Source organism: Triturus cristatus, chromosome 8, assembly GCF_964204655.1.
Source record: "Triturus cristatus chromosome 8, aTriCri1.1, whole genome shotgun sequence".
Lineage (NCBI taxonomy): Eukaryota > Metazoa > Chordata > Amphibia > Caudata > Salamandridae > Triturus > Triturus cristatus.
Window position 1 is genome coordinate 29217500 of NC_140591.1, and position 144179 is coordinate 29361678.

The 144179-nt window shown below is 46.5% G+C and overlaps 1 protein-coding gene across 2 annotated transcripts; it reads left to right on the top strand.

Moving 5' to 3' along the window:
* Positions 1–10855: 10855 nt before the first annotated feature.
* On the top strand, positions 10856–94256 carry LOC146799880 (general transcription factor II-I repeat domain-containing protein 2-like). 2 transcript variants are annotated; one of them, XM_085620802.1, is made up of 6 exons: positions 10856–11139; positions 30834–31007; positions 57512–57622; positions 79948–80058; positions 83209–83319; positions 91781–94256. In XM_085620802.1, exons 2-6 carry the CDS (start codon positions 30842–30844, stop codon positions 93652–93654), a joined length of 2373 nt encoding a protein of 790 aa, XP_085476928.1. In that variant the 5' UTR covers positions 10856–11139; positions 30834–30841; the 3' UTR covers positions 93655–94256. The 2 variants fall into 2 exon arrangements, with proteins under 2 accessions (XP_085476928.1, XP_085476929.1); XM_085620803.1 differs by lacking the exon at positions 57512–57622 and having other exon boundaries at positions 10895–11139.
* The last annotated feature ends 49923 nt before the right edge of the window (positions 94257–144179 follow it).

The window sequence follows — 144179 nt, forward strand, 5'->3', positions numbered from 1 at the left end:
CGCACACTTTTACAACGCATGCACTTACAACGCATTTTTTATAACGCACAATCCATTACAACGCATGACATTACAACGCATGACACTACAACGCATTTTTAAAAAATACCTTTACAACGCATTCCATTACAACGCATACTACCATTACAACGCATAATATTAAATTGCATTTAAGGTAAGTATTAGTTAAATAGCATTTAAGGTAAGTATTAGATAGTATAGGGGTAAAAATTACTTTTCTAACTCCAGGGGGTGCAACAGTAGGGTAAGTGTTGGATAGTATAGGGGTAAAAATTACTATTCTAACTCCAGGGGGTGCAACAGTAGGGTAAGTGTTGGATAGTGTAGGGGTAAAAATTACTATTCTAACTCCAGGGGGTGCAACAGTAGGGTAAGTGTTGGATAGTATAGTGGTAAAAATTACTATTCTAACTCCAGGGGGTGCAACAGTAGGGTAAGTGTTGGATAGTATAGGGGTAAAAATTACTATTCTAACTCCAGGGGGTGCAACAGTAGGGTAAGTGTTGGATAGTATAGGGGTAAAAATTACTATTCTAACTCCAGGGGGTGCAACAGTAGGGTAAGTGTTGGATAGTATAGGGGTAAAAAATACTATTCTAACTCCAGGGGGTGCAACAGTAGGGTAAGTGTTGGATAGTATAGGGGTAAAAATTACTATTCTAACTCCAGGGGGTGCAACAGTAGGGTAAGTGTTGGATAGTATAGGGGTAAAAATTACTATTCTAACTCCAGGGGGTGCAACAGTAGGGTAAGTGTTGGATAGTATAGGGGTAAAAATTACTAATACTTACCTTAAATGCAATTTAAATAATACTTACCTTAAATGCAATTTAATATTATGGTTGTAATGGTATGCGTTGTAATGGTAGTATGCGTTGTAATGGAATGCGTTGTAAAGGTAGTTTTTAAAAATGCATTGTAGTGTCATGCGTTGTAATGTCATGCGTTGTAATGGATTGTGCGTTGTAAAAAATGCGTTGTAAGTGTAGTGCGTTGTAAAAGTTGCGTTGTAAAGGTTGTTCCCCGGACCTGAAGTTCCAGTGGGCACAGCATCAGGGAAATCTTTCCGATGTCGTCCAGATCTCGGAGGGGACTGCACGCCAGTTGCAGTGGTGGCTCACGAACCAGGATTGGATCAGCAGCAGATTCCTCTCCCTTCCCCAACCAGAGTTCACAGTGGTGACAGATGCGTCACACCTGGGATGTGGCTGCCACATGGGAGATGCAGAGATCAGAGGCCTCTGGTCTCCTGCGGAGTCCGGGCTCCACATCAACCTTCTAGAGCTTCGGGCGATCCATCTTGCACTGAAGGCATTCCTTCCTTCTGTCAAAGGAAGAGCTGTGCAGGTGTTCACGGACAACGCTACCGCAATGTGGTGCTGCAACAAACCGGGCGGGGTGGGGTCATGGACCCTACATCACGAGGCTCTTCGCCTTTGGACATGGCATATACCTGGTGGTTCAACACTTGGCAGGTTCCCTGAACGCCAGGGCGGACAAACTCAGCCGCAGGTGCATGATGGATCACGAATAGCGTCTTCACTCAGAGGTGGTGAAAGGTCTCTTTCAGCAGTGGGGAGAGCCTTGATTAGATCTATTTGCCACCGAAGAGAATGTGCAATGTGAGCAGTTCTGCACGTTGGAGTTTCTAAGGTGGCACTCGCTCGGCGACGCCTTTCGTCGAGAGTGGAATTGCGACTTCCTGTACACCTTTCCGCCTGTACCACTTCTACCCTGATTGCTGAAGAAGATCAACCGGGCCCAAGTATGACCGGGCCCAAGCATGACCGGGCCCAAGTCATTCTTGTGGCTCCGGACTGGGCACGAAGAGTCTGGTACCCCGAGCTCTTGAGCATGGCCATCGATCCTCCGATCAGACTGCCTCTTCTGGAGGATCTTCTGTCGCAGCAGCAGGCGATGGTCCTCCTTGCTTGGAGATTGAGCGGTGACAGTTGACAGCTTTCGACATTCCTCCCGCAGTCTGTAATGTTATCTTGGCAGCCAGGCGTCCCTCCACTAAAATGGTATACGCCTGTAGGTGGAATAAATTTGTGGTATGGTACACAGCAAAGCTGTGAATCCCCTTTCTGCGCCTCTTTCAGAGGTTCTGCTCTTTATTCTCTCTTTGGCCTAGCAGGGCTCTGCTCTGGGCACCCTTAAAGGCTGGCTTTCGGCCATTTCAGCCTTTCTTCACCTTCCTGATCAGCCTTCTCTTTTCAAGTCCCCGATTGTAAATAGATTTCTGAAGGGCATTACTTATCTCTTTCTTCCTTCTCCTTTCGTAATGCCTCAGTGGGACTTGAATCTTGTCCTCACTTATCTGATGTGTGCTCCCTACGAGCCACTACATAATTGTCCTCTTCGTCTTCTTACTTTAAAGACTGCTTTCCTGCTTGCCATCACCTCTGCTCGCAGGGTGAGGGAGCTTCAGGCTCTGTATTACAAGCCTCCCCTTCTTGCTGTTCATCCGGACAAAGTGGTCCTTCATACTAGGCCCTCTTTTCTGCCCAAAGTGGTTACCTCTTTCCACATAGGTCAGACCATCACTTTGCCCACCTTCTTCCCGTCCCCTTCCAAGGAGGAGGAGAGACTCCACCATCTGGACCCAAAACGTGTGCTGTCCTTCTACCTTGACCGCACTAAAGAATTCCAGGTGGACGATCAACTCTTCGTTGGTTATGTGGGCACCAAGAAACATCGGGCCGTGCACAAACGTACCATCTCTCGATTCTTTTTTAAAATTTTATTTGAAATGTATTGAGTGCACATCTAGGAGGTGTCCCGGCGCTAAGGTAGCAGATTCACACAGAGGCACATAAGAGGACTAAGTATGGTTAAAGAGCCAGGTTTTTAAAGGCTGATTCTGGTTCCGTCATTCTGAGATAGAGAGGCAAGAATACCAGAGCTTCGCAGTCCTGACCACAAATGCTCTGCGGCCTAACCTGTCCTTACAAAAACGGGGAGTAGTGAGCAATTTCATGTGGTTTGATCTCAGGACCCGGTTGTGTTGGTAGCTTTGCAATCTGAGTCTCAGGTATGCCGGGCCCTGACCCCTAGTGGCTTTGTAGGCCAGGGTAAGTGCCTTAAATTCAATTCTCCTACTGATGGGCAGCCAGTGAAGACTCCGCAGATGGGGAAAAGGCACCTTGCAGATTAATCTGGCCGCAGCGTTTTGAACTATTTGCAATCTGCGTATCAAATAGGCTGGAAGTTCTAAGTAGAGACTATTAGAGTAGTCCAGTCGAGATGTAACCAAAGCAAACTACAGTCCTCCTGCAGTCCATTGGGAGAAAGCGGAGGAATTTCCTCAAGGCTCGCAATTTCCAGAAGAACGAGGAGGAGACCTGACAAATCTGGGTCTTATAAGAAAGAGCATTATAGAAGTTGAACCCCAGGTTTCTCGCATAATCCACTGGAACCGGTGGGGATACAGCTCTGATGGCCACCACAGCTTAGAGGGTGGTGGGACCGGTTGGTTGAAAAAAAGCACCTCAGTTTTCTCTGAATTCAACTTTAGGCAGTTTTGAAACATCCAGGCCGAGTTGTTACTCAGGCACTCTCTAAAATTGACAAAAGCAACCTCCGATTGTTCTTTGAAGGAGAACATCAGCTGAGTGTCATCAGCGTAGGAGATCACTTTCCCCCCCGAGAGTCTCAGCCAAGGTCGCAAGTGAGGTGAGGTATACATTGAAGAGTAGAGGACTCAGAGCCGATCCCTGAGGAACCCTGCATTCAAGAGGCTTCTGGGAGGAGACAAATGGGTGCAAAAAAACGTTGTTGTGAGCGATTCTCCAGGAAAGATTGTAGCCAGGACAGAGTGGTACCCCGCACTCCTAGATGTTTAAGTCTTTCCAGGAGAATCGGATGGGCCACAGTATCAAACGCTGCGGACAGGTCAAGCAGCACTAGCATTGCTGTGTTGCCCTGGTCTATAGTTTTGCGGACACTCTCCGCAACTTCCAGGAGTGCGGTCTCCGTGCTGTATCATGCTCTAAAACCAGATTGGGGGTCATGGAATCGATTGTTTGATTCTAGGAATTCACAGAGTTGACTCTGAACAACCTGCTCAAGAATTTTAGCCGGTGCAGGCAGAAGAGAGATGGGTCTAAAGTTTTTATGTTCTGCAGGGTCGGTCAGGGATCGCGGGCCATGCGCTTGCCTGGCCTACAACCCCCATAAGGCAACCTAAGAAGGGGCGGAGTTGCGTCCTTAAAAGAACGCGACGCGCACAAAGAAACGTGCGTAATTCCGGAAGCGAGTCCATCGTTCTTTTCCATTGTTCCGTTGGAGGCGTCGCTGGCGAGATGTCTCTTGCTTTTCTACGAAGCATCCCGTGAAGGACGAGACGGGTAACGACCCAACGGTTCCACCCCTTACGAGCAGCTCGCTACTTCCCACGGCCCCAGGGCTGAAAGGCTTTCTCGCACCACTGCCGGAGCGGTGATCCTAGTTGACATCGTCAAGGGACTAAAGTGCGGGTAAGAGCTCCGAGACAAGAGCGGTGCTCTGTGGGGGCATTTTATTTGGACATTTACTTTGTTTGGCACACTGGGGGCTCTGAGGGAGGAGCGGACAGCGGCACTAGCGTTTTGCATGACATTCTTCTGTGGTTCACTCCACGCTGGCGTCCAGTACCTTGCGCATTAGTTGCTTTGCTTTACTTAAGCTCCAGCAGGAGCAAATTTATGACGCCCAGATCCTACTAAGCTCCACTGCTGTGATTGAACCGCCTAGTGGAGAAAATAACTTTGCCTTGATTTACAAGTCCTTACTCTTTATTTGTGGAACAGCAAAATCTTGATACATGAACCTCTAAGACCCAGAATCCTGGAACGGTAAAAAGACTTTTCACTGTATAGAACACCCCAATCATTGACTATTGAAACTCGCTCCAGTATTCAGAATAGCGTCAACACTATCTCTCGCTCATCTTTGGTGAGTGTTGGATCCATGAGAGTTCTAGGTTTCTCTAGGTATGTGTGGCGGGGTGTTAATGCCTGTGTTATGTTTTTTGTAGTGCATTCTGGTATGAAGGAATACCATCGCTAACAGGAGAGGCGAGGAAGGTTGATGGATAGTGTGCCAAGAACAAGGTAGCAGCCGACCTAGCGAGAATTCATGATTAGTGTTTCATGTTGTTGTTTTTCATAGTGGTGTTCTTTTCTCTTTCAGGTTCTAATCCCCGCTGTTCCCTTCTTACCCTTCCCTCACTTGATCGCTCTAATCCTCCGTGCAGTAATTGCTGGAGTTGGAGATATCAAGGGGTGGATACCCTATTGCATCGCTCGGATCCTGAGGAGTACCGGACCCAGGGTGGAAACGTAACCGGATCAGCATCCGGCTTCTTGAGGATTGGCAGTAGGAATGCTTGTTTCCATGCCGCTGGGTAGATACATGAACTCAAAGTAGAGTTCCAAATCTGGATCAGGGGGGCATTAAGACAAGGAGCCAGTAATTTAAAGAACTGAGGCCGGGGATACAGATTTACATTTATACAGTTCCTTGAGGGACACATCAAGAGGAAGTGGGCAGAATTCGGACCAAGTCTCAAGACAATCAGGAATTGGATTTTGCTCAAGCAAAGACATGTTGGACGGGAAAGGGGAGTAGATTAATTGGATCTTATCCTGAAAGAAGTCCGACAGGCCAGAACAAAGGGTAGGGGAGGAAATCCCAGTACTATCAAAAGCCGCTGGTTTGGTAAAACATTGATCAATTTTGAATAGTGCTTTAGCTGAATTGTCTGCCAATTTAGTTTTGTTAGAAAAGTAGTCTTGCATAGTATTACGCTTACGCTTGAGTCTATGGAACTTTTTTAGAGCTTTTCTGTAAGAGCTCTTGGCCACGTGGTCATATGAGTGTCTCCAAGAGCGCTCCAGTTTTTTACATGAACTTTTCTCTGCCCGTAGTTCCATAGAGAACCATGGGGCTGACGTTTTGTTCCTAGAGGATGTCACTGATCTAGTGATGGGTTGTCCTATGCATCAAGATCTGTTATTCTTTGGCAAAAAAGGAACCTCCAGTAGGACTGCGCGCCCACTCTACCAGGGCGACGGCAGCCACTACTGCTTTGGGATGTGGAGTTCCGCTGGTTGACATCTGCCAGGCAGCCACGTAGGCATCCCTGCACACGTTCAAAAAACATTACTGCCTGTACAGCCGTGTCCGGAGACACTGCTTATTTGACCGTTGTATTCTCGAGGACTTCCTGGTGTGAAATTAGTTTGAAAACCCACTTTTATCCATAATGTATATAGCAAAGTAGTACCTTGTTGCGCTCAATAAAGAAGCGTTTGAAACATTTCTTTTAAATATTGCTGAAATTATTGCGAATAGTTAACACCGACTGCAAATGCAGAGATTCCGCAAGGGATGCAATAGGCAGCCATCCAAAAAAGAAGTCAGTTTCATGGAACCCGAAAACGAATTAAACAACAAAGTGCATCTTTTCCCACTTAGCAAATAGCTTGCATTACAAGAAAACACAGATAATGTGCATATCAAGTGAAATAAATTGCTGAGCCTTTGTATTTGTAGAAAAAGAAATGGAGGTCACTGTAAAAGAACGCTGGCAATGAGCGGGGGAGCATTCTAAAAAGTTAGCAAAAAAAGTGCAGGCAATATCATAGTGTTTTTTTGTTATGGCGGGCCAACATGGACAGTGGGAGGAGGGCGGGAGGGGGCAGGAAATGACAGATGACGGGAGGGGCAGTGCTTTAAATGTGCAGTACCGGCACTTCTGAATTTTTCCTCTTTGAGTACCAGAACTTCTCCTTGCCCAGTACTCTGGAGGGGGAGGGAGGGTGGAGGGAGGGGGGCCAGTAGCCACGTCCAGGTCCATACGTAATGTGATACTCCAGTCCAGGTTTTTTTCTTTGAATTCTGGGACTTGTAGTCCTGATGTATAATAGAATTTTAAAAAACACATCTGTGCATCACGAATAGAAGTGGGAAACTTGGCAGGGCTGAAAAAGTAAAAAAAAAAAAAGTACCTTTTGGAGAGAAGCAAAAGTAAACAATACCACAATTTACAGTCGTTGGCCCATGCTCCATGGAAGGAGAAAGTGAAACAACACGCGCAGATCCATGAGAAGCCAGGAAATGAGAGTGACCATGAAGCCAACCAACCCCTTTTTAGGTCTCGCCTGAGACAGCGCTTTAGAGCTGCTCTGGCGAGACTTATAGTAAGCACTTTTGGAAGTGCAAACGAGTGCTTTCAGGCCGCCAACTACTGTGCATGTGTGCCGGGCGCGCGCACCATTTGGCAGCCTGAAAGCACTCGTTGTCTTTCACTTTCGCGGCCGCTCGGCCGCTTTGATGTTTTATCGTGATCGCGATGCTTATCTTTAGATGTTTGTCCTTGTGTTTTATCTTTATAGCTGTACTCTGCGAGTAGGCAGTGCCCTGGAGAGTGCAGTGCCCTGCGTGGCACCCTGCTGGCACACCTCTCCTAGTTCTCTATTCCGCCTGCATTTTACTTTCAATCGTATTTGCTTTTCCACGGACTACAGTAAGCGAGCAGTAGGTACACGTGCAGACCGAGGTGCAAGTACCTTTTGGTTAACTATTATGTTTTTTTTTTTCATTTTCATTTTAACCTTGTTTTTCGTATTACGCGTTTGCCTTAAACAATGGCGGACGTGCTTTTTATTTCTCCCCTTATACTCCCCCCCCCCCCCCCCCCACCCCGTCGTCCTCCCCACCGCTACCCGCCCCCTTTTCAGTGCTGGTTTACTTTATTTCGGAGCGCAGCGCCAGATTTAGGGTCACCACGCTTCGTTTATTTATTTAACTTTTTTTAGAGTGCTTGTTAACTCCTGTCCTGAAGCTGTTGGGCTGTCACTTGTACCTTCGCTCCCACCACTGGCCACGGAAGTAGAATAGCCCCCCTGCCGCCTGCAGTGGTAGTTGTCAGTCTGTGCCACTGCTCCGTCACAAAGCTACAAGTGAAAGAAAGTATTCATGGGGCACATCGTAGCCACTCCCGTGGCTCACCCGCCCCTTTTATTCTCATTTGGATCACTATCTTCAGTGTGCTATCCGTCCCGAAGTGCTGCAAGCAGCTGAGCGCTTATCTCGTACATTGGCTTAACACATAAATTGTTCTCGGTGCGAATGGTTGATCACACGTCCCATGTAGGATGTTGCCGAAAAAATGCTATAGTGCGCAGCTCTCTTTTAACCTGGCTTAAAGTGTTACAATCGACCCATACAAGGAAAACTAAGCCACATTCTTAAATTTTAAGTATCAGTAGAGGGCCTTGTATACATCTCCCTCTTTCTCTGACGTTTTTTGCAACAGAAACTGACACCAAGATCAATAAGTCATATCATTTATTTCAGCTTTAAGGAGTTGCCTTATAATGAAGTATTATCCAGAGTGTGGCTGCAAGTATTTTAACGTGTTGGAGCGAGGTCTTGTACAATTTTAGCTTTCCTCCGGTCTCCGGAGATTACTTAAATGACAATCCGACGCTATTCAGCCCCTGCTGTTAGAACGCTGAATTTTATATTGTTTATTAATTCAGTTTTAATAATGACGTATGGAACTTCTCTAAGTTGCTATGGTTTTCAATATTTTGTTTCAGAAAAACGAAATGGTTTTAATTAACTGAAACAAACTTACTAAGCAAACTGTTAGAATTGCGCTCGTCGTGCCTTACTCTTTTTCGGAGAGTTCCAGTGGCAGAATGTAATGCTTCCAGCACCGGGGATCTTTTATTACTAACAAGGCAGTGTGAAAAGAAAAACAATCACCGTTAAATACCTGCCAAGCTCTGACCTAACGATGATAATGTAGTAATTCATGATCATATATATTTTTTGGTAGTGTGGGTGCAGAAGGTTTTCTTTTAGCCTTACTGTGCTTGTTTTTTTTTTAAACTTAAAGCGCGAGGCGCGCGTGCGGCCAATGCTTGTTATTTTTGCCTCGAAAACTGCAGGACGCATAAGGAACTCTGCAGCAGGTGCTTTTCAATGAAGTTCTAAACACGGCGCCCGCTTTCCCCATCCCCCAAACTGAGCAGGGCCGATGGTGCACACTGTGCGTGTGGGAGCCGTTTGGTCCAGGTGTAGGGAATTGGAAGCCTCAAGTGCTGTGGGGGCTGGGGCCGCAACGGACGCTGTGATATAAAATGCCGGGTTTGCTCAACACTAGTTTTTTTTTTTTTAAATAGCTTGAGGCATTTTGAATGTTTATGCAGTGTGCTCGTTCCACTTTCACTATTTAGAAAGGTGAATTTCCCAATTTATTACAAAACACAATCTCACTTTCTCCCGCCAAATCTACTTCTTGGGTATTCTAAACGGGTGGCATGCAAAACGTACTTTGACTGGTGAGAATATCGCAGTTTGAACATGGCGCACCATGAAATAGCAACCCGAGGCCTTGCTGTCTTTGTTGAGAAGAGTGCGCCTTTCTCTTTGAATTGCTTCAGCTCTAATGGAAGTGACAAGTTCTTGACTCTGTCTACACTCTTGGCGCCATGTTGCTTTGGTCTGAAGGGATTGATGACGTGGCTTTGATGGACTCCAGCCTGCTTCTTCACACTTGGCAGTGTGATTGGCGTTAGCTCTGTATGTTGTGAATAGCAGCCACTGTCTTCAGCACTGCAAGCGAGACAGCAGCTTCCACTTCAAAGGAAGGTGACACAAAATGCACCTCCTTTTAAAAGGGGTATTTGAGGGGGAGTTAGAAGACACAGGGGACTCGCCTCTTTGAGACACCAGGCTTAGACTGACCCCCACTGTGCCATCTGCTTGCATCAAATAAACAGAAAAAACATGCTCCCAAAACTACACATTGACTTCAGGTTGGTTAGAATTTTCTTTTAGGACCGAATGCATACGTATTTTTGTTTTCTCAAACTAAAGAATAATAAGCTATATAATATTTCTAAATGCACCTAGTAGCTGCAGAATTACCCAAAATTAGATAATGTTTCTCAGACAGAAATGTCATGTCACCCAGTAAAATTCCAAACCCTTTTTCTCATCTGAGCATCAGCAGTCGTTTTTAGGTCGAGCCTAGAACAGCGCATGCGCTGTTGCTCGAATTTTTGTAAGGGGATTTTCAAAGTGCTGCAGCCGCTGGCCTAAAGCCTGCGTGCATGTGCGTGTGAACGCGCGCAGCCGCCATACGTCTCCGTCACGGGTACTTCATGAAGGCGCTTTTGCTATAATCGGGCACCGGCGCTTTACTTTTAATGTTAACAAGCATTTGCAATGCAATAGGTCTCGCATTTACGTGAGTTTAAGTTATTGGCATTGTAAATAAAAATGCCTTTTTTTTTTTTTTTTAAACGGAAACAAAAATAAAAGGCATTGTCATTTGCAATGTCAATAGCTCAAACTCACGTAAATGCGAGACCTATTGCATTGCAAATGCTTGTTATTGTTTATTTTTTAAACAAAGGGTCTTATAACCGACAGCTGTCTCAAGTGAGCCTTCAAAAAGGCTTCGCGGGAAGAAGCTTCAGCAGGCAAGAGGTTCGTACATCTGATGCAGTTCATTTTAGCAGAAACCGTCGCAGGTTTTTAAAGCAGGTTCCTTCCCTAAAGATGATGCGCTTCTCGTTCTTTCACTCGGAAGCAGTATCTTGAGTCTGGGCGCGCCTGAGAGTAGTGTCTTGTGTCTGCGCACGCGGTAGCACAAGAGCTCCATTCTTCACTCTGAGCATGCGCTTGAGAGAAGTTTCATGTGTCTGCGCACGCGTGAACGTATGCGCACGTTGCTTCACCCTGAGCATGCGTCGGAGAGCAGTATTTTGTTTCTGAGAATGCGTTATTAAATATCCAGTTCTTCGGAGCATGCGCAAAGAGATTTCCCCGTTTCAGAAATGCGTCACCTTCTTGCGCATGCGTGTCATCCTATGATGCGTCTTGGTGCCTGAACCGGCCTCTTTGGTGCAGGAGGGGCTGGGGCGAGGACCGACCTCACTGTGTTTGAGGGAGAAAGGGCAAATCAAGCTTGTCTTCGCTTCTGCGCTTCGTTTCTGTGGGGGAGCAGCCGTAGAAGCAGACGAGCACCGGACTGTGCTTCCCCCGTCCTTGTCTAGTCACAGGCCAGAGACTCGGCATTTCACCTGTGAAGAAATGTGGCGCCAGTAACCAGCAAAGGTAAGATTTTGTGCAATGTTTGTGTACTTGTGTAAAGACAGATGTGAAACAAAATATAGTATCATGATGAAGTCTCCGGAATTTAAATTCAAAAGCCTCCTCGGGACCGGCCGACCCTGGAAGCATTACTGCAGCCGACCCCCGGTGTGACCCTTCGGAACCAGTGAAGAGCCCCACCATCGACGGGGGCGGTGCAAGCCTTAAAACACGAACATGAGCCTAGATTTAGATTTGTTTGTATGAGCCAAAGCACAGAGTAAATATACTCGCACACATTCTCGCTGCAGGACCTGAGTTTCAAATCTCTGTGTCAGATGTTCTGAATTTCGTTATTTAAATCCGTTGTTTCGGATTCTGCTGCTTCTGGCGGCAGATCAACAGCCGCCTCAACCCAGAGAGTCCACCTGATGGAAAGAAAACTAAAGGATAGTAAATCTGATTTCTCCTGCTGAGATGGGGACCGAAACTGGCGCCTTCTTAAAGATTAATGCCCCGGAAAGTTCAAGGCTACCTTGCCACAGTCATTGCAGAATGAGCTTCAGTGCCTCCTCCAGAATCTCCAAATCGCAAAAAACAATTCTAGTAACTTCCATCTCTCCCTAAGAAGGCCGACTAACTCTTCAATCATAGAAAAGGAAATCTCACCCTTCCACATCCTGTACTCTGACTTGCCTAAAAAAAATGTTATGAAGCGGAAACAAGAAGGGAGTGATGGGAAACTTGACTGTGGTGAGGAACAAATATATGCACATACAGAGTATTGCTACTCATCGATGAGTTACCGAGGTGCTCGTTCAGCCTTCCAGATCTAGTTGTATGAGATAGAGGAGGGGTGTCTTCATCGGCATCTCTGGAGAAGAGTTGGATCCTTGACTTAAGCACTCAGGTGGACTAGCCTCACTCGTGAGGTCTGGAGCTGACGAAGATTGATGCAAAGGCCTAAAGTGTGACGATTCTCTGGTTATGGATGTTCCAAGTCATTGGTCAGGTACCATATGTCCTTTGCTGGCCACGACCTTTAGCAGTTCAGCATCAAATGGAGTGTCTGCTTTTGCTTAACAAGAACTCTGTCTCCTTTCTCAAAAACAGTGCCTCAAGCGTGACTACACATAAGCTCCCTTTCAACTTGTTTGTCAAGACGCAGGAACCAAACTTCATCCCTGAAAGCTCTTTTGGTTGCAGCAGAACCACGATGTCCTTCATATGCCAGTTAAGTAACTTGTTGCTTCAGGCTTTCAGATTTTGTCCGGCTTCGTTGAAGATGTGGGTGGCCTTGACTATTCACAATCTGGGTTTAGGCCAAAACACAGCACGGAGTCTACTCTTTTGTCTGTGGTAGACGACCTACATATGCTTCAAGATAAAGGTTACTCAGTAATCTTAGTTTTGCTTGACTTGTCAGCAGCGTTCGACACCGTGTCACATAACATTCTTGTTAACCGGTTGTCGAACATAGGAGTTAAGAACAAAGCCCTTGCCTGGCTGAGGAGTTTTCTTACTGGCCGTACCCAGACTGTCACCATGGGTACTTACCGTTCCAGGGAAGTAGAAATTACGAAAGGGGTGCCACAGGGCTCTTGTCTGAGCCCTACACTTTTTAACATCTATGTGGCACCCCTGGCAAGAGTGATGCGCAAATTTGGTTTTATTCCCGTGTCTTATGCTGACGACACGCAGCTCCTCTTCCCCTTCAAAACCCTCACGACGGAAACTAAGAACTCTTTCTCGGCAGGCATGAAGGCTGTAGGACAATGGATGTCCTCCAACTACCTACAATGCAATGTCAGCAAAACAGAGATTATGTTGTTTGGAGAAGCCAAGGTACTGTGGTCCCCCGATTGGTGGCCCCCCGATCTGGGTATGGTTCCTGAACCTAAGCAGGTCGTTAAAAATCTGGGGATACGTCTTGATCAGGATTTAGTGTTAAAGCAGCATACCAACTATATCACAGGTGTATGTTTCTACACTATTGGCCTGCTGCGTAAGGTTTTCCCTTTGTTGCCGGATTCCTCCAGAAGGACCTTGGTGCAGGCTCTCGTCCTAAGTCGGCTGGATTATTGTAATGGCCTGCTCCTCTCAGCAAATGAGGGAGTGTTGGCCAAACTACAGGTTATCCAAAACACAGCAGCTCGACTGGTCCTTAATGCCCCTCCAAGAACAGCTTCTAAACCTCTTTTAGAAAAGTTGCATTGGCTGTCAATCCGTCAACGGACTAAGTTTAAAATATGCTGCCTGATTCACAAAAGCATAAATGGGCAAGGTTCCCTATACCTGGAAAACAAATTTATTCCTTATATTCCTACCAGGACCCTTAGATCCAGCAATGGTCATTTGTTGGTAGTGCCTCATGCCAAGAAGGCTAGACATGGTGGCAAAGCATTATCAGTCGTGGGACCTACATTGTGGAACAGTCTCCCGCTAACTTTAAGACTATGTCCCGAACATTTGAAATTCAGGAAACAACTTAAAACTTTGTTGTTTAAAAATGACATTTAGGCCAGCCCTCCCTGTTTGCTACTGATCAGCTGAAAACCCGACCCAAAGCGCAGAGATACTCCATTGGAGTCGATTCCAGCGCTATTTAAACCCGCAAATAAATAAATATATAAACCCGCAAATAAATAACTATTCTTGCTCCTCTTAGTATGACACTATCACGGGTGACAAAAAGTTCTTCACAAATATTTTTTGACTTTCTGGTACTGAACATCATCTGTAAGAAGTAGAGTATGCTTCCTCTATGAGTGTGTTGGAATGATTTCCTTTAGCTGAAGCATGTCTTTGTCAGTATTAGTAGCTGCCACAATCTGTTCAATAGATAGAGCTGCAGGCGCACTTTACTATGAAATTAATGTAGGCCTCAGCTGCCTTGGATGTTGTGCTATGATACTGTAGCGGCACTTGTGAAAAGTAGTCTGCGGGGTTTTGATCGTTCTCCGGTTTGTGCACAATAGTCTAATCATACTCTGCAGGCGCAAAACCCACCTCTCAATGTGAGGGGGCATTTTGGCTTTCGGATTTGCAAAAATGGTGAGCAACTCTTGATGATCTGTAGCAAGGGTGAAATGCTTTCTGTACGGAAACACATGGAAGTGTTCACATGCCCACCCTACAGCCAAGCTTTCTTTCTCCGCTTGAGAATAAGCACATGCAGTCTGAGATAGACTCTGGCTAGTATAGGCAACAATGTGTCTCGGAGCATCAGATTGTCCATTACTTTGGGCAAGGATCACTCCCAACTCCACCAGGCTTGCATCCACCACAATCTCTGTATGCAATTTTGGAACAAAGTAAGCCATTTCAGTTACTTTTTCAATTGCATGTTTTATTTTCTTGAAACTTCGGTCACATTCAGATGAGTATTCAAACAGAACATCTTGTTTTGTTAGTTCTCTTAGGAGGGCACTCAGTGGCAAAGTCACGAATGTACCTTGAGCAATAAGTGGCCATGCCTAAGAAGGATCGCAGCATGGTCACATCTTCTGGAGGGCACGTAGATGACAATGCTTGTCACTTTTCTGGGTCTAGTGTCATCCCTTTTTTAGAGAAAATATGCCTACACAATTTGTCTGTTTTTGTGAAATTCAACTCCTCAGCATTTAGTGCGAGACCTGCATCAGCAAGCAGACGGCATTCTTGTGTGAGGGCTTATTCATGTTTCTTTTGTGTAGCCCCAAACACCAGTGTATCATCACTAGTTAAAAGCATGTGTGACTGGCTGAATTACATGACATCTTGAAAACTTTCTGCAATTGACGACACACCAAAACGGAGTCTTTTATATCAGAACAAACCAATATGCGTTAAAGTAGCCATGTACCTGCAGTTTTCTTCTTTTTTAAGTTGATGGTAACCTTTGTTCACGTCAAGGCAGGAAAAGACTTTGGCACCATTCAGCTGTGTGATCATGTTTGCAATGTGTGGACCTGGATGTCTTTCTCTTTTGATTACTTGGTGTCGCATATCAACACAAATGTGCGCTGAAACTCCACTGTTCTTTTTTGGCATCACCACAATGGGTGAACCCCATGGTGTCAAACCAGTAGAGCGCTTGATGATATCCTGCTTTAATAGTGTTTCTAGTTCTTTTTCAACTGCTTCCTGTAAGTGAAAAACAAATTTGATGGTCTCTCTGTGCAACGGGGCGAATATCTTCATTAATGTGAGCTGTACTCTCATTGTCTTAAGTTTTCCAAGTCCATAAAACAATGTCTGGAATTGACTCACCAGTTCATAATGTTCATTCAAGTTGTAGGTAATAGAAATCAGTTCCTTGTCAGCAGCAGTGTTGAAACTTAGTAGGCATGCCTCGACAAAGTACCTGGGAGTACATGAATGGGCACTTGCACTGCCAACCGTTGACTGATGAATTTGATAACTATCAACCTAGTTTCGTTTCCACTTGCCTTAGTGGATGTTGCTGTTTGTCCCTCTGTGAGTGGCTAGAGAGCCTCTGGAACTTTCTGGTTTCCATCTTCTCGTGATGCACTTAGTTTCTCTTGCTTTGCAAACCGTTATGTAATGGTTTTCCTTCCTGCAGCCTTTGCATATTTGTTCGATAGGACATTTATCTTCATTTGGAAAGGAAAATCCACAGCGGAAACATAATGTCTTTTTCTTCGGCGACATCAATTGTTGGCTTCTGCCTTGTGTTTCTGCTTACTTTTTATGCTCAATGCAGATTCATTTTGGCTTGTTCCAGCTTCCATATCAGTAGCTTGTTGATAGGCACATTCCTCCGCTCTTGCAGCCATGAGCAGTTTCCCTAAACTGAACATTTCTATCGGCATACATCGTCGGAATGAGTTGGAGAGGCAACCATTGGTAACCTAAGACGCATGGCTTCGACATCATTGAATTCATTGAACTTGCACTGCTTTATAAGCGTATCAAGTCTCTCAACAAACTCATTCATCTTCTCGACAGGTTGCTGTCTTGCCTAGTTGAAAGTGTACCATTCTTAGTCGACATTCGGCATTGGATTGAACTTGGCCTCCAGCGTATTCTTGATGTGATGGTATGATATTTCACCAGCTTTTGATATGTTATTTATCACCTCCATTAACCTGTCACATACAAGGTTTTTGTATTTGATTATCTTTTTGTCATCTGCTTCTACTATATCCTCTATGAAGTCCTCTAATGTTTCAATCCAGTCAGTCCATCTGCAGCTTATATTCTGCTTTTTAGGGGTATCGAATGGAGGTGGTGGTTCAGGAACACAACAAAATCATATTTTGTGCTGTTTTCTACTGACGTCGAGAGTATGTGCTTTTCAGGCAGTCTTTGACCTTCAGTGTCACTTGGTTGGTAGTACCTCTGCAAGCATCAGCCTGCTCCCTGGTGCTTGGGTTGTAACGCCCGAGCTGAGGCTGGCTTGTCCCATCTTCCTTTTTCACCGTGAGTAATGATTTCGCTTCTTGCATTAGTTCTTCACTGCTCTCGACTATATGCATTGTGCTGTCGCTGCCTTTAGCACTTCTTCGTACACTGCTGTCACTGTCTTCAGCGTTTCTGCTTTGTATCGATGCCGGCTGTTTATTATGCTGTGTTGCAGTATCTCTTCTTTCGGCCTTACCAGTAGATTTTTGGCAGGCTTACTGACTGTGCTCCTCTGTTGGGCCTTCACCTTCTTCGAGGAACTCTCAAAAGCTGGAGATGCTCCTTGACTCCTCATACCCCAACTGTAGCCCGATTCTTGAGGCGCACATGGCACGCACAAGCAGTTTGCAGGACCTCCTCAAACTCTCAGGGAGGACAGTTGTATTGTTGGGGGGCACGTATCCCTTATCTTGCCACCAGTTGTAATGTCCTCCCTGTGTAAGAAAGTTGCTCTGTATATACTATTCCCAAATAGGTACAGTGTGCACAGAGTCCACAGTCCCCAGAGGTTTGGCAGAGGCTAAAGTTAGATATAACCTTACTCTCTAAAGTGGTAGCTTGGTCGAGCAGTAAGGCAGTATCAGAGGACCATGTAAAGCATTTGTTGTACACACTGTCAGCAAATGGTCTCACACACTCAAGAACTGAACTCTAGGCCAATGGTTTTTGTATAAAAATATATAGTTGTTTTATTTTAGAACCAACAATAGGTATCAAAATATACTTTCTCAGAATTAGATGCTTTAGATAAATACTTTCAATATGCAATGACTTTTGAATGCAATAGATACAGTTGTTGCAATAGGCAACACAATTTCAAACACAATATAACATTGAGCTCAATGGGCTTTTGCAATTGATTACTTTTTAGATTACTTTTCTTGCCCCAGGACTGGATCCTAGATTCAGTCCTGGGACATCTCCTGTAAACAGTTGAGTAAAAACGTTTTGGTTACAGCTGTGATTTTTAAGGAATATTATTGTATTTTAAAAGTTGACAGACACGTTTTCACATAGAATCACCAATGTTATCCTATGGGAGGAAATTCACTTAGCAGGTAAGTGGGGTTATGGTTATTTTTTCTAACTCAGTGTTGGATCCTGTATCCAGCACTGGGGCATCTCCTGTAAAAACAGTTGAAAGAATGTGATTATGTCATACAGGCGATTTTTAGCAAATATTTGTAAGTTTCAAAAATCGACACTTAGAAACTTTTTCAGCAAAAAACAGGCAATGTTATCCTATGGAAGGAAATTCAAGTTACCGGTAAGTACAGTTAGGATTACTTTTCAGGGTCAGTGCTGGGCACCAAGATCCAGCACTGGGATCTCTCCTGATAACAGGTGAGTATTTTCGTTTTTGTATTTCGGCTGATTTTAGATGAATATTTTAAAGCTTCAAAACTCCACACTTAGAAGAATTTCCAAGTGAAACCAGTCAATGTTACACTATGGAAGAAAAGTGAGTTATCGGCTTTTGGGTAAGTACTTGACTGGCAGAGTTAAGGTTCTGGGCATAGATTCAGGGGTCTCCCAGGGTCAGGTAAGTATAGTTGTTACACCCTCAGCGGCACAGGGGCAGCCGGGTGCAGAGTAAGTTAGGCCCAATGTTATCCTATGGGAGGCAGGGGGCCTTTGGTTGGTGGCTGCTGGCTAGCGGGCCACGCGGCTGTGGGAGCTGGGCTCCTGGTCACTTGCCCAGGGCAAATGGGGAAGTAGATTAGAGAAGAAGTTGCACTGCCAGGGGCGGCTGAGTGCATGGTGCTTTTGAGCCGTTGGGCGCTCAATGGATTTCAGTGGAGAAGCTCAAGAACGAGCAAAGGCTGCAAGCTCGGGGACGAAGATTCTGCCGGTGCGACCACCACTTTGAGAGGTAAGTTGGGTAGTTGGAGGATAGGTAGGCACCCAGGAGTTGGGCACAGGGGGGTGCCGGGTGCAGGGGTGCCTTTTGGTGTCGGGAAATCTTACCCTCTGCTGGTCGTGGTTGGGAGGGGTCCCTGGTTTTCGACGACCTTCTAACCTTCAGTAGACTTCTCAAGACCTGGCTCTTTGAACAGTAGCAGCCCCCCCCCCCAACCTCTCCCCCAGCGCCTTGAGACCCTTACAGTATGTAGTGCGCTCTATAAGTGCTATGATTGGTTGATTAAGATGCCCTCTGTCGTGCATTGTACATTAAATCCCACACTGGCATCAGTGCGGGTCTAATGTGCTGAGAAGTTTGATACCAAACTTCAGTCTTTAGTGTTGCCATCATGGTGCTGTGGAGTTCGTGTTGACGATCTCCCAGAACCATATACTCTTAAATGGCAGCACTGCACTTACAGTGCCCAGGAATGAACATGGGTACTGTAGGGGCACATGGCTCACGCACCTGTACCCACACCACTGGCGTAGGGCGCCCAGCTAGAGGGGTGGCTGATGTATGCCAGTGCAGTGTGTGTTGTGGGCATGGCACACAGGGAGTTCTGCCCCCAGACACTCAGCCTGCAAAGGCAGTGTGTGTGTAAGGGTACAGGGCCTCTAAGGGTGGCACAATAAGTGCTGCAGCCCTTAGAGGCCTTCTCTGGTCACAGTGCCCTGGGTAAACAAGTAGGGCCTCAACTTTTTCAGGGACCAAACCATAGCAAAGGCCTCCCTCTCAATGGCACTCCAACGCTGCTCTCTGGGGAGTAGCCTCCTGCTTATAAAAGCAACAGGTTGGTCTTGGCCTTCATCATTGGTCTGGGATAGGACCGCTCCTATCCCTAGCTCAGAGGCATCAGTCTGCACTATGAACTGCTTGGCATAATCTGGAGCTTTTAGAATTGGTGCTGAGCACATTGCTTCTTTCAGGGTGTCAAAAGCCTTTTGGCAACTAACTGTCCAGTTCACTTTCTTGGGCATTTTCTTGGAGGTCAGTTCTGTGAGGGGCGTCACAATGGACCCATACCCCTTCACAAACCTCCTGTAGTACCCAGTCAAACCAAGGAATGCCCTGATTTGGGTCTAGGTTGATGGAGCTACCCAGTCCACAATGGCCTGAATCTTGGGTTGTAAGGGTTGTACCTGGCCTCCACCAACAAGGTGGCCCAAGTGCACCACAGTGCCCTGCCCTATCTGGCATTTGGATGCCTTGATAGTGAGGCCTGCACTTTGCAGATCCTCTAAAGCCTTCCCAAGGTAGATCAGGTGATCCTGCCTTGTGGAGCTAAAGACAGCAATATCATCAAGATAAGCTGCACTAAAGGACTCCATCCCAGCCAGGGCATGGTTCACCAAGCTCTGGAAGGTGGCAGGGGCAGTCTTTAACCCAAAAGGCATCACAGTGAACTGATAATGCCCATCAGGTGTGGAGAATGCTGTTTTTTCTTTTGCTCCTCGGGCCATGCCAATCTGCCGGTACCCTGCAGTTAAGTCAAAGGTACTGAGAAATTTGGCTGCTCCCAATTTATCTATCAATTCATCTGCTCTTGGAATAGGGTGAGCATCTGTCTTGGTGACAGAGTTGAGCCCTCTATAGTCCACACAGAACCTCATCTCTCTCTTTTCACCTTGTTGATGAGGTTTGGGGACCAGAACCACTGGGCTAGCCCAGGGGCTCTCAGAGGGTTCAATCAGCCCTAACTCCAGCATCTTGCTGACTTAAGCTTTGATGCTTTCATTGACTTGGTCTGACTGACGATAGTGCACCTGTCAAAAACAAAATCTGTCACCAGTCTCCACATCATGGGTACACCAGTTTGTCAGACCAGGGGTCTGGGAAAAGAGGCTAGCCTACTGTTGCAAGACTTGCTTGCAGTCAGTCTGCTGTTGGGCAGATAGGGTGACTGAAAAGACTACATCATCTACTGACCCATCTTGTGGGCTGTAGGAGAGGAAATCGGGAAGAGGTTCACTGTCTGCTTCCTGTTCCTCATCAGTCACCATCAGCATGGTGATGTCAGCCCTGTCATTGTAGAGTTTAAGGCGGTTCACATGGATGACCCTTTTGGGTGTCCTGCTAGTGCCCAGGTCAACTAAGTAGGTGACCTCACTCTTCTTTTCTAGGATAGGGTAAGGGCCACTCCATCTATCCTGGAGTGCCCTTGGTGCCACTAGCTCCAAAACCCACACCTGTTGCCCAGGTTGAAATTCAACCAGTGCAGCTTTTTGGTCACACCAGTGCTTCTGAAGCTCCTGGCTGGCCTCAAGATTCTTGGATGCCTTTTCCATGTACTCAGACATTCTGGACCTTAGGCCAAGCACCTAGTCCACTATGTCTTGTTTGGGCTCTTAAAGAGACCTCTCCCAGCCTTCCTTTACAAGACAAAGTGGCCCCCTCACAGGATGACCAAACAGAAGTTCCAATGGTGAGAAACGTACTCCCTTCTGTGGCACTTCCCTGTAAACGAAAAGCAGGCATGGCAACAGGACATCCCATCTCCTTTTTCAGGGAGTCCCATGATCATACCTTTCAATGTCTTGTTGAATCTCTGAACAAGACCATTGGTTTGTGGATGGTAGGGTGTAGTAAACTTGTACTGCACTCCACACTCCTTCCACATGTGTTTCAGGTAAGCAGACATGAAGTTGAAACCTCTGTCTGAAACCACCTCCTTAGGAAACCCTACCCCGGTAAAGACACCCAGGAGGACCGTGGCTACTGCAGGGGCTGTAGTAGTCCTAAGTGGTATTGCTTCAGGGTACCTAGTAGCATGATCCACTACTACTAGAATGAATTTGTTCCCTGAGGCTGTGAGAGGTTCAAGCGGACCCACAATGTCCACACCTACCCTTTCAAAAGACACCCCCACCACTGGCAGTGGAATTAGGGGGGTCTTTGGGTGGCCAACTGGCTTGACAGGTAACACAGGAGCTGACGAACTCCTTCACCTTTTGGTGCATCTGGGGCCAGTAAAAGTGACTAACTAGCCTTTCCCAAGTTTTGGTTTGCCCCGGATGTCCAGCTAGGGGGATGTCATGAGCCAAAGTTAGGAGGGACTCCCTGTACTTCTGTGGCACTACCGCCCTCCTGGTGGTACCAGGAGTGGGGTTTCTTGCGTCAGCATACAGTAATCCCTCTTCCCAATAAGCTCTATGGGTACCACTGACATCTCCCTTTGCTTGTGAAACAGCTTGCTGCCTCAGGCTTTCAAGAGTGGGACAGTCTTGCTGACCCTGGCACAGCTCTTCCCTAGTGGGTCCCCCTGGGTCCAAGAGCTCATCTAAGGGTCTAACTCCATGGGCTCAGTTCCCTCTGGGGTGTCCAAGTCCTCTCCCTGTGGAGAGGAGTCCCGAGTGGTTTGCTGTACAGAAGCTGGTCCCCCAGTCTTCTTTCCTTTTCTCTTGGTTGGTTGGGCCATACTTTCAGGCTCCAAACCTACTTTTTCACCCTTCCTCTTGCTCTGTGCTCTGGTTTGCACACACACCAATTCAGGGATACCCAGCATGGCTGCATGGGTTTCCAACTCAACTTCAGCCCAGGCTGAGGTTTCCAGATCATTTCCTAGCAGACATGCAGCTGGCAACTTTGGAGAGACCACTACTTGTTTCAGGCCAGTAACCGCCCCCGCCCCCGTAGCTATTGGATGATTAGTGGGAACACTGTCAGCATTGGTAACTGGGTAGGTTTTCCCAATCAAGTATTGCTCAGGGGAAACCAATGTGTCTTTCACCATAGTGACACTGGCACCTGTTTCCCTCAGAGCTTCTATCCTAGTTTCATTCACCCAGGGGTATTGCAAATACTTCTTTAAGTTGGGTGGCCACACAGCTACAGTGGCAAACTCAACTTCCCCTTCTGAAACTAGAACTGCTTCAGTGGGCATCCTGATTTGCTCTGGGCACACTGCTGATCCCATCTGTAGACTTGCCACTCCAGGTGTAGCTGTACTGGTTGCCTTAGGGGCCTTGTTGTGGGGGCAAGATTTATCTACAGTTGAGTGTCCCAACATCTTACCGTTGTTACACCAGGCCTTTGTGGGATCATAGTTCTTCCTCCTATATGGTTGAGGCACATAGGGAGTAGTTTGGGACCCACCCCCGTGAACAGGTTTTTGGGGCCCTTTGAAAGACTCAGACTTTTTATCTTGGGGGTTCGTGTTGACGATCTCCCAGCACCATATACTCTTAAACGGCAGCACTGCACTTGCAGTGCCCAGGAATGGACCTGGGTACTGTAGGTGCTCAGGGCTCATGCACCTGTACCCACACCACTGGCATAGGGCACCCAGCTAGAGGGATGGCTGATGTATGCCAGGGCAGTGTGTGTTGTGGGCATGGCACACAGGGATGTGTGCCATGCCGACTCTCTGTTTAGTTCTGCACCCAGACACTCAGCCTGCAAAGGCAGTGTGTGTGTGTAAGGGCACAGGGCCTCTAAGGGTGGCACAATAAGTGCTGCAGCCCTTAGGGGCCTTAGCTGGTCACAGTGCCCTGGGTACCTATGGTACCATTTACCTGGGGCTGACCTGTGGCCAGAGATGCCAATTGGGTTTAGGCTGTCATGCTGTTTTAGGGAAGGAACATAGGCCCTGGGTACCTGATTGGCAGGAGCCCAGGGCACTCTCAGTCAAAGTACATCAGCAATTCAGCAAAACGTGGGAGCATTTCATGCAATATAGATGGCACTTTATCACACACTAGTCTGGGAGCATGTAACAGAACACGCCTCACATGGACCTCTGGCTTGCACGTCTTTATTCTTCAGCATGCAACCGTTAACTAAATGCAGTGTCACAAACTTTATCAACCACACCCAACCACGCCTCTCCGATTATGGAATATGATGGTCTTCCCCTATCCTGATTGTGTTGGTTCCCAACCCCACTAGCCCCTAGAACTTCTTTGCATTTTTTTTAACGGATTGCATCTAGCAGTTCAATCCATAGTTGTTCTTGGTCTTTTCTCTTAATATTGTAGATTTCCGTTTGTCATTTTTTTTTTACCTGTTTAATGGCTTGAGAGTTATCCAGGCCATTTTGTATAGGTTTTTTAGTTGGCTTGACATTTATTTTTATTCTTTTAACTTTGGGGATTTTTGTCTGGTGCGGCCGTAGCTGATTTCTTTAGGTTAAAGGACTTTGAGATTGTGATGGTAGAAAGTTGAATCTATCCCTTAGAAGAGTAGTACACTTCTGGATATCCAGCGCCTGGGTGTTTATCACCGATTTTTGCTTCGTTCATAGTGTTTGTATAGAAATATATACATTGTAGATGGTTATACAAGGAACAGGACCATACAATGTTTTTCCTAGCTTTTCCTACTAATTGTTCGCCCGCTAGTTTTTTATCTCAGTTTAAATTTTCAATATTTTTGCTTAATTTTATATGCTGTGGATTGTGATCGCTTTCAGATCTGTGTATAATATGTCTTTTATCTTCTGAAAATCTGCTAAATGCATTACTGTATAATCAATTGTTGAATTACAGTTCCCTCGTACTGAAGGTAGCTCGAGCTGGTTGGTCGTTTGCAAATCTCCCATAAAGGCGACAAAGTCCCATTTCCAATAAGGTGGAACTAATTAACTTTTCTGATAGTTTCTTTTTGATTTGATTAAAAACTGCATCAGGAACTTTAAAAGTGTGATCAGCTGTAAGTTTGTCTAGGGCATCCTCTTCTTGAAGTAATAATGTGTTATTAAAGTCACCCGTCAATAGCACCTTGAATTTTTATTTGAGTCCATTACGGTTTGCACCTGTTTCAACAGAGAATTTAGTTATTTCCTCTCTGTAATAAAGGTGGTGGTGGTGGGGGGGGGAATATAGATGTTTATCACACATAACCGCACATAAGTGTTGTATATCACTCAAGCAGCCATTAAGCTTCCTGAACTTGCTGTGAGTTGGTAGCTATTTATACCCGCTTCTGCTTTTAATAGTATTGAGAGACCACCACTTGGCCTCCCCTTTGAACTTTTTATAGCTGTAACGTCTAGATTGATATAGGTTTGCATCATGATCTCCAAAGTTTTCCAGGTTTTCTGTAAACGAATATTTTGATAGTGTGGTTCCCCCCCCCCCCCTTCCCTTTTCTTTCCTTTTCCCTTGGGCGTAAGTGAGGCAGAAACACTTGAGAGGGAAATTACGGGATTCCTTTATTAGTTGTTATGGAGGTAGTTCACGTAAGGAGGTCGGGGACGTCTGCTTGGTACTGTCTCAGTCTTTGGGTATAAGCAAAAAAAAGGGGGGAAGAATAAATGTCTTCGCAGTCTTCGGGGGGTGGGAAGGAAAAGCTGTAGTGGTTGTCCGCTGCGGTCAGACGGTTCTTCTTTGCCAGGGGTCGCGATGGGTGGCCGTTACCCTCAGATCAAGAAAAGAGGAACAACAGGATCAGTAAGCAAGTCACGGGTTGATTTGCGCCACCACCGACACCCTCAAGCAGTATTTGTGTGCAAGATAGTGTTGTCTAAAGAGAAGGGAGTGCTAGAAACAATGGTGTGTGACCCAAAAAAAAAGGGGGACAGAGGAGGGAAGAAGAGAGAAAAGGGCTCTCTATAATCTTGCCCTCCACCAGCCTAGCGTGAGGAATGTAAACAGGGGTACTTGCCTCCAGCCACGGCCCTCCGGGGTCATGGCTGTCGGAGTCTGGCCGCCCTCTCCCTCCTCTCTGTGGGGCCGGCTGGACTCATGCGCGGTGCCACAGGGCGGTATGCTGGACTCCTCTTGAGTCTTCGTGGGCTCCTCTTCCTCCGTTGTGGGGTCGTTTTCTGCCTCGCTCCTGCAAGCCTCCCAAACGCCACAGTCCTCCGCGCTGCCTCCCTGCTTCCTCCTTTGAAGGTCCTCCTCCTGCTTCGGCGCGCCGCGTGGGGAAAAGACTAGACCGGCTATGCTATTCTCCAGCGGTCTAGTCGCGGGCGCCATCTTGGAAGTCCCGCTGCTCGCGAGTAGCGCGGGACTACAGATAGCCGTTAAGAAAAGAGGCAGAGTCACAACTACTTTCCTTTAGCTGGCGGTCCCATCCTGCAGTGTTCCTGGAGCAAACGTTCAAGGGGGCCCCGCTGACCGACTTTAGGCTCCCTTCCTCATCAGAAAAATAACAGTTATTGAATTTCTGCGTTCACATAGCTTGGGAAGCTAACCCATCTCATGTTTTGGTGGTTCTTAGCAAGGGTAACTGTCAGGTAATTGATTTCGCTCGAAGAGGCAACAAGTCCTTTAAAAGCTACCATGTGTGTCAAGGGCGTTTTGTTTTTACCCCCCTTGAAGATTTGGAACATACTTCAGAAAATGTAGATATTTAATTGTTGTGACCACGTTCATAATTATCCCCCCAATGTGCCATTATGGTGATTAAAATCTATAACTCTTCAGTTGCACAGCTTTTTTATTATATACTCCTTTTTGGATTTACTGTCCCATTTAAACAGAACGCTTAAAAAAAATCACCAGAGTTTAAATTCCAGCTGGCTACAGTGGTGCAAAATTCTTAGTATGTAGTTTCTGTTTAAGATATCAAATGGCCCTTCAGATACATACATGGGGTGATGAAAATTAAGAAGTGTGGTAATGCACCTGCCCCATGTGCTTTGTTTGTATAATTACTTTGATGCCCCGAAGCCTCTTGATTTGCCGGCGTGTTGAGAGATGTGTTTCATTAAGGTGTGGTTAGGATTACGCCAAGTGACTGACAAAAGGTTTTCAGCGTTGAACGTGTTTTCCTTTAGTAAATGATCAGCTCCATATCTTTTGATCCCTGGGGGCAATGTTAAGATTTTACCAAATCTGAAATGCCATTGGAGCTTTTCAAGAAAATAAGTCGATTCTGTTCTTCTCCGTCTGGGAGGTCGGATTTATTTTCATCACTGGGAGTTATTCTTTGTTTTTTACTTCTGTCCATCCCAAGGTTTCCTGCTGGTTAGCTGTTCATTTGTGGTTAATCCTCCTGCTCAGTATACTGTTGTATCTTATCATTATTAAGTAATGGGCTTACATCTCCCAAGTTATTGTTTCCCTCTGTGAGTAAAGGCGGCTCGTTCTCTTGAAAAATGTAATTCCTATTTTGTGACCAGTTTAGGTCTAACCTATGGTTGTTTAACTGAACAGAATACATTTGTCATTTGGTGCATTACCCATCTTTCTATGTTTAGAATGCAATCAAAGATAGCATACATTCTCTTTCCGGAGGTTTCTGCGGTTCGAGTTGCGTCTGCTACTTGGATTGGCCCCTTTCTGTGTAGGTTCCTAAGTCTTTTCAAGCGTTGCTTGCTTAATTATGGTTTAAAACTGTCCAGATGCTGTTCTGCATTTGAGTATTTATCCTGCACCTCATCTGCAGCTTCCTGAAGCTCATTTCCAAGAGCCAGAATTGAACTATTATCCATGTTTATGTTCTTGCTACTTGAACACACAGTCAGCCTCACAGGTTCCCCAGAACCTTCATGGTTCAGCACTATAAGCTATCCTGAAGATTGTTCGCTTTAGGTGTGGGAGTAGGGCTTGTGTTGCAGGTTCCCTCAGTTCTCTGCTTCATAGTTTTAAGCTACCATCCCCCCTCCAGTAAAGTCTTCAGTTTATGCAAAGAATCTATTATGTCCTCTGTGTGAATGGATTGTTGTAACTTATCCACTGGTAACACACAAAAGTTGATGTAGGAATGCTTGCAATTTGTCTAACCATTGGCAATCGCTCAGGGTAGCATCCCAACCTATCGTTCTTTTGCTCGCGACACCACTCCAGTTTGGACCCATCCATATGCAAATCAGTCTTGCTCCTGCTACTCATGGGAACAGTCCAGCCCGAACTTCCAGGCCAGGTCCTTACTGAACCGTAACACAAGCGACCCAGGAACGGCTTCGCCATCGTTATGGATTCATCAGCAGGGTACAGCTTTGTTCCTGCGAGCATGGAACCCACGTCTGGGCGTACGCATGGCCACGTAAGGCTGTACATGAAATGCACAAAAGGGGATGGGAGGAATGCTTGCGATTTGTCTAACCACTGGTAATCCTTCTTGGTAGCATCCCAACCCATCATTCTTCTGCTCACCACGCCATCTTAGTTTCGACCCAGCCATATGCAAATGTGTCGTGCCCCTGCTCCTCATGGGAACAGTTCAGCCCGAACTGCCAGGCTTCTGTTGCTACTTTGTCCTTGCCCGCTATTAGTGGGCCTAACACATGTGAACATATACCTGTAAAGCAAACTGTAATAGTTTGTTGCTTGTTTTTATATGCCACGTCCTTCCTAACTGTAGTGGCTTTGTCCCTCTCATTGAACCCTTTCCCTTGGGGGGGAAGACTGGGAGATACCATTTGTGCTCCTGTTTTCATCTTGAGAAGTGCTGGGTACTGATAGTACAACCAGTTACCTCTACCGACTTAAATGTATTCAAGTATTATTTAAGTGACCCTCCTTTTGTGGACGAGATTCACTTGAAACCCCCCTCCCCCTCCCATACACACACTGCTCCACCAGCTCATAAATAGTGCCAAAGTGAGGATCAGGATTCACTAGAGCCTTTTTCCTCCTCTCTGCACCCCTCCTGCCCCCGGAGCCTTCACCCAGCACTAGGGCTTGTGATCTTTGTGGGTGGGCATGAGCACGTCGCCATCAAATATGCAGTTGATTCCACAAGACTTCCAGGACGCTGCAGACGATTTTCTCTTTAAATTTAATTCAAAACACCAGCTACATTGTAAGTTCAAGTTTGTCAATTGTGCAAATATTTATACAGCCAACAAAATAATCATATCTATGTTGTGACCCTGTTAGATTATTTAAGGCAAGCAGCAGTAAGGCGCATCCTGCAGTGTAGTAAAATATAGGCTACTCATACATTCATTTCAGAAATCATGTGCCATTTACCTGGTAGTCCAACTGTCTTATCTGTTAGCAGATAACTACAAAATAGTAATGGCCAAAATCAATACACAGCTAAGGTGAGTCCTGATCTTTGGCCCAGTCCAGTGCTTGAATGGCTGAGTCATTGGTAGCCTTGTTTGATTTTCAAAAGCAGCACCATGACACTCCTTGTGCATCTGGTCTGTGAGAGGCAGGAGGTGATGGCGAACAGCCAGTGGAGAGTGAGGCACGGACTGTAAACTGCTTGTGAACAGCCTGGAAGCGAGAGGACACAACCTGTGAGGAATCTGTGTGAGTCTGTCACAGAAGTCACAGCCATGACCGTAACCACAGCTTTTTCATTCCAGACGCGGGTAACCCCCAGGACTAAACCACATGCACAGGTTCAGCAGCAACAAGATGAATAACTGCACATGGACACACCACTCACTCCCCAGCACCACACACCGCCTACTCTTTTATCTCACTCTTGCGGGTTCCTGCTTTCTCACTACGTGACCTTTTTCCATATTTGTCTTCTGTCTTTCTGATATCTGTGTTTTATCCTCTCTTGCCCTCAATAATGATCTTATGTGGAAAAATAACTACCGGTCCCCAGAAATAAGTGCTGGTGGCCCCCACCGGCAACCAACAGCTCAAATTAAGCGCTGCATATATTATACTTTAGAACCAGTCCGGGACCTGGGTTAAGGCCAGTTTAAAACAAGCATTTGCAATGCAATAAGTCTCGCACTTACGCAAGTTTCAGCTATTGACATTGCAAATAACAATGCCTTGTATTATTGTTTTCGTTTAGAAAACATAAATAAAAGGCATTGTTATTTACAATGCCAATAGCTTAAACTCACGTAAATGCGAGACCTATTGCATTGCAAATGCTGGTTTTTAATGCACTTTGACCTCTGGATTTAACCAATCGGACAGGAGATCTTTTTAAACAAAGCAAGGTTTTAGCTTTGGTTAACTGTCGGTTATGTGTGCCTGTTAGAATAAATGTTGCAACCTACATTTTCAATAAAGATTGATTACAAAAGACTCACACTAACCCGCTCTTGGGAGTCACGGGGTGTGTGCTATCACTTTGACTACAACTAAGATTGAGGAAATGATGCTACTGCACCAAGCAAAACATGGTTATAGTTTAGCTGTAATTACAATTCTTACTTCGTTCCATGACGTCAAAAATCCCAAAATACAAACTATCTCGTTCCAAAGGCTAAGTCTATCAGATTTTGCCACGCAGCCGTGGAACGAAAACACCCACCTGGGTTGGTATCACACACCCAATTAAAAGGAAGTGATATCTGCACATCATAAAAGCTGAAAAATAAAATAAAGAGCGGCCTGTACGGAGCACTATTCATTCGGAACATTACACTACAAGCCGCATTTCAACGTCCTAAATTGACGTCACCTAAGAAAGATTTGAAATGCTTGCTCAGAGGCACTTTCAAACTAAAATAAGCTGTATGAGGAAAATTGGCGCGCACGCCAACGCAGACGTGCACGCCGAAGCGGCGTCACATTTGAGATGAGGTTTTTTTTTTGCAGTTATATAGCGCAAACGCGTCCGAAGTTATTGTAGCGCTTTCAGTAGGCACCAGTAATATTATACAAGGACACACCAACAGATTTTTAAAGCCTGGGAAGATTACGTGATTTGGCCAGAATCACAGGATGTTGAGCCGACGCCGAGACTCAACAAGCTGTCTCCGCGTACACATCTCCTGTCCGCTCAGGCACAGCGAGCAGGAGACAGGGAGGGACGGTAGATGTGCACGTGTACACATGACCCGTACGGTACAGGAGATGTGCATGCGTACACATGACCCATACGCATGCACATCTCCTGTCCCCCTTCGGCCAAGAAACCGACGACAATAGATCTCGCCAAGGTGTGCAGCGCATGCGCTGCGTCGCTAGGCGAGACCTAAAAAAAGGAGCAAATGTGCTCCTCTTACCAGTAGATGTGTCTCCAGGGATAAAGTTTATCAAGGTGCCTTTATACACTCATAAACTGATAGACTTCTTGGCACGAAGGAGTGAATAAGAGGGTTAGTCACTAGCACGGGTATATTCAGGTCCTCTTTGCTCCACATTGCCTCTGTGGTGGGTCATAGGTTAATCCCAGCACTCCGTTCACAACAATGCGGACATGTTCCATCCACTCACGGAGTAGGGTGGATGTCATTCACTTTTCAAAAGTTGTGGCAGGACGATGTCCACTCTCTTCCACACTTGACTAGTGCTCTGGTAACCACACATTCTGTACAACCGAAGCAGTTTTGCGGCTCATTCTGCACTACAAGTGTATGCCCTCTGCAGAAAATCCACAGAGAACCTTTAGAAAGAGCAAACACTACAGGCAAAATTTCATGAAAAGGGTTAGCAATCCAAGTTTGCTCAGGAACTCATCTTCAGTCTGAACAATGTTTAATGAAATGAAAAGGTTCTTCGCTTTCACAGCAAGGATGGAAGATATACATTCTCCTACAAAGTAAATATTGAAAATGGCTGAGATCATATTTTCATCGCGATGTTTTTTTTTCCAGGTGTAACAATGTCCACATTGGATGTGTTCACTATCAACAGAGAGGAAGCCCAGTGTCTGAAGTCTCTGAACTCCGATGAAAGGGGGAACCCTCCTCTGAATAGTACACTCCGAAGGGAGAACCCTCATCTGAACAGTACAGTCCGAAAGGAGAACTCTGGCTTTCTTGGCACAGGTGAGAAGAGCTGCTGAAGGGTGAATTATTTTCAACTATTTTAACAAAATAACCTCAGTTATGGTGTAGAAACTTGTATAGCGCGCGTCTACCCGTAGGTGTCTTGCCGCTTGCAGGGACCTGAGCATACTGAGCCAGGGTATTGCTAATTGCTCAACAGCCAAGTCTTAAGTTCCTTTCTAACAGCAAGAAGGATGGGTATGGTCCTAAGATGCAATGGAAGGGAGTTCCAAAGCCTGGCTGTGCTGTTAATGAAACTCCTTCCTCCCCAGTTCGCTTTCCTGACTCTTACCTGAAATAAAGCGTGTAGCGAAAATTGCTGTCTCGAGTGCGTCTCATCTGGATGGGTAACTTTGAGTGTGTGTATATATATATATATATATATATATATATATATATATATATTTCCAGAGGTTCGCAGGGTTTCGCGCAAATATTTATTCAAAGCAGTTCCCCAGATGCATTTTGGCGTGATGCCTTCGTCGGTGTTTGATCTGCTGAAATATGGTACCTGGTGTCCCATTGGCTTATATTCAATGTCCCAAGTTCTAATTGGTTGGTTCTCAGCCAATGGAAGGGCTGCATCACTTTGATGGATATTTCCCGGCTATAGCATGTCTCCGTGCTGGCACTGTGATCAATTAAGTCTCTCATCAAGCCTGTATGGCAAATTTAATTCATAAACTCCAGATGGGTCGATTCAGATGCCAGCGCAATGCATGTCTCGCGCTGTTGGCCATCACATTTGAGCAGTCCCTGTTGGCCCCTCGATATGGGCGGTCAAGTTGTTAATGCACCAGGTACACCCCTCGCTATCCGCTGGATGTCATTCGACATCTGGCTGCAGGCGTCGATCGGATGGCTCGGTGTCCATAGGCTTGGATAGCCCACGACCTTCCTTGGTCAGCAGGGTAGTCATGGCAGCGGCGGCAGGTGCTGCAGTTGAGACTATCTATCTATCTATCTATCTATCTATCTATCTATCTATCTATCTATCTATCTATCTATCTATCTATCTATCTATCTATCTATCTATCTATCTATCTATCTATCTATCTATCTATCTATCTATCTATCTATCTATCTATCTATCTATCTATCTATCTATCTATCTATCTATCTATCTATCTATCTATCTATCTATCTATCTATCTATCTATCTATCTATCTATCTATCTATCTATCTATCTATCTATCTATCTATCTATCTATCTATCTATCTATCTATCTATCTATCTATCTATCTATCTATCTATCTATCTCTACAACGTTTCAGCTTCTGCCTTCCTCAGGTAGTACAAGAGGGTTTGCTTTGTGGCTGCACAGATGACACAGCTGAATTTTCAAAAAACATGATGAGTGAAGATTCCATTTGGAATAAATGCAGTCCCGAGAGCTCTTGAGATATGCAGTAATCAGATTGTGTTGTCAGTAATGTTCAGTCCATCTGGATGCAGTGATTTAAAACGGTACATCCAGTAGTTCTTCCTTTGAAACATGTTCCACTGGGAAAATCTTCAAATCAGATAGTGAATGATCCACAAGGTTAAAATGACTGGCTACAGGCTGGTCAATTTTCTTATTAATTATTGCTGATTTGTGGTTCGTGAATCGTGTACGGAGGTCATTCACTGTTTGGCCTACATATTGTTTTTTACAGTTTTGCCGTTGGCACTGAATCCCATAAATAATGCATGTTGAGCGACATGTAAGATGCTGCCTTATTGCATAGGTCCTTCTCGTAACAGAACTAGTTACAGATGATGTTTGTAAAACATATTCACACATGATGCACCTTTTAGAGTCACAGCAATGAACCCCTGCATTTGTTACAGCTTGCTTGAGTTCAGCTCTCACAATAAGAGATCGTAAACTTGGAGCTCTGCGGTAAGCAATGACTGGCGGTTTTGGAAAAGCCTTTTGCAATTTTCCACAAGTGGACTGTAAGGGAATTGTTTTTTGCATTATATTTCTGTAGTTGGGAGCTGATGGATGATAGTCCACTACAAATGGAGTTCTTTCACTTTTGTTTCTGCCGTTGATATTCCAAATAAGTGCTTCTCTGGGTAACTGCAAAGACTTGTCAATTTGTTGCTGTATGATATGCAGAGGATAGCTTCGCCTTTTAAATAATGTAGCAAGCTCCTTTAGATGGTCTTTACAGGTTTCTTATTGCTGCAGATGCGTCTTATTCTGAGTGCTTGGTTGTAGATGATCAGTTTAGTGTGGTGTGGGTGACATGAAGTCCAGTTTAGATACAAATGAGCATCTGTAGGCTTGTGGTACAGATGCCCAAGAAAGTTAACTGGACAGTTAGTTGTCAAAAGGCTTTTGACACCCTAAAAGAAGCAATGTGCTCAGCACCAATTCTAAAAGCTCCAGATTATGCCAAGCAGTTCATAGTGCAGACTGATGCCTCTGAGCTAGGGATAGGAGCAGTCCTATCCCAGACCAATGATGAAGGCCAAGACCAACCTGTTGCTTTTATAAGCAGGAGGCTACTCCCCAGAGAGCAGCGTTGGAGTGCCATTGAGAGGGAGGCCTTTGCTGTGGTTTGGTCCCTGAAGAAGCTGAGGCCATACTTGGTTGGCACCCACTTCCTAGTTCAAACTGACCACAGACCTCTCAGATGGCTAATGCAGGTAAAAGGGGAATATCCAAAACTACTAAGGTGGTCCATCTCCCTACAGGGAATGGACTTTGAAGTGGAACACAGACCAGGGACTGCCCATGCCAATGCAGATGGACTTTCCAGGTTCTTCCACTTAGACAATGAAGACTCCATAGGACAAGGTTAGTCTCATCACCTTTCGTTTGTGGGGGGGGGGGTGGTGGGGGGGTTGTGTGAGAAAGTGCCATCTTTCTTGCATGGTATGCCCCCACTTTTTGCTAAATTGCTGAATGTACTTTGATTAAGTGTACCCTGGACTCCTGCCAATCAGGTGCCCAGGGCCTATGTTCCTTCCTTAAAACACACAAACTCCAAATTGGCAAACCCTAGCCACATGTCAGCCCCTGGTAAATGGTACCCTAGGCCAGGGAAGGCCTCTAGGGGCTGCAGCACTCGTTGTGCCACCCTTAGAGGCCCTGTACCCTTACACACACACACTGCCTTTGCAGGCTGAGTGTCTGGATGCAGGACAAAACAAAGAGTCGCCACCCTTAGAGGCCCTGTACCCTTACACACACACACTGCCTTTGCAGGCTGAGTGTCTGGATGCAGGACAAAACAAAGAGTCGACATGGCACACATCTCTGTGCCATGCCCATCACCTACACTGCCAAGGCATATGTCAGTCACCCCTCTAGCTGGGTGCCTTACGCCTATGGTATGGGCACAGGAGCAGGAGCCCTGTGCCCCTACAGTACCCGGGTCCATTCCTGGGCACTGTAAGTGCAGTGCTGCCATTTAAGAGTACATGGTGCTGAGAGCTCGTCAAACACGAGCTCCACAGCACCATAATGGCAACACTGAAGACTGGGAAGTTTGGTATCAAACTTCTCAGCACATTAAACCCACACTGATGCCAGTGTGGGATTTAATGTACTAAGCACCCCAGAGGGCATCTTAGAGATGCCCCCTTACAGCTGACCTACAATCCACGTCTGCTCTGAGGCTGCCCAGGCTGCCACACAGCAGACACGTTGCTGGACCCCTGGGTGGGAGAGCCCCTGCTCTCCCGGGCCTGCAACAATGCACATCCTGGGTGAGGTGAGAAATCTCCTCCCCCAGTATGAGCAAAGGGAAGCTTCAAAGGCATGCCGCCATTTGGAGTTTCCCCAGGCCACTGCAACCCCCTACTCTGGCGGGAAGGTTGGCCGGAAACCCCATACAAGGACAGGGGATGTGCCAGCCTGCCCACCCCACATCTCCGGGCTCTCGCCATCTTGAAGATGGGAGGCCCTACCCTATCAGGATTAGGCTACTGCCCCCCTCCCACAGGAGAGAGGCAGGATACGGGGTGTACCCACCCCAGGACAAGGACCCATTGGTCCCTGGCCTTCACCTACCTATAACGCCCCTAAATCTAGTATTTAGGGGCACCCTGAACCTTCCTTCCCCAGATTCCAGATTCGAAAAACTACAAGAAGAGCAAGAAGAACAAAGACCTGCCCTGCACCTGCTAAAAAGGGAAGAAGACACCAACTGCTTTGGCCCCAGCCCTACCGGCCTGTCGACTCCCGGACCTGCACCAGCGCGGCATTTCTCGTGGCCAGCAACCTCACCAAACCCCAGAGGACCTGGCTACCTTTTGGCTCTAAGCCCCTGGGACTCCCATGAGTAGAGGCTCTACTCAGAAACCTATTTCTAACCCCTGGCAGCAGCCCGGAACCGCGAACCCAGCACACTCTGCACCAGCCAAGCCTGGCCAGTGCCGGAGTGGACAAAGACCCTGAGGACGACCCCACGGTGACTGTGACCCCGAGTCCGGCCCCCAAGGACCCCCTCGACATTCCGGAAGAAGCCTGCAGCCTCAGAACAGAGTGCCACCCCAACCGCGATCAACAAGAGGGTAAGATTTCCGACATCCAAAAGGCACATCTGCACCCGGCGCCCTGCGGCCCCCTGTGCCCAATCCCGGGGTACCCACCTAACCTACAACTATCCAACTTACCTCTCGAAGTGGTGGTGGCACCTGAAGCATCCTCGTCCCCGAGCTTGCAGCCTTTTTCCTAACCGGAACATTCCCATTGATTTCCATTGAGCGCCCGACGGCTCAAAAGCACCCTGCACCCAGCTGCCCGAGTGGCCCTGGCAGTGCAATCTCTACACTAGCCTACTTCCCCACTTGCCCTGAGTGAGTGACCAGGAGCCCAGCTCCCACAGCCGCGTGGCCTGCTAGTCAGCAGCCACCAAACCAGGCCCGGTATTCCTCATAGGCTAACATTGGGCCTAACTATCTCTGCACCCGGCCGTCCTGAAACCGCTGAGGGTGAACTGACTGTACCTACCTGACACTGGGAGGCCCCTGAGTCTATGCCCAGAACTTCAACTCTGCCAGTCGAGAACTTACCCTTAAACCGCGATCTTCATTTCTCTCATAGGGTAACATTGGCTGGCTTTTTCTTGGAAATTCTTCTAAGTGTGAACTTTTCAAAACTCAAAATATTCACCAAAAATCAGCTGAGTACCAAAAACGAATTTACTCACCTGCTCTTAGGTGAGCTCCCAGTGCTGGATCTTGGTGCCCAGCACTGACTCTGAAAAGTACCCACAACTACACTTACCTGTAACTCCTTTTTCTTCCATAGGAAACCATTGACTGCTTTTCTGTGAAATTTCTTCTAAGTGTTGATTTCTGCAATCTTGAAATATTCTTTTAAAATGGTGCAATTTCTGCAAACGTAATTACTTGCCTGTTTTTGATAAAGACCCCAGTGCTGAGTCTAGGTACCCAGACCTGGATTACAAAAGTAACGATAAAGTACTCTACCTGCAATTTGAATTTCTTGCCATAGAGATCCATTGAATGTTTTCTTTGAAATATTTTCTAAGTGTCAACTTTTGAAATAGCTAAATATTATTTAAAAATCAGTACAGTAATTAAGTCGACTTTCACCACTTGATTCTGAATATTGTCCCAGGGCTGGATCTAGGAACCAGACCTGGAATTCCAAAAGTAATCTGAAAAGTAATTTATTACAAATAACCTGAATTTACCATTGAGCTCAATGCATTGTTATGTTTAGGAAATAGGATTGTTTATTGCAACCAACTGTGACCATTTACAAAAATCCATTGCTTATTGCAAAAGTATTTATATTCAACTTCTCATTCTGAGAAAGTACATTTGTATTCCCTTTGTGGTTCTAAAAATAAAACAAGCATATATTGTATATATATAAACCATTGGCCTAGAGTTCAGTTATTGAGTGTGTGAGACCATTTGCTGACTGAGTGTGTACAACAAATGCTTTACACTGTCCTCTGGTACTGCCTTACTGCTCGACCAAGCTACCACTTTAGAGAGTAAGGTCATACCTAACTTTAACCTCTATCAGCCCCTGGGGGACTGTGGACTCTGTACACCCTGTACCTATTAGGGAACAGTATATACAGAGCCACTTTCTCACAGTAGCACATCCAGAAAAGGGAGATGAGGCTTCGTTTTAGTATTGCTGCTGGTAAATTTGATGGTAGGATGGATATTGTTGATATAAGCTGTAAATTGTTCCAAAGTTGTACTTCCTGCATTCCATATTATAAATATGTCATCAATGTATCGTAGCCATACCAGTGGTTTGATGCTAGAAGTAGCAAGTATACAGTTCTCTAGTTTGCCCATGAAGATATTTGCATAGGATGGAGCCATCCGAGTACCCATGGAAGTCCCTTGTATCTGCAGATAGTGTTTACCATTGAATGTAAAATTGTTGGATTTAAGGATAACTTGTGCAAAGTTGGTAAACACATTTGTTGATGGCTTTTTCACAGTTCTTTTATTAAGAGCTTCAGATAATGCCATAAGCCCATCCTCATGGTATATTGGTGTATAATGATGTAACCTCAAATGTAGCCAGAAGAGTATCATCATAAAATGTATAGGTTTGGTTTAATTTTTCAGTAATCTGAAGAAAGTGACTGGTATCTTTAATAAATGATGGAAGTTCCTGTACAATGGGCTGGAGGTGCAGGTCGACAAATAAAGATAGTTTCTCAGTGGCTGTGTCATTGCCAGAGATGATGGGACGGCCTGGATTGTTCATTTCGTGAATTTTGGGAAGCATATAAAATTTTCCAGGTCTTGGTTTGTGATGAACAATTATATCTGCTGTTGTTTCATCAATGAGGTTTAAGCTCCTGTATCTTACAACCATGTTCTTAATTTCTTTGTTCAAGTCTTCTGTGGGATCAGTTTCTAAAGGTTTGTAAGTGTTGGTATCCATTAGTTGTCTCATTCCTTCCTCAATATAATCACTTACTTTCATGGCAACCACTGCACCACCTTTGTCTGCCGGTTTTATAATGACATCCATTCTCTGTTGTAGGAGGTGGAGAGCTTTTCTTTCTTCTCGGGTAATGTTATCAAAAATCCTTTTAGGTGTTGATTCCTTGATGAGTTTGTTGATGGATAAAATGTATGTATCGAGGACAGGATTTCTACCACATTGAGGAGTCCATGATTTGGGATGGTGGAACTTCTTAAATGGATCTGGAAGGTAGCTTGGCAGATCAACATTAGAATTATTGTAAAAGTATTCTGCAAGTCTGCATCTTCTCTCGAAGGTTTTTAGGTCTCTCATCATGTTGGCAGTACTATGATCCTTCGGTACAGGACAGTAATAGAGGCCTTTGCTCAAGAGGTTCAATTCACCTAGTGATGGGAGCCCTCCAGTCAGGTCAATAACTGGGTCGGATGTCTGGAAGGGTTGTAGCTGACTGATGCTATGCATCCTTTTTTGTCTTATAAATCTTCTATTCTTTTTATGCTGTTTACTCACAGGGCTTTCGCTGACAAGAACATCTCTAAAAACAGAATGATTTATGAAATGGTGAGTTGGAAGAGGAGGTATATGAAATCTTAACATATCTCTTTTTAGTTTTGCAGATTTCATTTCAATAGCATTCCTGGTAGTCATCTTTTTTTACTACTGCATTCCTCTGTAGTATGTGTGCCACTTCAGAGTCACTTTTTGTGTTCTTTAAAAGTTCCAGTTCTTTTTGTAGCTTGGCTTTAAGCATCTGCATTTTTTGAATGGTTACTTTAATAGATACCAATAGTAGGGCTGTTGATGAGTTATGGAGTAAAATATTCCATGTCGCTGACAATTCACAACTATTTAGTTTAAAAGGTGGCTTAGACTTAACCTCCAACCCCATAGGATAGATGTTAAGTTTTTTTTATAGATTTGTAAATGTGCTATTGTAAATTGGCACTTACTGATTTTCTCCTGGACGAACAGCGCATATCTAGGATGTAGATTTGTTCTTGACATGGTGGTTATATATATATATATATATCTATATCTATAAATATCCTGCTTTTTTGGTTTTGCTAATAACTTTGGCACAGTTTGCTCAATCTTCACGAAATGTTCAAAACTAGTGTACCAGGCACTTCATCTGCTGTCTGGATAGTTTCAGTGTGATCCATCAATCGAGGGCCGAGAAAAGGGTCGACCCAAAACACATTTTCCCCATGCAATTTCCCATAGTGATTTTCAACACAACTACAGTCCGAACCGCTGAACGGAATTACACCAAATTCACCTGCTTTAGTTAGTTAGCAGTGCCCCCGTTATGCACTGCTTATGATGTCACATATTACTTCACTCATCATCTGTTATATGACCTCATTGATCAATGAGTGTGTTAGTTTGATTTATAGTTTACATAGTCGCGCGTAACTGCCATAGTACTTCTTTATCTAATTTTGTACTGCCTATGTCCAGCTAATGGGTTTAAGTGTTTTCAAAGCGCATGTGCTCCTAATACATTATAGCTGTGTACAGGTATTGAACATGTTATAAATGTTTGCAGGTGACAGTTGACAACTTGTGTTCAGCATGTTCCACACAAGTTTTTAGGCTCTGTAGAAAATGTTTGCAACAGGGCAAAGATCCCACATACAACAGACTACGGGCCTGATTACTAGGCTGTCAGAAAAGGAGCCTTTCCGACAGCATCGTAACTTGCTGGTCAGATTCCTTTCCGCCCACCTCATTACAATAGAAGCGGTCGGAAAGGAATCCAGCAGGTCATTCCGACGGGGTCGGAGAGCCCGTCCGACAGTTGGAAGGCTGTCAGTAATCCCAAGGGTGTCTCTTTCCGCCCTTGGGATTACGATGTCGGGTTTCAGCAGCCTTTCTGTGCCGGCCTTTCTGGCACAGAAAGGCTGTCAGAACTCGACTTTGGGGGGGCCCCAGCAGGGCTCCCATGGGTGCACGGCCTCCGCAGGCGAGAGAGAAGCCCCATTCTTAAAGAAGGTCACAAAAGTTCCCCCTTAGGCCTGTGACCTTACACGGCTGCAGGTTTTAAATTTTCAGAATTTCAGAAGAGCTTACAGAAGTAGGCCTGGTAACCTGCAGTGGTTATAAGCTTCTATCCTTCCACCTAGCTAACCTCTATTTTTACATGAGGTAATAAACAAGTTTATATTTGCTCCTGCCAATATGTGCCAAACAAGTGCACATTTCACTTGTAACAACATGTATTTTTTCCTGGGGTGGGGAATGGTGGGGGGGGGAGAGGTTGGGCTTGGGGTTAATGAAATGGGTGGCATATTCATTGCCCTGCCTCAGTTAGAATGCTGGCTTCATCAGAGCCCTTGGAGAAAGCTGAACTCTGGCATAGGCTGAGATTTTATTACATAAAATGGAGACTTTTGAAGTTTCTTGTCCCTTCACATGTAGAAGCCATGTTACACAAGCTGAATCAGGCCTCGAGAAATGTACTCGCCCACTTGCTACGGGGGGTCAGATTTAATCAAGGCAAACTATTTTTAATGCCAGCTGGCCCGGTTTGGTGAACTGACAAAGAGTAGGTGTTCTTTTCGGAAAGTGAATGAGCAGTAACAATGCCTTTAAATCTTGTTTTCATCTTGTCACATTTGCTCTGCCTTCAGAGACCGAGGTCAAGTGTCAGCTTATGTATTCCTATAATTTGCTGCTTGTTTTAGCCTGTATGTTGGTATTTACTTTTCTTTTCTGACCACAAAGTTAGAAGATTTGGTAAAGTGAACTGTCTGACAATCGTGCTGTGTGGAATGAAAGGCTGTATGGTGTCGTTTTTTTCTAACTCACAACATTTAAAAAGCTTGTAAATTAACTGTGCAAACATTTCAAAATGTATTTCAGTGGTTATGAAAGCATATTTTTGGGAACTCCGTGTGATGAAAACAAATGATAACACTTTACTTGGTGATGTGCAAATGATGAAATGTTATAAATTTATATAGCGCAGTAATTTGCCCAAGGGCGTCAAAGAGATGATAGCCAATCCCGAGAGTAACCCTGCCTTGCGACGAAGGTTGAAAAGGCAATATTACAAGGAGAAGAGCTAGGTTTTTAAGGCCTTTCTAAAGGACATATGTAACTTCATGCTGGTCAGATAGAGGGGATTCAAGTGCTTGATGACCGAGACAGCTCTGCCTCCCCATTTCTTTATCCGCACTCTGGTGATGACCACTAAATTGTGGACTGACTTTCAAAGAGGTCTACTTGGGGATTACCATCAGAACATGGATTTGATTCCTCCAGGGCTAGCACTGCACATGGCCTTAAAGGTGACCCGCTTCTGTACAGGGAGCCAGTGTAGCTCATGCAATCCTTTTGAGACTGACATGTATTTGGGGATGCTTAGTGTAAACCTGGCCGCTGAGGTTTGCACCAATTGCAATTTAGTAAGGGTTGTTTTATTGGTGTCCAAATTGAGTGCGTTGCAATAATCTATCCTGGATGAGAGAAGCGCTATGGCCATCTGTTTCCGTGCATGGGAAGTGATAAATGGGAAGGTCTTCTGCAAAGTTCTAATGATCCAGAAACAGGTTGCCACAGTACTATTGATCTGAAGATCCAACGACCAGTCACTGTCCAAGATGACTCCTAAGTTTTTAGTTAAGTTAGTATGGATGGGCAGTGCCCCCAGGCTGTCGGGCCACCAATTCTGGTTCCATACAGATAACTGACTCCCAAACATCAACACTTCTGTCTTCTCACCATTCAGCTTCAGATAATGCCTGCTCATCCATGTGGCCACCGCATTCATACAGATGTAAAAGGTGGCTGCTATGGCGTCTGTGTTCTTTGAAATGGATGCAATGATCTGTGTGTCGTCTGCATACCTCATAACCTGTACACCATAGAAACGGATAAGTCTGGCCAGCGGTATAATGTACAAGTTAAATAGCGTGGGGCTCATGAAGGATCCCTGAGGGACCCCTCGAGGCAGGGAGAAAGGGTCAGATTTATGTTCCCTTATGATCACTATCTGGGAATGATGCGAGCAATTTCAAGGCCATATCTCCTATACTCAAGGACTGGAGGCGTTCAGTGAGTAGGGTATGGGAGATGGTATCCAAGGCCGTGGACAGATCCAAAAGGATCAGCGCCGCGGCAAGCCCCTCGTCAACTAGATGCCTGATACGGTCAGTTGTGGATATTAGGGCAGTTTCAGTATAATGATGGGATCTGAAGCGGAACTGTGAAGTCTCCAGCAAACCCTCTTACTCCATGTAGGCCGTCAAATTGTGGTTAAGATGTTTCTCCAGGATCTTGGCCAGAGTGGGGCGCAACGAAATGCAGCGATAGTTCTTGAGGTCCTTCGGGTTTCTTGAGAAGAGGTCTAACCACAGGCTCTTTCCACAACCTTGGGTTGAACCCGGAATTGATTGCTCTATTCATAATGGTAGTTAGAGGATGAGTTGTAGTACTTGTTGCCATTTGGAGGACTTTAGGAGGTCAAGGTTCCAATGGAGATCCTGATTTTAGGTTCAGAAAATAGGTTGCCGTTTTCTTGTAAGGCAGAGGTGGAAACCGGGACAGAGATGTGGGGTGACTCTCCTCCGCGATAGCAGAACAGTTTTGCTTCTGAGAGGTGGCGGGCCAAAAGTCTGCCTGTTCTTTTTGGTTTTAGAGTACAAATTCTTTGTACATATTGGTGACTTTGGAGTGGAAGAATCCTGCTAACTTGTTGCAGAGCTCTGGTGAGCTCTCAATTTCTGAGGTAGCTGGAGGCGATGCGAGATGGTGGACCACTTTAAAGAGTTCTTTCGAGGAGCATGCAGATTCAATTTTATTAGTGCAAAAGAGATTTTTCTTCTCTAATATCATTTTTGTACTCTCTAATAGCATTCTTATATAAGATTTTATTATGCTTCTTATACGGTTTCCTCCAGCTGCGTTCCTGTAGACGACAGGCCTGTCTCAGTAGTCTTAGTCTATCGGTAAACCAAGATGCTGAAAGTAATTCCTACAAGTTCTAATTCCCTTGACGGGCACGACTACCTCCTCTGCCGAGCTTAACCATGCTGCAAATTCTGTGGCTACCTCATCCGTGTCTACAGATGCAGTGCAAGAATTGCTTCTAAGGGCACTCAAGAGACATTTTCCGGATACCCCCTTCCAATTCCTTTGGAATGTTGTGTTAGAGACAGGGTTATCTTTGATCTGGGTAGAAAAGACATCTAAAGTGAAAGCTACCGCCTGATGATCAGACCAGGTCAGGGCTAATAATACCTCTTGTACTGACAGCCTGGCATCGTTGGAAATTACCCCATGTAAGATGTGTGGGGGTTTTGACCGATTGCGAGAGTCCAGGAAATGCCATGGTGTCAATAAGTTCTCATGAGTCCGTACTCCTGGTCTCCTCCAAGTTAAAATGTAAGTCTCCCATAAGAGTTACCTTATTTTTGGCCAGATGAAGCTCTATAGAATTTGCAAATTCATTAGGGAACAGGGACCTAGGGTCCAGAGGTCTGTACAGTAAAATGTCGGAGAACGAGTCAGTGGACGAGATTATAATAAAAAAATAAAAGGCCTCGCGCAAGCTGGTACTTTTAAGTGACTCTATGTGACAGTGAAAATTCAGTAAACTATAGCTAGACCACCTCCAGGTTTGCCCTCCCTGTCAAGTCTGATTATAGCATAGCCTGAAGAGAAGGTGTCAGCAAAGTATTTGCCCATGTCTCCCTGATCAAGACCCAGTCCGGGTCATACATTTGTACAAACTCCGCGTTATGCTTACTCGGGACCTAGTATAGATTAGGAACCGTTTCAGGTTTTCCTTACGGTAGACATCCACTGATTAACGTCCCTTTCAGGTAGGTGATTGTCAGCATTGGTAAATCTCCCATCTCAGAAAGAAGGATACCGGACCCTAAAACCACATGACGGGCAGGAGCAGTTAGTCTTATGGTAGAGGTCATTGAACTCCAAGGGGGTAAATGCAAAAGGCTCACCCATATTGTTAAGACTCAAGAGATGGTCTTTACAGTAAACCAAGGGGGGAAGTCTTCCTAACACTAAAGGTCCATGGGTTCTGGCACAGTCCATGCTAAATATTTTTGCTGAAACCCAATTTCCACAGACTGGATATACCCTATATAGTTTTAACAGTAAAAGTGTATGTTAGTGGGAAGGTTTATGGCCATTTAACTGGAAATGTGCTGTCTGTAAATGACCGCACGCTATCACATCCTACTTAAGTAATATATTTATTACGAGTGAGTTTTTAAATATGAACTGAGAAACATTCCTGCCCCCTCCCTGTGGACAATGGTGTTGGAGACCTAAGAGGCAAGTCATGGGTCATGTGTACCCTATAGGTTGGGTTAGATTCTTATTCTACATGTAGCAAAAGTTTAGTCTATGAAATCAAACGAGTTTTTTGTACAGCAGAAATGATGAACTCGCGTATTTGAAGGTGCTCTTGTGATAATGCAGAAAAAGGTGACTCTGTAAATTCATTTTTTACCTAAGATCACACAATTTGAGACCTATTTATGGGGCAAGTACCTTACAGCTGTGTCTAGTAGATTATTCAAGACACTATACCTTGAGATCTGGTAAAATGTTAATGATTTTTCGTGGCCTGCAAATTATCAGAACACCACTCAATGTAGGAACAGTGATATGTTTGTAAGTCTTTCCAAAACTCCTTTGATTTAATCGAGTCCTACTAGCCCTTCCGATGGACTCATTTGGGTTTTGTGCATTGCCTTGTGTGGTGGAGAGGCCATAACAGAATTGGAACATGACCTTTGTCAATGATCTGTGTGGTGTTGTGCACATCTACACATGTTGCTGTGTTGCCACCTGCATATTTGCACTGTATCCCATGGCGTCCTATAATGTTACTCTGACTGCTTTTCTTGTGAAGGGGATGTTGTCCTCATTTAGTGTCACTTGTACTGTCTGTGATGACATTGTGTTCCCTGACTCAGTGGAATGAGAAATTGTTCTCTGTTACAATTGCCCAGATGTTGGCAGTGAGACACTAGGAATATTGAGAAAAGTTGCAGGTTCCAGATACGTATATAAACATTATCACTCGTGTTTATAGAGACACTGCCTGAATACTTTCTTTCCTGCCATCTCCTCTTCCAACCAGTGTTCGGGCTTTCCAAGTGATTGACACTTACAAGCTCCTTTTTAAATTTAACAAAAATGTTCAAATGCAAATCCTTTGGTAGACAGCTGGTGCCGTCAAGCCAATGCTTCAGTTACCAGAAACCACAACTAATTGCAGATTTTTTTTTTCCCAGTCTGATTAGTAAAGCTCCCTAATGGAACGATTAATGGTAAGCAGTGTAGTGCTCCAAGTAACTTCGCAAATCTCTTGCAGTTGCCTGTCCAAAACAATAAATACAAACACCCCTTCACTTTCTCTCCAACCCTCTAATGGAAGTGACAAGAGTTTCCCACAGATTAATCTTTTAGGCCCAAAGGGGTCAGCTGCTCCTAACCTCGTAGTGTAACTTCAGAAATGTCGCCTCTGAGTGGACTGAGATGTGCTGCGGGCTCGCTATTAGTGGAAACAGAGCTGATTAATGTCTGCAGCAGGATATAACAAGACGTTTGAAGTGCTCTGTGGGTCAGCCAATCAAAGAGTAGTTCAACCAAAGCATTACCATTACGTTGGTCTACTCAGATATGCACTGTGCACTTGAAGTTGTATTTAATTGCAGGACAGAAGCTGCCAGACTGGTAGGAGTTAGTTCATAAACAGGATATTGTAATGTTTCAGGAGACTTGGACTACTCGGGAGTTATTTTTGGAGGGGTTTGTATGTTTTAACACCGTAGCTCCCATCCCAGACTCCGGCCGGCCAGTGGGAGGCCTTTCAATTTGAATTAACATCATGGCAGGGGGTCGTGCCAGGGTCCTCGCTACCAATAATGATAAATTTCAGGTCATAATTTATAAACGGGGGATTTTGTTTTACTTAATCCATTTTTATAATAATGATTTTAAAAATGTCCCTAATATGAATTTTATCGATTTGTTTAATTTAATTTCTAACTTACAGACAACTAAATGTGTCGCTAAACCTGGTGGACTTTGTTTAGGGGTTGATTTTTTTTTTTGATAAGCAAATTTTTATTTTTGCAACTAAACATACAAAACAAAAAATACATGGAAAACCGTCCAAGCGAACTGGCATCAAAAAATATTTTATACATTCATTGACCTTCATCAGCACAACCTCCCACCCCCTCCCCGACCACTTCACTCCCCCCACCCACATTGACACCCCTAAATCATATCCCCTAGCCACTTCCCCCACACTCTGCGAAACTTCTTAGGGCAGCCCCGTGCCGAATACATCGTGCGCTCCTGTGTTGCGCACCAGTCCACCCCCCTCCTCCACGTAGCACATCTGGGGGGGTCCGGCCGCTTCCAGGCGGCAGCAATATCTCGCTTCGCCACCACCAAAGCCGTAGTGAGGAAAAAGTTCTCATGACGGGAACCGTCCAGACCGTCTGTTATCCCCAGCAGGGCCATTCTGGGATCATGGGGAACCTCCCACCCCAGTGTTTCAGTTAGTTCAGCCTTAATCTCGCCCCAGTAGGTTCCCAGACGCGGGCAGGTCCACACCATGTGGAAGAAGTCCGCCGGGTCCGCCCCACAACGTGCGCAGGAAGCATCTGGGGAGAGACTCGCACGGTGCAGGCGCTCCGGGGTCAGATAGGCGGTGTGCAAGTAGTACAATTGGATGAGCCGCAGCCTGGCCGAGGAGGTGATCGTCCTAGGTGCCATAAGGGCGTCCCTCCAATCGGCCTCATCCAGTGGTTCCACCCAGGCCTCCCAGCGCAGTTTCGTGTCCTCCCAGTCCATTGGGGTGTTATTGACCAGGGCCCGGTAAATACGGGAGATACCCCCCCTACCCAGAAACCCCATCATCACCTGTGCTTCTGGTGGGCTATGGTCAGGGATCCGCGAATCTAGAGGGACGTGGGACCGAACCGCGTGGCGCAGCTGGAGATATTTGTAAAACTGTGAGGGGCACAACGAGAAGCGAGCCTGAAGCTCCCGGAAGGAGCACATACGACTCCCCCGCCACAAATCGCCTAAGCAGGAGATCACAAGGAGGTCCCACGCCCGAAATCCTTCCAAGCCCGTGACCTCCCGCAGCCAAGTGCCATGTCAGAGTGGTGTAACGCGGGTCAGTTTCCCCGACCACCGGGTATGCCGTAGAGCCGCACGCCAAGCCAAAAAGGGGGCCCGTACAACATCTGGAAGCGACCGAGGAAGCATCGCCCTGTAGAGCATATTTTGAATAGAGGGGAACCCCAGTATCTGTACCTCCAGCCTGTAGGCCGGATCGTCCCAACCGCCTGAGAACCAGTCATGGACCACCAGGAGCCGAGTCGCAAGGTAGTATAAGTATAGGTCGGTCATGCTCATACCTCCGTCGTGTGATGGAATCCGGCACCGGCCAAGGGCCAGACGTGCCCTATCGCCACCCCATAGAAACTTGGTTGCCATACTATCCAAGTCCCGGAACCACGGACGAGGGAGAGAGCAGGGCGTGTTTGCAGCATGTACAGGAATTTGGGAAGGATCATCATCTTATAGAGAGCAATCCTCCCCAACGGATTCAATGGGAGCGATTGCCATCTCGCCAGGTCTGTCTGGCCTTGTTGACCACAGGAGCCACGTTAAGGGCCCAACAGAGCTCCGGTAGAAGGGTGACCCAGATACCTAAAAGATAGCCTCCGGATGGGAATATCGGACTGCCAATCGAAGCAATCTCTAGCCGGGTGCAGCGGAACCAAGACCGATTTCTTGGGGTTGAGACGGAGACCCGACGCCCGACCAAACCGGCGAAGAATCCCACGCACAATAGGGCCAGAAGTAGCTGGGTCGGAGAGGTAAAGGAGGACATCGTCGGCATACAGAGCTATTTTATCGGGGACCATGCCCGGCCAGTCCCACCCACGAAGAGCAGGGTCTGAGCGGACCAGAATAGCCAAAGGTTCCATTGCCAGAGCAAAGAGGAGGGGCGAGAGTGGCCAGCCCTGACGCGTCCCGATAGAAAACGGGTGAGAGAGAGCCCCATTCACCAACACCCTGGCCCGTGGAGCCGCGTACAAGATCCGGACCATGGGGCGGAATTGAGGACCGAACTCCATCCTCTCCCAACACCTCGTCCAGGTAGACCCACCCCACCGAGTCAAAGGCTTTTTCAAAGTCGACCAACAACAAAGCCAGATACGGAGAGAGGCGCTCTCGGTGAGCCATGGCGAGATGCAGGCGCGGCAAGCAGTGTTGAGTTCCCCGGTTCAGCATAAACCCACACTGGTCCGGGTGGATCAGCGAGTCGAGGTAAGGACGCAGCCGCTGTTCCAGGATGGTGGCGTATATTTTGATCTCCGTGTTAATAAGAGATATCGGTCGGTAGTCCGAGCAGGACTGCGACGGAGGCTGCGTCTTAGGGAGAACGACTATCGTAGCCATGTCCGTCTCCGGTGGGAACAAACCCTTCTCTATCACCTCTGCATAAAGGCCCAAAAGCTGCGGAGCGATGGTCTCACGGTAGTGGGCGTAGTACTCTTGTGGGAAGCCATCCGGACCCTGGTTTTGCCGGGAGCCAGGTGGCTGATGGCTTCATCAATTTCTTGCAGAGTAACGGGCGAGTCGACGGTCTCCCTAGCCTCACGCCCCAAGCACTGCAGCCCCGCACCACCTGATCCCAACAGCTCCCTAAGGGGGATCCCAGGCTCCCGAGCACGGTACAGCGTGGAATAATAATCGGCAAAGGATTGAGCCACCGCCACGGAGGCCGTGTGAGTCTCACCGGTGGGGCCCTCAATAGCGGGGATAATCCTGCTTGACCGGGGGTAGGTGGCCAGCCGGTGGAGAAGAGCACCGTTCTTGTCCCCCCAGTCGTACACCCGCGCCACCGAGGAGCGCCATAAAGTTTTCGCCGCTTCCATGGAGTGCAAGCGAATTTCGTCCCCTAGAAAGACCAGACGTCGCGCCCGCCCGGCGTCATCCAAAGTCTCCGGGTCTCGTTCAAGCTCCAGGGCCTGCGCCTCACACTCAGTAAGCCGCTGGAGATGCTTTCGGCGCTGCTGCTGCACAAGACCTTTAGCCGCTCCCCTAATAGTCGCCTTGTCAGCCTTCCAGAGGACGGCCGCGGAGGAGACGGATCCCACATTATGGTGGTAGTAATTAGAGATCTCAGTTCCCACCGACTTCCGGAAGTCCTTATCCTGAAGGAACCAAGCGTTCAGGCGCCACACAGGGCGGACGGAGAAGGGAGGCGGGCCAAGGGCCAAAAGCAGCGGAGAGTGGTCCGAGAGGCCCCTGGGAAGAATGCGGGCATCTTGTACCCCCGCGCATTCAGTGGAGGGGACAAAGATTAAATCAATCCGGGCATGCGAGTGGTGCGCCGCCGAGGTGTGGGTGTACTGGCGGGCCTGCGGGTGCCAGGCCCTCCACACATCACACAAACCCTGGGCCTCGGCCCAGCCCGATAGCAGCTTCGAGCGGGTAGCCCTGGCAAGGGAGACCGGGCCCTTCGCGTCCATGTTGGGCGTATACACCGCGTTGAAATCCCCCCCCCAAGACAAGCACGCCCGCCGGGAGTGTGGGAAGTAAGTTTGCAGTGTATGAGAGGACGGGCTGCAACTGGGACGGGGCAGCATACAGAGAGACAAAGGCTAGGGGACGCCCCTCAAGGGCTCCAGAAACCGCAACCGCTGTGCCCTGGGAGTCGAAATGCACCTGGGCAAGAACGAAGGGAAAAGTCAGCCGAAGCAGGATAGCCACTCCCCGGGAACCCCTAACGAAGCCCAAGTGCCACACCCTATCATACCCGTAACGAGTAAGAAAGGAACAGTTGTTGCCAAGAAGATGGGTCTCCTGCAAAAGAAGGACATCAATCCCCAGACGCTGCGCGTATTTAAGGACCACCATGCGCTTGAAGCGGTCCAGAAGACCGTTGACATTCCAGGACAGAATGCGCATGGCGGCCTTAGGAATGTTAGTGTCGGCCATCACCCCAGGTGGGAGCATCTAGTGTACGCAGAGGGGGGACGTCCCCGGAGCGTGATCCCAACATGGAGAGCGGGGGGGGGGGGGGGACGGACGCAGGCACAGGGGCTCCCCAAGGGGAGAGACCACGGGCAAGCAGGCCAGCGGGAAGGTCAAGAACGCAATGATGCCACAGAACAATAACACTGAGGAGGATCTCTCCAGCCAACCGAATCCTCCATAGGAGAAAGAAACAACCCCAAACCACCCCAACCCCCCACCCTATACTTCGAGAACGGAAGCATCTGTCGCCCTAACTGTGAAGAACAACGACCAAGCTAAAACGCTCGTGCTTAAGCACCTAGTGGACCCCCAATTAACCGGATACTGACCCAATCCTCCGCCCTGGCCGAGAGCTATCTCTGAAATGGAGCACGGAAGTCCAAGTACTAACATTGGCGGCCCGGTAAACCATCCCCAGTCCCCCAGCAATCAAATAAACCACCTGCATCAAGAGCGAGTCAAATAACGGGACTGCAAGAGAGGTCCGAGGTGTCCACTGGTCCAGCAGGCGGGGCCACAGAGCCCGACCGCACCGGGCACCCGGCCCGGCAGTCCACAGCAACAGGGCTGGCGGGGGCAACCAAAGAGGCAGGGGAAGCTCCAGAGGCCCGACGCGGCCGTCCCATGGAACGTGTGACCACCACCTCCCCTTCAGCACGTCCCCGGGGCACGGTGCGCCTCCTACGACTGATCCTGGACGGCCTGGATGTATTCGGTCCCCTGCGACTACTCGACGGTGAGCCCTGTCCAGGTCGATGCAGCGGATGTTCCTCCGTCAACCAAGTCCAAGCGGCTCGAGGCGTCTCAAAGAAGATGGCCTTATGCTGAAAGATGACTCGAAGGCGGGCCGGGAACTGCAGCTGGTATTGAAGGCCCCGGGACCGCATCTTCGTTTTCACCTCCACGTAGGATCGCCGCTGCTCCTGGACCTCCCGAGTGTAATCCGGGAAGATCATGATTTTATGGTTCTGAAAGTTGAGAGAGTCAGCACGCCAGGCCTCGCGGAGAATGGCATCCCTGTCTCTGAAGTTAAGGATCTTGAGAATGAAGGGGCGGGGGGGTGCTCCTGGAGGCCTCGGGGCCAAGGAGCGGTGGGCCCTCTCAACAACAAACTAGGCCAATGGGCTGTCCGCTGGCATCCAGGATCGGAACCAGCCCTCCAAAAAGTCGTCGGCCCGGCCCGACTCGGCCCCCTCCGGAAACCCCACCAAGCGGAGGTTACTGCGACACGCCCGGTTTTCCGCATCCTCAGCCCGGCAGTGTAGCTCCTTAGAGTGGGTGGTGAGCTCCCGCACCTGATCCTGCAGCTGACGGATGTCGTCCTCCGCTGTCGAGATTCGCGATTCGGCCTCAGAAATGCGGGTAGTAGCATTGCGCAAGTCCTGGCGGAGAAGGGCAACGTCCACCTTGACCTCACCTACCATGCCCTCCAGGGAGGAACGGGATGCATTAATGGCCTGCAAGATGGCCGCCAGATCCGTGGCAGGGGCCGATGCCGCCTCCCCATTCGAGCCAGGTCCCCTTTCGAAGGGCGTGAATTGGTCAATCCTGGTTTGGGTGGCCGCAGGGGCCGGCTTGGAGGCCCTGTCCTTGCCCGTGATGGCCTCACGCAGTCCGCGGGGGACAACCGCACCCACCGGTGGACCCCGCAGAGGATCCCGGCAAGCCCAGGGAGACCGGGGATCCGGGCGGCAGGAGGAGGAACGGGTAGGTAAGATGTCCACTCACCCGGGCGACCGGCAGACCCAGGCCCCGCAAATCGCCTCCCGGGGCGCTGCCCGATGTGACAGCCGAGCCCTCCCCCGGGACTGCCGCCGTTCCACAGCCCGTCGGGGTCCAAGATGATGCGCCGCCACCTCACTCCGCCCGCTGCCGATGCCGTCACCGCCTGTAAGGCTCCGTACTTCTCCACTCCACACCAGTGGGCAATTGCTGCAGGGCGGGCGAGAAGAGGGAGCCAGGTCTCCCGACCGCCGGTCGCGGCCCGACACTCAGGGACAGCCCCAGGCCCCACAGTGCCCCCTCGCGGGTCCAGGCGGGTGCCCCCGGAGGGGCTACAGCAAGTGAGGGGGGGGAAGGTAGCCAGGGGATCACCAATTTCCCCTCCTGGATCCGCCACAGGAGCCCCCGCACCGCCTCCGTGACACCGCAGTCCGCGCTGATGCCGCCGCACTCACCGGCTTCCACCCGGCGCCAAGCCGCCCCTCTGAAGCAGCTCCACTCCCCAACTGGCAAGCAGGGTCTGCAGAACGTAGGGTCTGCCCCCGTGATCGCTGCAACCAGGCTGCTCCCACTGTGCCCCTGGAGGCCCAGGGCCCGGATACCTCGTGGGCGCCGCGGGCTCCAGTAGCCCTCGCCGCCGGACTTCTCTCCAGGCGCTCCGCGTCCGCACCCCGGGCCGCTTCGAACGCGGCTGGCGGCGCCCGGGGAGGACCAGAGCGCTTCAAATTTCTCCCCCAGGCTGCGGGACTGCTCCGCGTCTCGATGCGCCCATCGGCTCCCAGCCAGGGCGTCTAGGAGGGGACCTTGTTGGAGAAGACTGGCCGGGCGCTCGGAGCCGCTCCGTTAGGCGGCCATGTTGGTCCGGCGCCCCCTGGTGTCTAGGGGTTGATTTTAATGTCAAGCAACCAAGGGGTATTCATCTTGCCATCCATCCCACGAACACGGCACCATTGTGCAATAGAGGGGCCCAATTATTAGACCTCCTAAGTATTAACAATTTTTCAGATGTGATGGAGCTTGCCACATTTTCGACAAGAGCCATCCACATAGAACCTACTTATAGAGGCAGGGGCTCGTCCTCTACTATCGATTATATTTTAATTACCACCCAGTTAGAGAATTGTGTGCTAAAAGCTGAGGTTGTCCCTACATTACATGGGGATCACAACCCCATTAACTTAACTCTTAGCCTCGCATCCAGACCGACCTATGATAAAGAGTGTGGCGCAAAGGATTTGTCCCCCTCTACCGACAACCTCAGATTGGTCTGGCGTGGTATAGATAACAATGCCTTATTTGGTAGGATGGTAAGAACATGTCCTGACTTAATCGACACTTGTCTGTCTTTTAAGGAACATAACTCCGAGGCAGTCGACGCCTTCACGCAGCTTTGTGCCGGCGTCAAAACATTGTTGTCTAGACCTGTTAAGAAAATTTATCCGGACCCAGGTTTGTTTAATGCTGACTGTTCTGCAGCTAATAGAGCTCTCCGAAGGGCGCTTGTCAAAAAACCTAGAGACAGCTCCCTTATTAAATCACTTAGACTACGCTACAAACTAGCAATAGCAACTAGAAAGGGGGAAATAACAAGAGAGCACTGGGAAAATCTTGCCCGGGCCACCTCGTTAAAAAATGGTAAGGACTTTTGGTTAGCTGGCATGAGGTCCTTGGGACATCCTATGTCCACAGTTGGCTGCAATATTTCTACTGAGTCCTGGGAAGCACACTTTACGAAGATCTATTCTACCCCAGACCCACTTATAGCTACTAACGAGTACACAATATCCACTAGGGTTCTGATTGACTTATTGGGAATGGAGGAGGCTATCGATCAGAGCCTGGGATGCAAAGCCCCCGGCCCTGATGGTTTGCCCATCGACCTTATTAAAAGTCATTCGGACTTTTGGGTGCCCCTATTGCTGAATGTTTTTAATAATCTAACAAATTCCACCATACCCAGTATTATTGTGCCGATTTTTAAAAAGGGGGACCGTGCCAACCCAAGTTGTTACAGGCCAATCTCCCTGATTGATAATACGCTGAAAAGTCTAGGGAGGGTCCTGTATAATAAGATCAGGTCATGGGCCGAGGAAGCTCAGATCCTACACCCTTGACAGTTGGGGTTCAGAAGCCACATTGGTACAGTTGAACAATGACTTAACCTCAACCTGATTATTGGCAAATACAATGTTGCTAAGAAAACACCTATATATCTAGAATTTATGGATCTCACCTCGGCCTTCGACTTTGTCAACAGGTCACGCTTTGGACTACTCTTCTAAACTATGGCCTGGACGAGTCCCTCGTACATTTTTTTGCTCACTTGCATAATGACCTACACGCCCAGGTGTGCATTAGCAGGGATGGTGAGGTATCCAAAGTCATTGAAGTTGGCAGAAGGGTCAGGCAGAGCTGTGTCCAGGACCCTCTCCTATTTATTTTGTATATGAATGATCTGAATAAGTCCTTGGTAACACTAACCCATGATGTTCCCTGCATCAATGGTAGCAAACTTCCTGCCCTGTTATACGCAGACGATGCGGTGCTGATGGGCCGCACCCCAAAAGCTCTCCGCATTTTGGTGCGGGGCTTTGTAGACTTTATGGTCGCCCTGAAATTATGTACTAATTTAAAAAAATCTTTTTTTAATGGCGTGTGGGTCGAAGAAGTATTTTAACACATCCATTGTTTTAGAATCAAATAGTTCACAAAGCACTCGCACTTTCCCATAACTGGGGCTGGTATTTGCTTCAAATGGATTGTGGGCTGACCATGTGGCTCACTGTAGGAGAAAGTTTACAAACTCTACTAATATGTTACTTGGATTGCCAAAGCCGAGGAACACAGAGGTTGTATCTGCTACTGTTAAAATCTTCAATCTCCAATGCATACCAATTGCCACTTACGGTGCAGAAGTCTGGGGACACACTAATTGTGGTAGCATCCAGGACGAAGAGAACAGATTTTGCCATAAAATTCTGGCCGCACCCATTTCTTCTTCTAAATATGCCAGTCATTGTGAACTTAATTTGCCATATATCGAAGATTATATTAAGGCTCGCCAGCATTATTTTGGTTGAGAGTTTGGAAAAACCCTGCGGCCCAACTTACTAGGGAGATAATATTAGATTGTTTAAAATGTGATAAGGGGATGGACATACCTTGGCTGGCAGCTGTATATAAAAGTCTAACCCGTGTGAACCATGAACATTTATTTTCAATCCCTCCAGACCTTGGTACCATTAGTAAGAAATCCCTTCAGATGGCTCTTTTTGCATCTTACAGGAATGCTAGATTTGATAAAGAGAGTAAGAACACGTCCGTCGCTAGATAAATGCATACTGAGAACACCTCACGCGCACCCTCTAGCTACTTATTAAAACCCATCGGTTGTTGGGAAAGGGGCCTGCTTTTCCGGCTGAGGACTGACACCATGAAATTCATGCTCTCATTCCCTGCGGGGTACATGCCCAACCTCGATCATTTGCCATGCCCATGCAACAGCCAACACAAACAATCTATGCAGCACTTTTTATTTTTCTGTAGTTATTATTCAATACTTAGCAGGTTTTTGATTCCATATTTTAAGGCCTTACCTGAGAATGACTACAAGGCAGCATATGGGAAGGTAATCGCCCTGAAAGACGATGAGCTAACCTTCCGTGTTGGTTCTTTTCTGAAAGTGGCGGTGCTCACTCGTAACTCTGTGCCCCTGCTGAATCATATTATTTTACTCCGTTTCTTCTAAACTTTAAGTTGTATGTAATTTTTGCTATATAAATGTTTTAATAAACTTGGTTTTCTTTCTACTATTTTATGCATCGTATTAATGGAGGACCAGTTTTAATTGGATATTTTAATTGCCCCTATGTTACTGGAATTTTTACTGCATATGTTGTTGTCTGTCTGTACTTTTATGGATATGTATCTGAATCCGAATAAAGATATCGATTGATTGATTGAATGCCAACATCACCCCCCGAAGAAGCGGCCCGATTGTCCTTTACGGCGTCAACTTAATGCCGGTCCAATGTCCCAGTTGAATCAGACCAAAGTTTCTGCTCTTACGTTACCACCAGACAGGCAACAGTTACTACATTCTCTTTTTGGCACAAACTCTGACAACGATCCTGATCTGAGTGATGAGTTTGCTTAGTGCTATGCTAACCATAATTGGTATGAGGACTGTCAGGATTCTAGTGGGCCCTGACATCTCTACTGAGGCAGCTCTTTTCTCCCCTCCTGGTCTGACTGCTGAAGAATCTACACCCTATGCCATGGTTATGCGTAGGGCAGTTGAGATCCTTGACCTCCAACTTTCCACAATGGAGGTGAAAACCAACGTTCTGTCGGAAGTCTTGCAGCCTGAGTAGACTGCTTCTTAGTCTCTCCTACTTTTTTAATGAGGCCTTTACCGTCTGTTATCAGCTTTGAACCAGCACACTCCGGCTATCCAGTACATTTCCAGACGTCCTCGCTCTGCTCCAGGTCAACCCGCCTTTTTGTTGCAGCACTTGAGAGCCTCGGCCTCCACCAGCTGGACCAACCCCAAAAATGTTCATATTACTCCACCCTGACAGGGAATCAAAGCGAGTGGAGACATTGGGTAAACGCCTCTTCTCACTGTGCAAGTTTGTCCGTAAGGTCAATTAATGCTTCCTGCTTACTAGGTGGTTAAACTCATACCCCTGGGTCTCTGTGATGCAAGTCCTCCCCAGTGTTACTGAAGACCCTCACCCTGTTCTGTCACAGCCATTCAGGATTGTTGTGATGGAGCCAAGTTCACAATTTGCATTTCTGGAGCCTTGAGTGGGTTAAAACACCGTGCAGCTCTGCTGCTGGGTGTGTCAGGGGAAGAGAAGTGGCCCTTCCACTTGCGTACTTGGTTAAATATGGCGCTAGGTGTGGGCAAAGCGCAATATAGCCAGACTATGGGGTGCAGGCAGGTCCCCAACGATCAGGGAATGGGAGGAGGACCTGGACTGGTGCCAGTTAGCAGAAAATGCAACATACAGCTCCTGTGGCCGTAAATTTGAAAAGATCTGGGGTCCATGGAAACACCACAGGGGTTCCAACAGCCAGGCGTAGGAGGGAAAGTGGAGGGTCTGTACCACATAAAAATCCAGGGTGGAGGGACTGAGATGTTCCCGAACGGGTCAGGGCATGCTCCAGGGGATCAGAGCTGGGACATGTATTACACACTTGTGTGGAAAAGGCCCCCTGCGTGCGGCCCACAAACGTATATTGCATTACCTTGATGGAACTGTGCTCTTAAACAATTGCTTAATAAAAAATGTGTTTAAAAAAATAACAAACACCCTGCAACTGGTATATTTGTCTCCTCTGTCCTTTGGCATCCTCTGATTATTAAGAGGTTACTGCAGGAGACCACAGGTGGTGGGGGTAGAGGGGGCACACCCTTGACTGAAGAATTACTCCTTCATATACTAATTAGAGGGCACAGGGCAACAGGACATCGAGCTCAATCTACATACAGAGTTAGATGAGAGGAATTCTAGGCAGTTCAGAAAATGTGAAAGTGAAACTTGAGAGATCAAATAGGACATGATACAGAAGAGCTTCCTGAAATGCATATATTTGTGGATGCCTGAGTTAACCATGAATCTAATGAAATCTAAGCAGGAGATGGCAGGTTTCCAGTGATCCTGCCTCTTCTTCTGTGACTGACTGTAAAATGAATGGACTTAATGAGGACAGTCAGGAGTTGAAGCGGACTACGGCACTACAGCTCATGTTACTGACTGTGAAATAAATCTTTGGTTTCCCCATTATTACAGAAGAAGAGTTCAACATAGTGATGGTCTCAGACGGCATCAAAGAAGAGCGAGGGGCCTATTCCATGGCTGATCCGTGCTCTGAGGAAGTTAAAAATACCTTCTGCCCGGCAGGTAAGTAATCTTTCTACATAGATTCACATGAGTTTGTAATCAGTCACAGGAATGAACGACATTGAGTCTCAGTTTATAACGACTTTGCTATTAGGATTAATACCAAATGAATGTTATGTCCAATTCAGGAGAGAAACAATGTCAACATAAAAGCAAGTATTATGACACCCCTCTCGTTTGACCAACTTCACTTCAGGTTATAAAATTCTTGAACATCTTATACTATAGGGCCAGATGTAGAATTATCTAGTTGAAAACTGTTGTTCTCAAATTGTGACGGGTATCTTTGTGACCAGTAAAGATTTTATTAATGCGACCTATGTACTAATAGGTTTGTTCTTAAAAAAACAAATCGTAGTTAAACAGGAACCCGGCAGTTGACAAAATGTCTCACACTTTACGATTGAATGCCGTCACAGGTATGGTGGCCAGCAGGGGCATTAGACCCATGCCCTTTTTAGGTGGAGCCTCGGCAGTGCTCATTCTCTGCGAGGCATGGTGTATTCATTCTGTGGGCTTTGGCAATGCCCATCACTTGTAATTGGTTCCTTGCTGTGCCCCTCGTCAAATCTTGCTTTTGTGTGGCCCCTTTGTAGTTTTTGTCCCGCCATTTGGCTGTTACGCCCTGGCGACAGACCCAGTTACATGGATCCGTTCACTTTTTGACTATTAATGCACGTTAGGCACACTACTTTTTGTTTTACCTCCGCTCGTGCAGCGTCCTTAGACCACCTTGCTTGCACCTGTTATTGCCTTTCATGCTTGTGTCGGCACCGGTTGGCAGCCAGTGTGCATATGTGGGACTAACTAAGAAAAGAGTGATCTGTGCCACTTGTTTCTTTCTCTGAATTGCTCCCACCCCGTTTGCAATCCTCTACACATTCATTGCCAGCGTCCTCTACCATGGCGGTGGATATACGTTTTGAAAGGGGCCTCCATTATGGTAAGCGTTGTGCTGTATTCGCTTGGAACATGCTGCGCGCTGCACCTTTGTTCCACAGTTGTTTCACTTTTCACGCACATTTGTCTTTGAAACCTTGTAAGATTATAGCAATGCTCATTAAACGCAGGGAGCCCCTCTCCTCCTGCGCCCTTTGGAATCTAGTTCTCTGTCTTCGTTTCTCCCACGCAGTCTGCCCGTGTTTCACATTAAGTATACACATAATACAAATCACACGAACCACTGAAAGTCCACCGTGGCAAGGGCTGGGGGCACATAATGCCCCAAACTGATACCCCGAGCACACAGGCCATAGTAAGGACCGTCTTGTACTCTGCTGACTCTGGGCTGCAACACCATACCAATGCATGCTTTTCACCATACCAATTTCAGGGACTTTAATTGTAGTCCAATACCGCCATGGCTGTCCTGCCCTGTTTAGCTTTCCTGATGCTGTTTACATCCCATGCCCTCCCTCATCTCCCCCAGTGTCCATCCCTCCTTCCCTCCGCAGTCATTGCTTGTTTTGGTTACTGCTAATTTTACCCAGAACGGATTCTGTGTACTTGTCTGTTCCCTGGCCCTTGCAAGTCGGGTACGGTTCCTCCATGCAGGTAAACCGCATCTTGGCAGCTAGGAATGGAGCATGAGGAGTTGGAATCGCCACTTGTGAATTATAGAAACAAGGAAGGGCCGTATGGGATGAGCAAGAGACAACGCGTCTTTGTCCGATGCCTGTCGAAGCCCTTGTAGTCAAGCCACTGATTCAATGTGTTAAATTGACAGGCCTGCTAAAGTCCGAACAATGACCAGTGAGGGTTTCCACTGCGCTTCTGAACGCGGGCCTCTGCGGTTTACAATTGTGAGCACATTCGTAAGGCCCTTAACATTCGAACACGAAAAATGATTCAGAAGGCACACACAGATCTATGTATTATTATTATTTATTGCTCAGCCTGTTGGGTTTGCCATATTTAATTCACAAATTCCTAAACATGCCCGTCCTCATCTGGATGAGATCAACTTCATGGAAAGATTGTGCTGGGGTGAACGATGGTGCTGCCTGAGATCCAGTTCTTGGCGGGTTTGTCCCTTTGACTGCTGCTTGTGAGGGCTTCGCAAACCAGTGGGGGTCCCTGCAGAGGTCCTCAAGGAAATAAACGTTTATTATACAATACCACGGGGTATTTTTCAAGATTCTAGTATTGCCGATCTTCCTAGGCGGTTGGCAGCATTGTCTCTTAAGAGGAAAAAGTTGCCACAAACGGTACAGAAGGTGCCTTTGCTTAACTCTACTTGCCTTATAAGTATATCATAGGTCAAAGGTTTGAGCTTGCCTCCCTACTTATAACTTGCAATCCCACATCAGTTAGCCGCCTTCTGAGTTCAGAAGGTGAGTGGCAGATCTCCATGTTGTGCTGCGCACTGTGGTGATGTAAAGGGCCAAATTAAGCCATGCCATGCTATAATTTGATATTTGATTTTGAAGTCCCCAACTGGGTCAGCAATGTGGACTCATGACATAAGGGCACATGAAGGTAAAGGAGTTGTGGCATTCCGTGTTTTTTTTAACTTTGACTCTTTGGAAAAATATTTTTCCACTTCGCTCTCTGTTCTGCACCATCCCGCGACTTTTCCTCCTTTTTCTCCCAGCACTGCACTACCGTTTTTTGCTGCCCACTCCAACCCTTCCCATCTGCCCCGGAACTCTTTCTCCGTCACTCTCCTGCTCAATTTCAGCTGCAGCGCTAACCAGCCATTAAGCAGACACTACCTGGACATACCTGTGCCAAGTACTCCGAATGTGCCTTGCAGACCCAGCTTCAATACTGTTTGAGGCCCCCAGCATGGAGCACCTGCTTCCTTTCTTCTACTCTCTTTAACTTCCACTTTAACTAACCAGTTTCCTGTAACTCTTGCTCTCTCACCCCTTCTCTACTTTTTGTCATGCTCTGTGACTGCTTACCTAACACTTTTTTACTATAACTTTTCAACATGCTGCACAGCAGCCACAGTGCTCTACAACAAAAAATAATTAGCAAAGCCAATAGCTCTGGCTAAACACTTAAGAAAGACCCAAAGGTGAGACGTATTGGCTATGCCAATGTTTGTTCAAATAGGTTACCACATCAACATGGCGATTGGTAACTTTTCAGTGGTTTATGACCACTACTCTGGTCCTAACCCATTGATACATTTGGAAGGGATGCCATTAACAGGTCCCTTCCAATGAGTGATTCCTTATAATCTTTTTAATATCTAACTTTACTGCCAGTTTTATGGCAAGGATAGGCAGTATTACATACTGAAAAAACTGTGCAAGGAATGACATCTCAAGACATGGCAGCATTTCGGCACGTAAGAACAAACACACTACGTCAATAGCCCATGAAAGGAGCACCATTCCCCCACACCCGCTCAAGTTTGTGAGGACCCACACAAGCAACATAAATCGGTGTTCGAGACATATGAGCTGCAGATTACACACTATGCATAGATCGCCATCTGGTGTTGGGCCCGGATGTTTGCACTTGTTTTTGTCCTGAAAAGTCTTTGGAGGTCACAAGATAGGTGGCTCCTCCTTAGGATCATAGTGCGCATGGGCATGGGCTCCATCCTCAGATTGTTTTTTTTCCGCCATTAGGCTCGGATGTGTTTCTCGCGCTCCAGTTCGGAACCGTTACCGATTCCTGTTTCGACGCACAATCTTTCACCCTTTTGACGGTATTGTCTCGATCCCTAATCGGCGCGCATCTCTACAAGTCTTCGATTCTGGTTGTCGAAGAAGGCATTCGGGCCGACCTGAGCCTTGGCATCTGGCTCATGGAAAGGACGCCTTTCAAAAAGTGTCCTCAATGTGGGTCGAAGTTTCCCCACACTGATCTGCATGAGGTGTGTAACCTTTGCCTCTCTCCGGAGCACGAGGCCAGAGATTGTCTAGCTTTTGCCTCTTTCCGCTCGAAGAAGATCATCCGGGATCAACTAGCTCGAAGGACCATGGCTCGCTCGTCGAGTTTGATCCCCGATGACATCTTCCAAGAGGGCGTCGATGTGCCAGAGGAGCGGGTCGAAGAAGGCCTCATCAGCGCCTCCAAAGCCGATGACTCCGATGTCAAAGAAATGACTCCGGCTCAACGGGTCGTAAGTAGAGACGTCGACCCCGATCCACACCCTACAACAACAAAGGCTTCGGTCACACCTTCACCTTCGGGTTCAGGTGCACACTGACACACCGCTTCCCATGTCCCGCCCTCGGGCCCGGCAAAGAAGCCTACCAAGCCTTCCGGCGACTCGGGCTCGAGTCTGCCTGCCACCGGCGCTGAAGCCCAATCATCGGCACCGAAAAAGAAGTCGCACTTATCCTCCGTGCCGACCACTAGTTCCACCCCGAAGCCCTCGGCACCGAAGACACCAAGCAGTGACTCCCCGGCACCGAAAAAACACTCGGAGCCGACGAAGAAGCCACTCTCCAAGTTTGGACTCACACTCTTCGGAGCCGTAAAAAAACATCGACACCGAAGAAGGACACAGAGACTGGTAAACCACACCGCTCCAAGCCCAAACCCGCTCCAAGCCCAAAACCGCTCCGGAGCCAGCGCCCCAAAAAGCCCTAGATACCGACACAGTCGACACCGAACACCCAACCTTTTTCAGAAGAGTTTTTTCGCCCAGACCCCCAACAAAAAACTCCAAAGACCCTAAAACTGGTCAATTGACTCGGAGTTCCAGGAAAAAACCACTGGACATGCCTGCACCAGCTCCACCACTTAAAAAGAGGGACATAGCTACTTCACCTCTTAGAGTCCCTTCACCTCCTCTACCTCCTCCTCCACCTCCCCCACCACCTCGTTCTCCTACGCCATCCCCTACACCGGTAGACAATGACGACATATGATGACACAGGGGACGGTGGGGACGACCTGCCACTAGAGGAGCCCAGTCCACCGGCTTCCCCTGACCCCTGGAATGACTATAACACACCTGACGTCCCTAATGTCCCCCAAGATGACATCTACCCCTCTAGGCCTTCCCCACCAGAAGACACCATGGGTTTTAATCAGCTGATACACCGGGCTGCCCAGTACCACGGGGTCGACCTACATACAGAACCGGTCTAAGAGGATTTTTTTAATGGACACTTTTGACACTACCCAAAGGTCCACATCCACTTTACCCATGCTCAAAGGGATTATTAAACATGCTACAGAGGTATTTAAGGACCCTGTTAGGGCTAGAGTCATCAATCCTAGAATTGAGAAAAAATACAAAGCTGCCCCTACAGACCCAGCTTACATTAAGGGCCCTGTTCCATTAGACTCCATGGTGGTCTCAAATGCTAGAAAGAGGGCTAACTCGCAAACATCAGGTGATGCAGCTCCGCCCGACAAAGAGTCTAAACTCCTGGACGCCTCTGGCAAAAGAACAGCGTCACAGGCAGCTAACATTTGGCGCATCGCAAACACTCAGACCCTGTTAGCCAGATACAATAGGACTCACTATGATGAGTTGGATTCCCTACTGCAACACCTCCAGGACAAATAAAAAAATAAGGCAAACAACCTCATACAGGAGGGTAAAATTATCACCAACACCTCCATCCGGTGCTCTCTCGATGTGGCAGATACAGCATCCAGAGCAGTAAACATAAGTGTCCTTCTCCGCAGGCACGCGTGGCTACGCATTTCCGGTTTTAAACCTGAGGTGCAAAGCTCTATCCTCAACCAACCTTTCGACCAACTACACTTTTTTGGCCCTAATGTTGATGCATCCCTTGAAAAGATGAAAAAGGACACAGACACAGCCAAATCAATGGGAGCCTTGCAATCGCAAGCTCCCAGACGTTCTTTTCGTCGCTCCTCCTACAAGGGCAACTCCAGGGGCTACTCGTCTGGTAACCAATCCATCTCTTAAAAGGCTCCCACCCAATCCACCTTCACCAGAGGTTATCAGAGAGGAGGATACAGAGGCAACAATAACAAGGGCAGAGGCAAGACTAACAACACCCGCTCTGTCTCCACCCCTGCCCAATGACTTCCCTCCGCTTCCCCAGGACCATTCCACTCCGGTCGTTGGAAGACTACAACAGTTCCTGCCTGTCTGGACCAACATCACCACAGACAGGTGGGTGCGACAAATTGTGCAATTAGCCCCCCAAAACATTCCACCCAAACAGCGTTCAATGTCAACAGAACATTTGTCACTCCTGAAACAAGAGGTAATTTCCTTGCTACAAATAAGTGCAATAGAACTGGTTCCCCTGCGTCAACAAAACACAGGAGTTTACTCCCTGTATTTTCTCATACCAAAGAAAGACGGCTCTCTGAGACCTATTCTAGACCTCAGGCCACTAAACCTATACATACAATCAGACCATTTCCACATGGTCACACTTCAGCAGGTCCTCCTTCTACTTTCACAGGGCGACTTCCTGGCTACCTTAGATCTCAAGGACGCCTATTTCCATATTCCCATTCACGCAGCTCACAGAAAATATCTCAGGTTTGTAGTGGACAGGCAGCACTATCAATTCAAAGTACTCCCTTTCGGAGTCACAACAGCACCACGGATATTCACAAAGTGGCTAGTGTGAGAAAGTGGCTCTGTATACACTGTTCCCAAATAGGTACAGTGTGTGCAGAGTCCACAGTACCCAGGGGTTTGGCAGAGGCTAAAGTTAGATATAACCTTACTCTCTAAAGTGGTAGCTTGGTCGAGCAGTAAGGCAGTATCAGAGGACAGTGTAAAGCATTTGTTGTACACACTCAGTCAGCAAATGGTCTCGCACACTCAATAACTGAACTCTAGGCCAATGGTTTATATAAAAAATATATGTCGGTTTTATTTTAGAACCAACAATAGGTATTAAAATATACTTTCTCAGAATGAGATGCTTTAGGTAAATACTTTTGCAATATGCAATTGACTTGTGTAAATACTGGTTACAGTTTGTTGCAATAGGCAACACAATTTCAAACACAATAATGCATTGAGCTCAATGGAAGTTTTAAGTTATTTGCAATAGATTACTTTCAAGATTACCTTTGTAACTCCAGGACTGGTTCCTAGATTCAGTCCTGGGACAGTTCTTAGAAACAAGTGATAAAAGTCGACTTAGTTACTGTTGTGATTTTTAGGCAATATTTAGCTATTTTAAAAGTTGACACTTAGAAGTAATTTCATAGAAAAACAGTCAATGATTCCCTATGGAAAAAAATTCCAGTTGCAGGTAAAGTAGGTTCTCGTTACTTTTGTAATCCAGTACTGGGCTCCTAGACTCAGTACTGGGATCTCTATCTAAAACAGGTAAGTAATTACGTTTTCACAGTTAGCACGATTTTTAAAGAATATTTAAAGTTTGCAAAAATCGACACTTAAAAGAAATTTCCCAGAAAAACAGTTTCCTATGGAAGAAAATTGGGTTACTGGTAAGTACGGTTGTGAATATTTTTCAGGGTCAGTGCTGGGCACAAGATCCAGCACTGGGATCTCTTCTAAAAGCAGGTGGGTATTTTCGTTTTTGTTACTCGGCTGATTTTTGGTGAATATTTTAAGTTTTGAAACGTCCACACTTAGAAGAAATTTCAGAAGAAACCAGTCAATGTTACCCTATGGAGAAAATTGAGTTATCGGCTTTTGGGTAAGTACTCAACTGGCAGAGTTAAGGTTCTGGGCACAGACTCAGGGGTCTCCCAGGGTCAGGTAGGGTCAGTTGTTACACCCTCAGCGGCGCAGGGGAAGCCGAGTGCAGAGTGAGTTAGGCCCAATGTTATCTTATGGGAGGCAGGGGGGCCTTGGTTGGTGGCTGCTGACTAGCAGGCCACGCGGCTGAGGGAGCTGGGCTCCTGGTCACTTGCTCTGGGCAAATGGGGAAGTAGATAGGTGCAGAGGTTACACTGCCAGGGCCACTCGGGCGGCTGGGTGCAGAGTGCTTTTGAGCCTTCGGGCGCTCAATTGATTTCAGTGGGAAAGCTCCTGGTTAGAAAAAGGCTGCAAGCTCGGGGACGAAGTTTCTTCAGGTGCCACCACCACTTTGAGAGGTAAGTTGGATAGTTGGAGGATATGTAGGTACCCAGGAGTTGGGCACAGGGGGCTGCAGGGCGCCGGGTGCAGGGGTGCCTTTTGGTGTCGGGAAATCTTACCTTCTGTTGATCGCGGTTGAGGAGGTACCTGGTTCTGAGGCTGCAGGCGTCGTCAGGAGCGTCGAGGAAAGTCCTTGGGTGCCGGACTCTGGGTCACCGTCGCCGGGGGGTCATCCTCGTGGTCTTTGTTCACTCCGGCACAGGCCAGGCTTGACAGGTGCAGAGTGTGCAGGGTTCGCGGTTCCGGGCTGATGCCAGGGATTAGAAGCTGATTTTGAGCAGAGCCTCTGCTCATGGGAGTCCCAGGTGCTTAGAGCTAAAAGGTAGCCAGGTCCTCCGGGGTTTGTGAGGTTGCTGGCCACAAAAGGTGCCGGGATGTAGCAGGAGCAGGTTCGAGGGTCGACAGGCCGGTAGGGCTGGGGCCAAAGCTGTCGGTGTCTCCCTCTTCTTAGCAGCTGCACAGCAGGTCTTCGTTCTTTTTGCTCTTCTTTGTATCTTGGAATCTGGGGAAAGAAGGTTCAGGGTGCCCCTAAATACTAGATTTAGGGGCGTTACAGGTAAGTAAAGGGCAGGGACCAATGGGTCCCTGTCCTGGTGTGGGTACACCCCCTATTCTGCCACTCTCCTGTGGGAGGGGGGCAGTAGCCTAGTCCTGATTGGGTAGGGCCTCCCATCTTCAAGATGGCGAGCGCCTGGAGATGTGCTTCACCTTGCCTCCCCCACCTGAGGGGTGGGGTTGGCAGGCTGGCACAGCCCCTGTCCTTCTTTGGGGTTTCCGGCCAGGCTTCCTGCCAGAGTGGGGGCTGCCAGTGGCCTGGGGAAGCTCACAGAGGCGGCATGCCTTTGAAGCTTCCCCCTGTCCATCCTGGGGGAGGAGACCTAGCACCTCGCCCAGGATGTGCATTGTTGCAGGCCCAGGAGAGCAGGGACTCTCCTACCCAGGGATCCAGCAACATGTCTGCTGTGTGGCAGCCTAGGCAGCCTCCCAGACCAGAAGTGGATTGTAGGTTAGGTTTCAGGGGGCATCTCTAAGATGCCCTCTGGGGTACATTAAATCCCACACTGGCATCAGTGTGGGTTTAATGTGCTGAGAAGTTTGATACCAAACTTCTCAGTCTTCAGTGTTGCCATTATGGTGCTGTGGAGTTCGTGTTTGACGAGCTCTCAGCACCATGCACTCTTAAATGGCAGCACTGCACTTACAGTGCCCAGAAATGGACCTGGGTACTGTAGGAGTACAGGGCTCATGCTCCTGTGCCCACACCACTGGCATAGGGCACCCAGCTAGAGGGGTGGCTCATGTATGCCAGGGCAGTGTAGGTGGTGGGCATGGTACACAGGGATGTGTGCCATGTCGACTCTTTGTTTTGTCTTGTACCCAGACACTCAGCCTGCAAGGGCAGTGTGTGTGTGCTAGGGTACAGGGCCTCTAAGGGTGGCACAATGAGTGCTGCAGCCCTTAGCGGCCTTCCCTGGTCACAAGGCCCTGGGTACCTAGGGTACCATTTACCAGGGGCTGACATTTGGCCAGGGTTTGCCAATTTGTGTTTGAGGTTTTTAGGGACGGAAGATAGGCCCTGGGCACCTGATTGGCAGGAGTCCAGGGCACACTCAGTCAAAGTACATTCCGCAATTCAGCAAAAAGTGGGGGCATACCATGCAAGAAAGATGGCACTTTCTCACAGCTAGCGGTAGTCGCAGCCCATCTAAGAAGACAACACATTCATGTCTTCCCATACCTCGACGACTGGCTCATAAAAGCCAGCTCGTACAACCAGTGTGTTCATCACACTCACGCGACTATCCAATTACTCCACCACATGGGATTTACAATAAACCACACCAAGTCTTATCTGCAACCCTCTCACGCGCAACAGTACATCGGCGCCACAATAGATGCCTCAAAAGCGCTAACCTATCCCAGTCCAGCCAGGATAGCAAGCATTCTCGCTCTCCTCACCAAATTTCAGCCACATCACTCTCTTCCAGCTCGAGTGTTCATGCAGCTCATAGGGATGATGGCCTCTTGCATATTCATAGTGCCTCACGCAAGACTTCAGATGCGTCCCATACAAGAGTGCTTAGCACGCCAATGGAACCAGGCTCAAGGTCAGCTAACAGATCTGGTGTTGGTAGACTGTCGCACTCATCGCGCTCTGCAGTGGTGGAACACCAAAAACCTTTCCAAAGGGCGACCATTCCTAGAGCCAGTTTCTCAAATTGTCATGACAGCGGGCGCATCGCTTTCCGGCTGGGGAGCTCACCTATTACATCACACCATGCAGGGCAGGTGGACACCTCAACAAAAGTTATTCCATGATCAATCACCTGGAATTACTGGCCATATTCCTCGCCTTAAAAGCATTCCAAAAACAAATATCAGGCAAGACTGTCCTAATCCGCACGGACAACATGACAGCCATGTACTACATACAGAAACCGCTCGTAGGCTTGGGACTGCTGACAACTGTGGGAGCATCACGCAAACGCCGCGCTGCCCTGGGGGCGATACTCACCGGACTACAAACATCAGAAGGCGGGACTGCTAGGACTGCGAGGACCAGGCTGCTTGGCGGTGAGCGCAGCTGCATCCTCTTCCTGGCTCCTCCCCCAGAAGGTTCTTGACGCCTCGCGGCCCCCGCTTCACGGGTGCCGCTCGTAGGCTTGGGACTGCTGACAACTGTGGGAGCATCACGCAAACGCCGCGCTGCCCTGGGGGCGATACTCACCGGACTACAAACATCAGAAGGCGGGACTGCTAGGACTGCGAGGACCAGGCTGCTTGGCGGTGAGCGCAGCTGCATCCTCTTCCTGGCTCCTCCCCTCACGCCCCTCTGTCTTCATCTTGTACTTTTCCTACCGCGCGCAAGCGGGACGCGCGCGGGACTAAGCCCGGGGCGAAGACCGGGCTAAGAGCTGGCCGTTTGAGGCCGTTCAAGACTGGAGACACTGGGCTGGGTCACCCCCCTTATATCTTAGTAAGTGTATGTGACTGCGACCTTCTTACTGATATTGATATTGGTGGGAATAATGTCTAGGAATAAAAATGTAGCCGCTGGCACATCTATGGCAGGGACCCTGGACAATTTTATTGTTAGAGCTGCAAACATTTTAGAACGAGAAATAGACCTTACCGAGCGACGTTTATCGCTTGAACCTTTTACAACCAAACGCTCATCTCTAGGGAAAATCGCCTCATCTGTAACACCAGGGGTAACCACCATTAACCTTATACCATCTGAATGTCTGTCTAGTGAAACTGAAAGTGCAGACCTCAGTACTGATTTAACTATTGACAGTAACAAGCGCAGAGACATTATAAGGTCCACTATACCTATAACTACTATGGCGGTTGCTGCTAACAATTCAACTGAAGGTGTTTCTACCCGCGCACAATTACATGCAATAACCGAGGCTACCTCACTTTCCTCCTCCTCTCCCTTAAATTTAGGAGCAAAACCGAAACTTAAGGCTGCTCCGCAAGTAAAAAGGGGGAGACAACCAAAAGGGTCGAAAAACAAAAATAAAACAAATGCGTCTAACATTACCCCAGGCGCTGCTGAATATCCTCTGAACGAAGTCCCCTCAGACTTGACCAGGCAACTAGATGTTGGGTTTCAGGCTAAAATAATAGAAGTGTTTGAAAATTCAACCCGTCTGATTCTGGATAGACTTTCCAAGATCGAGGAGCGACTACAGAAATTAGAAAAGACTGCCTCTGCTAATTTAGAACATAATCAATTTTTGAGGACAGACCTACTTAGGGAGCTCCATGAACACCCTCTTCTCTCCAAAACTGCCAGCAACCCTAAAGAGAAAACTCCCCCCCCTATGGTTTTGCCGTTAATCGACAAGCATTTGGGATTATTAGAGGACAACTGTGCAAACACAGCCTGCATTGAGAACACCACGACTAGTAGTGGCCTTCAAAACTCCTATGCAGGAGTAAAGCCCCAGCAGAATCCATCGGAAGTTAACAAAAAAACCAACAATCTTATTCCACAAGACAGTAATGAGGTAGCAAATAGAACTGTTCCTGTCCAAGATGTTGTTCCCAAACTACCTACCTTAGACCTTCCCCCAGAATCCTCACCCTACGTCATCATACTGGCGGGAGTACCTGGCTTGCAGGGAAAAACCAATGAGTCTTATTTAGAATTGAGGAACAAAACTATCTATTGGCTTAATTCCAACCGACCCCTCCCTCCCAACATTCATACTAAAATCCTATTTGTACGGAGAGTTAGTTGGCTGGGTAGAAGGAGTAAAGACATACCGGGAGACTGTATAATTGTTAATTTTAAGGACACTCAGGCTGTAAAATATATCCAGCACGTACAATGTTTTGACCCTAACACAAACATTATTCCACTACCTCTCGATTACTTTTATCCTCACCATTCAGCAAACAAGCAGTGGGAACTAGTAGGGAGGGCAAAAATACACACTAACCAGGCAAGAGGTATGTTGCCTATACCCAGGCAAGGCTGGTTGGAGACTATTCCACTGTCAAACAGGTATAGCTGTCTGGATATGGTCGACTGACTACCCCTGAATTACAACGTCGTCGAATTTGCGGGGGAAGTCACAGTGGGTGACAAGTCAAATTTACCGACAGACCCACGGCCCGCAAAATCGTCAACTTCCTTAGAGAACAACTTAGGAATTATCCCTATTAATACTGACGACAACGAGCAAACTGACCACCTTACATTGCCGAGCAGCGGATCTTCTAAATCTGTTGCCCCTGGCGTAACTCCTATAGTGATCTCATCTTTAGAGGGCGACACATGCCATTCTATTAGACTTCTATCTTGGAATGTTGCAGGGCTGTCCTCCAGGTTAGGCGACATAAATTGTGCTTCCTTTATCAAACGGTTTTCGATTGCCTGCCTCCAGGAATGCTGGACGGTTGAGCCCATTCACATGAATGGTTATCGTACTTACCATACGCCAGCTGTACACACGCTGAGAGGGAGAAATAAAGGAGGGCTTTGTATTTATGTCTCAAACTGCCTAAAGGAAATTAAGATTTCTTTTTTCTCCAATTCCATCTTCTACCAGATTTTGCATATAACACTGGGAGGCAATCAACATATCAACTTGATAAATTTCTATAATAACATACCGAAAGATGCTTGGGCCTCGACCTACAAAGAATTACTTGAGACCCTTAAAAATATAGATGAAAAAGAACGCATTGATAGCTGTGTGATCTGGATGGGCGATTTTAATTATTTTCTATGCCCATTGAGTGACCAAAACCTATGCGGACTGGGTGAGACAGATGGTGTTCCTGTGACACATTTCTCACATACATCTTTGGGAAAACATCTAAATGAGATGCTTTTTTCCTTGGACCTGGGCTTTGTGAACGAACTATGTTCCCCACCAGTCTCTTTTAACCCCACATTCATTGGGCGGGGTTGCAAATCAATAATTGACTTTATGTTAATATCAAAACGCTATTCCCACTACATTCTTGCGTTTGAAACATGTGAGGTAGCAATGAGCGACCACTTACCGCTCAGTATGTCCCTTAATATAATGTTGGGTAAAAAGAACATGGTTACTAAGACCCAGACCCTGTATGACTTTAAATTAGAACTTGCAAAGAAGAACGGTTATACCCTAAAATGGGATAAAGTGGAACCAGTGGCCTTCCTAGGAAAACTAATTCGCTCCAAGGAAGAGGAATTTAATATCTGTCTTACTGAGCACATTGAGCCTCCTAAAGTCAATGAAGCTTTCCTTAGCATCTCGGAGGAAATTAAAAAGCTACTCACGAGACCACTGCATTCTGGGGCAAACAAAATTAAGAGATGGTTTGATAGAGAGTGCAGCAAGACCCACGCTCATTTAATGGAACAATTAAAAAGGGAGCCTAGGGTAATGGCTGAAGTTAGATCAGCCAGATCTGCCTACCAACAGGCAGTAAAAAAAAGGAAAAAACAAATTAAACAGGAAGCCTGGAGTACTCTTCGGGAAACTTGCATCTCCAAAAATAACACCGCATTTTGGAAAGCGGTGAATGCTCCGTTTTTCTCCAAAGATTCAACAGACTCTATGGTAATAGCAATCTCGGAAGAAGGCTGGTTGTCCTTTTTCCGTGAACTTTACACAAAGGATTCTCAGGTCGAGACAGAAGGGGACTTTAATTTAGGCAATAAGGACATAGTACCCTATCCAATAGACATCGATTTCACCATGGAGGAAGTTCTGATAGCCATCAATAAGAGCCCAGCGGGTAAGGCCCCGGGTCCGGATGGCATTCCCGTAGATGTTTTTAAGGCTAACAGTAAGTTATGGGCCCCCCTGCTAACCAACGTTCTTAACAGTTTCACTAAAACGGGCTTCCCAAAGAGCTGGCAGGAAGCCATTGTGGTACCCATTTTCAAGAAAGGAGATCGTAGTTCACCTAAATGCTACAGACCGATCTCCTTACTTGATTCACTCATGAAGATCGCGGGGAGAGTTATACTCGATAAATTACAAGCATGGATGAACACCACAGGTACTCTCTCCCAATTTCAATACGGTTTTAGGGAAGGTCTAGGCACAATTGAGCAAGGTCTGAATTTAGCACTCCTAGTAGCCAAATACGTCGAGGCAAAAAAAGAGAACTTGTTTCTTACATTTGTGGATTTAAGTTCGGCCTTTGACTGCATCAACCACAATAAACTCTGGCTAACTATGCAGGAAATGGGAGTGGACCCAAACCTCCTTATATTCATTAGAGAACTATATCGGGAGGCGGGCGCAAGGGTACGCTATGGGGAAAAGGGGGATTGTACTTCCAAATTTTCCATAGAAAAGGGTGTGAGACAAGGCTGTATTTTAGCACCATTTTTATTTAACTTATATATTAACTCGGTCGCGTCTCACCTCCTGGAAGATAAGCAGGACTATCCCAAAATTGGCAACTCCTTTATTCCCATTCTCCTATATGCAGACGATGCTGTAATCATGGCCCGGACCCAAATCGGTCTCCAGAGATCGATTACTAGCTTTTCCGAATATATGGGCAGTAGAGGCCTAAAGATTAATATAAGCAAAACATTTAACATGTGCTGTACAAAAAAGAATAATCTCAGCTGCAATTCATTTTTATCTAACACGAAAATCATGACTGTTAATACTTTTTCGTACCTAGGTATCACCTTTGACAATAAGGGAACTTGGACAGCGGCAGGTGATTCCCGAAAGCTAGCATTCTCACGAGCAATTGGGGCGGTTAAACATTTTTCAAATAAGGTTGGAGGTCGCCCGGTACCAGTCTTGCTTGATATCTATAGAGCCAAGTGCGTATCAACTGCAATATGGGGGATTGTGAACACCTCAAGTACTCAAATCCAGATTTGCCAGAATGCTTTCCTGCGGTATCTATTGGCTGTGCCGGGGTCAACTTCTTCTTATGCCTGTCATCAAGAGTTGGGCGTGCCTTACATTGCCGATCTTATCAAATTGGAGCCCATCTTGCTGTGGCATAAAGTCTGGTCTGGAACCGAGACAGTCCTGAACAGGGAAATAATAAAGGATTGCCTAGGCCTAGATGGAGCACTGAAAATTCCCTGGTTCAATTATGTAAGGAAATTCTTCACTGAATTGGGCCATCCGGAATTCTTCAATTCTCCAGCTAGTATGACGAATTTCTCAAGAAAGAAGCTCAAGCAAATTTGTCTGCACTTCCTCTCAGAGGAACGCTGGATGTCAGAAAAAAGCAAGAGCTCTGTCATGGCCAATCAGCTACTTATTACAAACCCAGGTATCCAACCATACTTGAAATTAGTCCCCAGCTGCTATACTCGTATGCTGCTATCTCGTTTTAGGGCTGACATCTTTTTTAGAATGGTCACATTCCCTGAGAAGAATTGCTGGCTTAAGGAACTTACTCCTTGTCCCTGCGACCAGATTTCTGTCCAATCTTCCCTTCATTGTATCCTTTTTTGCAAATTTTATTCAGAACCGAGAAAAAGTATTCTTTGACCAGTTTTAAAAAAACTAGGGTTGAGACAATGTAGAGCGGCGCTGGTCAGATTACAAATGTTAGATGATGAATTCCTTATCTTTTCGGTCTCTATGTTTCTAAAAACCGTTATTAGATTCAGGATCTCTATGAATTAGATCATTTTTTAATATGCTGTTATTTTTAACCTTGAAAGTCTTGATTTAATGAATGAAATGTGATGCATATTTGCTTTTATGGTTTTGTATTTTAAAAATCGAATAAAGCTGTTTCTGATTCTGATTCTTACATACAGAAACAAGGCGGGACACACTCTCTGAAGCTCTCTCAGCTAGCACAGAACATATGGAGATGGGCTATACCTCAGAACATTTTTCTCCTAGCCCAACATGTCCCAGGAGTCCAAAACACCATAGCCAATCTGTTAAGTCGTCAAACGCAACAGATCCACGAGTGGGAACTTCATCCACAAGTTCTTCAACCATTCTTTCAAATATGGGGGCAACCACAGATAGACCTCTTCGCCACCCACGAAAATGCCAAATGCCCAAGCTTTGCCGCCATATACCCACACCCATTGGCCAAAGGCAATGCGATATGGATGAACTGGTCAAGCAGATTTGCGTACACCTTTCCGCCTCTCCCACTCATACCACTGGTGGTGCGCAAATTACGGCAACACTCACTGACTCTCATTCTAGTTGCTCCAACTTTGGCCAGACAACCGTGGTACACCCCATTACTGGAACTGTCCGTAGTTCCGCACCAAAGATTACACCTCTCACCACGCCTCTTAACCCAGTACCGTGGAGAGAACAGACACCCGGACCCAGCTCAGCTCAACCTTGCGATCTGGCTCCTGAAATCTTAGAATTCGGTTACCTTAACCTTCCTCCTGACTGTATGAACGTCATTAAGGAAGCTAGACGTCCTACCACTAGAGCCTGCTACGCAGCCAAGTGGAAACAATTTGTGATATATTATAACAATAACATCAATCCCCTAGATGTGTCTATCCAACACATCATAGGTTACCTACTACACCTATAAAGGTGCAACTTAGCCTATACGTCTATTGGACTACACCTTGCTGCCTTAGCAGCATATCTACAAAATAGACAACATTTATCACTATTAAGGGTACCTGCCATAAAAGCCTTTATGGAAGGACTCAAAAAGAAAATTCCTCCTAGAGTTCCACCCTCACCTGTGTGGAATTTAAACATCGTTCTCACAAGACTAATGGGACTACAATTCTTAACATGGAAGGTTGCTTTCCTAGTGGCCATTACTTCTCTAAGAAGAGTTAGTGAGCTACAGGCACCAACTATTCAGGAACCTTTCTTGCAAATCCATCACAATAAGGTTGTACTCTGAACTAATCCTAAAGTCATTTCTCCCTTCCACCTCAATCAATTTGTGGAGTTGCCCGTATTCTTCTCGCAGCCACACACTCGCAGAAAGAGTTCTACATACTTTAGATGTTAAAAGAGCATTGCTCTATTACATTGAGAGAACACAACCTTTTCGAAAGACTAAACAACTTTTTATTTTTCTCACCACCACGCAAAGGCAATCCCATATCAAAGTCCGGAATAGCCAGATGGATTGTTAAATGCATATACATTTGCTACCACAAAGCAAAACGTACTTTAACTGTTCCTCCTAGAGCCCACTCTACAAGAAAAATTGGGGCTTCTATGGCATTTTTAGGGAACATTCCCTTAGATGACATGTGCAGAGCAGGTACATGGTCTACACCGCACACGTTCACAAAACACTATTGTGTTGATGTGCAAACTAAGCAACAAGCTAGTGTGGGCCAAGCTGTACTCAAAACACTATTTCAGACTACTGCAACAGATACTGGTGGCCACTGATAAGAAGGGGGACTGCTATACAATCTATGCATAGTGTGTAATCTGCAGCTCAAATGCCTCGAACGGGAAATGCTACTTACCAGTTTGCATCTGTTCTTGGCATGTAGAGCTGCAGATCTACACACGCCCACCCGCCTCCCCGGCTTCCTCTATCTGTCCCAGTATTATCTTATTTAGATACAGCATACAAGGGCATCTTCCTGTTTCTTACAAAGCTCCATCATTTCGCTGCTGGCGAAAAACAATCTGAGGATGGAGCCGATGCCCATGTGCACTATGATCCTAAGGAGGAGTCACCTGTCTCGTGACTTCCAAAGACTTTCCAGGACAAAAACAAGTGCAAACATCCGGGCCCACCACCAGATGGCGATCTATGCATAGTGTGTAGATCTGCAGCTCTACATGCCAAGAACAGATGCACACTGGTAAGTAGCATTTCCCTTTTCCTGTTGCCCCAACGTTCTACCTCTGACACAAACGCAAAATCGTGGGGGCGTCGTACTGATTCCATGTGCAGGATATATCTTTCTTGGTCACCAAGCAAGCTACCACAATAAACATTCGCTCAGCCTGCGTTCCCCCCCTCCCCCCCCCCAGCTCCTTCCTCAGAAGCGCAGTACGTGGACTCAAGTCCAGAAGGCGCCCCAGAACCGCTGAGACTTCCCAACCCATCACTTCCCAGAAGGGGCACAGCGTCGGGCAGGACCATGCCACATGAAAGAAATCTGCCGTCGGGAGGGCACATCGCATGCAAGAACCTGATGCGGTGGGTGACATTCGGTGTAGGCAGTGTGGGGAGAGAACTCACATGAAAATAGGTTATTTGGATCATGCACATACGGAAAGAGATTGCCAGTTTGAGGGGTGCGAGACAGGCCTCCCTCCAGTCATCTTCATTAAGCTCCTCTACCTAATGTTCCCCATTTTGTCTGAGCATATCCAAGCCATCTGGGGCACGAATGACCAATGAGAGATAAGTCAGGGCGATGGCACCTTTCCCCAAGTGCCCCAGGAAGATTTTGGCTTCAAGTGGACTATAATCCGGGATCGAGGCGTCTAGGGAGATGTGATTGTAGGGCATGTCGTAGCTGGACAAAGCGAAAAAGTTGTGAATTAGCTGATTCCTTATCAATTTAAACCCATTTTAAGAGTTAATAAAAAGTCATCAACTACTAAAATGATTTTACGTTGTTAAAAGAACAGTTGCAAACTCCATCTCAGAGTGTTTGCAACCGAAAAACTGCTTTGTACACTGTCCCTTTGTACTATAATATAGTATGATAACGCTCCTGCTGTGCAGGGATAGAGTTCAGAGACAGATGCACCATGCTACCCCTGCTGTGCTGGGATTGGCTTCACAGGGACCGTTATGGTGCCACTAAAGAAACTGACACTCACTAAAGTGGATCTTAAAATACAGGCCGATAACTAATCCTCTGTCCCTTCTTAAAACCACCAGGAAGCTAGCCACTCTCCAGCTTTGTATGTTCTAAAGTAATGTGAGGTAATGGCAGACTGGCTTCAGATGTGGTAGAGGCACTGAAGCAGCCCTGCTAGATGTGCCTATAGAAATACTAGGTATTGCGAACAAGGAGCACACGGCATTTACTACTTGAAAGGAATGAATGTAATGAAGTGTGCAAGGTGGCAACAGGAGTCCAGTGCCCCATGTCCTGCTCCAGTGACTGACCGAAATGAATGTAGTGTGTCAGTGAGGTTAAAAGAGGGCCAGGGCCCGTTCCAGCTCATGTGACGGACTGAGAAATGAATAAATGTAACAAGTAGAGCATGGAGGCGATGACAGAGGCTCAGGGCCCTGTCTCCTGCTCCAGTGACTGACTGCAATGAATAGATGTAACAAGTAGAGCATGGAGGCGATGACCGAGGCTCAGGGCCCTGCCTCCTACTCCAGGGACTGACTGTGCAATGAATAGATGTAACAAGTAGAGCATGGAGGCGATGACAGAGGCTCAGGGCCCTGTCTCCTACTCCAGGGACTGACTGTGCAATGAATAGATTTAACAAGTAGAGCATGGAGGCGATGACAGAGGCTCAGGGCCCTGTCTCCTACTCCAGGGACTGACTGCAATGAATAGATGTAACAAGTAGAGCATGGAGGCGATGACCGAGGCTCATGGCCCTGTCTCCTACTCCAGTGACTGACTGCAATGAATAGATGTAACAAGTAGAGCATGGAGGCAATGACCGAGGCTCAGGGCCCTGTCTCCTACTCCAGGGACTGACTGTGCAATGAATAGATGTAACAAGTAGAGCATGGAGGCGATGACAGAGGCTCAGGGCCCTGCCTCCTGCTCCAGGGACTGACTGTGAAATGAATAGATGTAACAAGTAGAGCATGGAGGCGATGACCGAGGCTCAGGGCCCTGTCTCCTACTCCAGGGACTGACTGTGCAATGAATAGATGTAACAAGTAGAGCATGGAGGCGATGACAGAGGCTCAGGGCCCTGTCTCCTGCTCCAGTGACTGACTGCAATGAATAGATGTAACAAGTAGAGCATGGAGGCGATGACCGAGGCTCAGGGCCCTGTCTCCTACTCCAGGGACTGACTGTGCAATGAATAGATGTAACAAGTAGAGCATGGAGGCGATGACAGAGGCTCAGGGCCCTGCCTCCTGCTCCAGGGACTGACTGTGTAATGAATAGATGTAACAAGTAGAGCATGGAGGCGATGACAGAGGCTCAGGGCCCTGTCTCCTGCTCCAGTGACTGACTGCAATGAATAGATGTAACAAGTAGAGCATGGAGGCGATGACCGAGGCTCATGGCCCTGTCTCCTACTCCAGTGACTGACTGCAATGAATAGATGTAACAAGTAGAGCATGGAGGCAATGACCGAGGCTCAGGGCCCTGTCTCCTACTCCAGGGACTGACTGTGCAATGAATAGATGTAACAAGTAGAGCATGGAGGCGATGACAGAGGCTCAGGGCCCTGTCTCCTGCTCCAGTGACTGACTGCAATGAATAGATGTAACAAGTAGAGCATGGAGGCGATGACCGAGGCTCAGGGCCCTGTCTCCTACTCCAGGGACTGACTGTGCAATGAATAGATGTAACAAGTAGAGCATGGAGGCGATGACAGAGGCTCAGGGCCCTGCCTCCTGCTCCAGGGACTGACTGTGTAATGAATAGATGTAACAAGTAGAGCATGGAGGCGATGACAGAGGCTCAGGGCCCTGTCTCCTGCTCCAGTGACTGACTGCAATGAATAGATGTAACAAGTAGAGCATGGAGGCGATGACCGAGGCTCAGGTCCCTGTCTCCTACTCCAGGGACTGACTGTGCAATGAATAGATGTAACAAGTAGAGCATGGAGGCGATGACAGAGGCTCAGGGCCCTGTCTCCTGCTCCAGTGACTGACTGCAATGAATAGATGTAACAAGTAGAGCATGGAGGCGATGACAGAGGCTCAGGGCCCTGTCTCCTGCTCCAGTGACTGACTGTGAAATGAATAGATGTAACAAGTAGAGCATGGAGGCGATGACAGAGGCTCAGGGCCCTGCCTCCTGCTCCAGGGACTGACTGTGCAATGAATAGATGTAACAAGTAGAGCATGGAGGCGATGACAGAGGCTCAGGGCCCTGTCTCCTGCTCCAGTGACTGACTGCAATGAATAGATGTAACAAGTAGAGCATGGAGGCGATGACAGAGACTCAGGGCCCTGTGTCCTGCTCCAGTGACTGACTGCAATGAATAGATGTAACCAGTAGAGCATGGAGGCGATGACAGAGGCTCAGGGCCCCGTCTCCTGCTCCAGTGACTGACTGCAATGAATAGATGTAACAAGTAGAGCATGGAGGCGATGACCGATGCTCAGGTCCCTGTCTCCTGCTCCAGTGACTGACTGCAATGAATAGATGTAACAAGTAGAGCATGGAGGCGATGACCGAGGCTCAGGGCCCTGTCTCCTACTCCAGGGACTGACTGTGCAATGAATAGATGTAACAAGTAGAGCATGGAGGCGATGACAGAGACTCAGGGCCCTGTGTCCTGCTCCAGTGACTGACTGCAATGAATAGATGTAACCAGTAGAGCATGGAGGCGATGACAGAGGCTCAGGGCCCCGTCTCCTGCTCCAGTGACTGACTGCAATGAATAGATGTAACAAGTAGAGCATGGAGGCGATGACCGAGGCTCAGGTCCCTGTCTCCTGCTCCAGTGACTGACTGCAATGAATAAATGTAACAAGTAGAGCATGGAGGCGACGACAGAGGCTCAGGGCCCTGCCTCCTGCTCCAGGGACTGACTGTGCAATGAATAGATGTAACAAGTAGAGCATGGAGGTGATGACCGAGGCTCAGGGCCCTGTCTCCTACTCCAGGGACTGACTGTGCAATGAATGCTTGTAATGAGGCCAGTGAGTGGCTGAAGAGGACCGGGACACACTCCAGCTTTGGTGATCGCTTTAAAATAATTCTTTGGTTTCTTCATTATTACAGAAGAAGCGTTCGACATCGTGGTGGTATCGGATAGCATCAAAGAAGAGAGAGAGGACTATTCCATGGCTGATCCGTGCTCTGAGGAAGTAAAAAACGCCTTCTTCCCGGCAGGTAAGTTGTCTTCCTGCTTAGAATCATATGACTTTGTAATCAGTCACAGTCACGAGGAGAGCAAGGAGGGGACCGAGGTGACCAGGGCCCATCCCTGCTCGAGTGAGTGACTGACTGTGAAGCTAATGTAATAAAGAGAGCAAGGAGGGGACCGAGGGGACCAGGGCCCCTTCCCTGCTCGAGTGAGTGACTGACTGTGAAGCTAATGTAATAAAGAGAGCAAGGAAGGGACCGAGGTGACATGGGCCCCTTCCCTGCTCGAGCGAGCGACTGACTGTGAAGCTAATGTAATAAAGAGAGCAAGGAGGGGACCGAGGTGACCAGGGCCCCTTCCCTGCTCGAGCGAGCGACTGACTGTGAAGCTAATGTAATAAAGAGAGCAAGGAGGGGACCGAGGTGACCAGGGCCCCATCCCTGCTCGAGTGACTGACTGACTGACTGTGAAACGAATGTAATACAGAGAGCAAGGATACAACAGAGGTGACCAGGGCCCATCCTTGCTCGAGGGAGTGACTGACTGTGAAACTAATGTAATAAAGAGAGCAAGGAGGGGACCGAGGTGACCAGGGCCCCATCCCTGCTCGAGTGACTGACTGTGAAACTAATGTAATAAAGAGAGCAAGGATACAACAGAGGTGACCAGGGCCCCTTCCCTGCTCGAGGGAGTGACTGACTGTGAAGCTAATGTAATAAAGAGAGCAAGGAGGGGACCGAGGGGACCAGGGCCCCTTCCCTGCTCGAGTGAGTGACTGACTGTGAAGCTAATGTAATAAAGAGAGCAAGGAAGGGACCGAGGTGACATGGGCCCCTTCCCTGCTCGAGCGAGCGACTGACTGTGAAGCTAATGTAATAAAGAGAGCAAGGAGGGGACCGAGGTGACCAGGGCCCCTTCCCTGCTCGAGCGAGCGACTGACTGTGAAGCTAATGTAATAAAGAGAGCAAGGAGGGGACCGAGGTGACCAGGGCCCCATCCCTGCTCGAGTGACTGACTGACTGACTGTGAAACGAATGTAATACAGAGAGCAAGGATACAACAGAGGTGACCAGGGCCCATCCTTGCTCGAGGGAGTGACTGACTGTGAAACTAATGTAATAAAGAGAGCAAGGAGGGGACCGAGGTGACCAGGGCCCCATCCCTGCTCGAGTGACTGACTGTGAAACTAATGTAATAAAGAGAGCAAGGATACAACAGAGGTGACCAGGGCCCCTTCCCTGCTCGAGGGAGTGACTGACTGTGAAACTAATGTAATAAAGAGAGCAAGGAGGGGACCGAGTGGGACCAGGGCCCCTTCCCTGCTCGAGTGACTGACTGACTGTGAAACCAATGTAATAAAGAGAGCAAGGAGGGGACCGAGGTGACCAGGGCCCATCCCTGTTCGAGGGAGTGACTGACTGTGAAACTAATGTAATAAAGAGAGCAAGGAGGGGACCGAGGTGACCAGGGCCCCTTCCCTGCTCGAGCGAGCGACTGACTGTGAAACGAATGTAATAAAGAGAGCAAGGAGTGGACCGAGGTGACCAGGGCCCCTTCCCTGCTCGAGTGAGTGACTGACTGTGAAACCAATGTAATAAAGAGAGCAAGGAGGGGACCGAGGTGACCAGGGCCCCTTCCCTGCTCGAGTGAGTGACTGACTGTGAAACGAATGTAATAAAGAGAGCAAGGAGGAGACCGAGGTGACCAGGGCCCATCCCTGCTCGAGGGAGTGACTGACTGTGAAACTAATGTAATAAAGAGAGCAAGGAGGGGACCGAGGTGACCAGGGCCCCATCCCTGCTCGAGTGACTGACTGTGAAACTAATGTAATAAAGAGAGCAAGGAGGAGACCGAGGTGACCAGGGCCCATCCCTGCTCGAGGGAGTGACTGACTGTGAAACTAATGTAATAAAGAGAGCAAGGAGGGGACCGAGGTGACCAGGGCCCCTTCCCTGCTCGAGTGAGTGACTGACTGTGAAACCAATGTAATAAAGAGAGCAAGGAGGGGACCGAGGTGACCAGGGCCCCTTCCCTGCTCGAGCGAGCGACTGACTGTGAAACGAATGTAATAAAGAGAGCAAGGAGGGGACCGAGGTGACCAGGGCCCCTTCCCTGCTCGAGTGAGTGACTGACTGTGAAACCAATGTAATAAAGAGAGCAAGGAGGGGACCGAGGTGACCAGGGCCCCTTCCCTGCTCGAGTGAGTGACTGACTGTGAAACCAATGTAATAAAGAGAGCAAGGAGGGGACCGAGGTGACCAGGGCCCCTTCCCTGCTCGAGTGAGTGACTGACTGTGAAACAAATGTAATAAAGAGAGCAAGGAGGGGACCGAGGTGACCAGGGCCCATCCCTGCTCGAGTGAGTGACTGACTGTGAAGCTAATGTAATAAAGAGAGCAAGGAGGGGACCGAGGTGACCAGGGCCCCTTCCCTGCTCGAGCGAGCGACTGACTGTGAAACGAATGTAATAAAGAGAGCAAGGAGGGGACCGAGGTGACCAGGGCCCCTTCCCTGCTCGAGTGAGTGACTGACTGTGAAACCAATGTAATAAAGAGAGCAAGGAGGGGACCGAGGTGACCAGGGCCCCTTCCCTGCTCGAGTGAGTGACTGACTGTGAAACCAATGTAATAAAGAGAGCAAGGAGGGGACCGAGGTGACCAGGGCCCCTTCCCTGCTCGAGCGAGCGACTGACTGTGAAACGAATGTAATAAAGAGAGCAAGGAGGGGACCGAGGTGACCAGGGCCCATCCCTGCTCGAGTGAGTGACTGACTGTGAAGCTAATGTAATAAAGAGAGCAAGGAGGGGACCGAGGTGACCAGGGCCCCTTCCCTGCTCGAGCGAGCGACTGACTGTGAAGCTAATGTAATAAAGAGAGCAAGGAGGGGACCGAGGTGTCCATCTCTTGCTGCTATGACTGACATGAATGAGTGTGATGCGCCCTGTGGTATGAAGAGGGCCAGGACTCGCTCCAGCTCATGTGACTGACTGAAATGAATGAATTTAATCAGGACCGCAAGGAGGTGTCCGATTTCAAAGGCCCTACCTCCTGCAGCCAGTGACTGACTGTGCACCGGATGGATGTAGTGAGGTAAGGGGGTAGTTGAAGAGGACCACAATACACACCAGCTGATGTTACTAAGCATGAAATAATGCTTTGTTTTCCCCCATTTTACAGAAGAAGAGTTCAACATAGTGATGGTCTCGGACAGCATCAAAGAAGAGCGAGGGGCCTATTCCATGGCTGATCCGTGCTCTGAGGAAGTTAAAAATGCCGTCCGCTCGGCAGGTAAGTAATCTTTCTTCATAGAATCGCATGAATATGTGATCAGTCACAGGAATGAATGACATTGAGTCTCAGTTTATAGCGACTTTCCTATTAGGATTCATACCAAATGAATGCTATGTCCAATTTAGGAGAGAAACAATGTAAGCATAAAAGCAAGTATTATGACACCCTCTCGTTTGATCAACTTTACTGAAGCTTATAAAAATCTTATGATTGATGGTATTATAGTTTTATAGTTTATTCTAATAGTATTCCTGCTGTGTAGGGGCAGAGTTCAGAGAGACCGCATCATGGTGCCCTGCTGTGCTGGGATTGGCTTTACAGACACAGTTATGGTGCCCATGAAGACGCCCACCCACGTTATGGGGGATCTTAAAGTAGAGGCCAGTAACTAACCCCCTGTTCTGTCTTGAAACCATCAACAAGTCAGTCCCTCTCTGGCTTCTACCACTCCGGGGTGATAACAGACTGGCTCATGATGTACTAGAAGCCCTGACACAGCCCTGCTAGATATGCTGGTTTTGCAGTGTGAATCATTTTTAGATTTACATGCTGTGTACTAATTCCATCATCTAGTGGTTTGGTCCAAAATTGTCTTTTTCTGTTCTCTTCTTTTTTGTTTGTTTTTTGTTGTGGGCGTCATCTTCGATCACCATTTGGTGGTATGTTCTCTATAACATGAGACGTGCACTCCGGAGGTTCCTGTGCATGTTCGCCATCTTCAGATTATTTTTTCTGCCGTTGGATGCAAGACGGAGGAGCTCTAAAAGAATCACACAGAGGTGGGCACGTCTCCTATCTTTTAAAATGTTCCCGCTGGTTTTACTGCCTAAAGTAGGGGTGTAAACCAGGAGCTGCCATATGCAGTTAGCAGCAGAGGCTGGGGGTCGAGTTTCAAAGGCAGCAGGCCTTTCAAGTTTCCCTTTTCAAGCACTGGCCCATTCTAGGGGAGGAGACATGACACCTCTGCCTTGGATGTGCATTGTTTCTGGTCACAGTGTCAGGGGCTCTCTACCCAGGGGTCCAGAAAAATGTCTGATGGTAGCTGGCTGCCTACAGCTGGTCGGAGACCACACCAGGGTTGACGGGGATTCAGAGGGCACCTCTGAAGTGCCATCTGGGTTCATAGCACAATAAATCCCACACTGGCATCTGTGTGTATTTATTGAAAGGAGTAGTACCAAACATTTCAATATTCAGTAAGGCCATCATGGTGCTGTGGAACTCGAGTTGTTGAGTTCCCAGTCTATGGACTCTCTGTGGCCTCACTGGCACTTACAATATTGGGAAGTAGTGCCCAATATTGTAGGGGCATATCTGCTCATGCAGATATGCCCTCACCTGTAGTATATTGCACCCGTCCTTAGTGCTGTGAGGCCTGCTAGAGGGGTGTAGGAAGCTGGGTTTCCATTGCAGTAACCACCTCTCTTTTTTGCCAGACTACTGGTGCACTTTGAATTGATGTGCCCTGGGTCTCTGCCCATAAGGCTTCCAGGGCCTGTGTTATTCCCCAAAACTGTACCTTTGTACTTCAATTGGCACCTTTCTGGCCACATGTAAGTCCCATGTACCATGGGTACCAAGGGCACTGTGACCAGGGAAAGCCTCTGAGGGCTGCAGCACATATTGTGCCACCCTTAGATGACCTGTTCCTTAAGAGACAGACAGACAGACACACACACACACACACACCCCTCCCCCCCCCCCCCCCCCCCCATTGCAGGCTGCGTGTTTTGGTGCAGACCAAAGTGAAGAGTGGACATGGCACGCATCCCTGTGTACCATGCCTACAAGCCACTGCCCTGGCATAGGTAAGCCACCTCTCTAGCTGGGGACACTATACCAGTGGTGAGGGTACAGGGACATGAGCACTGTACCCTACAGTGTCTAACTCCATTCTTAGACATTGTAAGTGCAGTAAAGCCATTTAGAGTATATGGTCTGGGAGTTTGTCATTACCAACTCCACAGCACCATAATGGCTTTACTGAATTCTGGGACGTTTGGTAGCAAACTTCTCAGCATAATAAATCCACACTGATGCCACACTGATTTATTATACAATGCACCCAAAGGGCATCTTAGACATGCCCCCTGACAAACGACCAGTCTCTAGTGAGTTCCCTGACTGGTTCACACCAGCCTGCCACCACAAAACATGTTTCTGGACCCCTGGGATGGTAGCCTTCACTCCTCAAGCCCAGAAACAAAGCCTTTCCTGGGAAGAGGTGGTCACTCCTCCCCCAGGCCAGGAAGAGCCATCTGTGGCAGGGGAGCTTCAAAGGCCTTGTCGCCTTTGTAACACGACCCCCAGTCTCTCCTGCTATCGGGAGCAGGCCCCCTTCCTGTCTCCCCTCCTTTTGGGGGAAGACAGACGGGAAAAATTAGCACAGCCCAGAAAGTGTGCCCTCCTCTGCCAACCTCACCCCTCACGTGGGGGATCCGAGGTGAAGCCCACTCTTCAGGTCGTGCCATCTTCTAGATGGCAGGCCCTGTCCAATCAGGATGAGGGATTGTGCCCACTCCCCCACGTGGGGTGACCACACCAAGGGTGTAGTCACCCGAAGGTCAGTAACCCATTGGCTACTGACCTCAAGACCCCTAAAACCCCCCTAAATACAGTATGTAGGGGGCTGCCCTGAACAAAGAAGACGGATTCCCACAACCTACAAAGAAGAAGGACCAAAGAAGACGCCCAGCAGAGGAGACTGCAGAGAAGAACTGACTTGGCCTCAGCCCTACCGGCACGTCTGCAGTTTCCTGAGATCCTGCGTCAAAAGTCGTCTTGTCCTGCAGCCAGCGACCTCCAAGGAGGACTGTCTGCCTTCAATAAACAGCACCTCTGTTCAAAAGAATCTCCCAAGACAGACTCTGAGCCTGCTGAGGATAAAGAAACCTGACACCTGGAACCACCACTGCACCTGACGCCTACGTTTGGATCCGGGTGGCCCACCAGTCCCAGCGAGGTCCCCTAGCGCTCAAGAGTCCGAGGCCACTGTGGGTTGACCCCTCCAGGACTCCCAGATGTCGCCTGCAGCCTCTACATGGAGACCCCCCTCCCCCCAGCCGCAAGTGGCCCGGTAAGGTGAAATCCGACCTCAAAGGACACTCCTAAATCCAGCAACCCTGGAGAAGAGAACCGGAGGTGCTCCTACGTCTCGAGCCCTCCAACTTAGCCTGCCTGGGAGTTGGTTCCTCCTGGAAGACTTCCTGGACCGAGCCTGCAGCTAAAAACCGAAACCTGCAATCCCCATTGAAAACAACAGTGCATCCGATTCCAAAACCGCACCATGCACCAAGCTGCCCCTGCGCCACTGCTGGTGCACCTTGTGTGCTAACTCAGATCCTCCTTTGCCTTGAGCCTAACACCAGGATCTTTGCTCCCGTAACCTTGTGGCCTGCTCGTGAGGCCAACCGGAGGCTCCTAATCCCCCATTGGATAACATTGGGCCTCAGCACTCTGCCGCACAAGTGCAGCTAAGGGTGTTATAAGAGTGTTTCCTCGACCCTGGGGAACCCTGGTTCTAACTCCAGAATACCAACTCCAAAACCCGAGTACTTACCTTAAAACCGAAAACACTGTTTTCCCCCATAGGACTGCATTGACTGCTTTTCTGAGAATTTGTTTTTGAGTGTGGTGTTGGTTTGTATGAAAACTTGAAAAACTGCAAATGTACCAAAAGTGAATTACTTGCCTTTTGTCTAGGAAATGTGTCAGTGTGATATCTAGGCATATCACACTGATTAGCAAAAGTAACTTAATAAGTAATGAGTATTGTAATCTACAAAGTAACTGAAAAGTAATTCTGATTATTCACCTACCTGTGTTCGAGGCATGTGGGCTGCTGAATTCATATCTGTGCATAGATCGCCACCTAGTGTTGTAAATCAACCACCTGCATTTGAACCTGCATTCAACTGTAATTAATTTCCTAAGTATTGCAAAGTATTATTTCACTTACCTGCACCAGGCCTGGCTGGGTTCTAGAAACAAAATAACTAAATAATATTTGTATACAATCAAATTGGTCTGAGTTCAGTCTTTGAGTGTGCGACACCATTTCTTGCCTGCCTGAGTGTGTACAATAAATGCTTAACACTATCCCCTGATAAAGCCTTACTGCTCAACCACACTACCACAAATAGAGTGTAAGGTAATATCTACTTTTACCGCTGCCTACTTTTGGGGTTCCACTGGACACTAAACCTTACTTTGGTATATTATATACAGAGCCAGTTTCCTACAAGGGGTGACTTACCTATGCTGTCAGGCAGTGCTAGCTGGCATCTCACCCAGGCAGGGTGCCATTTTCTCCTCCACCGGGGCATGCAGGCTGCAAGGGCAGTGTCCCAGTGAGAGGGTACCAAGAGACCCTCTTCAGCTTCCAGGCCCCAGGTACCCAGGGTACAACTTACTGAGGACTTGCAGAAGTACCAATTGGATGATTGTTTAGGGAAGGAGCACTGGCACAGGGAACCTGGTTGGCAGGGACCATGTGCACTAGATTTGAAACCACATCAAAACCAGGCACAAAGTGTGGGTGGAGGCCTAACCATGCAAATGGTCCTTTTCCTGTTTGACCCCTGTATATTGGAATAAGCTCCCACACTTTATTAGGACCTGTACGGACCATTTTTGCTTCAGGAAACTACTGAACACAGCTTTGTTCTGAGCTGGTCGTGCTGAGGTACCCCTCTGGGGGGATTCGAGCGTGTTATAAATGGCTTTAACATTAACAAGAGGCACTTTCTCACAGGGGGCAATTGCACGATAGATAGTGCAAACAATTCAGACATACTTAAGGGCAGGAGTTAAACTAAAGGAGGGAAACCAAGGGCACAGTCTGTAGAAAGAAAGTAGCAACACTTCTTCTCTGGCAAATGTCTCCATCTGTATGGCAGGTACCTAGTCATCCATACACACAGTCAGAGTATTACTTCGTGAACATCCAACTGAGCAAAGAAGCTCAGGTGAGACAAAAGGTGCTAAAACACCTGCTCTCAAGAAACAATTATGTTGTACACAGAGACCAATATTGCTACAATCAGTGCTTACCTGTAGGAGTCGTTTCTGGATTCACTTGTGACCCTCCCACCACCGCAGAAATAAAGCAGACATGCGAACTGTGGGGGTAGGAAAACATCAATAACAAAGTTTAAAGAATTGCAAGTCCCCAGAAAAAAGAATTTGAAGATGGCAACCTTACACCGGAATGTCTAAGGCACGCGTCTGATGTCAAAATGGAACAGACATTCCACCAAATAGTAGTCGACGATGACACCCTTAAAAAAAAAAAAAGAGAGAAAGTATAAAGACCATTTCGGACCCAACCACACTAAACACAGAATAAATGTGTAGCATGTGAATCCAGACAATTCTTCCAGCTGCAAACTACAACTACAGGTAAGTAACCAACTTGACATTGCAGACAAAGAGACACAACTTATTATGTGAAATAAATAGGTGCAATGAGGAGAGCAAGATGGTGACAGGTGTCCAGGGCCCCATTTCCTGCTCCTGTGACTGACACTGAAATGAATGAATGTAATGCAAAAAGGTGACTGGAGTCAAAGGCCATCTCTCCTGCTCCAGTAACTGACTGTGAAATGAATGGATGTAATGTAGGGGCGACAGGTGTGTATAGAAACCTCACCTCCTGCTTCAGTGACTGACTGTGAAACTAATGAATGTAATGAAGCCAGTCAGTTTTGAAGAGCGCCCACTCCAGCTCAGGTGAATGTGAAATTAAAGAACAGGTTACTTAACTTCAGTAACGCTCTTTCTGGTATATGTAGGAAGCTGGCTCTCTATATAGAGTACCAAAATGAGGTGCACTATGCATAGTCATAGTGTCCATTACTAGTGAACAGGTGGTTGCTTTAACAATCCCATGGTGCTCAATTTGTGCTAGTGTGGCCAAGCAGCCTTAGGCTTATAGGAGGGGAGTGTTAGGCATTTGTTTCACAAACAGTCAATAAATGAGACACACACTCAATAAGGAAATCCAACACCAATTTAGAAAAATAATCCTGTTCCCCTAGTATCGGTGTAGGGGAGCACCTGGGGGTACTGGCCTTTCCACACTTGGTGGGGAGACTGATCTGACCTCCTGTAGCATGGCGACCTCTTCCTTGGCAGCTGCTGTGTCTGTGGAACCGGTGGTCTACAGATTGGTGTAACAGATGTTGCAGTCGGTGCCTGCAGGCTGCAGGGAAATGGCTCTTCCACTTCAAGGGAGATGCTGGCTGGTTGGTGAAATACTGGCAGCCCTCAGAGGCTTTGGGAGGATGCACAGCTGCAGGACCTGTCAAATCTTTGCAATTGTTGGGACAGGGGCAAGGGCAGGCGGACAGGGATTGGTGCCAAGTCCTCAGCTAGTCCAGTTCTGGCGTTCTTCGGCTCTTCTTTGTCCTTCTTTAATTAGGCGAATCTAAGCTCCTGGTGTCAGGGGGCTACCTAAATACCTAATTTAGGGGCGTTAAGGGGAATGAAAGGTAGTAGTCAAAGGGAGTAGGCATAACCACAACATGTTGGCATAACCCTGTCCCACACTTCCTAATTCCACCAAAAACAAGATGTTGGAACCCTTCTTTCATCAAAGGCAGCTCACCTTAGGGGTGTGACTAGCCTGGCAGCGCAACACTCCTACTTGCACAGCTAATTTCCTGCCTGTCTTGTTGCCAAATGGACCTCAGGGCAGGGGGCTGCATATCCCAGGTCTGGGTAAGCTGGGGTCGCATATCCATGGCGACAGGGGCTTTGCAGATTCACTAGCCATTGTTTCTAGGCCACAGAGCGTGGGCTCTCAACTGCAGGGGGTCAGAAACTTGTCTGCGGTGGCAGGCTGGACGATACCAGATATCCTGCACGTTAGACACTGGTACGTTTTTACTCATGGTTTGTACCATGACATGCAGTCTGCAATGGCAGGCTGCATGCATTTGTATGGGGGTCCCTTAGGGTGGAATAATGCATGCTACAGTCCTTAGAGACCCTCTTTGGTACCTATGCCGTAGATACCAGGGGTACTACTTGCTAGGGAGTTACAGGGGTGCCAAAATGTGTGCCGATTGTGTTACAATTAGACCATTTTACCTTGTTTTAGGGCAAGAGCAATGGCCGGGACCGAGTGCACATAGGACCCATGTCATGATCATTACAAAGGGGCCTCTTCCTGCAATAGTAATTTTTAAACATGGACTCCCTCCATCTCTGATGACAAGAAAGGAAACTCACTCATCATGTTCATCATATATGTGGCCTAGGTTATTACTACGCACAGAGATTTATAGTCTTACAGGAGAGATTTTGTACAGTGCACACTCTGAACTGATGCATTTCAATGTGCTGTCATGTGTGATGATGAAAAAGGGGAAGGCATTGTGTTGCAACATTTATAGCCCTTACTAACCAAATGAGAGGCCTTGAAGCACTTACCTACATGGTCTGCAATCTGTGCAATGTAGGGCGTGTGATTGGAGTTGTTTTCTTTGATTTGTGATCCTATGTGGCAAGTGTTTCCATGTCTTGCCTAATGAGCGCCAAGGTGCGGTTATCATGTTACGGGACGCATCGCATAGCAGTGTGGTGGATAAGGTGTGAGACCTAAATGCAGTTCATGATTTTCAGTTTTCTGACAGCTTTGAACACAACATTATTACCTGCCTAAGTCATCTGCCTTCAATATGGAGTATGCATGTGTCACCCCTCACCCAATGAAGCACTGTTTGGTATAAAGCCCAGTTAGGTTTTTGGTCCAGGACACCTTCTTGTAATTGTTGCTTTAATGTTGCGTAGCAAAAAAAGCGCATGTACTTATTTTAATGACTTTTCTGAAATCGTACTTGTCTTGCATACGTGTGAACTTATCGACTCAAAATTGCAGTTGAAGGCAGGTATTTTAGAGGGCGACCCCAAGGAAATGGAGACTGAATATTCCTTAGGAGATGATATTGGTTTGGAATACGGGTGACCCCAGTTGCCATTAGTCAGAGATCGTGTTCTTTCTGCCGGTGTCATGGAACATCGTTATCTGGAGTCGTTTTGAAAGCTTGTCCTACTTTAAAAAAAAAAAAGTCCAATGTTTGCTAGAAATGTAGGAGTACCCGGTAGAAAAGATTTGATAAACTTTCACATTTGTGCATTGAGTGCTTTGTGTGGTACAAATTGTAGTCATCTTCCTATTTGCAGGAGTAGGCTAAACTCCACACAACCCATAGTTTTGGGCTGTCCTTCGGTTATGCTGAATCAAACCTCAGGCGATTTGTGAAAAGCAGTCTTCCAGTGTTCATAATTAAATACAGCTAATGTGGGTTAGTTATCTCGCTTTCCAACGGTGCTTTTTAATTTACCAGCATGGATGTTAATCACAAATGGCCTGACCTACATCATTAAAGGTGTCCACATGTACTCTTGTATGTTATGCATTGGACTTTATCAACATTTCTATTTTTGCTTACAGCCTTAACAACTACAGTCATGGATGAAGAGCCAGGTCCCGCCAAAAGGCCAAAAAGGAAGAAATACTACTTCCATCAAGAGTGGGAGAACGAATTTTTATTTACACAATTTAAAGACAACTGCGTATGTTTAATCTGTGGAGCAAAACTTGCAGTGGGAAAAAAGGGAAATGTTAAGAGACATTTTTCTACAGTACATGTGCAATTTGAGAGTAAGTTTCCTAAAGGAAGCAGTCTGAGGACACAAAAAGTAAACGAACTGAAATCTGCATTGCAAACTCGGCAATCTTGTGTTACAACGAAGAAAGCCACTGCGGCAACTGAAGCATCTTTCAAAGTTACTCATCACTTGATCAAGCACAAAACAACATTTTTGGATGGAGCCATTGTGAAGGAAGCAATGCTTCTAATGGCAGAGTCCTTATTCAAAGACTTCAAAAATAGCCCTGAAATTATGTCAGCCATTTCAGATCTGCAGTTGGGGTCGGACACTTTGGCAACAAGGGTATCTGCGCTATCGGCCAACATGAGAGAGCAGCTAGAGAGGGATTTAAAGACCTGCAAATATTTTTCTCTTCAGTGTGATGAATCTGTTGATGCAAGCGATATTGCCCAGTTGGCAATGTTCGTTAGAATGGTTTTTGAAGATTTCACTCATAAAGAGGAATTTTTAACTTTATTGCCTCTGAAAACCACAACCAGAGGAGCTGACATCCACAATGAGATGAAGAATTATTTTGTGAAACAAAATGTCCCATTGAAAAAGTTAGTGGCAATAACAACTGATGGCGCGCCCGCAATGAGAGGGCGTCATGCTGATTTCATTGCAAATTGCAGAGCAGATCCAGATTTTCCTCCATTATTGAACTACCATTGCATTATACATCAACAGGCAATATGTGCCAAGGTAATGGGGTTTGATCATGTGATGACTCCTGTTGTTAAAATTATTAATTCAATTCGTGCTAAGGCCAAGCAGCATCGAACCTTCAAATTATTCCTTGAAGAACTATCGGCTGAGTATGGTGACCTTTTACTGCATACTCCGATCCGATGGCTTGGCAGGGCAAAAATACTGCGTAGATTCCTTTCCCTATTGCCAGAAGTCAAAGCTTTCATGGAGTCTAGAAATGAAGATACCACACAGTTATCAAACACTGAATGGTTGCTTGATTTAGCATTTTTCACAGATGTGACAGAAAAATTAAATATCTTGAACAGCGAATTACGAAGAAAAAACAAGACAATCACTGGCATGATTAGTTCTGTGAAAACATTCAAATCAAAACTTAGCCTTTTCATACAGCATGTACAGAAAAGAAAGATGCAGCACTTTCCCTCTGTGCTCCAAATCCTTTCAGAAGACAAAGCGGAGACTGAGCTTCTAGACATAGAAAAATACAGTAGTCTGCTAAAGAGGCTTAATCAAGAGTTCAGTGAAAGATTTAGTGATTTGGAGCAACTGGAGCCCTGTGTGATGTTTATTTCAAACCCCTTCATAGAAGTGGACGTTAGTGACATTTCTGAGAAAATGAGTGTACTTCTTAGCCTTGACTCTTCCACCATGGAAATGGAGATTGTCACACTTCAAAATGACATTGAATTGAAAGCGAGGCAATCTGACGTTAATTTCTGGAGTCTTGTGGATGCTGAAAAGTATAAGAACATCCACACAGCTGCAATGAAACTTTTTTCCCTGTTTGGCTCCACTTATCTTTGTGAATCTGCGTTCTCAGTTATGAACTTTGTAAAATCTAAGTTTTTAACACGTCTGACTGATGAACATTTGAATGACTCCATTAGAGTTGCCCTCTCGGGCTATATTCCAGATTACAGGGGGTTGGTGGACGCCAGGCAGTGTCAAATCTCCCACTAAAATGGTTTGTATGCAGTTGCATTGAATGCATATTCAGTGACAGTTACTGGTGAAATCCCAAATCCAAGTATCTGTTTTGTTACTGACCACAAGAAAAAAGTCACTTTAGAGAAGAATCTTCAGCATCTTAGAATGCTTTTTATTAGTTGAACACCAAGAAAGGAATGTGTACTGCAGGCCTGCTTTACTAACAAGAAGAAAAAGTAGCTTGAGAGAAGAATCTTCATCACCTTCCCAAATGTTTATTAACTGCACAAGACAAGAATAAAGCAATGGTTACTACAGGCCTGGTTTATTGACATCAAGAAAAAAAGCCAGCTGTAGTAAACAATCTTTAGCATCTTTCAAGCTTTTTTATTTGTTGAACAAGAACAAAGAAATGTGTACTGCAGGCCTGGATTTCTGACACCAAGAAAAAAAGTTGCTGCAGACAGAATCTTCAGTACCTTACAAAGTGTTTTTTATAGTTGAACAAGAACAAAATGTATACTACAGGCCTGCTTTACTAACACCAAGAAAAGGTAGCTGGAGAGAAGAATCTTCCGCCCCTTTCCACATTTTTATTAACTGCTCAAGACCAGAATAAAGCAATGTTTACTGCAGTCCTGGTTTATTGACTTCAAGAAAAAAAAGATGGCTATACTGAAGAATCTTCAGCATCTTTTAAAGTTTTTATTAGTCATTCCTATCAATCTTTCTAGGGAACTCAGAGTATATTGTTTAAACCACAGAATGGGCTGTGAAGAAATCAGGCTTAAAGTCAATGAAACTGGGTGTTTGAGGGTGTCTCTTGTAAAAATGTGCGAGTTGCTTGGCCTTTAGTAGCTCACTACGATTTTCACTGACTGTGGCACTCACTACAGAAAAGGTGGGGGACACCTGTTCTATGCTGTAGACACCTCAACTCTACGCCACTCCTATCAAGTTCACTCCAATGTACATCACTCCACTGGACGCTTTTCCACTATACGCCATTATACTGTACACCACTCCACTCTATTCCACTGTATGCCATCCACTCTACAATACTCCATTGTACGCTTTTCCACTGTATGCCACTTCACTGTTTGCTACTCCATTCTACACCACTCCAGTGTATGGCACTTCACTCTATGCCACTGCACTACTCGATTGGACGCCAGTCCAATGTACGCCACTCCACTAAATGCTTTTGCACTCTACCCCATGCCACTAGATGCCACTCCAGTCTACATCCCTCCATTATATGCTACTCCACTGTATACTACTCCACTATAGACTATTGCACTCTGAGCCACTCCACTCTACGCCACTACACTCTATGCTATTACCATCTATGATGTTACACTGTACGTAACTCCACTCTACGCTGGTACACTCTATGCTTTTACACTGTATGTAATTCCACTCTAAGCCTCTTAAGTGTACTCCACTCCACAGTATGCCACTCCGCTATACGCTGCTGCAATCTACGCCACTGTATGCTATTCCACTGTATAGAACTTAGCTGTATGCTCCTCCACTCTACGCCATTTTACTGTACGCCACTCCACTGTAGGCTATTACATTTTACCCCAATCTAGTGTATGCCACTCCAGTCTACACCACTTCACTATACTCCACTGCCCTATACGCTACTCTACTTTCCATCCCTCCACTTTACGTTCGTCCACTGTATGTCACTCCACTATACAGTACTCCACTCTACCCCACCCCAGTGTACACCTCCCGACTGTACCGCACTCCATTTTATTCTAGTCCATTGGCCGTCACTCCACTATATGCTATTTCACTCTACCCACTTCACTGTGCACGGCTACAGTCTACCACCACTCTAGTGTACGCCATTTCACTGTATTCCACTCCACTCTATGCTGTGTATTCTGCGCTACGCCACTCCACTGTACTCCATTCTGCTACTCCACTCTACACTATTACCTTGTACACAACTTCAATCTTTGCCCTTTGCTGTATGGTATTCCACTGTACCCCACTCCAGTGTACTCTCTTCTATTCCATATACCTCCACTCTACAAACCAATTGTGTACTCCATGCCACTCTACTAAACTCTACACCACTCTATTTCCTTACATTCCACTGTCCAAATTTGCAGTCAATGCCGGTACACTCTATTGTACAACACTCTACTCTACTACAGTTTCCAATACTGTGCAACACAACACTCCACTATACTGTATGAGACGCCACTCCAATTTATAAGTTTCCTCAATTCTGCGCTATGCCACTTTAGTGTATACTACCCCACTCTACACTAATCCACTGTACCCTTCTCCACTCTACGACACTCCACTGTACACCACTTCACTCTATGCTATTCGCCTGTATGTCACTCCACTCTTCTATATTCCACTGTACAGTATTCCACTGTATGCTACTCCAGGGTAATCCACTCTACTCCACTGCAGTGTACGCCATTCCATTCTGCTTTGTTGTATGACACTCTCCTCCACTTTATATGACTCCACTCTATAAAAGTCATGGCGCTCTGCGACATTCTACTCTACTCTTTCCCTGTTCACTCCACTTTCCAACTGTATACTCCACTCTATGTCCATGCACTCCAGTGTACAACACTCTGTTCTACTATACAACACTTTTCTATATTTTCTATATGACACAGCACTCCACTCTACTGTACGAGACACCACTTCAATTTATAACCGTTTACTACCTACCCTATGCCAGTGCACTCCACGCCTCTCTACTCTACGGCACACCAATATACTCTATTATATTTTTGTGTTACAGCACTCTACTCCACACCTCCACTGTTTGAGACTTTATCTCCTGCTACACTACTATACAACAATCCACTCTATGCAGCTCCACTATTTCACACACTACTGTACTTTATGCAACTCCACTCTACAACACTCTACTATATTGTATGCCACTCTGACACTTTACTCTGATCTATAGCCCTTCACTCCACTGTACTATACTGTATGCCACTGTACAACACTCTACTCTGATACTCTAGTCCACTATACAACACTGTACACAACTTTGTATGCCACTACACCCCACTTTACCCCAGTCTATTCTGACACAGTACACCATTCTACTCCACTGTATGCCACTCTTTGCATTGTATGCCTTACCACTCTACCAAACTCTACAACACTGTACTGTACACCACTCCACTCTACAAAAATCAAGTTGACTGTATGCCACTCTAGTCTACATCACTTTCCAATACTGTACAACACCCCACTACACTCTACTGTACAACCCGGTACTCCAATTTATGTTATTTTACTCAACTATATGCTACGCTATTATTTAACTAAGATAGAAAGTCCAAGTTGAATTTTCACACCCATACCAGCACCAGATGAGTGTACTTCCAAATGTTTCTGTTTTTCTTCTTTCTCCACTCTATTGCTCTCCACGCCACTATAGTCTACGGCACACCACTCCACTCTATGGCACTTTATTCCTCTCCAGTGTACTCCACTCCACTATACTCTTCTATGCTTTATCCCACTATACGCCACTGTAATATACTCTACTATATGCTTGTCTACTGTCCAGCACTCTACTACACTGTATGCAACTCCACTCTACAACACTGTACTACACTCTATGCCACTCAGACACTCTACTACACTCTATGCCCATCCACTCTGCCACTGTAACACACTGTATGATACTCGATGACACGCCATGCAACTTCTTTTTGCGTTACACCACTCCACTATAACACTTCACTATACGACTCTCTCGTCTAAGACACTCCACTTGACGATACTCCACTCTGACCCTCTACTTCACCCTAATCCACTCTAAAACACTCGACTGCACTCTGACAGTCTACGACACCCTACTCTACTTTTTAACACGCCAATCCACGGTCCAACTCGCTGCTCCATTCTACAATACTTGACTATACTATATGAGACACCATGCCACTAAACTATATAAAACTTTACTACACTGGACGATAAAATACTTCACTCTATGACAATAGACTTTAAAGCACTCTCCTTCATTGTACTGTAAGACACTCAACATAACTCTCCACTTCTGACACTGAGCTCTACGATTTTAAACACATTTTTATTAAATTTTCTTTTAAAAAAATCATTGAAATTCAATGAAAAAAGAAAAGGTAAAGCTTAGTTATAGTTAGGAAAACTCATTTTCCCTGTACATACCAAGTGCGTTTAAACTACATAAACTTATAAAATTCAAAAGTTATAACTTTCATTTACAATTTATCCATCACCTAAAATTATTATAAATAGCGGACCTTGTTTCACACTTTTCAGCTCGTTACCCAGGCAACACTAACTATAATTTGCCACTCTACCATACACTGTGTTCTTACAAATAATAATACTCTACTGTATAGCACTACAGTATACGAGACTCTCCGCCACTGCATGACACTACACTTGACCACACTGAACTATACCAGACTCTACTCTACTGAACTCCACTCTTGCGCTACACTCTCCAAAACTCTTCTACACTCTGTGCCACTCTAAAACACTATAATACATGACCCTCCACTCCACCACACTCCATTCGACAACACTCCACTGTACAACACTCAGCTGTACTGTTTGACACTCGACTTCACTATACAACAATCGCTCCACTCTAGGATACTCTACTTAATGAAACGACACACCACTCTACTGCATAACACTTTACTCCACTGAACGGTGCGTCACTCCACTCGATTCCGCTCTATTCCACTCTACGACACTCCCCTTCACTGTATTGTACTACAATCCACTTTACAACACTCCAATCAGTGACACTCCACACATTTTTATTTAAAAATAAAATCCATTAACTTACAATGAAAAAAAAAGGTTAAGAATAATTTAAAGTTAGAAATGCCTCATGTATTCTTTCGATACAAACCCAACTTAAAATACACAAACATTAAAAATTGTGAAGTTATCATTTCTAATTATTGAACCTCCTTCAAATTATTAAGTCGCAAACTTCTGAACAGTTTTGTCACCTCACTTGCCACACTACATTAACTATAACCCCTGCACTGTTTATACCCCTGCATGCTGCATCACATATAGCATGTGAAGTCATAGAATTCATAACCACATATGTAACATCTCAAATGACATTACTTGTCATACCACAGTGCATTGTATGTGGCGAGTTATAGTTAGTATTGTCTGGTTAGCGAGCTGAAAAGAATGTGTAACAAGGTCCTCAATTTATAATAATTTGAAGCTGATAGATAAATTGTAAATGAAAGTTATAGTATAACTTTAGAATTTTAAAAGTTTTTGTAGTTTAAGCTTGGTCTGTATAAATGTTGCTCGAACATGAAATTTACCATGAAAAGAAAAAAGACAGGATCAGTGTACTAAGTGCTCTGTTGGTTTTTAGTTTTCTGGTTAAAAACAGAAGAGATACAAGCACTGCGAGAAACTGTAACTTTTAGGAGACTAGCAATTTTACGTAGTTAATTCTGCCAATGGGAAAATTGGGTGGAAAACTGAGTTCCACTGAGAAGTCTTTGATTTCCCTCCATCTAGGCTCAACAATTTCTTCCCATTTGTTCACACTTTCAAGGGGCTTTCTTCCCAAATATCTTCTTTGAGGAGATGTTAATTTTGACAAATGCTGACAGTGTTTGTAACCTCCATGTTCCGCCTCTTGAATTATGGTATCATATCCCATTGAGATTATTTGACAAGCCTTCCCAAGGCGATTAGGTCTCTCCACTATTGATGCTACTTTCTTAGGAGCCTCTTACATGCGGTAAAATGACTGCATTTCTTTACAGTCTCTTTTTATTTTCAAAGAATCATTAAGTCTTGGAATGGTTGGTATTACATCTCTTTCATCAGACTTCAAAGAGGAGGAAGAGGCTGGTTGCATGGACCATCAGAACTGTGAGATAAAAGGAAGCATCGATAATTTTACAGGTGAGTAAATGGTGCTCGCAGAAAGACATAAGAGACACTTCCTTAAGTCTATTATTGGAACTGTACTTCTGTATTTGTTGATTATTGCATTCTGCTCATTCATTTCAAGTTCACTCTGCCTGGTCACACTTTTGTATTGTTTGTCTCTCTCTCCCCTCTGTTTCTTTCCTAGTGGATAATACGTGGGGACCAGGTTGAGTAATGTATCTGCTGGTGTTGCTAATTTCCATGATTCCCCTGCATAACTCAACAGCTGTTACTGTTTGTGTTATTTCTGTTTACAGGGCAGAAACAATTGCAGCGAGGTATACTCGTCTACCCAGTTTGTAAATTGTTTGTATTGCTGCTAGGCTGCACTTGAATGGTTTATTGTTTATATTTGCATTATTATAAAAGGTTACCTGTCTTTTAGCGTTCATAGTTGTAATCCATATGTTCTCTTCAGTGACTGTTCAACAAATGATTGAAACTGAGAATTTCAGTGCTGAAATGAATAATTACCTTGATCTCTTGTTCCAGTAGTAAAGATCTGCAAGTCTTCTAACAACTTTTCAGCGTTAAATAGAGAAGAACTTGTACTAAAGTGCCTCTTTTTGTATGATCACCCCAAACTTTTTAGACTAATATTGCTGGTTTGTCGATGATTATGTAATGCACTGGGCCTTACAGTCCAGGCCCCAGTACATGTGCTCTGTCCTTGTATGTGTACATTTGATTAACACCTGATTGGTATATTTATTTACATACAAGTCCTAGTATACGGTACTAGAGGTACCCAGGGCTAGTACTTTAAATGTCACCAGTGGACTGCATCACTAAATTGTGCCACCACTGCAGTGACAAGGTAAAACCATGACTCTAGGCCGTCAACTGTAGCATAGTCGGGCTTTTAAACTACCAACTTGACATGGTAATGTAGATCCTTTTGCTAGGCTAGAACTTTCTTTTTAATATTGAGTCATCCTTAGGGAAGGCCTTAGTAGCCCACAAGTCAGGGCGCTAGATATTAAAAAGAGGACTTGTAGTTGTTGTGTATTTTTTCATGTCCTCACAGTGAAAATCTAAACTTGTCATTTTCACTGTGGCAAGATTGGGAGCCCCCCTGACTAACCTGGAGTTTCACTAGCCCCAGCGCTGTGTGCTAACCTTCATTTGGGACCCCTGAATGTAGTACTCAGAGCTATCAAATCAGTTGTTACCTTAAACCTGACTTATTGCTGAATTCAGATTTAAATAACGTTTAATAGTAAGGCAACTTTAGAAGGTAACCATTTACTTGCCCCGAACGTCCTAAAAGCCTTACTCAATGCACAATAGCAGTTGTCCCTGAGACAGGTTGTTGCCCTCCTGCTAGGAGGTGTGAAGTGCTCCCAGGAAGGGGAGCAAAGGGACTTGCTGGGGGGATGAGATGTGACCTTCTCCTGCCAGGATAGGCCAAGGACGGTGGCTACTTAAGGCTCAGCTTTAAAGAGACTACCACCTCAGTGAAGCCAATGACGATAGCATGTTTACCTGTCCACTACTTTGTGCGGGCAAATAGGCTGCCATCCCCTCCCTAGGGGCAAAACCTATTGCACAACCGGTTTTCCAGGCTGAGTTGTGCAGTATGCTGGGCATAACCTAGGCATGTGCCTAGAGCTCCTCAGAAGGCAAGAAGACCTGAGCCATCTAGGGTTCTGGTAGAGAGGGGTACTCTTCCCCAGAAAGTGATGTAAAGTGGGAAGAGTTGTTCCATTGGAACTTTTGCTTCATTGACTAGTGAGTCCTCCTCTCCCACAAACAGAGTTGGCACAAAAGTGGCAGCCCTGGTTCTCAGTCCTTCAATCACTACTAGACTGGAAATGACAGAAGGACTGCCATGGTGCTCCCTCGACCAAATAGAGGCTGCACAAAGGCTGGACTGTACCTGCGGGGCTCGCAAAGAGAACTGTGCCTGCTGTGCCAACTTGTGGAAAAGGGCTCCGCCTGTGCCAGGACTGAAGAAGTGACTCCAAGGATTAGTTGGTAAGCCTCTTGTTAAGCCCCAGGACCACCAAAAGCTAAGGAAACCTGCACCCCTTGAGGGTCCAGCTGCCCAGGGACACCTTACCACTGCTGGATGCCAAATTGCCTGTTGGAATCCTGACCTGCCCAAGATGTCCCCAATTCCATGGGAACCGTGGCCGAAGTCGACGTGGACACTAGTCCTTAGAAAGAAAAGACTTACAGGTAAGTAAGTAACTGCTGAGACTGTTGTAACCTGGAGACCAGTTGACCAGTGGCGACGAACAGCACTCCCTGCTGCATTGTGGTTGACTAAGACCGGAGACTTCCCCTGACTCTTGTGGATACAAAGGTGGCCACATCTCTTCCACATCCCTGGCATCTTGTATTCCCAGCATCAGGACCACTTCTTTGCTGGACTGCGTTCAAGGAGAAAAGTGCATAGAGGACTCTGTGACTGGTGAACCCGACATGCAGCCATCTCCCTGGACCTAAGTGGCCCCTTGGCTGGCCACCAACCCGTTATGGCCCGTCCAAGAAGAGATTGGTTGAAAAGAATTTACTTGCCCTTGGAAAATTCTACATTCAGTTTCCCTCACTAGATTTGTGTTTTGGTCTCTATTTGAAATAAAAAATACACTCCAGTTATATAATTGTGTTGGATTTTTATTGTGTGTGTTTCTTACTTAGCTGCTTTTGTACTTCTGAGTGCTTTACACTTTTTCCTTTGTTTAAGCCTGGCTGTTCCGTGCCCCAACTACCCAAAACTGATCCAAAACCTTTATTAAAGAAACCTAACAGGACTTGCTAAAATATTTTTTCATTATTAAATGGTGAGGTGTCACTACCATACCACATTATATTACACTTTCCTACAGAACTGATGTGTCCTATAGGTTCTACTTTTCTTATGGTGTAAAAGCCTTTGTTGTGGATCCAATTTGCTCTCCGGCTCCCAAATTCTTGGTGGCCATATAGATGTATTTCCTGGTACAGAAGAACAATGTTTACAGTTAAGAGACCGACCCAGGGGTAATTTGTTATTTTAGAAGTCAGCACAGGTGAGTCACATGACACATCTAACTTAGTTCAGCCAATAACAGCACTATCCTAGGACCACAAAGAGCTTAGGGTCAGACTTTTCTACATTGCCGATGAAGCACGTGGTACCTCAAATACCATTCATCCCAGCACTCCGCATAACATCACTGTCAGTCTGTTTATCAACACACATTCAGCAGTCATCTACACACCCAACACAACCTAAAGACACTCTTCAATACAGAGACCTGGCTCACTCCCACCTCCTCACGCATCCTTGACTTCTTCATCCCCAAAGGCTACAAAATCCAAGGTGCAGACCACACTCGCCAGAAAGAAGCCGGACCCTCTATCATTCAAGCCCACCTGGCCTTGCAGTTTAAATTACCTAGCCTCATTCAACTTCATCTGCAAATCTGACCATACCAGATAGACACTGATCTCAACTCACAACTCCACTCATTCAGTACCACCCTGAAAACCATGTGAACACTATTGCACCTTTAATAACACTTCCTGCAAGCCTAACCCTCAGTACCTCGGTACTTCAAGTTCACCACAAGCCAAGGTTTAGTTAAAAAAAATACATTTATATTGTTTTCAGAACATATAGGGCGTTCACGTTCCACTTTAGTTCATTTGTCATAATAATGCATAACATGTCTAATGTTTGCACAAGGATTGTACAACACATCTCTAAAGAACACAAACAATTTGAAACCTGGCATACTGTAACTGCCGATACCAATGCCCCTAGCACTCCTTACTATCAGTATTTCTCTCCACAGTACCGTCTATGCCATGTGCCTGAAGAGTGTCTACAGTGAGAATCGCTGTCGCACCCTTCTGACTGCGCCCGATGATATGGCCAGATCTATAACCACAAGACCCAGCAGGATGAAGACCATCCCACGAGGGAGGGGAGATGGAAAATTGTTAAAGGATGACGATCTCCCAATCACCTAAAGATCTTCACCCTGATTTGAAGTCACGTCAGTTTTGGAAACAATGACGGTCACCCTATGCAATGAAAGAAGCCAAATGTTTTTTTTAATGTTAGACCCTCTCCCACTCTAGTAGTGGCATGCTTCATATTTTGGTCTAAACCTGGTCCCTAAAGACCAGGATGGGCTCGACCACATCCCAGGGAGCATTTTTTTATATAAATTGCCGCCGGGGTCTTCTCGGATTAAAAACACCTAGAGCAATCAGGGTTTCCCTTTTATTAGTGGTTGTTCAGGTATGATTAAAAACCAGAAGGATGGGATAGACTATGGGATATACTGATCTTATTACCCTGTCAAGTTAGTCAACATGTTTCATCCTCCCAAAAAGCAAGGCCCCTGAAGATCCATGGCTTGGCAGTTAAGGCTTGGGGCTGAGGAGCTGGATGGAGTTAGAGCATAGGATTGAAGAGCTAGAGGACAGGAGATGGCGCTAGTGTGAGTGTTTTCTCTCTGCCGCAACGCTGGCTACCCTATGGTGTTTTGATCTGCTCGGTTATCGGCTAGCTGACCTAACCCTGACCCGTAGCTCAGGTGCTCTCACCCGGCAATGCTTGTGATCGCCTCAGCTTTACCCACCTTCGAACGCCAGCCGTCTGCAGCCTCGGTCCGCGTCTGGAGCGAAGCGAGGAAAGTAAAATCTCGCATCTGGGTCTACGTGGTGCTCCGCTTTCGTGTTAACACAGGACCCGTCACCGGCAAAGATAAGACAAGACACAAGATTCAAACTGATAACGTGACAGAGGGGAGCCGAACGTGGTTGGACTTGCTTGGTGGCGGCTATAGTGGTGGGAAAAACGCGGGGAAGAGGAGCAGTAACGTGATGACCACTCGCGGCCAGAAGACTCTTAAGTCAAAGAACATCGCAGCCCACGAGGAGCTCTGGGATAAGGACAAAGCGGAGAAGACGGATAGACTGGATTCCAAAGGTAAAAGAGACCCCGGGGCGTGCAAGAAAAACATGGGGAGGCTTGGGGGGCAATCTGCTCAAAATAACTTACTTTGGGAAACCCTAGTGCCCCCCCATCTATTGCTAGACTTTTTACTAATCTAAAAAATGCACCCATCTCGACCCCAGCCGCTTCAAGTGGCTTAATAGAGGGCTCTTTAGAACAAGGGGCCTTATCAACTCCTCCGCTATCAACTCCAGGCGCAATAATTGAACTTGGTGGAGAGGCCTTTACTAAAGAAATCACCCAGGGATCAGAGCCTAACCCTGACCTGCGAGATAATGCTACCACTATCACTGCTGTTGATGCCTCTACGAATATTACCATCCCTTACGTCGCCACTAACATCACTACCGCTATTACTATTCCCTCAGCCACTGCTGGAGACCCTTTTGGCTGCGATGCCGATGAAACCATCCTCGGGCTAAATAAAACGACCGATGAAAGCGGCCTAGCAAATGAGAACTTTTTTTCTGGCTCGGATGGATCCTTAACCGGGTCTGATAATGAGCTAATAAGCTCTATAGAAACCACTCAATCTGATGGGGGGGGGGGGGGGGGGGGGGTAAATGATTCTGCTCCCAGAACCGCCAAACAGAAAAAAGTGAATGGTAAAAAACGTAGTCTGCCCAAACGGTGCACACAGACCCGCTTGGGTCCCTGCCTAATGGAAGCCCCAATTGCCTACAGCTACCTATCGAAAACTCTGAACCTACTCTAACTTCGATTCTAGCGTCTATTAAGCAATTCCAGGAAGAAGCTAGAGCGGACAGCATTGCGGCGAAGGGAGCTTCAAAAAAATTGCATGGGCGGGATCAGGAAATTAAATAAAACTTGCACCGATATCGGAGACCGGGTCTCAATGGTAGAAGGACGAACAGAGACCCTTTAAGCTGAAGTCTCTCAAATAAAAAAGCAAAGCGCCTCCCATGAGGCCCGCCTCACTGATATGATGGCCAAACTTGAAGAGCAGGAAAATAGGTTACGGAGAAATAACCTAAGATTATTAGGTATTCCGGAAGGCATTGAGGGAGATGACCCCAGAGGATATATTGTCAAACTGCTTCGGTCTGCCTTTCCATCTCCGACTAGCTGGAATCGGGAACAGGAGATTCAAAGGGCACACCGTTCTCCCTTTTTTTTGAAGCAAAGACGGGATGGTAGTATTGCTGGTAATGAGAAACCCAGAGCTTTTTGGTTTTTTTTTGGAAACTTTCTCCTAAGACAATTAATATATGGCCAGGCCTAACTCTCAGAAAGAGGTAGACGGGATTACATTCTTCTCTAAACCAGATTTTAGCCATGCAACCGTGGAGCGAAGATGGCGATTGCGCCAAATGATTACTCCCCTACAACAGCAAGGGGCCCAAGTCTTCTTGATGAACCCGGCAAGGCTGAAAGTTATATTCGAGGGCTCGACCCGGATTTTCTTATCTGAGATTAAAGCTGGCGAATACCTAAAGGAAATAGCGGGGAGAAAACGAAAATGAAATCTGAAACTTAGAACTTGGGGTTGAATTTCTTAAAACCTAAGCTTTAAAGCAACAGGGGGGGGGGGGGGTCTTATTGGCCTTCTCTTTCTCTTTTTTTTTTTTACTGAAGGTTGGAGGGAAGGGAAGTAGTGAAAAGGGGGTTGTGGAGGGGGGAGATGGAGAACATAAATTGTGCTTATCTTTCTTTGTTTATTTCTCTCATCTCCTCCCCCCCCCCACCCCCCTAAAAAAAAAGATTATTGCACTCCTTTCTCATTTCCCATCTGGTACAGCGAAGCTAGTCAATCTCCGATTATATAGGTTTTAACTTCGGAGCGGCGGCCGGGCGGGGGGATTCACATTCGTTTTCCATCATTCAGGGTTTCCCTGACTGTCTTTTTTTGGGGGGGGGGGGAATGGGGGTTGGGAGGAGAGTGTTTTTCGGGTTCATTTTGAATTTTGGGAGGGCAAATTTAATAGAGCGGTACTGTCTTTATTTAAAACATTTAACGTTATGCTATAGATAAAGGGAGCAGGATGTGAGGTCCTTTGGGGAGGCCTGGGGGGCTGGGAGGGTAGGGAGAACACTGGGTCTAAGGCTGTAGAATTTGATAGGGCCAGGGTGGGAGGATCTGATTGTCCGGGTTTTTAATTCTGCTATCTTATTGGGAATTAACAGGTTCAATGGGGGGGGGGGGGGGAGTATATGTGTGTGTGTGTGTGTATATATATATATATATATATATATATATATATATATATAATGACTACACAATGTAAACTTAGAATTATTTCTTTAAATATCTGCGGCCTGAATGATTCATTAAGAGACAGAAAACTGCGCAGACACTACGACTGATGGGGGCAGATATAGTATGTCTCCAAGAGACTCATATTGAAGTGGGCCAGAAGTATTTGTTGGATTCTTTAGGTTTCAAACTAATCGGGGCAACTACACAAGGAGCCCGAGTAAAGGGAGTCGGGATTTTTGCTCGTAAAACACTGCCACTAGCTGTGAATCAGGTTAAATCTGATCCATTAGGAAGATGGGTTTTGCAGCGTGAATCTTTCTGTATTCACTATGCTGTGCATTATTCCGCGATCTGTTGGTTGGGTCCGGATTCGTAGTCTTTCTCTCATTTAGTGTACCTCTTGTGACGTCGTCGTGCTTCCTGCGGAAGTCACACCTTGGTGCGCCATCTTCAGATTCTTTTTTCCGCCGTTGGGTCTGGATCGTCATCGAGAAACTCCAGAGTTTTAACGAAGGAAGAAGAAAAATACACGAGTTTCATCGAAGGAGAATTTATAGAAGACCACAGAGAGGAAGAGCATACAGCCGGGACGACGAAGAAGGAGGAGATCCTCGAAATCTTCGACGCCCATCGGAAAATGCGCACTCGGAGACTCTGAGCGCAATGGACAAGACAGCAATGGACAAGACACCCTTTAAATTCTGCCGTAACTGCCACCACAAATACGCGCAGAAGGACCAACATCCGGTCTGCAACCTTTGCCTGCCGATCGACCACGAGAGCAAGATCTGCAACGCCTGTTCCGCCTTCACGCCGAAGACACTCCGGGTGAGAGAAAGGCAGAGGAGAGCCAACTTCAACATGGAAGGCAAGGGTAAGGCCCCGTCGCTATACGAACTGGGCCTCTCCACCGACGATGAAGACATCATCGCCGAGGGACCTGATGTCTTCACGGTCGCAGAGACCGATAAGAAAACGCCTGACAAGGTAGGAGACACGTCGAGTACGAAACCCGAAAATCTGAGAGTGACTCTCGAAAAACAGAGTCAAAGTCCTCGAAAGGAACACCGGTGCCGAAAATTTGACGACTGCGAGTGGATCCAAGGACGAAAGGCCCAGCGGATCCTTCGAGAAGGACTCCCATGTGCCGAAGGCCGCCGAGAAACAGAGTTCGTCGAAGCAGGCCCACGACGTGGGGCGTTCGGCGACAAAGGACAAGGCCGCGTCGACGCAAGCTCAGTCGAAAAGACCAGCGCTCGACGCCGAACATGCCTCCGAAATGGAGAAGAAAAAGAGAAGGCTCGAGGCGGAGATGGAGAGCATCCTTCAGAGGAAGAAGGAGTTCGATGAGAAAATTAAAAAATTCAAAATCCCAACGAAACCGTCGACGGATGTCGTCGAGATCGAAGAACAGGAAGAGTTTGACGCCGAAGAGCAGTCGAGAGATCCTGAAGAAGAGGAGGAAGAGGAGCAGCAGTCGATCTACGGCTCAGCGCCGTCGACGACACATGAGCTGGAATGGCAGGACATCGATGCCGAAAATCCCGAAGAGCCCGTGGAGACCTATCCTTCGAGGCCTATGCCGCCAGACGACATTGGGGCATACAACATGGTCGTCAAGAGCGCTGCAGCAGCTTTTGGCGTGAAATTGGACGAGGAGAAGCCGAAAGCAGATTTTCTACTCGAAACACTGCTCCCCATCCAGACTAGGAGCCAGTTCCTCCCCATGCTCCAAAGCGTAATAAACCAAGGGAAGAAGGCGTTCAAGGACCCAGGAACTTGCAGATCCATCACTCCCAGAACAGAGAAGAAATACAAGCACTCCTCACAGGACCCGCCATATATCAAAGGATCAGTCACAGCTGACTCCATCATTGCGTCCACGGCCAGGAAAAGGGCCAATGTACCGGCAATCTCAGGGCCGCCTCCCGACAAGGAGAGCAGAAGGATGGACCTCACCGGGAGAAAGGTTGAGAGAAATGCGGCAATGCACTGGCGCATGGCGAACTCCAATGCCCTACTGAACAGGCACCAGTACCAGCACTGGGACGAGATGGGAGACCTAATCAAACATCTCCCCGAGCAATACCAGCAGAGAGCTTCCCATCTGGTAGAGGAAGGGAAGAATATTGCCAACTCATGCATTAAGACAGCATTGGACGGGGCAGAGACATCGAGCAGGATGATGGCTATAGGAATCACTGAAAGGAGGCAGGCCTGGCTCAGAATTTCAGGATTAAAGCAAGAGGTCCAGAACAACATACTGAACACCCCTTTCAACGGTGAGACGCTGTTCGGTGCTCCGGTGGACGAAAAACTCACCTAACTGAAGAAAGAAAATGAGACGGCAAGGTCTATGGGGGCCCTGCAATTCAGAGGGATGAGAAGAGGCACCCCAGCTCGGATACCCTACGGAAGGGGAGGAAACCAGCCGGAAACGTCATACCAGACATTCCAGCAAGGACAGCAGGGTGAAAGTCACGGCCAACAGGGACAGCAGAAGCAAAACTGGCAGTACCAGCCTCGAGGCCAGTCCTTTCGCGGTAGGGGAAACAGACGTGGCCAGAGAAGAAGAGGGGGAGACCAACCCTCATCAAAGTGACTTCGCACGGAAGAAAATGCTCACCCTCAGTATACCCCGAGGGGTGAAGCACAAAGTAAGCACAGTAAGGGGGGTACACAAACCAAACACCTACGAGCATGCAACACCAGTAGGCGGAAAACTGGGACTTTACCTTCAACAATGGCAAAAAATAACCTCATGCAAATGGATACTCAACGTCATACAGTACGGATACTGCATAGAGTTGGAAAAAAGATCTCCAAACAAGAAACCAAAGTAAAGACAACGCTCTGGTCAAGAGCTTGCTCAGCTCAGAGAAGAGACGCTACAACTACTCCAAAAGGAGGCCATAGAACCAGTGCCATGCAGAGAAAGGAACAAGGGAGTGTACTCACTACTTCCTGGTCCCAAAGGTGGACGGAACACTAAGACCCATCCTGGATCTACGATTCCTAAACAAATTCATAAAGACGCAAAAACTCAAAATGACATCGCTACAAGAAGTGCTACCTCAAATACGAGGCGGAGACTTCATGTCCACCGTGGATCTCAAAGATGCCTACCTGCACATCCCGATGAACAGGCGCCACAAAAACCTGTTAAGGTTCAACATCAACCAGGATCATTACCAATTCACAACCCTGGCATTCGGTCTAAAGTCCGCACCAAGGGTTTTCACAAAATGCCTTGCAGCAGTAGCAGCGTACCTACGGAGGGAAGGGATTCATGTGTATCCTTACCTAGACGACTGGCTAATCAAAGCAAGTACTCGCGACAAGTGCGAGGAACACGCAGAGCGGGTGACAAGAACACTAACAAACCTGGGGTTCTCGATACACTGGGGGAAGTCATCAATGGAACCAGAACAGGTGAAGATCTTCCTGGGGGCGCAGATCAACACCTTAGACAAAACGGTCCTGCCCAGCGACAGGAGAACAATAGCCCTGCTGAAGGAGACGCGTCTCTACCAGAAGGGGCGAGCTCTGACAGTGAGAACAGCGAGCAAGATCATGGGTATGATGGCGTCATGCATTCACCTAGTCCCCAATGTACGCCTAAACATGAGACCATTCCAAGAATGGCTGCAACAGCAATGGTCACAAGCAAACGGAAGTTGGGAGGATCTAGTGGTTGTAACGCACGCTGTGCAAGAAGAGATAACATGGTGGAACAGGGACAACATAACTATAGGGAAGCCCTTGACACCTTCAAGCCCAACTGTGACCATCACCACAGACGCATCCTAGATAGGATGGGGAGCACACATGAGCAAGCTCAGAGTGAGGGGTCTGTGGACTCCAGCGGATGCGGTCAAACACATCAACTACCTGGAATTGAAAACCGTACTGCTAGCCCTGAAGGCCTTCCAGAGGAAGCTGTACAATCAGAAAGTGTTGATACAAACAGACAACACCACAGCAATGTTCTACATCAACAAGCAGGGAGGAACACAATCGTTTCCCCTATCCAACCTGGCCCGGGAGATCTGGAAATGGGCCATCCCACTCAAAATAGACCTGCTGGCCATACACCTACCAGGAAAGGACAATGTGGAAGCAGACTGGCTCAGCAGGCAGACTTCAGCATCCCACGAGTGGGACCTCAATGGGCATAAAACGCAAAAACTATTCAGAAGGTGGGGAACACTGACAATAGATCTATTTGCAACACACCAGAATGCAAAATGCCAAAACTTCGCATCCAGACAACCTTAAAAACAATCCCAGGGGAATGCCCTATGGATAAGCTGGTCAAAAACATTTGCCTACGCTTTTCCACCAATACCACTGATACACAGGGTACTCAACAAATGCAGGACCAGCAACATGACGCTGATCGTAGTGGCACCACAGTGGGCAAGACAGACATGGTACTCGCAAATAGTTGAAATGGCGCAGGGGCCCCCACACAAATTCGCAAGAATAAAAGACTTGCTCACCATGCAGAATGGAGAGGTTCTACACCCAGAGCCAGCGAGCCTCAGCCTAGCAGCTTGGCTCCTGAGAACTTAGAGTTCGCACACCTTAAGCTACCTCAAAGCACTATGCAAGTGCTACGGGAGGCAAGGAGGCCAACAACACGGAAATGCTATGGGGATAAATGGAAAAGGTTTACAATATGGTGCAGCAGAAATAAGATGCAAAATAAAATGACCAGGGAATCAACGGTGCTTAGATACCTCACACACCTACTAAAGGCTAATCTATGCTTGTCGTCGCTAAGAGTCCACCTAGCGGCGATCATAGCTTACACACGAGGTGAGACGGGGGAAGTTTCTTTACCTCTCGGGTAGTAAAGAGATTCCTCGAAGGGGCAAAAAGATTAACGCCACCTAAAAGAATGCCACCACCAGCATGGAACCTCAACGTAGTCCTTAGAGAACTTATGAAGGCGCCCTTTGAGCCCATACACAAGGCCTCTCTACAAATGCTGACAATGAAAACAGCCTTTCTGGTGGCAATAACCTCGCTACACAGAGTAAGCGAACTGCAAGCGCTAACACTACAGGAGCCCTACATCCAAATACACAAGGACAGAGTCGTCATGAAGACGGACCCACACTTCATGCCAAAGGTGGTGTCCGCATTCCATGTGAACCAGACAATTCAAATACCAAGTTTCTTTCAAAACCCAACAACAGGCGCTGAAAGGGCACTACACACTCTAGACGCTAGAAGGGCGGTGATGCACTACATCGAAAGAACAAAGGAGCACAGGAAAACAAAGCAGTTTTTTGTGTCATTCGCAACCAGCTTCCTGGGTAGACCAGTGACTAAGGGCACCATCGCAAGAGGGGTCACACTAACGATACAATTCTGCCACAATCAGGCAGGACAAGAACTATCGGAGGGGGCACAAGCACACTCCACAAGGAAAAAAGGGGCAACAATTGCCTTTCTGGCAAACACGCCCATTCAAGACATATGCCTGGCGGCAACTTGGGCTTCAGTGCACATGTTCACTAAGCACTACTGCGTGGACATACAGATGAACAAGGAAGCACAAGTAGGACAAAAGGTGCTTCAACATATATTCAACGACCAACGCTCATCTTCCACCCAGCCGCCACAAAGATAACAAACCGCTACAAAATCTATGCACAGCATAGTGAATCCAGAAAGATTCATGCTGCAAAATGAATAGTTTCTTACCTGTCGGTGTAGTTTTGCAGCTTGAAGATCTTTCTGGATTCACTAGCGAACCCACCCACCTCCGCCAGAAAGATGAGGCAGGAGAAGAAGGTGGAAGGACAAACAATAAAAAGAACAAGGAGATACTGAGAGAAATATTGAAATGGAAATTACTAGAACGCCTAGGGTTAAAAAAAAAAAAAAAAATACAGAGAAAGAGGGAATAAGAACCCGAAGATGGCGCACCAAGGTGGGACTTCCGCAGGAAGCACGACGACGTCACGAGAGGTACACCAAATGGTGGCACGTCGACGCCCACCTGGGCTACAAAAAAAAAAAAGAAAGACTACGAATCCGGACCCAACCACCAGATCGCGGAATAATGCACAGTATAGTGAATCCAGAAAGATCTTCAAGCTGCAAAACTACACCGACAGGTAAGAAACTATTCGTTCTGGCGAGGTGCTCTTTATCTTCGAGCCTTATAGTTACGATTTGTTCTGTTTATGCGAGTAACTTAGATGACCCTAGTGTGATAAATTACATTAATCAAGTGCTAGCACTCTGGCCACCACCGATAATTCTGTGCGGTGACTTTAATATAAATTTACCCAGTATTTGGGACTTGGATAATTCCTGGAGCTATGAAGGAAGAAAGCCCAAAGTCTCTCGAGCTTTGCGCAATTTATTAAGCACTCATGGCTTAAAGGACGTCTGGGCTCATTCTAAGCCAGATCAGAATGGTTATACTTTTTTTTCCGCTCCACACCGGTCATTAGCCAGACTGGATTATTTTTTTGTTTCCCCTGCTCTTACATGTGTTTGCTCAAGCGATATCGCCCCCCGATTATTGTCTGATCATAACCCACTTATTTTAAACTTAGAGGGATGGGGGAGCCAGGGATTAAGTTCGAATTGGACATTTGAAAAAGCCTTGTTATATGATAATAATTATCGGGAACATGGCTGAATGGATACAGGAATTCTTGAGGATAAATATCGGGTCTGCATCAGTAGTGGTGGTCTGGGACACTCTTAAAGCTGGTATTAGGGGGAGACACTCCGCTTTTCAATCAGGAAGAATAAAAAAGAAAAAATACAAATGGATTCACTACAAAGACAGATGATAGAAGCGGAAAAGAAACTAATACAGGCGGTCCAGGCTGGATCAGGAGTTGATGAAGCACAGATAAGGTTCGCGGTTACGAAATCAGAAATGGGGGCGGCATTAGCAGAAAAAATTGCTACTAAATGGGCAGTATCTAGAGAGAAATGCTATGAGCTGAGCGAACGTATCGGTCATCAACTCGCCATCTCTGCCAGGCAACAGACAACTGCAAACACCATCACTGCAATTAATACTGATACAGATACTGAAGGGTTAACCTCTGATCCGAAAAAAATCAAGGAGGCTTTTAGGAATTTTTATGAAAAGCTATATTCAGAGGAGATCAGCGGAACAAGCGAAGATTTAGATAATAAGATAAAAAAATATCTAGAGAGAACACCAATAATTACATTGAACGCTGATACACACGACACACTGGAAATCCCTCCAGGTTGGGAGGAGATTGCAGCTGCATTGGCTAGCCTCCCTGACGGTAAAGCTTCAGGGACAGACAACCTTCCAGTCTAATTTTATAAAGTCTTCTTAGAACACATAAAAGATCTTTTCACGAAAGTAGTTAGCTCTATTTTCGAGGGGACTCCTCCGCCGAATTCCTGGTCCTCAGCTAAAATTGTGATATTCCCTAAGAAAGACAAATCACCCTTGGAGTTGTAATCGTATAGGCCTATAACATTAATTAATTCTGATTCTAAAAAAAATTCTAAAGTTATTGCCACTAGAATGTCTTTAAATATTGAATCATTAGTATCTAGGTGGCAGCATGGATTTATTCCAAAAAAGGGTACCACCGAGCTTGTCCGACGGACTATTACGTTATTTGATGCCGCAGAGGTAACAGGAGACCCGATCTCGCTTATTCTCTTAGATGCAGAGAAGGTGTTCGATCGGGTCTCCTGGCAATTTCTCTGGGTTATCATGCGGCGGTCCGGTTTTGGAGTTAGACTGATTCAAGCCTTGCAAGCACTGTACCAGAACCCCACAGCTAAAATATTAATTAATGGTCAGTTGACAGAACAAATCAAGATAACGAGGAACAAGGCAGGGGTGCCCTTGCTCTCCCCTATTCTTTGCTCTCTATATAGACCCTCTGATAAGAAGAATCAAACCCAATCCTTCGATTCCGCCCGTTGTTAGGTTCGGCGTAGATACAAAGATCATGACTTACGCCGATGATATAGCCATAGTAACCCCTGAACCAGAACTGGCCATCAGGGCTTTAGAGCAAGAAACTCAGAAATTTGGACTGATATCTGGCTATGCTTTAAATAGAACAAAAAAGCAGATTGTCGTTAATAAAAAAGTAACCTGGGCAGATAACCGAATTACTGATAAAGCAAAATACTTAGGAGTTAATATTGTCTCTGATTTAGATACCCTGGTTATAGAAAATCTGACACCTTTGGCAATCAATATGAGGAAATCACTTAGGAAAATAGATAACCTACATCTAACCATCGTGGGAAGATGTAATATCCTATAAATTACGCATTTCCCTAAATTGCTTTATTTTTTCTTCGTACAATCCCGTTGGCATTTAATAGTCGTATACTCTTAGTTTTTCAACAAATCTTTACTCAGTTTATTTGGGCATATACACAGCCAAGAAGGGCCTATAGTTTTCTTACTCTACCAAGGGAGAGGGGAGGCTGGGCTCTCCCCAATTTAAAACTTTATTATTGGGCTGCTTCTCTACAATATCGTAGCGAATTGATGTCTGAGAACTACACTTTTAGTCCGTCTGGCCTGCCCTCCCCTTATTTTTTACTTATAGGGGATAACGTAAGGGGGTGTTTGTGGTGACATTTGGAGTTCAACTATTATAAGCGAGTTAGATTTAAGACGATGATTAAAGCTTACCAGGTCTTTAGTAATATTCGTAAAATATTTGGAATAGCCAAACCTAATTTTTATACTCACATTAGAAATAATGAAAATCTGCCACTCATATTTAAAAATACATATTGGCGACAATGGTATCTGGCAGGCATTTGTAAATTAGGAGACTTTTATGGCGCTGGCCGTGTTCGGTCATTTGAAGACCTGAAAATTAGCTATAATCTGAATAACAACCAGATATTTCAGTATAATGCCATCATGAATTATTTAGCCGATAAAACTGGAGGATCTGCGGGGTTTGTAGCGATTGGTCTTATAGATAAATTGCTGGGCTCTAACCTACCAAGGATAGGAGTTGTCTACTGTATAATGAACAAATTACGACCAGACGATTTAAGTAAAATAGATGCTAAATGGCAGGCGAAACTAAATACTCCACCTCATGTCTTCTGTACCGCCCTGGGCTTAGCACAAACATATCTGTTATCTCCTGAATTGCAAGCGCAATTCTACAAGACCGGATATTTTATGTACATAACCCCTAGCAGAGTTGCCAAATGGACAACCGGCCCCGGAACTACCTGCCCTCGTTGCTCATAATATAGTGCAGACTCTGTCCACATGTTCGCTACATGCCCAAAACTAGAGATGCTATTGAAGGATGTACAATTGTTTCTAAGTAGAGTCCTCTTTTTGGATATTCAGCTTGGGCCAGCTACTATTATGTTAGGGTTGCATAATCAACTTGATCTCAAAGAAGGGGGTGCACTACTGTTTGTTGCAATGACCATCCTACGAATTTGTATTGCTATGTACTGGAAAGATCTGAACCCCCCATCTTTTGGCCAATGGCAAGCCAGAATGTTTTCTACTTATAGGCTTGAGAGAGCAATCTATGCTAAGAAGGGAAGAAGGGCAAGAAAAAAGGCTTGACGGTATGGGGCCCTCTGACTAGATGGTTCGATACCCAGAATATTTAACCTGTAATGGATTGTTCTCCCTTTTTGATTTTTTTCACTATTTCTCTCTCCCCTCTTCCCCCTGTTCTCTCCTGCTATTTTTCTATTTTTCTCTCTTATTTCTCCTCTAGATAAGACAATTAAATTTCTTCTCTCTTCTTCTTTTTTGTTCTTTCTTCTCTCTTTATTGTTTTCCTTTTTTCCCTTCTCCGAGGCCTATGTACAGATAATGCTGAATCTGGTGTTTGTACTGTATGATTATGTTTCAAGTTTGTAAAGACTATTTGCCCTCTCTAATTAATGCCTTTTTTTTCTTTATTTTTTTATTCTTTCTGGACCCAGGGAGGGGGGGTTGCTGGTTGAAGATGATTTAATTCATTTGATTTGTGATGTTTTGGAAATCTGAAAAACTAAAAAAAAAAAAAAAAAAAAGGATTGAAGAGCTAGACGGAGTTAGGGCTCGCATAGGGCTATAGTCACTGTTTTCAAAACCGATGTGACATCCAAACAGAGTGGGATATCTTTTGATGATTGTAGATCTAGCCAGACTATAAGGTATAATGGAAGCAAGACAGAAGCCAGGGGGTCGTCAATCATCCCTCCATAAATCATAATCACCTCACTGTAAATATTCGACTTGCCCCAATTTAGATGTTCAAATTCACACGAACCCCTCAAAGTTCAGTCCAAGTCAACCAAGCGCTATCCGTGATCAGTAGTCTTCTAAGACTGAGTGGCCAAGGCCCATGGTATCCCGCTGCCCAGGGTGGTGGTTTAGCAATCTAATCATCTCAGACAACGCCATGAGGTTGTCTACTAATTTTGCATCCTGCAGAGTTTCCTACATTAGCAGTTCTTTAGCTGTGCCATTTTTCATCATGTCCTGTGTCAATTTGTCAACTTTTGGCAGTCTGACTCCAAGCCAGTGCTTTGCTACTCTCCTCTTCACAAGGACTACTCACTAGTAAGTATAATTTCCTTACCATCTTTCCCTTTTTGCAGGCAGTAGCAAATTGTAGGCTCGTCCTGGTCTATGCTTGGAGTGAGCTTGTCCAGAACAGCTGTCAAGGAACTCCTAACCTCTCAGTATTTCCAGGCAAGGTGATTAAAATCCCCTTCTTCCTGACAGCCCATACATCAGTATGAGCGCCCCAGGTAGATCTCACTAAGCTTGGCATGGGTCAGGTAAGTCATCTGAATGCCATTATATTGGCTAAGTGTAAAGCGAGCATTACCAGGTGCCTATCTCACCCCAAATGCACTTTGTTCCAGTAGGCATCCCTGATAAGGTCATGCACCACCTCCTGCCATTTGCCCTGGGTTTTAACCTGTGCAGAGGCCTGTCAGCTCGAAGGGCTGTATGTAGGCACAAAGTTTAGCCATGGTTCAAGCTGGTGTGAAGGCTTCTGGTTAAGTGGGTTATAGCTCTCTAATCGGAAGTGCTTTGTTTGTATAATGAAAGAAATGACAGGCCTGTATAGCCACGAGCCCTTGTGCGGGAGTAAAGATCAAAAATGTGTTTGAGTGCACAACTGCATTTGCCTGACATACCTAACTGCATGTCTAATGATCCACTGATAGCCAAGCTTAACTATGTCAATAGCCTATATCTTGGTGCACCTGCATTCATTATCGGAAAATACGCAAAGCTTCTTCTCGCCTACACCCAAGAGAGCATACAACTCCAGTCCTGCAATCGCTGTACTGGCTACCTATAGCTTGAAGGGAACTGTTCAAGCCATTGCGCTGTCCTAAAAGCATCCCAAAGAAGGACTGCTATACCTTCTAGTTAAATTCAAGAAATACAAACCAAACAAAACACTGCACTGGCTTATCATCATGCCACTTTACCATTAGAAATCTGAGGCACTGCTTTCTTAGTACCACCAAGCCCTGGACCTCACTACCAGCCAGTATTCGAAGCAGCCAGGAGCATATCATTTTCTGAAGACAGTTGAAACCATGGCTATTTCCTAGATAATTTCATCACTCCCATCCCAGCAACAGAACCCTGCAAAAAGTCCAACAATTCTCAGCTTACAATCCATGAATTGCAAGCAACTCAACCAGCAGATTACTTCCAATATGCAAGTAAGCTTAGAAGGGCTCACCTGTTGTTAACCTTTACACTTTATAGGTATGTACTTCCATATATAACACTTATGACCCACAGTAATGCTAAAACCATCATTATGTGCAGCAGTCAGCAACAAATAGTAACTTAAACCTCTTAAATTCACATAAGATATATCCACTATGAGCATTATCCATCACTGTACAGCCAAAAACAACACATCATGTGAACAGGCATGGAATCACTGAAGATGCCTGTCACACATTGCTGCATAACTCTGGGGGACTTTGTTACCATCCGCCACTGGTCACAAATATCTATAGAATATGACCACTTATTCACATCTCACAAAGACACTGAGATATGGGTTGATAATAAAACGCCCCTCCCTACAGATCGCTCCACTTCTTTCCCCCTCCACCATCCCAGCTAAGGACCGCCACTATACGCAGCATCTCAGACTAGACCACACGTTACGGTATCCAGGAAAGCAAAGCACATCATTGAAATACCATAAAGGGACCGACATAGCTGTTGAAAGCTACCAGCTTAATGAAAATCCTAAAACTGTGCATCCGTCTCTCACACTTCATCATACACCACACTGCTACTCGCTGCTTCCCATAGCACAATAACCACATCTTGGTGGCTGTCACACATGACATGGAAATGCATCCTAGGACCAAAACAAACACCACGTCCTGCCAAGCACATACACTACTCAGTGTAGCATACTATCCGTGTAGGCACGAGCTTCAGCGCACTACATGGGGGTAGTAAACACTACATGAATGCTGCAATACTGTACAATATCCTGATATTGGGTAGGAATATCTACTCCGTATCCGCATATCTGGTGCAGATCATGATCTTTTTAATCACTCTGTCTGTTACACCACATACCTGCCTTATGACAAATGGGAGATGGAAGGAAATCCCTCTTCCCTCATCAATACATTGTCTAATGCATGCTCCCCTTGTCTTCTGTGCAGCAGCCTTTTTTCCCAGTTGTCGTCCGCCAGCCACTGCTCAGCATGCGGTCACTGGCTTGCCATGCAGTATAGTTCCATGTCGGGTATCTCCAGCCCTTTTTTTGCCCATTATTTCCCTGCCCAAATAAGCTCAACCAGTAGCGAACCCAGTTCTGCAAACACCTTTTGTGGCATCTCAGTCATTGTGCCCTGAAAGATTGAGGCAGAGCGGCAGAAAAAACATTTGAGCAAGTACTACCCTGTGTTATAATCAAGAAGAGAGAGGAGAACTAAAGAGGCTAGTAGTTTCCCCAGTTTATATGTTAATAATCAATGAGAACTAGCTCTTGTTTAAATTGTTTGTATGTCTGCGGGTGGGGGAAAACCATTAGGCTTTTATGAAGGCCCTCACCCACCAACCTAGTTGGTGGCATGCTTCATCATTGGGCCCCACCCGAGGTTCCGAGTGTACCTCAGGTGTGCTTCGACGCCAGATTACTGCGGAGCGGGTTTTTTTGGTTCGTGAGGGTGCTGTGGGTGTGCTCTGAGTGAGGTTTAAAATACTGTCCTGGGTGTCCCAAAGACTGTTTTAATGGTGGGCCCCAGGCAGTCTATAAAAACAAAGGCTATCGGACGTGCACGGTAGGCTTATGGCCTCCGACGTCCTGTGCGGTCGACTAGTTTCAGCCAGGCCTTTTCTTCTACCGGCTTTCGTCAGGACCTTATATGTTTGGGGTGTTACAGGGGTTTTTATGAGTTCGTCAGTGCCCTGTGTGTAAAGCATACGCTACGGTGCTTATATGTGCAAGAGGTGTTTCCTCTCGGGTTGTACCTGTAGGGGGTAAAAAAAGGGGACAGACATAACATTTAAGTAAAGGCTCCTAGTAGTGGGCTAAAAGCTTATAGTAAGGCCGTACTAAGTGCCTAGAGGTGACCACGGACAAGGCGGTAGTGTTGGCGTCAGTGGCGGGCAGTGAAAGAGTGGCCGATCTCACAATATGCGTTATTGTGTGTGAAATTAGGCCTATGTAATGTAAACAGTGTTGGTAAAAACAGTAAAGTGGAGTTGCTTACACCTGATTATAGCGAACAACTCAGCGTGGAGCTCAGCCGGGGCCAGGACCATGTGCACTCTAAATAGGGGGAAGAAAAGGAAAAAGGCTGTTGGGGGAGGTGGGTGATATGCACCCAACAAGGTAACGGTAAAAAGGATGCACACACAGACACGGCCGGGGGCAGCATGAAAGGTGGCTGTACCGTTAGCTTGGTCAAGTTCAGGTACTTACTGCGCAAAGTTGCTGGACCCTCAATGAACCTGTTGTCCGGGCAGAGGCTCCGTGAGAAATGAGCTTCAGTGTAGAGAGTGCTTAAATACCTGTGGGAAGTACTACCCTGCCCATAGCTGACTGCTGTAGTGTAGTCCAAAATTGTATGGCGGTCCAGAGCTCTGTCACCGCTCGTCCCATGTTCAGCTCATGTTCTTGGTCTCATGTGAAACTCATATCCCCGAGTATCCTCTGCACTAGTACAAACCACCACCAACAGCAGCCTACATGAAACAAAGATGCAGGTAGAAGACCGTGACAGAAAGAGATCAGTCCGTTTTTTCTCTGAGATCAGTCGGGTGTCGAATATCAAAGTATTTCACAGAATGCGAGTCTGTAACACAGGCCATTGGGTTCTAGACCTTGTTTCTTACAATCACGCTTGGGAATTCATCCAAAAACCTCCTCATACGCTACATCGGAACAAGTCCCATCTCCATAAGGAGCCATAGAGACAGTTCCTCTCAATCAGAAAAATGTGGATTTTTATTTTACCTACATTTGGCAAAGACAGGGCTTTTGCATACTTCTGTGAATGCAGAAATATCACGTTTTAGGAGACCTGCATGTAGGCCACCCTTTAAGTCTAACAGAATTGTAAAGGAGTTTCTTAGAGACATTTTTAGAGTTTATCCTCTGACAAAGCATCCTTCCTATTCATGGCAATTTAATACGGTATTTTCGTAATTGATGAAAAGCCACTTCAAACTCATTCACAAAGCTGTACTAATATTTCTATCATGGAAACTAGCATTACTTTTGGCTTTGACATCTGCACGGCAAGTAAGTGAACTTAAATCTCTCACCATCAAATAACCATATTTGGAGTCCGGGACGATCAAGTCTTTTTAGGAACAAAACTCTGATTCATTCTCAAAGTTCCTTCAGAGTTTAATTGGACTGATACAAAGAATATAGACGAAAAGACATTACACACTCTGGATGGAAAGAGATGCTGTAAATTCTACATGATGGAACAAGTAAGTTCAGACAGACTGATACAGCTGCTTGTTGCATCTGGAATCCCTTGTCAGGGGTTCTTTCTCTCCAAACGTAGCACAGTTTGCTGGTTATCTGAAGCTTTAATATTCTGCCATCAGAAGGCAGGAAGGCCTCTTCAGGAAAGAATAAAAGCGCATTCCACAAGAAGCGTGTCCACTTCAAACAAAATCCTTGCTAGGCTAGAACGGAATTGTGGCTGATGCGGAGTGCTCGCCTACCTGGATGTGATAGGATCTTTCAATCAACAAGCAGAAGAACCTGGACTGGACTCTAAGAGGCACTTCGAGACTAAAGCTTCGCATTTGGAAAAGTAATTCTGTGGGCCAGTATCAACAGTGGATTAAAAAGGGAGGAGTACAACACCCCTGTTCTGCATTATAGGTTATTTACAGTCATAAACATTGAATAGATCAGGACACATCCAAGATCTCAGCAGAATCAATATACATCCATCTACTCTACGTTTCTGGCATTACACTTCTGTTGGGAAGCTTTATGTGTCACAGGATTATGAATTGCATAATTTCTCTAATCCCAATCCTGTTCTTGTAAATGGGCCTAAAGAAGGTTCTACAGATTCATACCATTGAGCCAAAACATGTTAATGCACATTTGCACACCATTGAAAGTTCTGTGAAATTGAAAAAATAGTAAAGACTGTGAGTTGATGATTTGTTGTAAGTAGAACACCATTTTAGTGTGTGTGTGTGTGTGTATAAATATTGTATGTTACACCTGTACAAAGTGTGTATAAGGTTGTCATAAAAGAATATATAATAGAGTAATAATATAAAGTAATTTGTTAATTAAGCATTTTAGGCCTATTTTAGATCTTGGAGTACGGGTTACTCTGTCACAACAGTAACAGATATCCCTTCCGCTGAAATGTATATCCCATTATATACTATGGGATTTATATTTCTGAAGGTGGGTTATCCGTCATCATTGTGACGGAGTAACCCGTCCGCCGAGATTTAAATCCGGTCCAAAGTAATTAGTAATTATTGTACAGAAGACTCTTCAGTTGGTCAGGGGGAAATCAGTGACTTTATTTGTGGCATCACCAGTCTGATCAGAGTAAAATATATATGATCTGTAGGGCGCAAGTTGCAGTTCTGGTAAAATAGATTCAAAGCCACAACAAGCACAGGGGATCCAACTTGGTCCACCCAATGCTACTAGGAAGCCTGCCTGACCTCAAGCCCATTGGGCATGTTAATTGTGTGGGGGGAGGGGAAGAGCCAGGGGACCCATAGCTGGCAGGCAGGGGAGGATCAGGTATGGTAAGGCAGTCGCATTATTGGATGTGGCAGGAGTTGGTGTAGCAGGCGGGAGCAGATGCATGAGTAGGTCTGACAGGATCGAGAAGTAGCGAGAGAAGTGGGCCGTTGTCTCCCCCATTTCCGCCCCTGTTTTGGCCGCGGGCTCCATTCCCAAGTTCCTATTCCCGCTATCTTGTCCCAGCAGTTCATCCAAATGTTATATTTCCTCCATCAGTACCTGCTTCAGGTTCTCTGTAGCCAGATGGCTGAGAAGAGCTCTGACTACCCCCGCTAGTTAGCTGATATTCTCACATGCTGTTTTTAGGCACTACCTCCTGCTCCAGCTCAAAGACCCTCCCTTCACCCTGTTCCGCACTGAGGCCCCTGCCATAGCGAGCATGTGTGAGAGCCATCTTGTTGAAATTTAGTTAATATCAACAGATTCCAGGCATCGTGGAGTGGAGTGGGTTGGAACTCTATGGCATAACATTGCAGTGGGAACTAAATAATTTCAATACGTTGTGAGCAACCTGCATTAACCTATCGCATAAAGGTTTTGATTAATTCACAGTCCTCGTTTCTAAAGGGGATTTATGCCAATCTGGAAAATTCTATGTGATTACGCTGGAAACTAATCATGTCTATGCGGATGTCCCCTCTTGGAAGGCTACGGGCACCTGAACCGCAGAGAGTCCTAAGATGAAGAGGATGAACGGTCGTCTCTAATTTCCATCGGAATGGGAGTCTGTGTAAATCTGTGGTCTCGGACTCTGCAGATGGGAATTAAATTATTTATTTATAAAGTTTTATATAGCGTGAACAAGATCCCGAGGGATAACAGAGTGCTTTACAATATAATGGGAGGAAGGACAAAAGCAATATCTATAACAATATGCATAAGAGGAAGGGAGAGAAAGAAAATACAGTGCAAAATACAATTAGGAGGGTAATACAATAAAACAGGTGTAGGCAGGCAGCAAGGGTGAAACACAGTGTACAAGGGGGAGCTGTATCAAAAATAAGAACAAAGTCAGCAGGTGTAATGTCAACGGGCCCGTGAGTCTAACCTTATTAGGGTATGAATTTGTTCATTAGGAATCTTTTGGCTTCCACTTTGAACGCCGTCAATGAGGAGATTCTGCGAACTTCCAGTGATAGAGAGTTCCAAATCTTAGGGGCAGCTCCGGAGAAAGCTCGGTGACAACTTCTCTTTTTCTTAAGGATGAGTGGTTTCAGTAGGAGGGTAGAGGGGCTTCTTGAAGCTCTTACGCCACAGGATAGTTTAAGTTTTTGCGCAAGGTACCTAGGAGTATTAAGGTGAAGGGCTTTGTGTGTAAGAACAGCAATCTTTAATTGAATTTGTGCTTCAAAGGGCAACCAATTGTTGGATTTTAGCACTGGGGATATATGATCTCTTCGCTTGGTATCTGTAACCAGTCTAGCAGCCGAGTTAAGAACAGCCCTTAGTGGAGCCAGAGCGTATTTGGGAAGGCCACAGAGGGTAGCACTGCCGTAATCTAACCTCGGCAAGACAAGCGCTTGGACCACCTGCTTGAAATCATTTAGAGGAAGGAAAGATTTGATATTTCTGAGCGATCTTATCAAGTGGTTAGCTCCTTTGCATACATTGCTGATATGACCTTTCATGTTCAGGTGCTTGTCCATGGTGATACCGAGAGACTTGGCTGCGTCTACGATGGGAGGCATACAGTTGAAAGCAGTGAGGTGACTCAGCCAGAGGTCTAGCTTGGGGATGAGATTCGGAGGGCAGATGAGCAGGAATTCTGTTTGAGGTGTTGAGCAGTAGATGATTCTCAGTTAACCAGTTTTGAGTAAACATTAGGGTAGTATTGAGTGGGATGATGTTTTCCGAGGATGTGATTTTCAGATATAGTTGCGTGTCGTCCGCATACATGTGGAAGAGAATATCCATGGAATTTAGAGTGTGTGCAAGAGGTTCCAAGAAAAGATTGAAGAGGATAGGAGATAGAGTGGATCTTTGGGGCACCCCCATGAGTACGGGAGAGGGCTGGGAGAAAGAGTGGTTTGCCTTGACTCTTTGAGTTCTGTGATGAAGGAAGCATGAGAACCATTGTAACACCTGGTCAGAAAAACCCATTCTATTTTGCAGGATGGATAGGAGGTTGTCATGATTAACCGTGTCAAATGTGGAGGAAAGGTCGAGGAGGATCAGGAGGCAGGATTCATTTTGGTCGAGCATAATTAAAATGTCATCAAAAACGTGAGTGAGAGCCGATTTGGTGCTGTGCCACTTCCTAAACCCCGATTGATGCTGGTCTAGGAGTTGGTAATTCTCTATGTGGGCACAGAGTTGGGATTGCACACATTTTTCTAGTAGTTTGGCTAAAGTGGGGATGTTGGAAATGGGACGGAAGTTATTGAGATCAGATTTGTCAGCGTTAGTTTTTTTTTAGTATGGGTGTTACCTGAGCTGCTTTTAGGCATTCTGGGATCATGCCTTGTGCTGGGGAAGCATTAGCAATCCTAGTCCATGCGGGGATCAGTGCATTCTTGATTTCTTTGAAGATAGAAGGGGGCAGCGGATCGCTGAAGTGGTTGGAAGGGTTGATACTCTGAAGATATCATAATCACTAAATGTGGTAAAGGTGCCCCATGATGCATTGTTCTTGGAATTCATGGAGGTCGATTTACGCCTTACAGAGGAGTCAATGGGTGAGGCAGCAATGGAAGAAGGTAGTAGAGCCTTCTTAGAGGCGAGGCCAATGGAGATTATTCTTGATTTCTCCGTGAAGAAGGCGGCAAGATCGTCGCAAGAGGGTGGGTTGCCACCAGCATCAGATTGGTTGGACCCAACAACTGATTGTTTGACCAATTCGAAGAGTTTCTTGGGGCGGTTTGCTGCTTGATCCAGTTGGTGTCTGAAGTAAGTCGCCTTAGCATTCTTGATTTGTTTGTTGTATCGGCTCCTGGCATCTCTGAGGAGTTTTAGTTGGTCCGAGGAGGGATTGACTCGCCATGACCGTTCAAATGCCCTAAGGTTGCGGCGTTCTGGGTTTAAATTTTCGTTATACCAAGGTTTGTACATTTTTGTTGAGGCATTTTTTAGTTGGAGTGGAGCAATATTCTCCATGATGTTGGAGATGGTTGAATTGTGGGCGTCGGTGAGTGATTGTACCTCAACTATGTCAGCTTGGAAGGAGAGGGAAGACTTACAATGGGCAGCCAGTTCGTCAGAGTTTATAGCTCTTATGTCCCTTTTCCAAATCTCAGATTTTAGTGTTTGAGCCTTCCTCATCAATACCTCCCTGTTGATATAAAAGAGGATGCAGTGGTGGTCTGACCAATCACAAGGGGTGATGGAATCTATGGAGATAGACTGCTCTTTAGAAATAATGAGGTCTACCGTTTCTCCTTTGTTATGAGTTGGTTGGACACAATGCTGAGTCAGATCTTGATCAATTAAGAAAGATTTAATGCAAGATACAGCGGGGTCGTTGGGGTCAGACCAATGAAGGTTGAAATCACCAAGGAAGATTTGGGACACCACTGAGTCGACATTACTAGAGATGATTTCCATTAGCTGCTCAGTGAAAGGGAGATTGTCACCCGGGGGGGGGTGGTAAAAGGTGTGAAGTTTGCAAACCGGTAGGTTCATACTTGATATAGTGAGACAGAGGTGTTCACAGGAGGCAGGCGTCGAAAAGTCTGAGCGAGAAACCGAAAGTGTGTTTCTGTGAATACATGCTAGTCCCCCACCCAGTTTCAGAGCTCTGTCAAGCCTAATTATGTCATGAGTGGGGGGTACTAGGAGGTCTAAGATAGGAGTGGAAGCTGGATTGAGCCAAGTTTCAGTGAGGATGATAATGTCCAAATCATTGTGTTGGATGAGGTCGAAGATAACAGTGGCGTGTTTACTGGCTGACCTTCAGTTAAGTATTACACATTTAAAACAGGGTGGATTTTGGGGGGGGTGGGGGTAGACGACTGGGTGACGTTCACACAGTTGAGGTTGTTAGTATTGCTGCAGCTAACATTGCGACGGGGTTCTCTGTACGGGTTACAAAGGATGGAAGGAAGTTGTCTTGGAGGGTCGAGGTTAGGATCTGACAAGGTTGTGCTAGAGTTGTGAGAGTCGTGTGGATCAGTGGTTGAAGGGTGTGACTTAGATCCCCTGTGACAGGCGTTGGAGTTGAATAGTGGGATATATTTGGGGGTGGAGGGAACTAAAGGCTGGACCATGTGATCAGTAGTCCTAGAGGCCACTCTAGGCCCGTTCGCAGAAGAGAGGAGAGAAATGATCATATGGAAGAGATCAATTTAAAGGGCTTTCAGCTCATGTAGTTCAGAGGAGAGAAGGCGTAGCTGTAGAGATATATCATCAAGGCGCGTAGTCAAATCAGAGTGTTTGGTGAGTGGAGGAAGGAGTGGGGGGAAAGCGCTCGGTGACGGGGAACCTTGGGGAAGGCCTGTCTGGGCTTGTGGGGGTAATCGAGACCCAGACTCCAGTCTAGTGTGAGGCAGGGTTATAGGGTAGGGGAAGGGGACATCATCTGAAATAAGAGGACTGTAAGACTAGATCTGAAATAAGAGAGGATTGTAAGACTAGAGTGAGCAGCACCGCTCTAGAGTCTTCCTGTGTCGAATTGACAGTAGGAGAAGAGATTGAGGCCATTGGGACTCGAGGGAGCAACTCGGCTCTAGAGTCGACAAGTGACAAGCTGACAGAAGGTGAGGAAGATGAGGCCATTGGGGCTTGTGAGGGTGATCGATGCCCAGACTCAAGTCTAGTATGAGGCAGAGTTATCGGGTTGGTGAGAGGGACAGTGTCTGTTACATGGGAGGACTGTATGACTCGGGAAGTATCTCCACTTGGGAGTCATCGTGTGTCGAACTGACAGTCAGTGAGGAGATAGAGGCCATAGAGCCGTCATCCAGTTGAGGAGGCGAAACAATGAGATGAAGGGATCTGACTGGGGACACGGTGGCTATGTGATTATCTAGCTGAGGTGTGGGGTATAGGGAGAGTGGGGTACTCCTGACAGTTAAAGAGGGTGAGGTAATCCGACTGGGGACAGGGAGGTTGTGGATTCAGTGGGAGGAGGTGAGGGGTTTAGGGAGAGTGGGGTACTCAATGTTAAAGGAAGAGTAATATTCAAGCCCGGCGAAGACGTGGTGGTTGAAATGGGGTCCGTGGAGTCACCGTAGACCGCTTTCCTGAGAGTTGGGTAAATAGTCGCTATCTTTGCTAGGTTGATGTTGGAGCCTTGGATTAGGATTATACCATTATAGTTGTGGTGGCTTTGAGGATGGAGGAGGGAGAGGTTGTTAGTTTGAGGCCATGTGCGGTTTTCTTGCATCCAGTCATTCGAAGCATGGAGTAGAGCACAGACTGCAGCAGGCCCACTTTCTAGTATAGAAGATAGGGTCGTTAACCACAGAACCTATGTTGGTGCAGAAGTAGTGGTCAGAGATTAAAGTTTCTGGTCTAGCTTTGAGTAAGCGATGTTTGTATTTCTTTGCCGCGTTCTTGCAGAGGTCAGTTGGGTAATTAATTATGAAGGCATCGAGACCATTGACGTTGGGACTTCTCTCCATTCCGGAAAAAAAAAGACCAAGTAAGGATGGGGGTCCCGATAAAGTAGAATCGGGGTGGGAGAACCTGACATCACTCCTGGGGCCTCGCAGTGGATCTTGCAGAAGTAGTGATGGAGAGACCAGAAGGGTCAATCCAGCGATGAAATGAAATCATTAGCATGGAGGAATGCTCCTCATGGAGTGCACGCCTTGTATCAAGCCCCTTGATATCAAACAACGACCAGAGCCACGAGCGGGTATTGAGTGCTAGGAAGGAGATCACAAACGAAAAATCCGAGGCCAAGACAAATGTGAAGTGGGACGTTGCGCATGAAGTATATGGAACTGCCACAACACCACTAATTACAGTTCCTAAAGCAGTGCTGATCCGGCTTTCTGTGCTCCTTTTTCCCCTGATACTGACACATTCGAGAGAGCTCGAGCATTTATATCCAAGAACAGGCATTTATAATCCTAAGTACCGCCCACTGATATCAAACCATAACCTAAGCCACTAGCAGGTAAAGTGTGCTTGGAAGGAGCTCATAATCGAGAAATCCAAGGCGAAAACAAGTGTGTAGTGGGACGTTACGCATGAAGTGTATGGAACTACCACAACACCACAAATGACAGTGCTGGTCCGGCTTTCTCTGCTCCTTATTCCGCTGCTACTGACACATCTGAGAGAGCTCAAGCATTTATAAACCAAGTACAGGCATTGATAATCCAAGTCCGAAGTCAAATGGGTAGAGGGACGTTACGCATGAAGTGCATGGAACTACCACAACACCACAAATTACAATGCTTCCAGCAGCTGGCCTTTCAAGAGTTCGCCGGACTGCTGTTTCAATTGTTCTGTCAGTACCGTTAGTAGCAGTGGCCTAGATGTGAAGACCTCTCGATATCTCAATCACAGAAGGTAAATTGAAGTAAGAGCAGGAAATTAAGTGGAAGGAAATAATCCTAAACATGCAGGTGTGGTCTGGGCAAAAGATAAAACAAACAGCACGGGATTTATTGCCATGTGGAGGTGTTAGATAGGGGCTGGAGGGACCACCCTCTGTTTGAGACCAAAAGGGAAAATCTCCCCTGTGGTCAGCCTGACCAGTATGTTACTTAATTGTCTACCTTAAAATCTCCTCTACTTTAACTCTTTCATTTGCTTCCTTTTTCTGGAACTCTGTTATTTTTTTGTGAGTGTTTATGATGAGCTGATAAGGTAGGTTGAGGCATCTAGGCAGGAAATATCCCGACAGATGTGGAGTATGTTTCTCAGAGTTTGGTGCATTGCACTTACTACTAGAAAGCTTTACACTTAGCATTGTGTGATAGAGAGCACTTTTATATCACCGCACTTTTCCTGCAGAGAAAACTATTAGCAGTTCAGATTCAAGAACTGCACATTTGTCTGTTAAATAAAATAATGCTTTCCTTTTTTTGGAACACCAGCAGCTTCCTGAAAAATAATACTTTCCGTTTTTGGAACAACAGCAGCTTCCTGAAATAATCCATCAGATATATATAGCACGAACACCTTGCGATTATTCTTTTTTTTATCAACTTTTCTCATATACTTTTTTACTTTTCATTTTGCAGCACACCAACCAGAAACCGGAAGAATGAATGAGAAAGAGTTCCAAATATGGTCACAAGAGAAATACCAAAGTCTTGAAACAAACGAGAGACTCTTTAAGTGCTATACTTCTAAGGTGAAATTCACCATGAAGAAACTTTGTGAGGCGCTTCGAAGAACCCACTCAGAGCTGAGACGTTATCCCTGCAACAAGTGTAACAAGCATTGACATAGCCAATAGGTCTCGCCTTTGGGACCTTATAAGTGTTTAGCCATGCAACAGTTGCATAACTAAATACTTAAAAGGTCCCAAAAGCGAGACCTATTGGCTATGCCAAGCGGCCTTGCGGCTGCGAAAGTGAAAGTAATCACGGTAAAACGCGGCGCGCGCGCGCCCGCGCACATGCACTGTAGCTCTAGGCTGGCCTCGTAGCACTTTTTGGAGCCCTCTCAATAAGTCTCGCCAGACCAGCGCATGCGCTGGGTCAGGCGAGACCTAAAAAGTGTTTTATTAAGATGGCAGATATTAAAAATCACGAAAGACTACATACATGAGTAAAGTTTCAGTGCACAGTGTGTTCGAACAGCTTTACTCACAGCTTTCATCTTAAATACCACCGAAGAACACACACAGGAGACAGGCGCCATCACTGCACGAAGTGTGAGAAAACCTTTACTCAAAAGCAATGTCTTCTAACACACCAGAGTAGACATATAGGAGTGAGGCCTCTTCACTGCATGGACTATGAAAAAGCTTTACATAGAAGAAAAGCCTTGTAAGGCATCAGAACAGCCACATTGGGGTAATGCCCTTCCACTGCACTGTGTGTGAAAAGCGCTTCATTCAAAAGGCAGGTCTTGTAAAGCAGTACAAACAAAAGGGTATGCAGTTCCTAAGGTTAACGCAGTGTGTGTTAGAATCACTCCAGGTACCAGGGTGATGTTGTGAAAACAATAAGATGGATAGGAGTGGATAGTACTCCTTCTGGAAAAGAAGACCCTCACACACCCAACAAGCGGGTGTCTTGCTTCATCACCGGGTCTTTGCTCCTTATCGGGCCGGCGGTGCAATGCCCGATCAGGCACCCAATGGGGCCTTCCTGTCGGAGATCTTTATTTCCAAACGCCGATGAGTGAGGTGTGTGGGGGGGGAAAAGGTTAGTTATGATAAATGGTGTAGGTGCAAGTGAAGTGAAAGGTAAGTGTACTAAAACAGGGGTAGGTGATCCACTTCAAACAATTTTAATAAAGTATGGTCACCACCCTGATTAAAATCAAATAATCCGCACATCTCTCACCATTAGGTATGTGAGTAAAACGTGCTAAAAGGATAAAGAGGTCGACATGTTTCTTGCCTAGTATTATATTAAATGGCAATTCTTCAGGACCAATAAACAAGCATATACGGCTACCTGCACCTTTTTGGTGGTGGCCACAACCTCTAAGAGGTATCAGTGGTGGACACACGTACAGCACCCTAAAAACGTGTGGTACCGTGAATAACAAGAACACACAACCTGTGGAAGAAACAGAAAGTTAAAAATCAAAACATTTGTCATAATAAACAATCCGAGGCATCAGGTTAACTTGAGACAATAGGTGATGTCAGAAATAAAACCGTGGCATGCGTCGATTGTGAGCAAATATTTGTAGGACTTATTCAAAGCTGTCAGCATTAAATTAATTACAGGCCACCTCAAAGACCAACCCCAGCGAGGTTGCATTGATTTATCGAGAGCAGTATCGCATCAACTCTCCCTCTTAGGCTGTGGAGAATATGAGGCCAGGGTAGGAAGGCACTAAATTTTAGTGTCCTAAAGGGAGGAGAGTAGATAAAAAACAAACAACAGATACGTGAGATAAATATACATCAAGTACACCCAATGTGAGTTGTAGAGACCTATGTAGCTAGGGGCCTCATGGTATAGTAGGGCATGAAAGAATTCGATCTGTAACCCAGCCCCACGAGGGCAAAAAGTGGCTTGAATGGTAAAAAACGCATAATCAATGAAGTAAGTATGCGTGTATCTGTGACGATGTAGTACTAATCAAAATGGTCGCATAAACCAGTCAACCTGCACGTCAGCATATTTAAATGGCAAGTAAAAATTTATGCGATCTGGTCTCAACGTAGGTCAGTGAGACAAGAAGATAGCAACCATACCTAGCGCAATTATCTTGCGTGTCCGGCCAGTCTCTCCTGATCATTACTCTGCCAAATAAAACTTTGTAATGCGTGATCATCCTAATCAATGGACGACACAACTAATTAAATACTCACGGTTTCGTTGCGGAAGAGTTACCGTGTACCTAAGACCCCGCCAGCCGCTCAAGTCTGGTGATAGTCCGCTCGACTCGCTCCTAGTAATGAGAGCAGGTCGGCGAGCAGCGCGAGTGCGTGTAAGGCGGTCGCATCCGGTGGAGGCGTGGCCACGTATCAACCACTAGGCCGCTAACCTCAGTGTGTGTCAGTCGGGAGGGGATGCATCGAGGTTGCTATGGAAACTCGTGCGCGAAGGGAAGATCCCTGTCGCTCGAGTGCGTGTAAGGCGGTCGCATCCAGTGGAGGCGTGGCCACGTATCACCCACTAGGCCGCTACCCTCAGTGTGTGTCAGTCAGAATGGGATACAAAGTGGTTGCTATGGAAACTCGTATGCGAAGGGAAGATCCCTGTCGCCCGAGTAAAGGTCGATTACCGGAAAAATAATCTTATAGCACATGGCTCAATCTAAGGAACCCCTGATTAAATAGATGTGTCCACGGAGGCGCCAATGGACTACAGACCTCAGTTGGTGTCAAACAAGAGGTGGTGCATATACAAGCATTATGGAGGCTCGTGCGCGGGGAGGTCAACCCTGTCGCTCGAGTGAAGATAAAGAAGCCAGCAATATGGTAATCTTACGGCAAACGGCTCAATGGAGAACTCCCATGGTGCAACAGATGGCAACCATATTACCATGAGCCCGCAATTGTTGTGAGGTACGCTAATACAACCTCAACAAGTATGCCTATTAATGAGGGGTTCAGGCTCATAAGATAATGAAAGTCATAGGAGATAGTCGCCTAAATCAAGTAAGCATGCTCCACGGAATATCCTCATTGAGGCCAGTTACATCAGCAGCCAATCTTAGGACCCAACGTTGTTCGAGTCTAAAGAGGGCTTTTTTTGACATGTGGGGGTGGGATTCTAAAACCACCCATTGGAATGAGGTGGGAGCATGTCGTTCCAAGTGGTAATGGGTCGTCATTTTGGTGTTTGTTTTAGCGCATCTGAAACTACTTTTATGTTCCAGCATGCGGGTCTTAACTGCACGTGTAGTCATGCCTATATACGGTAAGCCACATGGGCAAGTCATCATATAAATGCAATTTGTTGAGTTGCAATTGGTATGTCTGTGTATTTTCCAGGTTACGCCATTAGTGAATGTCAACTCTTTGCTAATGCGTGTCTGAGGACACATAGAGCATGACCCGCAGGGGTAATGACCCTTAACTGGAGGCAAATCCCACAACATTCTTTGAGACCCAAGGACTGATTTCTTGGGTCTAGTATGTATTAGTAAGTCCTTCAGATTACTAGTACGCTTGAATGCGAACCTGGGGGTTTCCAAATCTAGATCTCCAGTGTTGAGAATACCCCAGTGTTTTTTGATGATCCGTCTACATTTTACTACCACTGGTCCCTTAGGACCCTTCCTCATAATTTTCATATGGATGACTTTCAAGGGCTGAGCTTCGATGATGAAGCAGCAGCAGAAATACTTAGAACACCATCACTGTTGGCCCCCGATGGCAGTTCTGCCTCTGGGAGTCATACAGAAGACTGGACGTCATTATCTAACCTCAAACATGAATGGCTTAAGGTAACACTCCACGGTGCTATGATAACGGAATATTTAAGAGCAAATATAGCTCCAAATGGGCTTATTGTAAACAACTTTCCCTGCCTATTTCTGGAAGATGTGCTATTTAAAAAAGAGTGGTCCCTGGTAGCATGGAAATGCACCAGGGACTGGCTCATTCTTATCATCAACACCGCAAAAAGAATAGCGGATGCCTTGCTAATCAAGATCCAAACAGCGGAGGGTGCTATCAAAGTCATCATCCAAACAACTGTATACAAGACTAAATTAGCTGAAATGAATGCTGAGCTTGCCGAGAATAGGGAATACCTTATGAAGCAGAAAATATCTAAACTTCAAAAAGATATCAAGAAGTTTTCGACAGAAAAGGTATATCCCTATCTCAAAGCAGACTATACCTCCACAGTAACCAGTTACTCGTCAGACGAGAGTTCAGGACCTTCTAGACGAAGCTCCTCTACTAATAGTGATTCGAGTACAGGGAGTTGGAATAACAACAATAGGAAAACAAGACCTTTCCAGCAGCCAGGCTATCCGGCATTTAATATGCCTCCTTTTCAGGGACCCCCCTTCTGGCAATATCCTATGTATCATCAAGGCCCTCCCCCGCCCTTCTTCCCACCTAGGACTGAACAACCTTTTTTAGACAGAGGCTGGGGCAGAGGAAGAGGGCGAAGAAGAGGGCGACAGCAAAAAAGAGTACAATGGCAGGAACAACCTCCCAGAACAGTGGAAACCAGGAGCCAAACCAGGGACAAGAGAGATTGATGATCAATCTATCCACCAGAGCTCTCACCCCTGTGGAAGAAAGAGTGCTCCAGAAAGGCTTGGGGTTCGTCCCTACACCTAAGACAGATAGATTTCGTGACACTTGTGAGATCCAGAATTTATTCCGTAAGATTAGGCTGAAGGCGTTCTTTCAAGACCATCTACCACCTAGTCACGAAGATTCTGGTCATCATAGACCATCAACTTTCACGCCCACAAGGAGTATGGTCCCACCGGAAATACTGACCTTTGAGAAGGCAGTCTTGAAGGATCTAAATATGGATACCAATCAAGTGCCTTTCCAGAACTTGTCCACTAGTGAGACGTTGGCCATAAGAGACCTGGCAAACGACAACACTATCGTAATAAAACAAGCAGATAAGGGTGGGGCTACTGTTATAATGTCCTCAGTTGACTACGATATTGAATGTCGTAGACAACTCAATAACACAAGATACTACACGCCCATCAAGGAAGATCCCACCCCACAGCTGACCCGGACTATAGGCTCTATGGTCTCTCTGGCTGAGTTAGAAGGTTGGATCTCTAAGAAAGAAGCAAATTTCCTTATAGCTAAGGAACCAGTGATCCCCTTCTTCTACTGTCTTCCCAAAATTCACAAAGGGATATCCCCTATACCTGGACGACCTATTGTATCAGGTATAGGATCCATTCTGGAACCATTATCACAGTTTGTTGACCACTTCATCCAGCCCTTGGTCAGAGCCACTCCTTCGTACATTCAAGATACCTCTGACGTTCTCCGTCTCCTAGAGGGGTTTCAACACCCACAGGATACAAACCTCTTGCTGACATTGGATGTTGAGGCGTTCTATACTAACATACCTCAACAAGCCACCCTCCAAGTCATCGAGGATGCACTGAGTAGCAGTGAGCGTATTTCCACTACACCTGTACCATTCATAATGGAATGCGCGAGCCTTGCCTTGACTCAGAACTTCTTTGAGTATAACACACAACTGTACCATCAAACCCAAGGAACTTCCATGGGCAGTACATTCGCGCCGAGTCTAGCATGTATGTACATGTCAGCCTTCGAAACCAGGGCAATCCATCATCCCACCAACCCTTACTCGGCGAATGTTCTGCTCTGGAAAAGATTCATTGACGACATCCTGATCCTGTGGAAAGGAGATTACACGAAATGTACAGAATTCTGTACTTGGATCAATACATTAAATCCCTATTTAAGATTTACCCATACCATCTCTGACACAGAAGTTCCCTTCCTGGATTTACTCATCCGACTTGAAGGAGACAAGATCACTACGAGTCTGTATCGTAAACCTACAGATAGGAATGGCCTCCTCTTATTCAGCAGTTATCATCCTAAGTCGTTGAGGGAAAATCTGCCTTTTGGACAATTCCTGCGTATCAGAAGGAATTGCAGTTCTGTGGCAGACTATCAGAAAGAGTCTGCGACTCTTATGAATGATTTGATCAAGCGAGACTATCCCACACAGGTCGTGTCACGTGCTCGCAAACGAGCAAGAAATAACAGAGAGAGTCTGTTAGATGTCAACATTAAGGAACCCGATCAATCCTTAACTTGTGTCACCACCTTCACCCCTGACTCTAATAGGATTAAGGCGATCATCAAAAAACACTGGGGTATTCTCAACACTGGAGATCTAGATTTGGAAACCCCCAGGTTCGCATTCAAGCATTTTGATAACTTTATTTCGGTCGGAGACCATAAAAGCACAGAATAAATAACAAGGAAATTACACATTTCGTTAAAACAATAAATAAAGTCAAGTTAATACAATGATTAAAAATGTATTAAACTGGTGTTATCAAAGAGACTCATTTGATAAAAGACAAAAGTATTTTAAAGAAAACTTTTCCTTCTACGCCAAAACCCATGTAAAAAGCGAGACATTGCAAAAACAATTGGGGGGTGAGTGTCATATCTTAAGACCCTGCATGCAAGCATGCAGTGTCTAAACCCTAGGTTCTTGCAAATGGGAATGAGCCACTTTTTTCTTATTGAATGGTATGCAGGACAGAAGAACAGGACATGGCATATATCTTCACTGCTATGGTTACATGCCGGACAGGCTGCATTTTCTGATCTTGTCCATTTGCAGGTGAATACTCTGAGCGGTAAGGTACCATGCCTCAACTGTAAATAAAGCTTCCTAGCAAGAGACGGATAAATTACATCGAGGAAGGCCTCTGCTCTTGTTTCTAATTTTACTAGGAGAAACTCATTAGTGAGTTTCCCCAAGGAGCTTGAACCATGTAAAGTAGCTAATCTCAGCTCCCTTATATGGCCTCTTAAATCAGGTTTGGAAATCCTTTTGCAGGCTGCCTCCGGTAATTCCCAGAGATCGGTCCTGCCGATCTTTATGCTAAGAGCCTTAATATGGGATAACCATAGAATGTTCTTGCTTTTAATTAGTGTCCAAACCTCTAAGAATTCCTCTCTAAAAGGTGCCAGTTCATGCACCGTCCAGAGCCTTTTCCAGTAGAGTAAGGGTCGGAGAATTGCCAAGTCTTCAATTGGTTCTAGCCCCAGGTCGAGGCGTAGGGGAATGAGCGGTGTGCTTACAGGGAGGCTCACAAGTCTTCTCATAAAGCCCTGCTCAACCAGGGTTAATTTGGCGATGTTTTTATGGCCCCATAATTCGGCCCCGTACAACGAAGCTGTTCTAGCTTGTAATCAGTATATTTCAACTACCGGAGCTGCTGGTTTATATACCGAGGTTCGCTGGACCTTGCAAAGGCCCCCTGCTATTTGAGACAGCCTCAACCATGATTTTGCGATTTGAGGTCCCCAATCAAAATTCTCGGTCAATGTAATTCCAAGATACACAAAAGTCCTGACTCTCTCAAGGGGGGAGCCATTTAGGGTGGGATTTGGACGAGTCTGTTTGGGAGGATTGAAGATCATGAATTTAGTCTTCTCTAGGTTAATCTCCAAGCCCCTGGAAGTACAAAATGCCAGGAAACCGTCCAAGATACGCTGGATGCCCGATGATGTTTTAGATATCATCAGAGTGTTATCGGCAAACATCAGAGCGGGCACTCTACCAGTAGCCAATCTGGGGGCGTCATTATTAGCTACGTCAGCCAGGTGAGTAACAAGACCATTGATGTATAGGCTGAACAACATTGGAGCCAAGACACACCCTTGGCGCACTCCCTTCCTAACGGGAAAGCGTGAAGATAGGTCGCCATGTCTCCCGCACCTAACCTGGGCGTAGTTACCGCTATGAAATCTAATTAAAATATTCAACAGGTAGGGTGGGAGACCCATTTCTGCCAGGACTTTCCATAGTTTTTCTCTTGGGACAAGATCGAAGGCAGCGCGCAGGTCTACAAAGATGAGGTAGAGGCTGCCACCCTCTACTCTCACCGTTTTCCAATATAGAACCTGTAGCCGGAAGATCTGGTCTATGGTTGAAATCCCAGATCTAAACCCTGCCTGTAGTGTAGTCAAAATGTTGTTGTCGTCCATCCATCCCTGGATTCTATCCAAGATAATCCTGCCCATTAATTTCTGGGTGGTGTCAATAAGGCTAATTGGTCTATAATTAGCCGGCTTTAATGGGCAGCCTTTCTTAAATATGGGAACTATCTCTGCGCCCAACCAAGTATCTGGCAAGGCGGCCCCCATCAGAATGGAATTGAATAATACCACCAAATACGGGGCCCAAATTTTTGGTTGGGAGCGTAATAAGTCCGGTGGCATTTTATCTAGGCCAGGTGCTTTGTTAGAAAGGAGCCTAATTATTGCGGTTTCTACTTCTTTGAGAGTGATGGCCACAGGGAGTTCTGACACAGGAGTGGCTGCACCCATCGAAGATGGATGCGGCTGGCACATGTGTGAAGGTGCTAAAATAGAGGAGGGAGGGCGAGTCTCAATATTAGATATACTAGAATCAATTCCTCTCGTCAGACTAGACTCAAGAGATATATCAATAGAAAAAAGGTCGTCCGAATCCCCATACAGTTCCCCAAAATGGGATTCCCAGACTTGTGGAGCTATATTTACAATGAGGGGTGGAGCTGCCCCATTCTCGTCCGAGTTCACAATGGCCCAAAACGCCTTAGGGTCTCTACATGTGAGAGTTAGTCTTAGATCCTCCCATCTTTGCTCCTCCCAGTCCCTCTTCCCCCTGGCAATAGCCTTCTTATAATCTAAACAAAGTTTCTTTATGTTGGCCCTGTCATTGCCTTTAATTGCCGCAAGCAAGTCCTTTTTTGCTTTTCTGCAGGGTTCCTTATACCAGGGGTGTGACCTGGACTGGTGTTGTTTGTTTCCCACAGGGTTAAATAGGCCCCTCAAGTTATTAACTAGGTGAATATGGATCTTAGTTGGATCACTCAAGTTATCTATACTTACATCCCCCATTGCGGAAAGAGATGGCAAAGCTATCTGATATATTTCCGCAAGTTTGGCAGGGGATTTCAGAAAGTAGGGCCATTTTATCCTCCTCCTATTGTTAGAAAGGAGTACTGGGGGTATTGGGCTATTTAAATTGGGAGGAAGGTTTGTTAGACCAAAACTGCCCGGTTTCAAAGTTAGAACAAGGGCATTATGGTCACTATCTTGTCTAAGGTGGATTTCAAACTCTAATAAGTTACCCCAATGTCTTGCTTCCATTAATATATAATCGATATTAGAGTTTTGGCCTGGTCTGTTGAACGTGGGAAGGCCTGGGCAATCGGGTTTCAATCTCCCATTACAGGCCCTTAGGGACAATGCAAGAGATAAGGATTTAATTTGAAGGACGAGGGGAGTCCAAGCTCTGACAGGAGAGATCTGTGGTTCACAAATGTACCAGAACTGGTCTTCTTCGTCCGGCTCACCCGTGTCAGGAGACTCGAGGGGTTCAAATTGGCAGTTAAAGTCGCCTCCTACTATTAGTTGCGGTGGGGGGTCTAGAGACAATATAAAGTGCTTTAATGCGTCTATAACACCAGATTCTTGGCCATTCTTGACTGGTCTAGAGTAGACATTTATTAAAGCAACCGATGGTTTGTCTTTTAGGGTTAAGAGGACACATTGAACGCCCAGGGAGCTAGTTGGAATCACGGTTGCCTGAGCTCCCAAATGTGTCCCCACCCAAATTGAAAGACCACCCGAAGGTCTCCCTCTACCACTTGTGGTTGCCAAAATGTCAAAAGTGGCATAACCAATCCTCGAATTTTCCTCCGTGGCCCAGGTTTCTTGCATGAGGCAGATGTCATGAGTACCTGCAAAATTACTCCATTCCAAGTTAAATAACTTGTTTTTTATCCCTGCCACATTCCAGGACAATATTTTTATTCCCCCACCTAGTGCTCTGTTCCTATTTACTATGTCACCAGCCGTAGGATCTGTGCAGACTTCAGTTGTTTGAGGGTTGGTTGCTATTATGGTGCCCACAAGATTAACATCACACAGAAAATCATTGGGGGGAACAACCAAATCTTCGTGGGTGATTTGTTTTGTTTCCGATCCTGTGCTCAGGGGAGAAGATACTAAAGGAGATTCTAGGGTACCACTCACACATCTATCCTTTTCTACAGCTAATTGGGTGCCCATAACTTTGTCAGGTTGGAGTGCAGGGCTCAAGATCACGACTGGTCAGTCCACCTCCTCCAACACACTGAATCTATTTTTTTGAGCAAAAAGTGACAACAAGGGCATATTCTGGGTTTCTTCTACTGGTCTAGCATACAATTTATTTTGTCCCCCCGTCCAACTTGCACCCCTGGTCTGCCCTACACTGTGCTGTGGGGCTGGATAGAAATATGACAGATGCAATGGGATGATTTGAGTATTCGGTCTGAGGGGTGTCCTGTTGCAGATATAATTTACAGCAAGTGGATGTCTAAAATTGACAATGACACAATTTCCTATGATGGACTTAGGAGTAGGCCCAATCCAATCTAATCTCCGAACACCCAAAATTTCTCCAGAGATGTTATAGGGGAGGGGGCTGTTTAAGTTGAACCAGTGCATACATTTGTTTTTTAGTTCCGGAAAATCCTCGTTCTTCCCTTTAGGTAGGGGGGGAACACCAGCAAGCACAACAACATATGGGAGAGATTCAGGTGGCAAATCAATGCAGGGTAATGTGGTGTTAAGTCCCTCAATAGAAGTGTTTCTATACTCTCTTGGTTGATTGTCTGAACATTTTTCCCCCACATTGGTAACCTCCCTCTGTGTTCTGAAACTTTCTGGGTCTGTGGCCCTAGTCAAAGAAATAGTTGTAGCGGGAACAATCATGCCAGCTGTTTGAGGGGGAGCAGAAAAGGTTTCAGTGGCGGCGGAGACGTTATCGTCGGTAAGAGCAGGACAGGGGGGAAAATTTGTGGAGTCTATGGTCGGCTTGGTTTTACCAAAGCCGGCATTGTTGATGGTAGAAACCAATCTGTCCAGTCTAGACAGAAGGGATTTAAAATGGGAGCCAAGTAGATGTTCAATATGGGCCTGGAGATCTAAAATCATGTGAGTGGCCCACAGAGGAGCCTGCGTGGGGGACAAAGAAGAAGGAGTATCAATCGATACAGAGGAATTAATTGGAGGCTTGTTTTTCCTTAGTGTTTTATTCTTCCCGACCCTAGGTTTCTTGACTACAATACGAGTCACAGAAGCCTTGTTAGGAGGAAGGTGGGGTGGGGAGTTGGGAACCTGGAAGGCGTGCGTATCGCTGGTAGTGGGCTGTGCACAGGGTAGGTCAGCGAAGGAACAAATAAAAGAGGAATTAAGATCAAGAGCGTTAGTTGTGGCAATTGACACATCCTCCACTATTTGGGAAGGGGGGGGAATTGCAGGAGTAATTGATAAATGCCGCTCTGTGTTTTCTATGGCCGAAGCCACGGCTCCGATTGTCTGCTGCAGCATTTTATCAATAGCTGTCAGGCTTGGGAGGGGTTGCGCAGTTGTAGTCTGTTGCCTAGTTGTTGGCCCTGAAGTAGATAGGCTACAATTTTTACCATTTTGTTTCATGGTTACAGACAAAGTGTAACAGACACACAATCGCGCAAGTTATTACAGTGCTTCCCTTGGATGTTAAATAACACAGAGCTGTGAGGGGAGATGCTGATAATCTTATAGTTCAGAATGTCCATCGATTCAAACACATAAGATGAGTCGGGGATTTAAAATGCGTATCAGGCTTGTAACACAGTACCTTGGTTGCTGCTATTTCCAGCTGCGGGGATGTCAGTGGGGTGGCCCTGCCCGGCCTCTGACGGTCCCTGATGGGCAAGGACGGGCCCGCTCTTGGCCCGGCCTTCGCCCGGGCGCGGCCCGCACGCGTCCCGCGCTGCGGTGACACCTGGCGGCCTATGTAGTGGTCCGGCGCTGCCAGGTGTAGTCACCGCGAGCGCCGCTCGCCAGTGGTGCCGGGAAATGAAGTTCCGGTGTGCCGTTCCCCTCACGGCGATAGCGGAGGCGTCCGCAAGCAGGGCGATGGCAAAAGGATATCCCCGCAGGACTAGCCGTTCCCCTCACGGCGGGTGAGTCAACAGGGCAGCAGGTAGGTCTGGTACGAAGCGTCCCGCGCTGCGGTGACACCTGGCGGCCTATGTAGTGGTCCGGCGCTGCCAGGTGTCGTCACCGCGAGCGCCGCTCGCCAGTGATGCCGGGAAATGAAGTTCCGGTGCGCCGTTCCCCTCACGGCGATAGCGGAGGCGTCCGCAAGCAGGGCGATGGCAAAAGGATATCCCCGCAGGACTAGCCGTTCCCCTCACGGCGGGTGAGTCAACAGGGCAGCAGGTAGGTCTGGTACGAAGCATTCAAGCGTACTAGTAATCTGAAGGACTTACTAATACATACTAGACCCACGAAATCAGTCCTTGGGTCTCAAAGAATGTTGTGGGATTTGCCTCCAGTTAAGGGTCATTACCCCTGCGGGTCATGCTCTATGTGTCCTCAGACACGCATTAGCAAAGAGTTTACATTCACTAATGGCGTAACCTGGAAAATTCACAGACATACCAATTGCAACTCAACAAATTGCATTTATATGATGACTTGCCCATGTGGCTTACCGTATATAGGCATGACTACACGTGCAGTTAAGACCCGCATGCTGGAACATAAAAGTAGTTTCAGATGCGCTAAAACAAACACCAAAATGACGACCCATTACCACTTGGAACGACATGCTCCCACCTCATTCCAATGGGTGGTTTTAGAATCCCACCCCCACATGTCAAAAAAAGCCCTCTTTAGACTCGAACAACGTTGGGTCCTAAGATTGGCTGCTGATGTAACTGGCCTCAATGAGGATATTCCGTGGAGCATGCTTACTTGATTTAGGCGACTGTCTCCTATGACTTTCATTATCTTATGAGCCTGAACCCCTCATTAATAGGCATACTTGTTGAGGTTGTATTAGCGTACCTCAGAACAATTGCGGGCTTATGGTAATATGGTTGCCATCTGTTGCACCATGGGAGTTCTCCATTGAGCCGTTTGCCGTAAGATTACCATATTGCTGGCTTCTTTATCTTCACTCGAGCGACAGGGTTGACCTCCCCGCGCACGAGCCTCCATAATGCTTGTATATGCACCACCTCTTGTTTGACACCAACTGAGGTCTGTAGTCCATTGGCGCCTCCGTGGACACATCTATTTAATCAGGGGTTCCTTAGATTGAGCCATGTGCTATAAGATTATTTTTCCGGTAATCGACCTTTACTCGGGCGACAGGGATCTTCCCTTCGCATACGAGTTTCCATAGCAACCACTTTGTATCCCATTCTGACTGACACACACTGAGGGTAGCGGCCTAGTGGGTGATACGTGGCCACGCCTCCACTGGATGCGACCGCCTTACACGCACTCGAGCGACAGGGATCTTCCCTTCGCGCACGAGTTTCCATAGCAACCTCGATGCATCCCCTCCCGACTGACACACACTGAGGTTAGCGGCCTAGTGGTTGATACGTGGCCACGCCTCCACCGGATGCGACCGCCTTACACGCACTCGCGCTGCACGCCGACCTGCTCTCATTACTAGGAGCGAGTCGAGCGGACTATCACCAGACTTGAGCGGCTGGCGCGGTCTTAGGTACACGGTAACTCTTCCGCAACGAAACCGTGAGTATTTAATTAGTTGTGTCGTCCATTGATTAGGATGATCACGCATTACAAAGTTTTATTTGGCAGAGTAATGATCAGGAGAGACTGGCCGGACACGCAAGATAATTGCGCTAGGTATGGTTGCTATCTTCTTGTCTCACTGACCTACGTTGAGACCAGATCGCATAAATTTTTACTTGCCATTTAAATATGCTGACGTGCAGGTTGACTGGTTTATGCAACCATTTTGATTAGTACTACATCGTCACAGATACACGCGTACTTACTTCATTGATTATGCGTTTTTTACCATTCAAGCCACTTTTTGCCCTCGTGGGGCTGGGTTACAGA

Bases quoted from the DNA above. Each gene is read 5' to 3' on its own strand.
- LOC146799880 (XM_085620802.1), top strand. From the start codon at position 30,842: ATGTCCACATTGGATGTGTTCACTATCAACAGAGAGGAAGCCCAGTGT. The intron at 57,623-79,947 runs GTAAGTAATCTT...TCATTATTACAG, and splicing joins AAATACCTTCTGCCCGGCAG to AAGAAGCGTTCGACATCGTG. The intron at 80,059-83,208 runs GTAAGTTGTCTT...CCCATTTTACAG, and splicing joins AAACGCCTTCTTCCCGGCAG to AAGAAGAGTTCAACATAGTG.